General features: G+C 41.3%; 2 protein-coding genes across 4 annotated transcripts; one reads left to right on the top strand and one right to left on the bottom strand.

The window, feature by feature from the left end:
- The first annotated feature begins 22,707 nt into the window (after positions 1-22,707).
- SRFBP1 (serum response factor binding protein 1) lies at positions 22,708-82,971 on the top strand. The gene is made up of 8 exons (XM_075272347.1): positions 22,708-22,817; positions 39,193-39,281; positions 46,318-46,390; positions 56,584-56,655; positions 64,323-64,404; positions 78,308-79,286; positions 81,336-81,373; positions 82,737-82,971. The coding sequence occupies exons 1-8, from the start codon at positions 22,779-22,781 to the stop codon at positions 82,895-82,897; spliced, it is 1,533 nt and encodes a 510-aa protein (XP_075128448.1). The 5' UTR covers positions 22,708-22,778; the 3' UTR covers positions 82,898-82,971.
- A 4,884-nt stretch (positions 82,972-87,855) lies between these two features.
- On the bottom strand, positions 87,856-135,892 carry LOX (lysyl oxidase). Of its 3 annotated transcripts, XM_075272424.1 has the most exons (7): positions 135,068-135,892; positions 122,780-122,888; positions 105,497-105,634; positions 102,295-102,451; positions 95,938-96,033; positions 95,719-95,834; positions 87,856-91,393 (listed from the first exon to the last, which is right to left on the bottom strand). In XM_075272424.1, the coding sequence occupies exons 1-7, from the start codon at positions 135,738-135,740 to the stop codon at positions 91,387-91,389; spliced, it is 1,296 nt and encodes a 431-aa protein (XP_075128525.1). In that variant the 5' UTR covers positions 135,741-135,892; the 3' UTR covers positions 87,856-91,386. The 3 variants fall into 3 exon arrangements, with proteins under 3 accessions (XP_075128525.1, XP_075128533.1, XP_075128542.1); XM_075272432.1 differs by lacking the exon at positions 87,856-91,393 and having other exon boundaries at positions 95,715-95,834; XM_075272441.1 differs by lacking the exons at positions 87,856-91,393; positions 135,068-135,892 and adding an exon at positions 126,416-127,102 and having other exon boundaries at positions 95,715-95,834.
- Between the last annotated feature and the right edge of the window lie 8,287 nt (positions 135,893-144,179).

Raw genomic sequence — 144,179 nt, forward strand, 5'->3', positions numbered from 1 at the left:
CCGTTTTCTGTATAGGTATAATGGGCTCAGAAAGTCAGCAGAACTTTTCTTTTCTGTGAAAAATGCAGAAAAAAATGTGATGCGTTTCCGATGCAGTTTTTTTCACAGCGTATTTTTCCTGTGTCTTGCTATGTGAGGGCCTTAGCCCTAAGGGGAAAATTTCTTCAATTAGTCAAAATTGTTCAATCTGGCAGAATTCAGCAAAAATCTAATAACTATAACTTGTAATATTGCTGAGCTCTCATAGAGAATTTTCCATTTATCAATCTGACCCACAGACTATGTACATCCATATGAGCAACAGACTAGATTTATCTATTCAAGAACACCTTTAAACAAACATTTCGAAAAAATATTGTAAATTGAGGCACAGCAGGGAAAAGTTCTGCATAATAATGCAATGTGGAGACTACTCAGAATAAGATGGAAAGAACACAAAATTACATATTTCGATTTAGAACTGCTAAAATCTCTGTAATCCAAAGCAAGAAACTCCCCATTGAGACCTCCGTCAGTCTGGTCACATCATTTATAGCTTTTCTTGCCACCCTTAAAATAGGTTGTTTATAAATGGTTTGATAAATCAAGTAAGGACTTTGCAATTGAAAAAAAAAAAAATTGAATCCATGTTTTCATGTTCTGTATATATCATCACACAGCCTAGGGGATATACAAGCTGAGGCAGTGCTGAAAAATGGTTCTGCTGCCATGAACTGTTGAGTTTTTAATTTTGTATGCATTCAATTATTATAGTCTTGTAACTTCAAACATAAAAAGCTCAAATATTTTTACAATACACTGAATGTAACTGTAGGCTAAGCTGAAATGACTTTCAGAAATATGTGCAGCCATCAGGCACACAAGCCAGCTGTAGATATAGAGGAAAAAAAGAAAACTGTGCCCATCTATTAGCCAATATATAACTGAACAGATTATATCATTTATATAATTTATGCAGACCATAATTATTTTACTAAGGCTAGGTCCACACTAGCACTCAGTCTCCATTTGGGGATTCCATCCTCCATTCTGCTTGAAAAATCCATCTCGGCATAGGAATGCATTGACCAGCGTTGATTGGCCGAATGCCATACAGAGTACAGCATCCTGCCAATCAATGCTGGTTCTGCCGGAGGAGTCGGAGTCTAAGATCGGTGCACAGCAGTCTCCATTCTGGTCCGATTTTGCACTCCGCCTCCTCACAGACGAGCCTCCGGCAGAACCAGCGTTGATTGGCCGAATGCTGTAATCTGTATGGCATTCGGCCAATCAACGCTGGTCAATGCATTCCTATGGGAGAAAGTCAGCTCGCGCATATTGCAAGCTGACAGGGATCCCGACCAGATAGAGCCCCAAAGAGCTGGATGAGTAACATTCCCACCTAAATAAAGAGATATGTTAGACTGTATTCTTCGCTATTCCAGATGACTTCATCAATAAATCATTTGAATAACTGTCGAAACACATGGATGCCATCCTTCAAGCTCATGGAAGTCACACAAAATATTAAATGGCTCTAATAGCACCACAACTTCATTCACCAATGTTATGAAACATATCTTTGTATTTGAACTGAATTATTGGTTTGATTTTCACATTACTTTATGTGGGCGATAGAGATGAGCGACCAACGTTCGATCGAGTACATGTTCGATCGGATATCAGGCTGTTCGAGATGTTCGATACGAGTCGAAAACAAGGTGGCAAACAAATTCGATTCCCCTCCCACCTTCCCTGGCGCTTTTTTTGCATCAATAACTGCGCAAGGGAGGTAGGACAGGAACTACGACAATGGAGGCATTGAAAAAAAAATCGGAAAAAGTAATTGGCTGCCTAATTCAGGTGACCTCCAATTTATAAGAATAGTGGACTTAATATCCGGTTCATATGAGACTGTGAACTATGTGACTGTGAGACAGGGATAGATGTACAGGCAGGGTTAGCTAGGGATTTTGTGTGACTTCCATGAGCTTGAAGGACGGCATCCATGTGTTTCAACAATTATTCACACGATTTATAGATGAAGTCATCAGGAATAACGAAGAATAAGTCTAACATATCTCCCAGAGTTGTCTGCCAAGCTTCCTCTTTCATCCTACCCCAAACTTGAATGATGTTCATGTCTGGCAACTGGGCTGACCAGTCCTGGAGCACATTCATCTTCTTTGCCTTGAGGAACTTTAATGTAGAGATGGATGTATGAGATGGAGCACCAGCCTGCTGCAAAATTTACCCCTTTTATGATTGGGAATGTAAGAGGAAGCTAATACTTATTGATATTGCAGGCTATTGATATTGCCTTCCACCTTGCAAATGTTTTGCACACCCACATACTGAATGTAACCCCATACCATGATCTGTCCACTGCCAAACTTAACAGTTTTGTGGGTGTATCTTGGATCCAGTAGGTCTCCTGCAGTATTTGCAGCGGCTATGGTGTAATTCAACTGAAGATTCATCTGAGAAATCCACCTTTTGCCATTTTTCCAGCGTCCATCCGTTTAGCAGGCTGTGGGCCTTTAATTGCCTTTTGTTTAGTGATGGCTTCTGGGCACTGATTCGACCATGGAGGCCATTTCGAGGCAGAATCCTACAAACTCTTCTAGTTGACACAGGGACTTGAGGTGACCGGGCCTGTTGGAGCTCTGCTGCAGTGGAAGAGGGGCTGGCTTTGATTTTCTAACCAACAAACATTCCTCCTGATCAGTTGTCTTGCGGGGTCTGCCGGACCTGGGCTTTTCAAACACATCTCCAGTCTGTTCAAATCTTTTTTTAAATTCTTTGTACTTGACGCTGAGACACATTAAAAGTGCCAGCCACCTCTGCAGTGGATCTGGTCTTCAGCCTCTTGATAATCAAGGCTTGGGTGGCAGGGTTGATTTTTGGCATGTTGTCAGAGGTGAAGTTACAGTTCAAGTGAAGGTTTGGGGTGCTGGAGTTCTTCTTATACACACCCACTAACTAACCGACCAATTAGTGAGCATCGGTGAGGCTGTAAACTAGGATTGGGGCATTATATGACAAGGCAGCAAAACTTTTGTCTTGCCAAAATCTGACCTTTCTGTGTTCATTAAATGATCAATATTTCGCCAGTGAAGCCAATTTATTTTCTTAATAAAAACACATTTGGGAGGGTTTCAGCTTTCATATGAGTCATTTCTTACACCAATAGATGAATTTAAAGTCAGGTTCTAAGCCTTTGATTCCACAACTTGGATAAGCGACAGAACTTTTGTCAAGGACTGTAAGTGCATGTATTCTGTGCGTGCTTTTTGAATATTTTGTTTCTATTTTTTAATATATTGCATATCATTAACATGTCTATCAATCCCATGATTTCCATAATTCAAAGTTCCATCTTGGTGTTGCCATTTCAGATTGTAATTACTTTAATCTTATAAAATGTCTTCTGAACTCAGTACAACATGATATAAAGTATATGAAATGATAAGTTGTCAAACCTAAGGCTATTTTCAGACATCCATTTTTCACAGTCATCTTGCACCCGAGGGGCACCTGTTTTCACAGATCCCCCATACATTTGAGTATATGAAGGGATCCACGAGAACGGACAAAAATAGGACGTGACCTATAACTATCATGTGAATAACCCTCATTCACTGATATTGAATTTAATGCTGATGTGTGACATTTATCACGTGGCCAGTAATGACTGTCATGTGAATGTAGCCTTAGTCTGGTGCAGCCAGAGAAAAGCATCTTATCTGTTAGGACTACCTCACCAACAAACGGGGTGAACATCAGTATTTAGAAGCCCTGCACTATTATGTTGATAGTGAAAGGAAGTATTACTGTATATGGGCAAAATTGTTTGGGTAGAAAACTGTATATGGGCATCATATTGCGGTAGAACTTGAGAAGTTATGTGGTATATGAATTTGGGCATTGCATGATGGCACTGTAAGGTAAAGAATGAATTAAATAAAAGCATCCCATAAAGCACTTATATTAATAGATAGTATTTCTCTTGTAATAATTTAAATATGAGCAACTGTTCCCATTCCTGCCAACAATGGCAATGATACAGAGAATGTAATGCCTAATGTTTCTGGCTACATTTGCATTTTTGTAAATTGCAGCATGTCAGTTATACCTACGGAAATGCTGATGGTTTCCGTAAAAGTATAATGGAGGTAGAAAGTCTGCAGTGGACTTTCTGTGAAATGCACTACAGGAAAAACCGCAATGCATTTCCACTGTAGTTTTCCCCTCACTGCTTTTCTGCTGCAGCCCATTAAGGATGGGTTCACATAGGGATTTTTGGACCGGATTTTGACGCAGAGGCTGACTCAGAATCCGGTCAAAAAAAGGGCTAGCTGTGACTGGATGCTGGTGCATCAATGGGTTATAAAGCCTCCCATCGATTTCAATGTGTAGCGCACGTAAGCCGACACACATTGAAATCAATGGGATCTGTTTTGAAGCGCCTCGCTCTGACACGTGTTTACGTGTCTAAATGAGCCGCGTGTTACTTCGTGGGAACGGAGCCTTAGCCTGTCAACTTTTCTCAGCACTCACCAGATTTTGAAAAGCACTAAAAAGAGAGGGGTGTGGTCTTCAAGAAGTGGATGGGGTCTGCAAGATTTACGGCCATAGGTTGCCTCTGCGGACTTTCTGCTTCAATTCTACCTACAGTATACGGAAAATCTATAGCATGTCCACTGCAGATATTTTTCTGCAGTTTGTGGATGGGATCAGCCAGAATCAGCCGATACTGTAAAAACGCTGCATTTTCCGTGGGCCTTAGATAGTCCCAAAATATAGAGACGTGCACCTTTTAATATATCTGCCAAAGATCACTTCAACTTTCCGCTTTCATAGCAGTGCATACCTTGTTACATACTCATACAAACGGTATTTTTTTCTGTTTCCCGGTGTGTATTATATTGAAAAAAAAAATGAAAATGGACCCAGCAGGAAGAAGAATGCAAGCCTTTGCTTCGGGCCTCAGATACCGACATCTAAACAAGCCTCTACAAGGACACAAGTTGAGTAAAGAAATTGAATAAAAAGAAAATGTAGCAGGAACTATAAAGCTGTCAATGTTCAAATGGCAGAAGAATCGCTAATAAAAAGTCTGGATTAATAGCAGTGCTGACAGGATAATTAGAGCATCATCTTGACTAATAAAGAACATGCTTTGGCTTTGCATTGAGCAGGTGAATTCAGCAGGACTGCAGGATGTCTCAGACAAGACAAATAATTGGAATGATGTTTAACATGCTAGCCATAAATAATTGGGACATTCACTGCAAGTGACATCCAAATCCAGGCTAGAAAGAAATTCCTAGCAAAAATCAATTGTTTCTTTATAAATTGAAAGGTCTGCATAACTATATAATGTGCACACAGTGACAGCTCTTTGAGCCCATCAAGATTACAAACATCTAAGAAAGCAAATTCTTAAGAAGATGAATATGACTAATAAACAAAAAATAAAGCAGGATACACTGTTATGTGCAGATATAAAACACGTCACCATAACTTAGTGAATTAGAGTGGCCAAACTCAACAGCTAAAAAGAAATCTAGGAGAATGTATTAGGCTAAGGCCCCGTTAACATGGGGCACGGGATGGCATATTTTGGTCCTGATTTTGACGTGTGAAGCCGCGTAAGAATAGGACCAAAATGCAACTGCCGTGACTGTTGCGGCTTCTGACAGTCGCGGCTTCCCGCTCCGGAGTAGGTCCAAATGAATGGGTCTAAACAGGAGGGTGCCGCCGCGAGACCTATGCTGCGGCTGAATCAGCCGCAGAATCCGCTGGAAGAAAGGACAGCTTGCTTCTTTTTTCCGCTAGTGAGAACAAACTGCTAGCGAAAGAAAGAACGCTAGCGGTCTGCATTGACCTCTATTGTGAGGGGGCGGATTTTGAGGAGGATTCAGCGCCAAAATCCGTCCCCTCTTGCCCCGTGTGAACGAGCCCTAAGGCTCCACGTAGAGGGCCGCAGCAAAAAAGCACTGCGGGGAAAAATGTGGTGGAAACACATTGCAGTTTTTCACAAATCGCTTTTCACGGAAACCTACAGGGAAACCGCCAGCGTTTCTAAAGGTATAATGGACATTGCTGAAATTTCCAAAACTGCAATGGTTTTGGAATTTGCAGTGTGTCTGCTGCGTGTATTTTTCTTGAAGGTGTGGATGGGATTTGCCACCTTGCAGTGACCGTAAAAAGGCCTAATTTTTTCCACCACCGCCACATGGAGCCCTCGGCCTTAAAGTCAATCCTAAGACTATTTATTTAATGTCTTCATTTACTTAATATGGGGTTTCCTGGAAGTCTACAATTTTACAGGGCCAGTTTTCTTTTGGAAACTACTACTAGTAGAATGTTGCTGCTAGACATGACTGTGCTTATGCAAAAAGTCTAAGCTCTCAAAAACTTCAAGCATTGACTTCCAGCATTTGGTAGAGGACCTCTAAAACATGTCCGTACATTTTGTTTCCCTTGCTAGCATCCAGTTTGATTATTGACAATTGGGTGGAAAGTTTCTTGGGTTTCCAGGATGTTTGCCCGGTGTCTTCTTCTGAGCATGACCAACTTGCTATGATCAACAAGTCTATTACCATTCAAATCTCTGGCACGCTCCCAGTTGTGGAGTGTATGTCTGTGAGGTCAATGTCCATAACTGAGACTGTAATGGCAATGTAGAAAATATAACACATTCAAGATTAAGCCAAAGATTCCATTGACTCAAATGTTAATGACACTGTTTTTTTCCACAAAAAATCTTCATGCTCTCCCCAAAATATTTACAAGACTTTTCAGTCCACTTTTAAGTCCTCTTTCACTAATACAGAGACATATACAGTCTGTAAGCTTTCTGCTAACGTTATTGGCCAATGTTCTCACTATTATTCAGTGACTTTGGGGGTTTCCACCAATTTGGCAACTTGAGTAGAGTAGAATGTATCACATAATATATCATAATTTGGGTCAATAATGCAACAGATCTGGTACAGTGGAAGCCAACACATGGATAAGAACAGAGCATAAAATGTACTGTGAAAATGGCCGTCCCTGATGGGAAAACAGCCAAAAAAAAAGGAAGTTTTTCACGGTCGTTTTGCACTGCAGTCATGTGTATCTAGCTTTAACCCCGATGGTTTAGTCAGTATATTTTCTTAGTTTTTATTAAAAACTAATAGAGGTTCAACAGACAGGGTTACAATTGACAAAAACACTCTTTTACAACATCTGAAGGACAGTAATTGTATTATACACTTCACATTACAGGGGCCAACATAGAAATTGACATTGATTGATTCAATAGCATTGGGGATGATCTTACATAACACAAAATACTCAACTACTGGTATATACAATTCTTTGTTTGTCTTTAGATAATCAAATCCTTAGTTCAGGACCAGGGTGAATAGTGTCAATTTCAATTAGAAAAATACATAAAATAGTGTAACTATGGAGATATAAGTATTACAATCTACTGTATATGTAGTCACGCTATCTACATAGCAATTCTTCATTGGAATACTGGAAACTTTAAGTGATTATGAAAAGATCTGTACGCTATGGGCTGAATGCTTTGGATTCACCTTGGATTCTTGCAAGCAATGGGGGGATTTATTAACCCTTCTATGCCAGCTTCCTCTTGCGGCACAGATTTGGCACATGGGCATTCGTTGTGCCAAAGATATACTACATTGTTCATCATAAGACAGGGCACAGAGCCACGTGGGATGGGGCAGAGACTCCTTGGCCCGTCAAATTTAATATATATATATATATATATATATATATATATATATATATATATATATATAACATTATATTACTTATTAAATCTACAGCAGTTCCTGACTGTCTTATAGTGGGGCAAAAAAGTATTTAGTCAGTCACCAATAGTGCAAGTTCCACCACTTAAAAAGATGAGAGGCGTCTGTAATTTACATCATAGGTAGACCTCAACTATGAGAGACAAAATGAGAAAACAAATCCAGAAAAATCACATTGTCTGATTTTGTAAGAATTTATTTGCAAATTATGGTGGAAAATAAGTATTTGGTCACCTACAAACAATCAAGATTTCTGGCTCTCACAGACCTGTAACTTCTTCTTTAAGAGTCTCCTCTTTCCTCCACTCATTACCTGTAGTAATGGCACCTGTTTAAACTTGTTATCAGTATAAAAAGACACCTGTGCACACCCTCAAACAGTCAGACTCCAAACTCCACTATGGTGAAGACCAAAGAGCTGTCAAAGGACACCAGAAACAAAATTGTAGCCCTGCACCGGGCTGGGAAGACTGAATCTGCAATAGGCAACCAGCTTGGATTGAAGAAAACAACTGTGGGAGCAATAATTAGAAAATGGAAGACATACAAGATCACTGATAATCTCCCTCGATCTGGGGCTCCACGCAAAATCTCACCCCGTGGGGTCAAAATGATCACAAGAACGGTGAGCAAAAATCCCAGAACCACGCGGGGGGACCTAGTGAATGAACTGCAGAGAGCTGGGACCAATGTAACAAAGCCTACCATCAGTAACACACTACGCCGCCAGGGACTCAGATCCTGCAGTGCCAGACATGGCCCACTGCTTAAGCCAGTACATGTCCAGGCCCATCTGAAGTTTTCTAGAGAGCATTTGGATGATCCAGAAGAGTATTGGGAGAATGTCCTATGGTCTGATGAAACCAAACTGGAACTGTTTGGTAGAAACACAACTTTTCGTGTTTGGAGGAAAAAGAATACTGAGTTGCATCCATCAAACACCATACCTACTGTAAAGCATGGGGGTGGAAACATCATGCTTTGGGGCTGTTTCTCTGCAAAGGGGCCAGGACGACTGATCCGGGTACATGAAAGAATGAAAGGGGCCATGTATCGTGAGATTTTGAGTGCAAACCTCCTTCCATCAGCAAGGGCATTGAAGATGAAACGTGGCTGGGTCTTTCAACATGACAATGATCCAAAGCACACCGCCAGGGCAACGAAGGAGTGGCTTTGTAAGAAGCATTTCAAGGTCCTGGAGTGGCCGAGCCAGTCTCCAGATCTCAACCCTATAGAAAACCTTTGGAGGGAGTTGAAAGTCTGTGTTGCCAAGCGACAGCCCCAAAACATCACTGCTCTAGAGGAGATCTGCATGGAGGAATGGGCCAACATACCAACAACCGTGTGTGCCAACCTTGTGAAGACTTACAGAAAACGTTTGACCTCTGTCATTGCCAACAAAGGATATATAACAAAGTATTGAGATGAAATTTTGTTACTGACCAAATACTTATTTTCCACCATAATTTGCAAATAAATTCTTACAAAATCAGACAATGTGATTTTCTGGATTTGTTTTCTCATTTTGTCTCTCATAGTTGAGGTCTACCTATGATGTAAATTACAGACGCCTCTCATCTTTTTAAGTGGTGGAACTTGCACTATTGGTGACTGACTAAATACTTTTTTGCCCCACTGTATAAGTAAATTCTGGCACATGGCAATGTTAAGAGAATGGAGCCTCCTAATAATTCAGACCCCCCATTGCACCAGTCTGGGACTTTATTAAGACCAGTGTAGGTGAAGCCACACTGAATACATTTCCCCATTATGCTGATATAAACTGAGTTATTGCAAAGAAAGGTTTTGTCTGTACATGTTTTACAGGATTTCTTGCATCTTCCAAGTATTCTTTTTATGAGGATACCCCTTAACATTTTAAGAAAATAAACTACCTTGCCTAGCACAACTTCAGCTATAAACGGATGCCCAATTTAACAGAACATTGAACAACATGGATACATTGTTCGTACAGTAATGCAGAGTATGTTAGTGCTTTGTGAATGGTAGGCAATAAATAAATGAACATTCCTGTGCTTCACAATACTGCCCCAATGTGATGCTTGTGTATATAGCGGTATAGCAGTGGCTGCTGTGTAGAAACAAGGAGAGGCAGGGCACTCTTCATAATTTTAAGTGAATACATATTGTGTAACCTTCAAGTAATGCTGCATGCTGATTTCTTTTCTGCCTTTTCAACTAGAAACCTACATTCGCTTCTTTATATAAAAAAAAGTCTGCTAAAAAAAAGCGATCTCTTATTTTTATTAGATTTAGTTCCTTTTCAGCAGATTTAACCCAGATGTTAGAACTAATTATTTGCAAGGATGCAGATCACTAGGATGGAATTACATTTTAGTATTGTTTTTGTAAGCCATTGTATGTACCATTTGTTTCCAAACTTAGTTAACCCCTCTCATTCTGCCTACTGCAAAAATGTCTTCTATATCAGGGATATTAAAGGGGTTATCAGGGGAGTAATAGAGCTTATCAGTTTTAGCTTATTACCGATATGCAAAGCGTCCCTCTAGAACGCTGCAGTTGCCTGTTAGGACGGCACATGGGGAAGCCGGAACTCATTCTTCTCCTACCTTTTGACCAACGCTTATTGATGGCACTGATTCCCTTCAGCTGTGGCCACAGGTCTATTGACTACAGTGGAGTTGACCACGTGGCTGAGAGTCAGAGATCCAGCAGGGAAGGCGGAGGAACCAGTGTATGAGGGATAATAATGAAGAAGTCACTGTATGAGCCATACAGTGTCTCATTCATTGGTCCTCCTCATAGCAGTATCATTACTTACCTGTCTGCTCTCTGATCCTTTACCAAGAGCAGGGAGGAGTGGGAGTGACCAGAGAGCAAACAGGTAAATATTAGTACTTGGCCCTTAACCCATGCAGCTTGTAGCTTTTTAATGTGGCCTATTGCCTACAAGTTGAGGAGTGGTAGAGCAGGAAGCCTATGGCTTACATAGGCTTCCTGCTCTACCACTAGCAGAATTGGGTCCTGGCGACTCTTCTCCCTAGTTCTACGTTCTTGTATTTTTAATAACCGGATCAGCAGAACCGGGGAAAACTAGTAGCATTCACTTACTGTTCCCTGCTGTAACTCATGGCCCAATTTTCCCGCTTCAGCCTTCAGTGAACCCTATACGAGCACACCATGTTGTGATGATGTAATGTGGAGGGGAAGCTGGAAGCTGAAGAGAAAGACTGTAGGGGACAGTGATAGGTAAGTTAATAGGAGCCGTTACTGGACCCCATTGCCTATAAAATAAAAAAAAGCAGTGGAGCTCTGGTAGGGCACAGGGACCACCGAAGGATTCATCAGTACCCTAGTTGTCCAGTCCAAGTCTGTGGTGTATATTAGTAATTATGCTTAACCTAAGCAAGGAATGCACTAGTAAGCTTTATTACTTCCCAAATCAAACCTTAAACTTTGGGTTTATACTGTATACATTATTTTGTTCTGTAAAAAACAGTTTTTCAGACTTTGTTTATTTTTTACCATTGATGATCCATCCTTATAATAGGTCATCAATATCAGATCAGTGGGAGTGCAATACCCGGCACCCCACTGATCATGTTTTCTGCAGGCTCTCGGCACCAGAACTATACAGTGTCCAAAGTCAGACGTAAAAGGCTCCATACCCTGTGGAGTGGCTGTGTTGGAGTACTTCAGATCACCTCCTATTCACTTGAGAGGTTGACTAAATAAGTGTTTTTATGTTCAGCTTCTATTCCATTCTATTCTTGCTAAATTTCCGTATAGGTAGCTGTCACTTTGGCAGCACGCAGAGATGCTGTGTGTAAACCCTTTTCACTCGCTCTTGGGGACCCCAATTTAAGATATTGCCACTGAAGTTGTAACTATTAAAGACTAGATTGTAAATGTGAAATACCTAATAAAGTTATACAGCACACACAGCAGTATAGTAAAATTAAAAGTCTAATTAAAAGTAAAAACTTTGTGTTAACTGTGGTAGACTATACACAGAGTACAGAGATGGAACTAGGTACATTATAGCTTGCGAGGCTTGCATAGATCTTAGCGGCTGCAGGCGCAGCTGCTATCAGTAACAGATGAACTAGTAACAGGGCCCTTCAAGTATATAGATAAGACACTTCAGTTGAGCTGTAGAAAATATTTACTCTCTACACTACTGACAGCCATACAACCATGCATTAGTCTCTGTTCTTTAGATGCCACCTGATCATCATGAATTACCAGGCATTATGAACAGTGTTATACGAGGCTACTAGGAATATGGTGACATGTGGTGCTGATCACTAGTTGTACTACTTTCTACCTGTCATCTGGGCACTCACAGTACAAAGGATCAAACACTGAGCACAACAATGACACGATGTGCTATAAGTTCACCTGGCCTACCGGTACTGACTATATCAGTCACAAACAAATTCAAGACAAAATTCAGAATATACACTGGTCACCAGATATTACACATACCGCTCTCAAATAATAAACTCTATGTAGCATGTTCTACTAGCACAAAGCTTGGCAAACTAAACTAGGGATGACAAGTATGAATGATAGATGCAAGCCAAAGCGTTTGGGAAAAATATAAAACTGACAAACAATCTTGGTCAAAATATATAAAAATGTTTTACCCTTTCCTATGCCAAACATGTTTGAGCTCAGAATGGGAATAGTGGTTCCCCAGGAGTGATAACATTTTTGGTGGATATCTTATATTAAAGGGATTGGCCAGGTAAATGAAAAGATGTTTGTTAATTGTTCAAATGAAAGTGAATAGAACTTACTAATGTACTTTCATTCTAAATACTGCCCAATATATCAATTCCCGATTTTCCTCATTTCAGGTTTGTTTCAACAAGGTACAGAATTTCCTTCCCGGCTCTGTATAAGTGATATGTATGAAGGGCATTGGATGGCTCAGTCCTGGGCCACCCTCCCTCTCTGTCTCTGCATCAGCCATGATGGAGAAAAGGACTGGCTTAGTTGATGTTCTGAGACAGATGGCCACCACCTTTCTTACATGTCCTTGATACAAAGAGTGGGGAGGAAGCTCTCTGCTGTGTCTGAATGAAACTGGATGTGAAGGTGCTGGGACCACAAGCTGAGGTTAGAGTCATAGCAGCATTCAGAATAATAGTATATTAGTAAGGTTTATTCATTTTTATTAAGGTAATAATCAAATACCCTTTTATCCCCCCCCCCCCCCAAAAAAAAAAAAAAACACTTTGAATCAATTTCATAGAGGATATCAAACGTGACAATAATTACCAATTGTCAAATCACCAAAGTCGCAATAAGCACCATCATTGGCTTTAGGCTGGTTTTATAGGTACAATGGCAACGCTGTATTTTATATATACATGGATGCTAGTTTACGCCAACACTCTCTTGGCACTATAATGCTTTATATCTTGCTTTCTAGCATTATTCTATTCTGCTTTTATGGTATTGTGCTATACTGTTTGTCATTATTGTATGCATCTACTATAGTGCTGTCCAACCATGTGAATATTCTAGTGTGATGGCAGGGGTGGACTTGGCATTTCAGGGCCCAAGTAAAATAATGTCTGGGGTTTATCTTAACCGAAATCACAAAAAATGTGAGCTATCTTGTCCAGTGAAATGCCAAGCATATTATGGTGCTCGCCTGCTACACACAGTATAACACCTCCTTTATTGGCCCCCACAAAGTACAAAGCCCCCTTTATTGCCTCCCAAGCAGTATATTGCCCCCTTTGCTGGTCCACACACAGTATACTGCCCCCTTTACTGGGCCTCACACAGTAAATTACCCACTTATTGGTCCAGATACAGTATGTTGTCCCCTTTTCTGGTCCCTACACAATATATTGTACCCTTTACTTGCCCAAACACAATATATTGCCCCCTTTATTGATTCCAACACAGTATGTGTTCCACATTATTGATCTTCATACACTATATTGCCCCCTTTTTTGGCCCCCCACAGTATATTGCCCACTTTATTGGTCCAAACACACTATACTGCACCTTTTGCGCTCCCACATAGTATATTGCCTGCTTTATTGTCACACACACACACTAAATTGCCCCTTTGCTGGCCTTGACACAGTGCCACATTGGGTTCTTACCTATTGGGATTCCCCCATAGAGTATACTGCCATATTGCCCCTTTATTGGACCCCATACTGTGTGTTCCCGTCTTTGGCCCCACAGTATAATCACCCATTTTATTGTTTCCCACACGATATATTGCCCTCTCTCGTGACTCACACAGGTATATTTTTCCCTTTATTGTTTCCCACATAATATGTTACCTGCGTAATTGGCCCTCAAACAGTATATTGCTCACTTTACCTTTTCCCACACACTATATTGCATCCTTGTTTTAGACCTCAGACAATATATTGACTCCTTTATTGACTCCCACACGGTATTGGTGATATACACTTCAGCAGGAATAGAAGATGTGTCCCTGTTTGAGAGTTTAATTTGACAAAATGTAATCCTTGTTCCTTGTTGGAAAAAAAGCTGCACTTTGCTGATAATGACCACTTATTCCTGGAAATCATCAAATACTACCTTACCTGCAGTGCATGCTAAGCAAACAATGCTTCAGGTCACTTAATTATATACACTAGAACCATCTAAAGGAAACAACAAGTCATACAAGGTTAGAAAGAACTGGTTAGAAAGAACTGGTCTAGCTCATAGAAATTCTATCTATGTAACAGGTAACTATTTTTATTCTACCTGCTGTGCACTTTTATTTACTGGCTGAATTATACAGACATAAGGAAGTAATACAGTTATATTTATGTTTGGGGTTTTTTCCTAGGAGATACACTGCCTGCTGAAAGCCCAAGATACCCATTCAGCGGGACACCTACCCTAATTAGATGTGCTATACACAGTCAGACACCGCAGACACACAGCACATACTCAAAGCACATCCCCTAAACCTAGGTTTAAATTGGGCACAAAAATAGCATGTAAAATTATTCGGAAATGTTAATATTTGCACATTGATGCCAAGCACAAACATTTTACATAAACTGCCTAAGTATTGTGGCTTTTACATGAGAAACTAGGTAGGTGATAACATAAAAATTATATATAGAATCATTTACCCTAGATAAGAGCTCCACCTAATGCCCTAGTTGTATAGTACTGATCACATACTACTGTATATATATATATATATATATATATATATATATATATATATATATATATACACCGATCAGCCCTAACATTAAAACCACTGACAGGTGATGTGAATATTCAATATTCATTTGATTCAATACTCTGGCACCTGTCAAGGAGTGAGGTATATTAGGTATTAAGTGAACAGCAAGCTCTTGAAGATATTGAGGTTGAAGGAGAAAAATGGGCAAGTTAGTGCATTGCAGGCATCTCAACCAGCTACCGAAAAATGTGCTCTGTACCAATGAGGGAAAGCAGCTGTCTACAGGTGGATGTCTCTGCTTTGCCAGTGTGAGTTAAAGGGGTTGTCCAGGCATTTTGCTTTTATGGCGCATAACTATCTGACTGCAGCCAGCTGGTTTCAGGCCAACAATCCACAATACAAGTGTAAGGGAATTGCTAGGACAGCAATTCCCTAGTAACAGTTTAAACCCTGGGACAGGACACAAGAGACAGTGAGCCCTAAGCTGAAGCCCCCAACTGACCCTTCCTATTGCCAGACCCTATCCTACATAATAGGCGGCAACCACGAAGACGTTCCCTCCCTGAATATGTGAAACACAAAACGTAGACAAGACGAACAACAACAAAGAGAGGTCAGCTAGCCAAGGGTCAGTAACAGTCGAGCAATGCAGTGCTAAATCGGAGTCCAAAGAATAGTCAGTGAGGAAAGCCAAAGGTCAAGGATAAGAATGCAAACAGAAATAGTGACAGTACGGAGCAAGTATGCACAAGGCAATAGCAAGCACTGGTGTGAATGAGAGCCAAGATAAAATAGGGGAGGAAGAACCAGCCCCTGGAGTTGACAGAAAGGCAGGCTGTCAATCACAGGCAAGACAAATTAACCACTTAATGGACAGAAGCAACAAGGGCAGAAGACGGGTGTGGTGCAATGCAATCACAGAACTAGAGCAGAGTTCACACAGTGCGACCAAAAACTTTAAGCCAAGAACCAAACTGCACCCGCCTCCTGCACCGCAGCATGTGAGCAGAGGGTGGTGCAGTGACCCGAACAGGCAGAGATGTTACAGTACCCCCCCCCCAACCCCTTTTATGAGGGGCCACCGGACCCTCACTAGATAAACCAGTTCTAGACGGAATTTTCTCTGCCTTGTATTTTACATCTGTTTGAACAACAGACACTTGCGGACCAGGCAAATGTTTATTTACCTGGCGTTTTTGATACTGTTGGGTTTTAAGACTGGAGGGCTGTTCCCAATTTTTAGTCGCTTAGACCTTCCCCTCACTGCCACAATCTAAGGAATGCAAAGCAATACAGTGAGATGAACACTGATCTCCCCACTTTACCAACTCCTTTTTACCCCAATCAAAAATAGGGTTATGGAGGTTCAACCAGGGAAGCCCCAAAATTATATCAGAAGACAGATGCTCCATAACAAAAAAGCTTATGGCTTCAGTGTGTGTTGAGCCCACTTGGAAGGAGATTAAGGGGGTTTTAAAATGGACTTTACCCCTGGCCAGAGGAGTAGAATCCATTCCAGTAATAGACAGAGGCGTGACAAGTGGCAAAAGCTCAATGCCCAAAGATGAAACAACTGAATATTTAATAAAGTTTGCTGCAGACCCAGAGTCCACTAGGGCCTTGCCAGAAACAGACCTCTCCCCAGAGGACAGAGACACAGATAACATCATCTTATTGTTATTTCCACCAAATACCTGGTTGCCTGAGTGGTTCTTCTGATTACCACTCAGGCACTGAAGTTTTTTTGCAGGTGTCAGGGGTTTGATCGAGCAGTCTCGGATGATATGATCTGGAGAACCACAGTACAGGCACAGGTTATTCCTGAGACGACGCTCTCGTCATATCTTGGCGTCCACAGCTCCCAGTTGCATGGGTTCCTCACCAGAAGTGAGGAAAGGTGAGTTTTTCAGGAGAGAGAGAGGAAGAGACAGAAAATTTGGAGGAAACAGGCCCTACTCTCTCTTTCAAATTTTCCTGGATCTTACGGTCAATACGGACCGCCAAAGTCATGGCCTGCTCAAGAGTAGGGGAATTATGATATAGGGATATTTAGCTAAAATATTCACTCATACCTGCTGTTCCATCTATGGATGCAATAGCTTGTATTCAGGACCTTAGTTTGTTTATAGAACATCCCCTCTGGGATATCACTGGTTTATAATCCAAACCTAGATTATTTTCAGAGGGGAAAAAATACAGAATGGCATGTAAAAAAAAACCCATAAACAAATAGCTATGGCTTGTTCACACATACAGTATATGTCACTTGTGTAACATTCTTACCTGTAACCTGTCAATCAATCCAGAGGATCGGCTGATTGCCCATCAATAGCCTGAGACAGACTTATCAGGAAGAAAGCTGTGTAGTCAGCCTGAGTAATTGGCGATTTACCTCAATATGCTCTACACTCACTGCAACCTGGTGAGTTATAGTGATACACCATATAATGTATAGCACGATAGATTGTTTACTCCTTTTCCTGACTCAACTATGATTTTGAATGTTCTTCTTTATAATCTTCTACTGCCTGATGTGTGTTTGAGATCCTGGACTGTCCATTTATCTGCTATTCTGTATCTGGCTGTTCTGATATTGGTTTCCCTTTTGTTGTACTCTATAGTTTACCTGGTATTTACCCTTGTCACATATGTTTACATTGATGTTACACATCGTTGTATCTTGTTTGCGCAATTGGTCTACTTCCTAAATACAACCAAAGGATTTGCAGCAGTGAAGTCCAGTCAGGGCACAGTGGAGGGAATAAAGGGTGAAACTGTGAGGTCCGTCTTGCTCTACATAAGGGGTAGGAGATTCAGGATAGTAGATTCTAGCCAGGTATTGTATGGATTCAGTATTATTTCCTCAGCAGATCAGCAAAGGTTTTTTTTGTGTTCCTGAGAGCTGCTTTGTACTATTTTTGACATAGTTTATTGTGTGTCATAAGTTGTTGACAGCCAGGAACAACGTAGACAGCAATTTTCATATCAAGGCTGTTTTGTGCAGTAAAAAGGGAAATATATAGTGTAATAAAGGGACTACCTAAAATTTTAATGACATAAAAATTTGAAAAGTGTGATGTGCAATTCCAGCAGCAAGTCTTTTGGGGTATATCTCTACCAGCTTTGCATATCTACAGACTGAGAGTTTTTCCCATTCATCTTTGCAAAATGGCTCAAGCTCAGTCAGATTGGATGGAGAGTGTCTGTGAACAGCAATATTCATGTCTTGCCACAGATGCTCAATGGGATTTAGGTCTGGACTTAGAGTGGGCCATTTTAACACATGAATATTCTTTGATCTAAACCATTCCACTGTATGAATGTTAAACCATTCCACCTGAATGTTTAGGGTCATTGTATTGCTGGATGGTGAATCTCCTTCCCAATCTCAAGTCTTTTCAAACCTTCAACAGGTTTTCTTCCAGGATTGCCCTGTATTTAGCTCCATCCATCTTCCCATCAACTCTGACCAGCTTCCCTTTCTCTGCTGAAGAAAAGCCTCCCCACACAGTGTGTCCCAGTGGAGATGGTGTGTTCAGGGTGATAATCAGTGTTTACATTTAGGCCAAAAAAATTTACTTTTGGTCTCATCAGACCAGAGCACCTTCTTCTACATGTTTACTGTGTCCCCTAAATCTCTTGTGGCAAACGGCCCTTCCTATGTCTTTCTTTCAAAAATGGTTTTCTTCTAGTCACTCTTCCATAAAGGCCAGATTTGTGGAGTGCACGACTTATAGTTGTCCTATGGACAGATTCTCCCACCTGAGCTGTCGATTTCTAGATCTCCTCCAAAGTGACCATTAGCCTCTTGGCCCATGGTCTCCTTGCTTGATCGGTTAGTTTAGGTGGATGACCAAGTTTTGGTAGGTTTGTAGTGGTAGAATACTTTTTCCATTTTTGGATGATGGATTGAACAGTGCTCCTTTGGGTCCTCAAAGCTTTTGATATGTTTTTATTTCCCAACCATGCTTTAAACGTCTCCACAGCTTTATCTCTGATCTGTCTGGTGAGCTCCTTGCTCTTCGTGATGCTGTTTGTTCACTAGTGTTCTCTAACAAACCACGGAGGCCTTCACAGAACAGGTGTATTTACACTTTAAGTGACTACTGTGGGCAATTGTTTGCACTGGATTTTATTTAGAAGTATCAGAGTATAGGAGGTTGAATACATTTGCTCTTCACAATTTTTAGATTTTTATTGGATTAAAATTTTAATAACCATGTATCATTTTTGTTCCATTTCAGAATTATGTGCTACTTTAAGTTGATCTTACTTACTTAAAATCTAAAAAAAAAAAATACATTTAAGTTTGTAGTTGTAAGGTGACAAAATGTGAAAAGAACAAGGGGTATGAATAATTTTGCAAGCCACTTTGGTTAGCGTTTATTAATGCTTTTTTTTTTTTTTTTTTTTAGAAAGAATAGAGTGAAAAAATTGCAATTATGCCATTATTTTTTAGGGTTCATTTCATGAAGTTCACTGTGCAGTAGAAAAATTACACTGTAACCATTTTGGAGGGTCATTAAAAATTACGGCAATAACAATGTATATAGTTTTTGCTGTGTTTTAATACTTTTACAATCTAAAACCCTTGGAAAAATGCTTGGGGTACCCAATTCTGATATCCCTTGATGGAATTCATTTTTTTTACCATTGAATTGGCTGCTTGATGGCTTTTTGGCAGGGTGAACTGTAGTAATGGTTAGTACCTTGCAACCAATCTGGTATTGAGTTTTTTTTATGGTGTTCAATCTATGGGATAAATAACATTATATTTTGATAGTTTGGGCTTCTATGGACGTGGCTATAAAAATTTATTTTTAAATATTTTTAAAACTGTTTTCACACAATTTTTTTTTAAATCATTTTCGTTTAATTGCACATAGCATTTCTTGAATAAAAGTCAATCCAGACTAGTGTTTTCTGTGGTTCATGTGTCTGCGCTAAAACAGTAGTTTTCAACTTTTGCAAGCAAAGTAGCCCCTGGTGAGAAAATTTCCCAACCGAGTACCCCCAAAGTAGCGATCACTTATAAATCTTAATGAAAAGAGGCTTTTTTAGGATCTTTCATTAACAATTATTATAATAGTCCCTCAGTGACTGAATAGTCAGTATAATGGCCCCACCAGTGTCTCCACAAGTAGTATATTGGCTCTCAAACTTCAGTACCACATATGTAATATAATGACCCCCCACTTGTAATATAATGGCTTCCAAATGTAAAATAAGAACTCCCACAGTGCCATAGCAGCCCCCATTGAGTATAAGGTACCTGAGTGGCCTCTCCATGCAGCATAATGTCCCATAGTGGCTTCCATACAGTATAATGCCCCATAGTGGCCCCTCCTTGCAGTATAATGTCCAATAGCGACCTCTCAATGAAATATAATGTCCCTGAGTGGCCACTCCATGCCGTATAATGTCCCATAATGGCCTCTCCATGCAGTATAATGTCACTGAGTGGACAGTTGAACCTACCCCCAGGGGTATGCTTACCACAATTTAAGAAACACTGCCCTAAACCATCTAATGCTGTTTAGTATAGCTCAGGCAACTAAAATCATGTATAGAAAATAAAAGGAAAAATATATGATTTTAAATAATAAAATAATTTTCATCTGCTATTTAGACCAGATACAGATAATGCAGATTTATGGTGTAGATTCTACACCACAAATCAGAAGCAATTTACAACTCTATAAAAGTAGATGAGATTTTTTTTAAACTCTGTTCACATGTACTAGAAAATTTCTGCATGGAAATCATAGAATTCCAATGATTTTTAGGCTAAGGACCCATGTTGCGGAGATGTAGCTTTTTTTGCTGCAGATATTGGTGCAGTTTTTTTGAGCAAAATCCAGGAGTGGATTAAGCAGAAGGGCCTATCACAATTCAGACAGGCCTATCACAATTTCTAACGTAAACCCTTCCATACTATAATTAGAATCCCCAAAATTTAACCCTCCTCTGTCCCCGCTCCCACATTTCCCCACATGATATGATGCCATCTCAGGCTAACTTTATAGGTCCAAGCTCCATCCACATGTTAAAGGACACCACTAGTGATGGCTCATAAAGTTTTAAGTTTGTGTAATGACAGTAACCTCTATTACAAAAGTGTCTGACCTCTGCATAAGCAATGCCGCCCTTGCTACCTCTTGTGTCACCCCTTCTACCTCATAGATTGTAAGCTCTTGTGAGCAGGGCTCTCAGTCCCATTGTGTGAAATGACTTTCTTTGTAATGTATCTTTCTGTCTGTATTTGAACCCTACAAATTGTACAGCGCTGCGGAATATGTTGGCGCTATATAAATAAAATTTACTATTATTATTATTATAAGGGACCAATATAAGAACTTCCTATTTGCTGTTCGTCCATCGGCAGTACACACATGTGATATTATTCCCCTAGATACAATTAGAAGAGACAGGTTAACAAGCAATAAACATTAATTAAACAATTAAGGCCCCCCCTGCTCAGCCTCAGTATTTTTTATTTCTCTTGAAACTTTAGAAGAGACAGGACGTTTTTCTTTTTTTAGGAAATTACACAGAAAATGGGTTGCCCACAAGTGGATGTGTTAGCATCATGGAACAACACAAAAACCTGAATTTCTGCTCCCTCTCTCAGGAAGGAAAACTACGGTCCAACAGTCTAGTATATGTGTTAACTCCAATACCTCTCATTCCAAAAGTTCTAAGGAAGGACCTGGAAGAGAAGGTCGAAGCAATAGCAATAATGCCTTATTGACCCCATCGGGCATGGAACCCACTGAAGTCAATGGGAGGCTTTTTTCTTAGCTCTGAAATTCCACACCAATTTCCTCACCATTTTCCTCCGTGTGACGGGACCCTAAATGTTGCATTGAGTACAATTTTTGATCATAAAACCCCCCAAGAAATAAATAAAAACAACAGTTCAAAGCCCAAGTCACAGTTTCTAGCCCCATCCCCATTGACACATCACTATAAAAATGACTGACTGCAGCCAACAGGAAAAACTATTATGCTGCATTTAAATTAAAACAAGATGAAAAAATATATATAAAAATAACATAAAGTCCTGTGTCACAGAAAAATTATTATTATTAAATTATTTTATTAAACCAAAGAAAAAAAAATAACATAACCCTTAAAACAAGATGTACGAATAAAAACAAAAATGTGTCCAGTCCTTAACCAGGGAAAATAGCCCAGTCCTGAAGTAGTTAAAATATGAGTAGTTTTAAAGAGTTAAAAACCTGAAATTAACCATATCCTAGCAATAGACCATAGCTACTTTAGAATGGCTGAAACTGTATACACACTGTACTTGTACATAGGCAGTCAGGTGATATGTGCTACGCAATGAGAAGGTTTGTCTCCTCCCGGCTTCTGTAGTCCACGTGCGTTATGTTTGTGTGACACAGGAAGCCGCATGGGACTGCTGTACAGGGCTCTGGGTCTAGACCTCCGTGTGCTAAAGGACCTTTGATGACATCATGACCATGTGATTAGTCACATGTGTGGGAGGAGTTAGGCTTGAGTCTGTACTGCTGGAAGTATCAGATATTGTAGTAATCTTATTGCGTGACAGTGTCAGGTGATAGAGCTGCGCCAATCACTAGGTCTCATACACAGATCTACATGAGCGTAACTCATAACCCATCAGCAGATACAGCATAACTACAAGAGCCCGGCTCCTCCCACTATGACAAATCACATGATCGTGATGTCACCAAAGGTCATTTGGCACACCAGTCTCCGGTGTGTGCGCTCTGCTGCTGCTGTCCTGGTCACCGCGACTACTCGGCAACATGACGGCTGCGGCTCCTGTGCTCAACCTGAACAATGAGGTAAGGCGCCATCAGTCACCAGTCTGTGTGTACCAGCACCACTGTGCCGTGGGACAGGAGTCACGTGTATTACATGGAGCGGCCACATATGCTGCAGCCATGTCCACTCATCGGTCCCCACCTGCTCCTTGTCATTCCATCACACACATACTCATATCACATATACACACACTGGTAATAGGAGGCCTCCATCCTGTATGTGACAGCTGATGTGTCCTGTGGACTAGTATGGAGTATATATTACATGCAGCAGTGTATTATACGGCCATGCTATATCCTGGGGGAGGAAGGCTATGGTGATATGTATCAACCTTGGTGCACAGGAAGTGGAGGTGACAGCTAATAAAGAGTATTTGGCCCTGGAATTGGTGCTCTAGGAAGTCCTATGGATAGCAGGCGCACTGCTCTCTTTATAGGGTTTTCTATAGTAAATGGTTCAGCTCTAGGAAATGTCATAACAAATGAACTGATACCAGTTTCTTTCCCTGCAGCCTCCAGGGCTGCGATCTGGCCATGCAGTCATATGCTTATGTTCACACCAGGTAGCTAACCTCTTACCTCATCAGTGTGAATGTTCATAGGAATCTGGGAGGTGCATGTTCTGCATCATGTACAGGTGCCATGTTTTAGAGCAGTGTAAAGGAGACAGGACCAGAGGTAAAGAGGTTGCAACGACCCAGCAAAGTTGGACAACCAGGTCGTGGTATCAGATTGGTCGGGGTCCAGCACTGGAAGTAACTCTGCTCCCATTCAAGTAAATAGGAGCCAAACTGCAGTCTCCAGCACCGCAGGTACAGTGTACAGAACTGCCCATAGCCACCAATCAATGCACAGCTTTCATTCTGTATTTTGCTCCTGGAAAATAAAAGCTGTATTGCGATTGGTTACTGTGGCTAAACATTTTAATAAATCTGCCCCAATTACTTTCATTGTTTTTTAAAACTGCTAGGTGACAGCTGTTTTTCACTGTTGTGTGAATTAGACCTTAACTTGTAAGTGCAGTCACTGTACTGCAGAATGTCTAGTCTACATAGGGGCATCTAACCAGCTCTACCCCCACGTGGTGCCTTAGAGGATAGGACTTTCTTATTGACTGTCATTCCAGTGGACGTCGCTACTGTTAAATGGTTGTCATCTAAGGGCCCTTACACACAGCTGAGTCCCATCCAGGTAAAACAGTCCACGAATGAGCTGTATTTCCTACACTGAACTTGGCTGTGTGCATAGGAGTCACTGCGTTATAGTCAGTTATGATACATTGAGCTCACGAACAGCCCAATAGCTACAGTATTGAACTGACACAACACTGTCTCTGATGCAGTGACTCCTATGCACATGGTCAAGATCAGTGTAAAGACAGCTCATACATGGACCGTTTTTTCACAGATGGGACTCAGTCATGTGCAAGAACCCTAAGGTTAGTTTCACATGGTGGAAAATGAAAAGAAATATGGCGTTCTGTTGTGGATTTCCTCTGCTGATTAGACCCAGATGAATAGGTCTAATCGGCAGGGATTCCTGAGCGAAAGAAACTGCGGCAAAGTCGAGCAGGACGCTGATTTTCTGGCTCCTGCCACAATCTCTGCCTCCCATTGAAAGCAATGAGAGGCAGATTCAAGACAGGGGTTCAGGGGCGGCATTTGTATCATTAATAAATGTGATGTTTTAATTAATTTTGGTTCCTTTCTACATAATCCAGCGCTGAAATTTAGTTTGTTTTTCTATTGCCAGCAGATATCTATACATCACTAGAGCAGGGGTCTCAAACTCAACTCAGCATGTGGGCCGCAGAGCAAGATCCCAGCCAGTCGGCGGGCCGCACCGCGGCAAATTTAGCTCCACCCACTTTTATGTTGACTCCGCCCATTCATTTTTCATGTGCCTCCACACTGTATAATCCTCCTACAGTCACCCGTAAACTATATGCTCTCCCTCCATCTTTCCCCCAGTTACATATATACCCTTCATCTGCCCCCAGATTCATGTCCCCCCATCTCTGCCCCCAGATTCATGTCCCTCCATCTCTGCCCCAGTGTCATGCCGTTCTCCCCCCTCCCTTCGTCTGTCCCCAGTGTCATGAGCCCCTTCATTCCACCTCAATGTTTAAAGAGGACCTTTCACCATTTTGCCCACAGGCAGTTCTATATACTGCCGGAAAGCTGACAGTGCGCTGAATTCAGCACACTGTCGGCTTTCCCGATGTGGGCCCAGTGTGAAGAGCTTACGGTCCCGGTACCATAGCTCTTCTATGGTCAGAAGGGAGTTTCTGCCACTCAGTCAGAGACGTCCTTCTTCACAGCACAGCCAATCGCGCTGTGCTGTGAGAGCCGGGAGGAACGCCCCCTCCCTCTCTGATTATGCTCTTCTGTGGACTAAATCAGAATGACTCTTCTAAAAGTAAAGGGGTCCCATTTGCCGACAATGTTTCTAGATTAATAGCCCGTCATCGGTCCAAAGTTGGTGCTGGTTGAATGGTGAGAAGCATCGTCTCCTATGAGACATAGCACCCCTTCTGACCTGCATCTAGGGTGGGGAAATTGATTGAAAAATAACCAAAACTGACTGGTTTGGTTATTAAATTATTTGCAAGCCTTTGCCTGTAATTTAGTTCAGACTGAATATACCCGAACCAGAATTGCTATTATTATACTCTGGGATCTGGTTTTCGTCTCCTTCAGGTTTCTGAATGACGTCAGGGACCGCTAAGGCCCAATGACAGGCCTCAGCAGTCTCTGATGTCATTTTTCAGACCTGAAAAGCACCAGGATCATCACTGGAGCCCAGACAAGATGACAAAGTTGTTTGTTTTTGTTTTTTTAAATTTTGTGTTTGTCACCTCCCCAGAGTTTTATAGCAGTTCCAATTCAGACGTGTTTGGTACGAATGAAACCACTGGCTGAGGTTCACCCAAAACATACTTTTAGTTGTAAGTGAGATAAAATGACCAATTTTTTTATTTAGGTTGTAATTGTCCAGCCCTACCCACATCTAAGGGATCCTTCACACGGAGTAAACGCGCGTGTATTTTTGCAAAATTCACGTGTAAAAATAAGAGACTCCCATTGATTTCAATTACATTTGACGGATGCATGCACACGGAGTTACTCCAGGCTGGCGTTACGAGCACTCCCATTGAAGTGAATGGGAAGTGTTCGGGAGCCGTCCGCTGCGATCGCGTGTACGGCTGTGAATGAGTATTTTTACAAGCCTGGCGTAACTCCATGTGCATGCAGCCTTAAGGCGTATTTTTACACGTGTAAAAAATATCATTGAAGTCAATGGGAGTCTTATTTTTACACGTGTATTTTGCAAAAATACACGCGCGTTTACTCCATGTGAAGGCTCCCTTAGACTTCACCCTGCCGGTCAGTACACTGCTGCATACTGATGAGAGGCAGTAACCTTATAGCAGCTGTCTGTGGTTGGCTTCCCCTTGCTTTTGGAGTAATTTCTGTTTTGGTCTTATTCCCAGGTTATGCTACTGAGTTTAAGGAAAACCAGGCATTAATCTATAAGGATCTACCTTCCAAAAGGTGTCGCTACAACAAAGAGAATTGGTTTTCCACCATGGAGATTTTATTTGCATTTCATTTGTATTATAACATAGAAGCTGGAGTGCAATATTGAGTATATACTCTAGATGGCAGCACACTATCACCATAAGTTTTTGCTCTCTGGACTACTAATAAATATCTTTTTAGTTGTACAATCGTTCTTAGTCTCTCTTGCTGCCTCATTTTCTACTTGGCAGATACCTTCTTACTGATAAATGTGTATATTTTGCTTTTTGTAAGGATTGTCCCGTTATAATACATCATTAGCCTCCACTACATAGTTCAGACTCTTCAGATAATGTTGTCGACTATAAATAACACTGACCCAATAATGGAGAAACTAGTTTATAGGGTTCTTAAACCTCCCTCCATATAAATGAACAGTGTAATGGAGCGTTCTTTGTGCCAATAGCCCTTTAATTTGCATGTGATGGAATTGCACGCTCCTGTGCCCTGTGCTGCCAGCAGTGCCAGGCTGTTGTGTGGCACTGAAATGAAACTGTTCCCTGTTGTTTTAATGTACTGCTCCAGTTCAGTACTTCACTGTTATTTATTAATAGGGCTTATTTCAGTAGTCACCACTGGTACATTACAAGTCAAGTGATCGATTCCGAGTTAGTAAAAGCTCAGTAAACAGGACACGTATCTTCTGGCTTGTAGAGTCCTTCGCCTTTCCATTTGGATACTAACCTTGATCATTAGATTCTTGCCACCATCCAGCTATTGACTACAGTGAGGAAAGTGGTGACCACAAATGGTGAGGGGAGGAGAAAGCCGACCTGGAATACATCAGTCTAACATTAATTTCATGAGTCTGATGAAAATTGGAGTTTTGCTTTATCAAAATCGCAAACTATTTAGATTAATTGCCCAGTTCAACTTGACGTATCCTTTCATGTGTCTGTAAATACCCATTCATCCACTGTATGCTATGGGAAGGTAGATTGGTAGAAGCAGTGTTGTGGACCCAAATAGTCCAGACAGGGACAAAAAATGTGCATCAAACAGGTTTATTTAGAAAAACAGGAAAATAAATAAACCTTGACTTCAGACGCAAAATATATAAATTACAGCCTTAACTTCAGGCAAAATAAATAAATAAAACCCTGCTCGTCTGAGCGACTAACTAAACAGAAGTAATAACCTAATTATACCTGTGGCTTACTACTTGCACACGAAAAACAAACACAATATTTGTCTTACCTGGCTTAGGGTTACAGGACAGACCCAGACGCCTCCTCACTTCTCGGATCTGCCCTGCAGTGCAGACTCTACGACCTTTTTATGGGCCAGTAACGAGCCTCAGGACCCACACCCAGGGCTGCTACCTACTCCAGACCTGCACTGGACCACACATAAGTCGGGAATCTGGGGCTGATATAGTGGGACTCCAGCACTTGACCGTACACCTTCTCACAATGCCAAAAGAATGGCCTTTCGGCATATGCTGTGCCATTATGGTATTACTAGCTGGTACCCGCGACTTCGTCTGCGGTGATTGTAGAAGTGGGTATATACAGGGGTGGGTAAGGTTTTCGTAGTGTGTATAAGGTATGGGATATGAAATGTAACTTTGTATCTTGTTTTTGCTGTAATTCAGAGAATACGTGAGACTTTTGTGTTGAAGTTAATTTGTAGTTGAGCTGCTATACGGTGTTGTGAGAAACTTTACATAGTGACTTTGGGACAGAAGTATTTGAAGTTAACCCTTTCCCACGATGACATTTTTTGATTTTTGTTTTTGACTGCCCTCCTTCTAAACCCCATAACTTTTTTTATTTCTCCGCTCCCAGAGCCATATGAGGTCTTAATTTTTGCGGGACATATTTTCTTCATGATGCCACCATTATTTATTCTATATAATGTACTGGGAAGCAGGGAAAAAATTCAGAATGGGGTGGATTTGAAGAAAAAATGCATTTCTGCGACTTTCTTACGGGCTTTGGTTTTATGGCGTTCACTGTGCAACCAAAATGACATGTCCCCTGTATTCTGTGTTTCGGTACAATTCCAGGGATACCAAATTTATATGTTTTTATTTACATTTTGACCCCTTAAAAAAAATCCAAAACTGTGTTAAAAAATTATTTTTTGAAAAGTCGCCATATTCCAACAGGCGTAACTTTTTTATACGTGCGTGTACGGGGATGCATAGGGCGTCTTTTTTTGCGGGACCGGGTGTACTTTGTAGTTCTACCATTTTCGGGAAATGTTATTGCTTTGATCACTTTTTATTCAAATTTTTAGCAGAATCAAAACAGTGAAAAATCGGCAGTTTGGCACTTTTGACCATTTTTCCCGCTACGGCGTTTACCGAACAGGAAAAATATTTGTATAGCTTTGTAGAGCGGGCGATTTTGGACGCGGGGAAACCTAACATGTATGTGTTTCACAGTTTTTAACTACTTTTATATGTGTTCTAGGGAAAGGGGGGTGATTTGAATTTTTAATCCTTATTTTTTTTACTTAAACTTTTTTTTTTTGCATTTATTAGACCACCTAGGGGTATTGACATGGGTGGGCGGTGTCGCGGATTGTCAGAGCGGTGGGGGTCGGCAAACATGGCTGCTCCGGAGCGTTAAAGAGAGCCTCCTGGAGTATCGTTAAGGTGAGGGGCAAAGTGGTAAGGTATATGTATATATATATGTGAGATTGCAGAGATGGTGGTGTGAGTTTGGGTTTTGTGGGGGTCCTGGCACAAACGTATGTGCGCTATTGTGACGAAAAGTAGCCTATTGTTTAATCGGGTGTATTAACTATGTTTGTGGAAAATTTCAGCCAAATCGGTGGAGCGGTTTTTCCATGATTGAGGAACAAACATCCGAACATGCAAACATCCAAACCCACAAACTTTTACATTTATAATATTAATAGGATTACAGTACAGGAAAGTGCAGTCTTTAACTACACTGCTTCCTATGCAAAGGGACACAGTGCTTTAGATACAATGGGCTGTTAAAAGTATATCTCTGTTTATTAGTCTGTATATATATTGACATGCAGGAAATGCACAAATTGTGTGTTTCCTGCCGCAGTAATTCAAAGGGATTTCCTGGACTGTGATATTGATGATCTATTCTTAGGATATCACTGGTCTGTAAAGAGGTAGCGGTAGTCTCCAGTGCTATGTCCTCTTCAGACTGTTTAATTGGAGCAGCAGTCATACGTTATAGAAATGAATGTGACCAACTCTCCTGTTAGGCAAGGATACAAGAGACCTGGAGTCCATGTTCTCATGAGCTACATCTTATCCCAGATTTTGATACGTTTGATTTGTGCACAGGGGACATTAACTCGGAGCAGCACCTCCGTGTATCGCGCTCTGAAGCGGCATCTTCCTCCTTTCTCCAGAAATCTCTATGAACAACATGTGACCCAATCCTTTAGTGAACTGATAATGTGCATTGTATCTCAAGATGGATTTTAGAGTAAAGATGACTGCAGGGGGCAGGTGAAGAAGTGGGGACGAGGGGACTGGGACAAATTAATACTACAGAAGGAGGCTCGCTTGATCTTGACTCTTAAAAGTGAGCCACCATCTGGCATGAATGAACTGATTTCCTATACATGCTTTTTATAAATCCCATAATACATTTTGGCCATCCTTTTCTTTATATCTTGTGCCAAGTGTATCATTAAATTTCCTCTCTTCTGAATTTTTACTTGAGCTGTATGGTCTGACCACCGAGACCACCATCCTGTGGATAGATGATAAATACTTTTTGTGGCATACCACTTTAACATTCTTGCCATCTTATTTACTCTTAGTTTTCTCCTGGTCCATTGTCGTTGGTCTATTGGCCGGGAGTATGTGTCTTTTCATGTGGCCTGGGCCGACAATGGAATCCTTGCATGTACAGTTGAACTTATAAATTTACATACGCCATAGGCACATTAATTAAAAATTAATTCACAGTATCTGGAATAGAAGTCACTAGCAATCACTACTGTATTTCCAGAATCCAGTAAAGACAAGGGGATATTTATCAACCCCCCTATACCAGTGTGCTGCTGTAAAGAGATGATATTGTGGCCTGCATCTGGCACATGGCCCATCCTCTCAACATGTGCACCTTGACCTCCGTTCCATAAAGATGGGGGTGTATAAAGATGCCGGAGCCTCTTTATGAATCCCTCATTCTTTGTCCCAGTCTGAGTAGACCAAAGGGTACCCCTCCAGTGCAGTTGGGGACCACTAAAGAAGGCACTGCACTTGTGCTGACTGAAAGAACACGCAAAACTTTATTGGAATCAAACCATCACACACTGCCACTGCTACTCACCCCACGGCCAACAGTATTTGGAGTCCATTCTCACATGTTGGGGAACCTCCAATTGGCGATTCATCCTGGATATACCTGTTCTTTGGTGCCTTGGATTATTGATATTTTCTGTAAAGTCAACCAATCACAGCCCAGTTTTCATTTTGTAGCTTGCTCCTGAAATGTGAAAACTGCATTGTGACTGGTTTATTGTTTGTGGGACAAATTGTAGTGACGCCAATTGCATTGTACTTGTTAGCCAAATTCCCTTTTTTTTACTCCCGAACTCGTAGGAATAGCCTTAAGAAAGGCTATTCTTCTCCTACCTTTAGATGTCTTCTCCGCGCCAACGTAAGGTAGAAATCCCGGTTTTCTTCTGTATGCAAATGAGTTCTCTTGCAGCACTGGGGGCGGTCCCCAGTACTGCGAGAGAAATCTCCAGCGACGCTTCTATCTTTGCTTGGAACACCTCTCCCTGCATCTTCTTCCGTCCTGGGTGTCAAACTTCTAGGCATGTGCAGTCTGCTCTTCCATCGGGCCTTGGGCAGAGCCGACTGCGCATGCCCGCGGCTATATTCTTGTGGCATCTTATCCACTAAGCTGGTGTGAGCGGTCACAATTGGTTCTGCTCGAGGCCCGATGGAAGAGCTGACTGCGCATTCCTAGAAGTTTGAAACCCAACGTCGGAAGAAGAAGCGGAGAGAGGCATACCTCAATAACGGAACCGAATTAACTAACAAAATCACATCAATTATCATGTTTAATGTATGGTTTTGGTTATTTTTCAATTAATTGCTCAGCCCTACTCCAAACTATATAGACCTATGTATCACTGCTTTTCTCTCTGTTCCATATCCTGCTCTCAGATAGGATGGCAGAAATCACGTGACAGAAACGCTGCAAATGTATACGGTTCTCTGTGAAAGGCCATTATATAAAGCTCATGCAAATACTTGAGAATGGCATGGCCTAGATATGAACATATTTTTACCATACTATACAGATTAAGGAAAAATTCCTGTGCTTTTTGTGTGTATACATAGGAGTGTTTCCAGCAGCTGTTTCAAGGCTGCCACATCATCAGTTCTGCGATACCACAGACAAATTCAGCTCAACAGAATGAAAGCCTTCCCTGCTCAACAATGCACTACTTTATGGAAAAATCTGTAAGCAAGCGTATTAATGCTTGTGGTCAATGTATGATTATAAAAAAACAAACACTTTATGGCTTGTGGTCAGCGCTGCTTCCATGTCTGTACAGCTTCTGCTACAAAAGACTTCAGAGGGCAGAGTAGCTCTGTTTTCAATTCACCACTCACAATGTATATGCTGATAAGCCTGCAAATGTTTATTTTAAAGGGTTAAAATCAAGTTTGGTTCTCCAGGTGAGATGTCCTGTCAGAGATGTCCAAAAACTTATTCCAGCATAATGATGGTTTCAATGAACTGCATTGCCACATAGGAGGGCTCCTGCGTGCGCCGCCTATCCACTTGCAGTTTCCGGAACCCAGAGGTTGATAAAGCATACGCTCTGTGCATAGTCTGAGTATTGGCCCAAACTCGACCCAAACAAAAATATTACTATGCTCTGGGCTCCCTTCAGAACCTCTTCCCTTCCGGCTCATGTCAATGGACCCTTGACGCCCTTGGGCCTTTGTCAGTCACATGGCATCATGACTCCAAGACACAAGCATTGCAGTGTCACGTGATGCACATCATTCAGAAGATTCAAAGACAGCAGGAAGTCGTGCCAGAGCCCATGGGAGGGGAAGGTTTTTTTTTTTTTGTGTGTGTATTTTTGCTCACCTCCCCTGAGCCTCTCCTCCTTATACGCTGGGGTCTGAAGAGACCCCAAAGTATAATAGCTGTTTCTGGTCAGACGTTTGGTCTGAAATTACCTGCAGGTGGAACCTCACGAAGATTATAATAACTGAACAGAAATAACTCACTTTAACAAACAACATTATTACATTTCATTATGAAGACATGCAAATAAATATTGGTGCCACTTGGTGGGTAAATGCCCTTTTAATAAAGTGTCTACCTGGCTCTTGGAGATGGTCTGTGGGCTATGGACACATGCACAGAGAAGAGTAGATAAGCTGTGAAATCCTCTATTGTGACTGGTGGATTCCATGCCTTATCTACATATATACGATAGCTGCGATCATCAATGTGCTAGTAAGTGAGAGGACTGCTGCAAAGCTATCTGCCGAAAACAGGAAGTCTCGGCATATTATTTGACCTAATGGCCACAGTCCGAGCGTAGGATTTTTTTAAAAAATAATGACTACATGTAAAATTTGTAAAAACCTTTTTACTGGTGAAATGTTCGCAGCTGACTAATAGGCCGCAGTTCCGTTTAATCTATTGAACATCTACATTGACCATTAGTTATTGAATTAGTTCTAGAAATGTAACTTTACATTATGACGTCGTGTCTATGGCCTGCACTTGAAGTGTTTTTTGGGTGGCTGTTGATTTGAGTTATTACAATGTACTGTTTGTTCTCCGTCTCGTATTCCTTTCTCATTTCATCTGTCTTCCAGCTGACTTATATCTTGGAGATGGAATAAAAGTATTCAATGGTTTGCTCTTTAGCTAGTACTAAGTGATGTGGGGAACACACCTTCGTATTTATTGCTTGATTTATGGCTATTGGTGTGTTTTGAGGTTTTTTTTTATGTGGTCAGAACTAGTTTTATAAAAAAAAAATTATTTTTTTTTTCAGCAGCTTCTTAAAAATATGTTTGTGGAAAGGCTGGAGCTCCATGAACTTTTGCTCCTCTCTTCACCCCGTATTTGGTTTTGATGGAATTCTCCAAGGTTTACATTAGTTTTTTTTTTTCTTTTTGAAAGCAGAGTATCAAATAAAAATTTCGTCTGGAAGCCTAGGATCCATTTCAGTGGCGGGTTCCAAAGCCTATTCGGAGATGAAGCCCTGGCTCTGACCAGGGAGTAATAACATCTACTATAACCATGTCTTCAGTCCCATAGTAAGAGAGTTGATGTCTTCTGTAGTTTCACATTGGGTTAATGCCTAGAAAGCTTTGTGCACATTCCATTTCAGTTATTTGGCGGAGTATTTGCTTATTTCATTTTGATGCTATGACCTATATCCAAACACAATAATCTGTTTTGTAATCCTGGACAGTTTTGGCAAATAAATGCTATGTGAAAGAGACACCAAAAAGCAAAGTTTATTTTTCTAGTCTTTAATGTAATACTGTCCCATTATGTGACTTCATATCCTATGACGGGAAAACCTCTCTTTGGTCGTCTTCTTCATAATTGTTCATGTGAACGTAGCTTTACTGTATGTCTGAGAAAGCGGTCACTTTTTTTTCTTTCACTGACCACAAAAATCCTCCGTTCCTGGTTCTCTTGTCAGCAATTTCTGCCAAGTGCCGTAAGTGGCATCCTCTAATTTCAGGGCTCTATAGGCAGCCGTATAGATTTCCATGCAGCTGCACTTTCCTGGGTTAGGATAATTCCTGCTATGCATCTACTGAATGTATGCTAGGTGGCGACGTAGAACGAGGTCGCTCAGTATTCACGCCAAGTTGTTTTAATCCAGAAGTAGGTTTTCAATTTAAAGAAGCGGTGTCACCATTGCTGACCATTTATTTTAGATCACCATCACTTCCATAATGCTGTAGACATGAAAACGGTTTACATATATAATCACATAATACACAAACTAACTTAGTGACTGGCTACAGGTGAGAACAGGACCGTACTGTGAGGTTTATTACCTATAATCTTATATGTTTGAAGTACTTTCCAAATGGTCACGACATGTCCAAAATGTGATGACTATTGCTCTCCATATCTTCATGACCTGTATCTCATCTTCAGCTTGCTAGTCGAGCATGCTCCAATCCAACACTAGGAATTAAGCCGTATTCACATGACCAAACCTTGCACATGAATCTTGGTCTTTGCGTGTGCTGGACAGTATGTGGGAGATGGATTCCTTGCATTATAGTTTTTTAGCATTATTTTATAGCTTTCTGCTTAACCATGCTTTAAGTCAGTCTACAAATTGTTGGATAGATACAAATACTTTTGTTCCAAGGTATCCAATAGAACTAAGCCAGAGAAATGGACTTTCCGTACCGGGGGAGTGACAGTCTAGAGACTTTGAGGCAAACAGAAAAAGCTTAAGACTCTCTTGAGAATTGAGACACTTGTCTAGAAGTAAGAATGTATCTTGGCCTTTAAAAAGGATTTTATGTTTGTCACTGTTATATAGTATGTGACAATTGGCCGAAGAACATATAAATGAATGGTAACAACATCTACAGTTCTCTTAAAGAGCCTGTTAGTTGGACACTTGTCTGTGTTGCTTATTCCAAGTCAAGGGAAAGAAATCCAGGTTTCTTGCCAAGTAATTTGTTTTTTAAGCTTCACTAAGAGATTTCCTGTTTGTTCGGTTGTGGGAATATGAGAAATTGCCAGTATGTTAATGTCATTTTTAATTTATTGTACCCATTAAAATAGCCAATTCATCATAGAATACACCAAGGGTAGCAGCACATGGGGCAGATATTACAGCTGCACATCTGCGGCAAAATCGACATGCCGATTCTGCAGCACATTTTACCCCTCTACATTAAAGGGAATTTGTCACTAGTGTCCAAAATATCATCCATCCCAACAAATAGATTGATTAGGGTCACCCGAAACGGTGTCCCCCTTTTACTAGAAAAAAAAATAAAAATTTTAAATGCAAATGAGCTCTTTAGAGCAACAAGGGCCACACCATTGGTCCAAAGAAGTAAGCGACCACACCATTATTGCTCCAGAGATCTCATTTGCATATTAAAAATAAAATGACTATCTCTGCAATGGCACAACATTGTTAGGTTAGGGTCACCTGAATCAATCTATCTGTAGGGCTGGGTTGATGTGGCAGGTGCTGGTTAGACTCCCTCTAATGCATACCTCCAGTTATAAAGAACTTTTCATAATTGAATAGTATAGGTGACAATAAGAAACTTGTATAAATCTTAAGGAGATCTGTTTCCTTCTTCACTTATTCTTATCTTAAATCTGACTGTTTTACATTATGTATACATCTGTAATCGGCACATTGTGCTCTATGGAGAAAGGAGGGGTGGAGTTCTTCTGCCGGGAGGTTCATTCTGTGTACTAGCAGCCTCTTATCTCCAAACATAGCAGTGTGCAGAGTGTGCAGAGTAGCAAGAGCAGCAATTATTAAGGCTGTCTTTTCTATCTCCCTCCCCTCTTCATAGGCTAATATTGAAAGTAACTCTGCTTGAAAAGTGGAGAAGAAAATACATTTCTTTTAATAAGATGTATTAATAGGTTTCTTGTAATCACTTGTTCTATTCATTTATAAAAAGTTGTTTATAACTGGAGGTCCGCTTTAAAGAGATGAACTTGTCCCCAAAAATCTTCAGCTTCTATATTTCTACAATACCACGGATGCTATCTGCTCATAAGCACTACGTGTGTGTGTGGCTTTTTAGTAGTAGCTTGCATATGGAGTCCAGCCTGCCACCTGGTAGCCTATGAAGTAAGCCCTTACCACCAAGTAGAACTACCTACCTCCAGCTTGATCTCCATGGTTGACAGCGTCTGGAAGGTCTCACTTTATGGCACGTTAATTAAGATTTATGTTGTTAATGAATAACAACGTGGCTTTACACAACCGCTCAAGTTTTTCTTTCTTTACTGAATGTACGGAGCTTTTTCCTAAAACGTAACCTGTCAGCCAGTGAGAATTTCCAGTGGTCGCCAGTCAAGATATAGTAGAACTTAGGCCAAGTGCACACTGCTTCTGTCCAACTACTCTATCATATACGTCAGTAAAAGCTTCCAGCTTGTTAGCTAATGTTTCCATACGTCCCCATTCACTAGATCGAGGGTGAAAAAGAACATTGCATCAGACTGTAATGTATGCCGACCTGCTGTTTTTCAACTGTGCAGCTCTTATACGTAGGGGCACCTAAAAAAAAAAGTATTCAATGGCTTACATGCTTTTATCACAATGGTACCCTGTGTGTAAAGGATGCTACTGTATAACATATGTCATAAGCCTGCATCAGTTTTACAAGTACTGAGCATACGTAATAGTCACTATTCACATAGAAGGATAAAATTTAGGCTTTATAGGGTGGAGTGCACAAGGGTGTATGGAGGAGACACATGGCTCCATATTAGGACGAGACTCCATAGGAAAACTTTGTGTATATTGTAAATTTACTATACCCTAGCAGCAATACTTGTAGTGGAGACTGCCATACAATACCCCATCTAATGCTAAATTCCATGTCACTTTGAAGCTATATGGAGGTGTAGTAAGTTCCTTAGTGGTATGTGGGAGCCCCAAACCAAATGGGGCAATTAAGATGAAGTCCAGAACCATGATACATCCAAACACAAAGGCCTTAAGGATACTGAGAGAAAATCCATCCTGTTCTGCAAAATACACTACTTGTACAAGTATTGGGACATAGCTCTTAATCATTGAATTCGGGTGTTTTATTCAGTCCCACTCACACAGGAGTATAAAATCCCTCACCTAGCCATGTATTCTGCCTTTACAAACATTTATGAAAGGATGGCTGGATTCTAGCATGGTACTGTATTACTGGATTCTAGTACATGGTACTGCAACAAGGTCAGTTCATGAAATATATTTCCTCCTAGACACTCCACGATCAACTGTTAGTGGTATTGAAAAGTGGAAGCACCTTTCATGTCCGCTAACATATGCCATGTTACATAATGCTGCAAAGCTGATGGTACGCTCAATTTAACATAATCTGTAGACATTTGCTTCAATGTTAGGGATATCTGTGCCGTTATTTTATTTGTATATACCAATAACCTTCTTCCACCCTCCCTTCTAGAATTCTATTCCTATGTGTCCCTTTGTACATAAATATTCATCCTTCAGAAATTGTTTTTAGATATACCTGAAGAAGAAGCCGAGAGCTTCGAAACGTAATCTGTCATCATTATTAGTTAGCTATTAAAAAAGGTATCAAGTTTTGTTTTTTTTTATATTTCCTACCCACTGGCTAACACGGTACAAAAACGTTTTCCTTCAACTCAATAACTGCAGAGTTCTAATCCTTCTCTGGCATTAAAGGAGTTGTCCTGGAAAAAGTATTTATTTTCTTGGAGGCCAGGGAAGGTGGAAAAAAAAAAACAAACCCATAGACTCTCCTGTCTATGGTGCTCCGCTGGTCCTGCGGCGCCCTGGGGTTTGCTACGGCAGACTGCTGTGACCAATCGGAGGCCTAAGGATAAGACCTGGGACATCACTCACTATGTCCGTGGGCTCAGACAAGACGGTAAAGCAACCAGATACACTATTTTTTCTTTTCACCTTCCCTGGTCTCCAAGAAAAAAAAAAAGAAAAAAATTTTTCAGGACAATCACTTTAACATCAGCACAAAAACTGTAGGAAGCTTCATGGTTTGGGTTTTGTATATAAAGCCTTATAACACCAAGTATAATGGCAAGCATCATATGGAGTGGTGTAAAGCACACCAACATTGGACTATGGAAACAGCACTTTACAGACACTGTCTCATATATGGCTCACAGACTAAATTCCCTATCAGTATGTCTTTGGAGTGTAGAAGGAAACCCATGCCAACACAAGGAGAACATACAAACGCCCAACGTACAGTTTACAAATTTGAACCTAGTACAGTGGTCCTGCAAGACAGCCATGCTAACCACCGAGCCACTGTGCTGCTGTGGAGTGACGAGTCACATCTGGGTTTGGCAAATATCAGGAGCACATTACCTGTCCAACGTCAGAAGTTTTTCGGGTGTTGGTCTGGACCCCTTTGTTCAAGTGAAGACCGATCTTAATGCTTCAGCTTATAGACCTATTTTGGATAATTCTACACCAACAACTTTTTGGAAACTGTTTGGAGAAAGATCTTTTCAGCAAGACTGAGCTCCTGTGTACAAAGCAAGGTCTGTAAAGGCTTGGTTGGGCGAGTTTGGTTTGGAAGAATTTAACTGGTCCACACAGAGCCCTGACCTCAGTCTCATAGAACATTTGCAGGATGAACTAGAATGGACAGCATACTTTTTACTTCTAATATTAGCGTTCACACCGCTCCATAGCTGAGCCTGACAAAAACCTGGCTGTCCTACCTATCCTGGTCCATAGCAAAGATGGAACGTTCTATGAAATGTGACAATATGTACCAGTTACGGTTTCCAGAGCCTTGGCATAAATGTTGTTAAAATTATATGGGGGAGTTGCAGGCTACTTAGCTTTCTATAAGACCTTTATTTTGGGTCCATGGTGACTTGTGAATAGGTCATCAGTATGAAAAATGAATTTCAGTCCAGCAAATCCCTTTATTATTTTGGCTAGTGAAATTATAGAAGCCCTTTACCTTTTAGATATGTCAGCTGTTGTAATGCTTGCTATACCGTTGTCCATTGTTTAATCTATCAAATACATGTTGATTATTGTATGTCGCCGTACCTTTAGCATATATGTTTCCAGTTATTGCTGCTTACTCACAGTCCCGTTCTGGAATTTCTTTACTTCCACAGGTGGTGAAGATGCGGAAAGATGTGAAGAAAGTGAAAGCCCTAACGATTCGCAAATTAATCCGACACATGTCAAAGCTGAAAGCCAAAAAGTTAGTCATTCTGTATTCTTTATTCATTTTATTTCTTGTTGTTCTTTATTACATTGCATGTACATAGTATAAGTGGGGGGGGTTTGCTTGCGTATGGGAGTTTTTAGTGATATACAGATGTATATCTGCCTAACAGAGGCCTCAAGAACACACATTTGGCCTGCCATCAGATGAATGGGGGAGGTACGGATACATTTGACATATACCCTTGGATCTTTCCCAGGGCTTAGAACAGAGGAATACTGCAGACGCAGCGTGATCATACCCTTATAGTCCTCTTATGACACATATTGTCATGAGATTGGAAACACACATTCTATTTTTGTTGCAGTGTTTTGATCCACAGCGGAGAGTGGTCCAAATATGAATGAGAAATATAAAGAAATGACACTGACAATGCAACTTCTACTTACTTTTTAACAGACATTGCGTTATAAGAAACTTTACAATAGATTTCATCAGAAAGAAATGCTTCATTTTGCGTTTTTCAGGTCGTTTTCCTGCTCCTCCTATCCTCTACTATACTGACCTTCACTCTGAAAGTTCTGCTGTATCCTCTTGAGTCTAACATGTGGTCACATGACTCAGATTAGACATGTCCACAGAAGTATATAGAAATTGGGGAAGGGGGGAGTAAACTGAGGAAGAGAGAGCGCAGCAGAAACACAGATGCTACAATGTTATCTGATGCTACAAGTAAATAGAAATTTTATCTTCTATGACCAAAGTACTTCAGCGGTTGGTACTTCTCTCTATATGTCCTGCAGCTGTTTCTGAGTGTGAGAGAGCCAGTTACGAAGCAGATTCTCCTCTGTTCTCTGTGTGTAGTGGCTGGTACCCATCCACCAGCTCAGAGAGAACGGCAAACTACAGATAGAACCTGCAGGGAATCTGCTAAGAATGCAAAATACAGTTACGTTATTAATGGCCAGAAATAGTGTTACTCTTTATGTACACACACTACACTATTGAACTATATAAAGTTGGTTTAACCCTTTTCTTGCCAAGGACGTAGCTCTACGTCCTCCCAGGGTGTCACTTGCCTAGCCGAGGACGTAGCTGCTACGTCCTTACTTCTAATGCCCAAATCGCCGGACTTGGTTGGACTATGAAAATAATTTTAGATTCATTTTAAAATGATACAAAGTTCTTCATGTTAACCCTTACTGTGCCAAAGCGATTCACTGTTGAAAACGCTATTGGGGATTGAGATCTCATTGAAGATCTTGGTATCATTTTAAAGATGAAATTCTCATCTTTAAAATGAATCTAAAATTATCTTCATAGCCCAAACAAGTCCTGGGATACAGGACTTTAAATTGTCCACCCTCCTGTCTCGGGAAGCATTAGTGAAACAGGAAGAGGGGAGGAAGAGCAGCGTGCACAGAGACACAAAGAAGCATTTTCTCTGTCCCTGTGCACAACCTGTATGTGACCCCAAATGGGGGGGGGGGGGAAGGGATTCAGTCCCTATTCCCCCCCCCTCCTGTCAATCAGAGAGCATACTGTACTTTTGCCTCTCTGATTGTCACATACAGGTATAACATAATTCCCCCCTGAGCTTTACAAGTGGGGTATTCTTGTGTTATACCCCCTGAACATAACCAGGAAGTTTATTGGTGCTGTGACCCAGACGCTTACCATTGTCCAGGTCGCAACGCGAAAAAAAAAAAAAAACGCACCAAACTCTTACACCACATATACACAACATCATAAATAAAGTTTACATTTCACCCAATCCCTGTCCTGTCCATACCTGAGCTTTCTAAGGTAAAATACGCATCTAGCAATGTCTGTTACCCGCTAAAATAATAGTAATAATGATTATCACTAGAGATGAATGTATAGGTTGCAAACATTTTTTATAGGGGGATGGAAATAATATTTTTATGTAAAGTCCTATTTAATTTGCATGCACAAAATGGGTTGGCGCATTTCTGCGATTTTGGCGATTCTTTAACACCCGCCCCTGTAAATATATACATGTGTGGTATGTATGAACTCCTCATATCTTGCAGTTCTTTAGAAAGTACATTTTGTTTGCAGAAAGGGATTGCTTGAGTCACACTTTAGTGGCAAATTAGAGTTTTTGTGCCATTTTTGCTAGCAATCTCTGTTTGCCGCAACGTTGAATGAAGGTGATTGTATATATGAAACATTAAGTTGTGTTTTTATATACGGTATGCTATGCAATCTCAAAAAAGTTAGATTTTGGTATAAGTCACAGTTTGGTAGGTGCAGTATAGATTTTTAACATATTAGTGAATAACAGCAAAATCCTGCTTGTCTTCTGTATTCGTGTTTTTGGGAGTCCGAGCTCTTGTTGTAGTTTATGTTTGTGGTACATATAGTATATATATACACATTGTCTACACCATAAGCTATTATTTTAAATGTATTTTGTATATGAATGTGAGATTGAACATGAGTTTTAGATGCAAATATGTGTTTTAGTGCATTTTTTTCAAAAAATGTTTTGTGTTTGTCACAAAGTTGCATGAAGGTGGATGTGGCTATCGATGACCCATTAAGACATTTGTAATCTTCAGGATGTCTACGTTCAAAAAATATATTGGGTTTAGGGGTTCACTAGCCTTTCACGGTGTGTGATCCCTACGTTTTATTGGATGATACTTTTTTTAGCATTTCCAGCTTCAAAGCAGATTTTTGTTCCTTCCAGTTCTAGCGATTTTCTGAAGACATGTGCATGCGGGTGCAGGCCATAGTGATATGAATGAACTCTGCACATGTTAAACTCTTATTTTTAGGAGGTTTTGTGCATATAATTTGTTTGGTTTCCACTTTTAAAAACTAATATACATTTGTTTGCATTTTTTCATAAAACATTCACTTTAAATCAAAATTGCATGAAGGTGCCTGTTGGTATACAGTACCAAGTGGCATTGAGACAATGCTGCAGGTGTCCACTTTAAGAAAATATATAGGTATGGGGGGATTGGATGATTTTTTAATGTTGCAATTTAGCTTTGATTTGTCCATCTTAAAACTGTGATAATTGTTCTGGCTACTGGAGGTGCAAAATTTCCAGAGACCCTTGACAGTGAAAGGGTTAAAGGTTGGAGACTCTTAAAATTTTTTCCCATATATGATGCATTAAAAGTATATACCAGATTTATGACTCCTCTTAAAGAAACTATGTCTTTGTAGCTCATAGCAAAAAATCCCAACACGACTTTGTTTCCAGGAGCTCTAGAAGAACCGAAATCTGTGCTGTGATTGGTTGATATGGGCAACAAAGACAGTTTTTACTTTGCACGCTTTCATAACCCTGTCCATATATGTTTCTAACTTGTGTCCCCAAACACTGACCCTATACCATCAGTGCTGCCAGTATCAAACTGTGTATGGACATCCCCTCCGAGCAGGATGAATTGAAGTATTAATTATTATTTATTTAGCTTACATGTATAGCGCCATCATATTCCACAGCGCTTTACAGACATTGTCAGGCACTGTCCCATATAGGGCTCACAAACTACAATCCCTATCGGTATTGGAGTGTGGGAGGAAACCGAATACTACAGACTTGTAATAGGTGGTGATAGGTCCTCTTTAAGGCCCCGTGCACACCAGGGAATGTACATCAGTATGATTTCCCGATCTGAACCAGACAGCAGGTTGAAACTCTTTAAATCTCTTTAGTGGTTTGTGATGCTGTGAGTCCCTGACTGCCCACAGCCTCACTGTCCTGTACTGTATATAGTACATCTGTGGGGAGTTAGAGACTCACTGCAGCACAGATCAGTAAGATGTCAGGTGTCCCAAGTTTCTCACCTGTGTTTCGGGCAGAGATCCTGGCCGATATATGGACCGGATTTTGTGGCTTGAATTCCCCCCTGTACATAGAGCCTTATAGAGCTTCACAAATGGAAAAAGGATGTAGAAAATGACACAATATGAATGAATGCATGTTAATAAAACTCCATAGGCTTCTATTTTTCTTTGTTCAGGTGTTTTTAAAATGCAGTAAAAAAAGTATGTGAAGGAGGCTTAAACAGAAGCTATTTGCATGTCTTCACATTCCTCACAAATCTCTAAATTTATACCTTATCACGCACATAATATTTTTATGTCCTGAGAGATCCATTTATTCCAGTTTTCAGCTGTATAAGCCATTTGTATCCCAGTGCAACATAACTTTCCTGGACGTCCTGTCTGGCTGTTCCTTAAATTATATTCCTTAGACCATAGAGAAATATTAAGGTTAATTCCTGATGGGGGTTGTTGGACTCTTGGTAATACTTTTCAGTATTCGTTTCAACACATTTTCAGTATTTTGTGTGGATAACTGGTTCTGCAATCTAAGAGACCTGGCACCGGAAAATATTAGTTGTGACATATTTGGTATTAAATCTCTTAGAGGCTATATAGGTTTGGATAGTGAGGTGATCACTAAAAATTCCCTATGGTTTTGTTTCTACAGCATTTACCGTAGTTGGTCTCTGTGGCAGGAGACAGCAAACATATATTTTAATGCTACAGTCTTTGGGTTCTTAAACTTTCTTCTGTTTGTTTCTTATTTTGAACTACTTTACTTTTTGGCCATTTTGTCTGAAGTAGAAGACAAGGCTATGGAGTTGGTAGGCCAAAGCACCGACTCAATTTTTTTTCCCTTCATTTCGACTGACTCCTGCTCTGAGAATCTTCATGAATGCCATTGTCAGACAGACACAGTAAATCTCCTTTAATTTACAAATAAGTCAGTGATTAAATTCATGTGTATGGATCAAACTAATTATAAAATATCAATAATTTAAAATAACTATTTTATTTTGAAGTTTGGTTTAGTTACTTTTTTCCAACTCCACCCAAAACTTTCCTGACACAGATTCCACCGCCCTGGTAGAGAATCATTAGAAGGTAATATACCTTCAGGATCAGACTACATAATTTGTTGTCTGTTACCATGGAGAAACTGTAGAAGGAATACAGTAGTAAATGTTTAGCTAAGATCTGTTTCTAAGTTGCTGTAGTTTTCATCTTACATGTATTGGAATAATAAAGAAAAATTGTTTGTGAATGTGGAATAAAATGGTGAATTCATCAGGGAAGTGCTACTTGTAAAGAAAGTACAAATTCCTTATGTATTGGTACCTCAGCCCAGCGCTATTGCATACTTTTAACCCCTTTCTACCAGGTAATTGCTGGAGGTGTGGTGCACACATATTCTTGTCCTACCTGATGATAAAACACTTTTGGACTTGGGTACAAAACGACCAAACCCTAATGCTCCCTCTCTACCCTAAAACATACCTACTTAATCCGCCATCCACCTGTTTAGGGAAGGGAACTCTATTGTTGCTTCTGTACATAATGACTGCAACCACACACCACAAAGAACTCATAGGGTCTATCTATGCCGTTAAGGGCTCGTTCACATCTGCGCCCGGCACTCCGTTCTGCAGGTTTCCGTTTCCTGCATAAAACAGACCAGGAGACGGAAACCTGCAGGTGTCTTTCTCACCCATTCATTTGAATGGGTGAGAAAGCTGTCCGGCCGTGAGCGGCGGTGAGCGTTTTATGTTCTCCGCCACGAAACCGGGTTTTTTAATCCGGACACAGAGTCGGACATGCAGTACTGTGTCCGGATTAAAAAAAACTGGTTTTGCGGCGGAGAGCATAAAACGCTCACCGCCGCTCACGGCCAGACTCGGTCTGTGGTTATCAGCTTCTTGCATGCAGAAGACGGAAACCACAGAATGGAGACCAGAACGCAGGTGTGAACCTAGCGTAAGCAAGTGTCACCATTGCTCAAATACAGGTGGGATCACCTCATGTTATTACTCACATCAAATTTACTTTAAAGGGTATAATGGGACCAGATATCATATAGCCTCGGTGCTCAGAGTTCAATCAACACGGAGTACTGCCAAAAAATAAATCCCATAACCTACACTCAACATCTCCAAAACACTTCCCCCATCTAATTTTTATATATGGGTTTCTATACAAAAATTCTCCCAGCTAAGGGCTCGTTCACATCTGCGTTGCCCTCTCCGTAGTTCAGGTTTCCGTTTCCTGCCTAAAACAGAGCAGGAGACGGAACTGCAGGAGTCTTTCTCACCCATTCATTTGAATGGGTGAGAAAGCTGTTCGGCCGTGAGCGGCGGTGAGCGTTTTATGCTCTCCGCCGCAAAACCGGGTTTTATAATCCGGACACAGAGTCGGACATGCAGTACTCTGTGTCCGGATTAAAAAATCCGGTTTCGCAGCGGAGAGCCTAAAACGCTCGCCGCCGCTCACGGCCGGACCCGGTCTGAGCTTTCCGACTTCTGGCATGCAGAAGACGGAAAGCTCAGAACGGACAGATGAACGCAGGTGTGAACCTAGCGTAACAGGTATTTTTACAATTAAAACCACAGTTCCCGCTGCCCTGATGGTGATCACACTCGTATTTGAGCATTGGGGACACTCGCTTATTGGCATAGGTAAACCCTATGAGCTCTTTGCGGCGTGTGGTTTAGGGATCCCAATTGAAATCCCTCTTGACTTGCTCGATTTGAGGTACACCCGTTAGAATTATACGTTATTGTAAAGTCACTATATGGCTTCTGCATACTTCCATAGCAGCAAACTGAGTTTTTATACACCTGGGATATAGATATGGTTTTAGAGCATATCAATAAAATTAAGTTTTATTTAGCCATATTTTTCTGTTTTTATTTAATTTAAATTACAATTAAAAAAAGAAAAAATATATGAATGCAAATTTGGATGTGAAACGGCTGTTAGATGTGATCAATGCAAGGAAAGTTGGACATCTAGTCCTAGTCATACCAAGTGTGTAATGACATCTAGAACAGAAAGATACCGCCAAGACAACAACTGTACGTAAACAGCAGCTCTTGTGTTTTGTTTGCCCTACAGCGAATAAAATCCAAACACATTTAATGGACATATGATGTGTATCTATTTGTACATGTTATTTTGATGTTCATATGGCTTTCTAGTCATTAACTATGTCATTTATCTTACTTGTACTTGTCTTTTTAACTCCATTAATTTACATTATCAGGGGAACAGAGGAAACTGTACTCAAAAATCAAAGACGAGCACAAAGACTTCTTGAAGAAATCCAGTGTATCAAGGTAAAAGACGTCTGTCACTCCATAGACACCTTATTCCATATGCAGCCTGTTATACCACTCGTAGCTCACGCTTACAAATCATCTGGAACATTTGAGCTATTTTAATCCAACATTTTTCCATGTTTTTGTTATATTTCTTCTGTGATCTTGGCTTATTTTGGCACACATGCTTGCCAGGCTAAATGTACATTTGTTTAGGAATGCATGCACTTTTTATAGGCTGGAGTATTTGCTGTAAGTCCTCAGGAAAAGGAGGAAAGTTCCTGTGTTAGTAGACTTGTGGAGAGCAGAAGTGAATGCTGACATCATGCGCTAACTGTAGCCAGTTCTTTATACATTTTTAGAGGATGCTGTCATGATCCCGTTTGTGCCCAGAGCTCCGGAAAATCTGGACAATGTGGACTAACTGCACTAAAGACTGTCTGAAGATAAGGCCCATATGCCGCCTTACAACTTATGGGTTCTTATATTAGTACACCCTTATTTTGAGGTGCTTTCCCTTTTTTTCTGCTTAAAGGGATTCTATCAATAAAATGCTAATTTTTTTTTTTCAGTAACACGTAGGAATAGCCTTAAGAAAGGCTATTCTTCTCCTACCTTTAGATGTCTTCTCCGCGCCACCGTTTGGTAGAAATCCAGGTTTTCTTCGGTATGCAAATGAGTTTTCTCGCAGCATTGGGGGCAGGCCCCAGCGCTCAAACAGCACTGGGGGCATCCCCAATGCTGCGAGAGAACTCTCCAGCGCTGATTCCATCTTCTTCTGCAACAGCCTCTTCATGCATCTTCTTCCAACGCTGGTTTCAAACTTCTACGCATACACAGTCGGCTTTGCCATCGGGCCATGCACGCAGCCTTTTTTTTTTTTGTTTAAAACTAAACGTTTGCAGAGTTCTTGCATATAATTTAGGCCTATATCTACAGGTTATGTCTGTAGCCCTCATAGTTTTTGTGATATCACTTGTTAAAGCAGAGGTGCATATACTCACAGTGTGCAGGAGAACAAGAACAGCTGAGAGGAGAGAAGCACTTTATTGTTCTCCTGTCCCTTCAAATGATCCTAGGAGAGCGGATACCATGGACTTTTGTTCTTTGCATTACCCCCCTCCCATTATCTATCACAAACATATTTGCCATTTAACTCCTTGCAGGCTAGGTTCACAGCACCTCAGTGACTGGTTTTGAAGAGCACAGCAGAGAAGGCAGAGGTTTCATTCCTCATTATTAATTATTGGGTCAGAAAACTTCACCTGATAAGAAGGGGTTCACACTACCGTTGCTAATGTCTGTTGCTGTCTTCCATCATAAGATGATGGCAACGGACATTAAAGCGTTGCAGAAATCTGTCACAGACTGTCTGTTCCCTTTGACACTAATGTAAACAACATGAGGGGCACTGTCTTCATTCACATTTGTTTACCTTGTAATGGAAGGTAGTCCTGTATGCAAGAACTCTGATGTTTTTGGTTTTGTTTAGGTTTTTTTTTTTTTTTTCTGTTAAAAACTGGCATTAGGGTTGTAAAAAAGTTTAAATAACTTTATAAACAGATTCTTCTTTTTGGCGGAGGTACAAAGATGTTCTTTAAGTGCTGGGTAAGAAAAGGCGTTTGTTTTTACTCTGTCCACCACAAGGTGTTCTGCATCGTTGTACATTGTTTAGGTATACTACATTGTAGAAGACCATGTTCATGTAGTGAGCGTGCTATTGCAATCTCAGATTCTGAAGGTGCTGCTGCATTTCCTTACATGCTTCTATGCTCGGAAACCACAAGATGGAGTGACATGGCATATCTACATATGTACAGACTTTGTACAGAAGTTATTCACTTCTTGTGAGACTATCCATTGATATGAACAGACACACATGCTCCTGTCCGGTGGTCAGAGTAATGTCATGTGACTGACTTCATATATTACAACTGAGGCTTAATCTGGCTAAAGAAATGATGGAAGGAGGAGAATAGAAACACACCTCAAATAATGATGGAGACTGGTGCTCAGGCAGCCAATAATAGTAAATTGCAAGAGTGCTTCCTTAATGTTAAGGAATAGGAGGATTAACTCACTTTCCGTAGATTAGTTGAATAAAAATAACACTTAAAATTATTGCCCATATTATTGTTTTGGATTAGTTTTGGGATAGTTTGACCATTGGGTATAAGCCAGAAGAACATTTTGTTTACTAAAATCTATCCATGGAGCAGATTACACAATTGTGGTTTGGCAGACCCGGTGGTCTGTGAGCATGTGTCTCTTCCAAGTGTGCAGTAGAGGAATTGTGAGCGTGGGCAATAAAGTGAGACAGACTTCTCAGCGTAGACTTTTATCTGAGAACAGAACTGAGAAATCAATCTTTTCATCTCGATACTGACGCGATAAATCATTCCACATTTCAGGTTAAGCAACAGCAGGAGGTTTTTAAAACTTGGAAATGAAAATGCAGCTATGTTCCCAATGTTTTTACTTTGTGTTTGTTTGCATATATTTGCATATATTGTGCATAGAGAGTGTACACCCCTCACCCCTTTCTATCTTGGCATAAACACATTGTACCGAAAGTAGGCTGCAGCTGATTGGGATACACGGCGCCTTCTTATACGGCTGTTGCTTGATGTCAAACACACCAGTCACTTTTTTTTTGTCTACTCATTGCATTATCAAATAATAGTTGTTCACTTGGGGTCTTCCTTATCCTGCTTTTCACCTTTATTTTTATTCTAGCATGGGTTGCTGTGTTAACAGGATGTCTCACCCTGCAGATACTGTTGAAAGCTATCATGTGATGTCAGGTGCATTCATTTGGGTTTAAAATTAAGAGTACTACAAGAAGTCACACTGTAGCCCTGGCCTTACAAGGGACCTTTCTTTACCTCTTCTTTACCTTTAATTCTTCTCTATCCCCCATTATTCCTGAGCAAGCAGTTGTTAGTTTGGGTGCTTGATATGCTATTTAGGCTCTGTATTGTCAGGAGGGCAGTGCCAGGCAGGAGCAGGCAAGGGGTGCGATTCTAAGACCTGACACGGCTGTCTTTAATAATCACTCCCCTTGTATGACACTTCTGACATTGCAGAGCTTAAATAGCAAATTGGGCACCAAAACTAACTGCATTGGTCACTCAGGAATGGTAGGGGCTAAAGAAATTCCAACTGCACTGGAGCAAGCCTATTAACAGACACTAAAAACTAGAGTTGGTGAAAGATCCTCTTTAAGTGCTGGGTAAGAAAATTAATGACAACATTATTTGTACAATGTAAATAACAAATAGTGTTAAAGGGGTTGTCCCATCTCAAGGATCCTATCTATACTGATAGCTTATGTAAATTGAAGGCTATTCCTAAATATATTGCTTTAGAAATGCTGCTTTGTTTGCCTGCTGTGTGAACTTCTTCCTCCTATTATTTACACAGTGTTGCTGTAACCACTTACCTCTAGTGTCACTCACTCACTGGCAGGAAAATCAGCTCAGCTAATTTCAATTTACTGGTAAAGCCAAGTCTGTTATCTCTCTATGTAAACACACAGATAACACTAAGGCTTAGTTCACATGTGAATACGGGTGGCGGAATTTGGTACCACTGGGAGTCCACCTGCTTGGGACTATCTAGTGATCACAAGAACAGAGGATCCAGACTTCCCTGTTGTGAATGGTGCAGTACAGTACATGAATGCAGGTGCCAGATATCTTGAGCACAGCAATCCGTCAGTCCCAGAGAAGTGAATAGAGCGTTGGCTATGCATTCACACAGGGAATAAAGTGGCTTATATTGTGTTTGCACCCCCACGATTGGACACTTACGTCACAAAAATGATTCCGCTTAGATACTGTTCTTAGAGGAACAGTCCTTTAAATTTTCGAGGAAATGAAATGTCTCTTCTGAGGTTGCCTTCAGCTTGGCAGTGAGGGAATCCTAAAGGTAATGTTTCTATAATTTAGAATGAGATCTTTAATTCCTGAGATATATAAAGCTCTTATGTCATCCATGTGCGTGGCCAGCTACTGTACAGTAAATTACAGGGGCCTCTTCTATTTTAGATTACCATGTTGGGCTTGTGGTTTGTAATAGCAGTTGGGTAAGCTGTCCTGTGAGCTTGCAGCTGAAATAAGATATGGAAAGGTTGAATTTTTTTTTATCTGGTTTTGCAGAATCTAATTGTAAAGACGTTTATACCATTCTGGTTTCTTGAAACAGACCATATCCTTAATGGATAATGTCTCACATTTAAAAAAAAAAATAAATAAATAATCTTACATTTTACAAAAAGGCTAAATGAAATTTGTACACACACTATAACATAAGATAATCCTTTAATAAATGGGGAAATTTCAGTGATACAATTCCATGGATGGTACAGTAGTATATAACGGGAGAAACACATACAAGCTCATGGCAGATGGAGAAATACTAGGAATTATAGCAACTAAAAAGAAGACACACTGCAGGATCACTTAGTTCTCTGTGTAAAGTGATGTTGATAATATAGCCTGACCGTGGTTGGAGGACATGAGGAGGGGGTCACAGCATGTAGATATAACAGGAAAAACTGTTTTTTGCAGAGGTGGGGGGCATATGCAGCATATGCATCATGATAACATGTGTTAGGCCTTTGGTAGGTGGTGAGATCTCCTGCTCACAGTTGATAGTTCGGTATCTTGTATCAGCACTATTGTTCCTTAACCACAAAAAATGTCCCAAATGTCCTTAATCACAAGCCCTCCTCCTTTCTTCTTACCACTGTGTTCTGCTGCCCAAAGAAGTCTGAAGCCATCCAGGGACACAGGGTGCTGCTCTCTTGCCAAGCTTCCATAAACTCATGGGGTAGGTGGGTGGTGGTAGGCTCCCAGGCTGTAACAGAGTCCCACGTGTCCACAGTAATAGAAAGAAATACCAATCAGCTGTAGGCATCTTTACACATCAGCAATAGATACCAAAAATCATCTCCTTGAAAGAAGAAGTCCACACTTCCATGCAAGTTTCTCCTCCAGCTTTGTCTGCCTCATGGTGACCAGGCTGTCCTTAGCTCGTGGGGGGATGCTAACAGGCACATGTCCACACAGGAAATTCCAGCTCATCAGGTCTTGATTCTTGTCCATGCTTTATCAATAGAAACAGAAGGGGAAAAAAATACTCCACAGGGTCTTCCATTCGATTTATAGTTGCTAATTCATAGTGCTAGTTTGCTTGGTTAGAGGATTCTTGAAGATACAGACAAAAAGAGTGAAAAGGAAAGATAAAGGTCGCTCTCAGCTTGGAGCTCTGTATCGAGGCAGCCACTCAATGCGGCGCCATCTTGAGAAAAAAAATGCAAATTTCCATTGTGTCTGCGTACATACGTCAAAATAATCCCCCTTGAGAATCACAAAAATAAATGACAGCCATATCCAAAGGTATCTGTTTACAATTTCATAGGGTATTTGATGTAATACAAGTAGCCAAGAGTAGCTTGAAGACACATTCATTTGGGCGTACTCTGGAGCGGGAAGCCGCGGTAGGTGCATTTTGGTCCTATTCTGGCGCGGGACCAAAATACGCCATTCCATGCCCCGTGTGAACTAGCCCTTAAGTTCACTTCTGAGTTTGTTCAAGAAGTGCAACAAAAAAAAAAAAAAAAAATAGCCACAACACGGACCTTAGCCTAAGGCCGGTTGCAGACGATCGTGGCTGTGTTCAATGTGCTATCTGTGTATTTCATTATCTCTATGCGCCCGTACAGATGACCAGTGTGTGGACCGACAGACTGGGTTGCTAAACATGCAACAGGTCCTTTTCCTGTCCTATTTTGCGGCCCTTGCTTCCGTGGCTCCTATTCTTTTTTTCCCACTAATAGCTAGCGGAAAAAAGAAGCGAGCGAATTCCATTGAAGCCAATGAGAGCTGTTTTTAGAGCGGATTCCGCTTCAAAATCCACTGCCAAAAAGCTCAGTGTGAACGAGCCCTAAAAGGGATTGCTTCACATTGTGCTAATTGTATTGCATCCTGTTATTGGCTTTATAAGGTAATAGATCACAGAACAGCTACAAGTAAAAAGACTTCACTGGCCGGTGAAGCAGGAGCACTTCTGGCACCGAGTGTAGGGGCCTCGAGATCAGATCACCATTGTTCACATATTGATAATCTATACCCAGAAAACTCTATCTCTGCTGTTTGCACAGTAATAATTCTTATATATAATTCACTATGAATATGACTCTGCCCACTGAACAGACTTTGGGCACAAGAGGGAACTATGGATAATTCGGTTATTGCTCCAAGCTTGTGCTTTGGAGGTGTGTGATGGACAGCCAGTGCAAAGTGACAGGTGATACAGTGAAGGTAATAAATGGCTGATATTTCATCTGCATAAAAATAATTAGTTTAACGCAAGTGTCTAATGTGAGAAGCACTAGGCATCAGTAAGTTGGCAGACCTGTATAGCACTGCGTACTGTAAAATTAGGTCAGTGTCTCCATGATGGTCATATACACATGTAAAATATGTCATCACATTTCCTGTCACTAAATTCTGCCAAATGCTTCTGGAAATGACAGCTAATATTGTTTTATCATGTATATTAGAAATGCTGAGAGTGTAGAAATTTGTACTGGTTTTTACTGGGTTGCCTTACCCTTTAGCTAGTTCCTACAAGCTGGATACTTTACTTTGGACACGTCCTCAAATTATAGACTTGAAAAGTATTTCTGGCGTTCTCTGCACAAAGCAACTAAAATATAAAAAAGATGTTTCTGGGCATTCCATACCGAATAGACATACCTTTTTAATAGGAAAGTTTATTCCAGTAGGAAAAAAAAGATGAAGTAAAGAGGAAGCAGAGACTACGGCTTTAGTAATGGCATTAGATTACCAGTATTGTGATAGAATCAACAGAATTCTGTAGTGACCCCTTTTAATTAAAGGGAATCTCTTACTAGGACTGTTTTAACAGACCAGAGGGTGCTCTCACTAAAGGCCTCCTTAATTCCTGCACCATTAGGGTGCATTCACACTGAGTAAACGCTAGCTTATTTTGTAGAGTAAAATTACACTTGTAAATTTTGCTATCCCATTGACTTCAATGATATTTTTTTACAAGTGTAAAAATACGCCTGTAAAAAATACGCCTGTAAAAATACGCCTGTAAAATGTCATTGAAGTCAATGGGATAGCAAAATTTACAAGTGTAATTTTACTCTACAAAATAAGCTAGCGTTTACTCAGTGTGAATGCACCCTTATGCTGTTGGGAGCATAATGGTGAGTAGATGGTGCGTGAATTCATACAATGGTTAGTTATAAAGCTCCCCTGGTTTACATAGTCTTTACTGTGCATGCTGTGTGCATAGTGTTCTGTGTATCATGAGATGTATAGTTCCCAACTGTTCCCAATTTTCAGAAACGTTCCTGGCAATTTTCTAACCCATCAGAGGGTGTTGCCTACAAAGCCCTCCCAAAATTGGACAATCTCTCTAGGTTTGTGAATGTTCTCAGTGGTGATCTGGGAAAGCTCTTAATACATTAAAAAGCCAATGATTAACCTCCTAAGAAATTAGATATGCAACAAATTGAGCATCTAATTAATTATGTAATATTAAAAATAATGAATCATTTTATCTTGAGGCTTGAATCGGTAACTTTTTTCCGACCACCCAAAATTGGTCCCGACTGCACAGCCCTATATAGACCTGTATAGTGCACGTGGCAGCTGCTGAGGAACATCTTTTTAAAAAAGAGAAACTACAGGTCAGTCAGTCAGTGATTGGTATGAGTGAAGGAACTTCACAGAAATGTAATTTGCGACCCGGAGAAAGGGATCAGTAGTTTCTACGGACAGGTTAATATATAGATCTAGCTAGATATCATTTTTTCAGGTACTGACATTCTGTACATACATGTCATTAGAAGACCTCTTAAATATGTTATTACACTTTCACACAAGGAAAACTCCTCAGCCTCACATGTTCTGCCTTGAGGAAGAATTTAGAAACTAAAATACTGTGGAAAATGAAAGGCTTTATGAGGCAAGTGATTCATTGTCATCAGTACCTGCCGAGCAGTGAAGTCAGCATTATGTAAGATGTCCAGCTCTTCCAGCAAGTCTTTCGATTACAGATTGCACCTTTGGGGATCAGCTTTATTCCTGTGTATTGATGGAGGTCACTAATTGTGTGTGTGTGTGTGTGTGTGTGTGTGTGTGTGTGTGTTTTATAAACATAGATGTGAGAGAGAGAGAATTATAATTTTTTTTTCTTTAATTGTAATGATGCTTGCAGACAGTGTTTGCCTCGGTTGAGATATCATTGACTGCATATGACCGTTTCATTCCACCTGTTGGCGTCTATAACACTTGTGTATTCAGTGTGCAGCGCAAATTTGTTGACTGAGGGGGCCACACGGTGGCTCAGTGGTTAGCACTACAACCCTGCTGCGCTGGAGTCCTGGTGTTCAAATCCATCTGCAAGGAGTTTGTATGTTCTCCCCGTGTTTGCATGGATTTCCATCCCATATTCCAAAAAGACATACTGATAGGGAAAAAAAATGTACATTGTGAGCTCTATGTGGGGCTCACAATCTACATTAAAAAAATAATAATTTGTAGACTGATAACACTGTACTGTAGGTCTATGATCTGTTAGAGCCTCTTGTAGATCTAGGCGACTTTACTGTTTAGAAGTAATATTAAGGGGTTTTTTGTTTGTTTTTTTTTGTTTGTTTTTAAAAATAAAAAAAAGCTGATCTCCTAGAAGTGAGTGAAATCTTTATGCATCAATTGAGAATACTTTCTCTAAAGTCAGCAACAAGCCATCAGATCATTTTGTACTGTATATTTGTAAGCAGGATGAATGAATGGAGCAATGTCAATCTTATGGGTACAACAATTAAACTCTGTGTCTTTAAAGCTGATTCTCTTCTTCACTGTCTTGTGTCTGACTGTAAGGGCTTGTTATCACGAAGTAAACGCGCGTTTACGCGGCGCTAACGCGACTGCAAACATGCACCGTCAAAATCGCGGCGCAAACGTCCCGTACACGCAGCACATTACGTGCCGCGTTTACTCTGTGTGAACAAGCCCTAAGACAACTGACTGGAGAAGGAGCCTCCCTGCGGTGCCATGTCTACAGAAGGACAAGATCTCTAAATCCTCTACTTGTTTCTATGCATAGTATTCAGGGAAGCCGGCAGATGTAAAAAAAAAAAAAAAAATGGTTTCTATAGTGCATTGGTCCCCAACCTCTTCTACTTTGTGAGCCACAATACAGATGGTGATATTGAACCACATTTAAAATGAGTCTGTCACATGGTTGAACCATATTAAACCAGCAACACAGAAGGGTCAGTCTTACCTAAATGCAACGCCTTTTTCCCCATGCCAGTATATGCTTGTTGCTGAGAGATATTCATTTATTTCACAATATGCAAAAGAGCAGTCTGGAGCACTAAGGGAGGCTCTGTTGCTCCAAACTGTTATGCGTCACACTGCACTCATACTCTGGCTCAAACATGAGAACACAGGGCAAGGTCAAATTTCAGCTTAGCTTTATGGTTTGCCACTCAAAGTTGCGAGGCAGAAGGACGGCATATTCAAGCAGTATGAAGCTTAACAGTTTGGAGCAACAGACCCACCCTTGGTGCTCCAGACTGCTCATTTCATATTATAAAATAAATGAATATCTGTGCAATGGAGGCACAAAGTTTCATGCGAAAAAAAAAAAGCATTACATTCAGGTGAGCTTGGCCTATCTGTGTTGCTAGTTTAATATGCATCACCCTGCTGACAGACTACCTTTAAAGGGAAAGCACCTATTAAAATATCAGTTAGGTGCCCAGTGTCCGCCCTGTGTCACTCCGCCGGGTTTCCGTCTTCAGCCCCGAGAAACTGGCTGAGGACGGGAACCCGGCAGAGTGACACAGGCCGGACATCGGGCACAAGTCTGAACGCCCGCTCAGTGACCTGGCTAGTGCCTTACCTTTAGCAACCACTGAAATCTTTTGAATATAGAGTTACCATCACATAATACTATGCCATCCTGGTGCCATATAATGGTATTTAGTCCTGCCTGCTCTTCTATGTACTATAGGCCCGATGCCACATGTTTCCCCTGAACACTGCGTTCGTACAACTTATGGTGTATGCTCAGTAGGTCATTGTCTGCCCCGAAGTACAATTTTCTATAGGATTTGTGTAGAATGGACTCTTTCTAATAATATTTTTTTCTTTCAACAGAAACTGAAGCCAGATGATGTGACCAAAACTGCTCTACGTAAAGAAATTAACTTTAACAAAGTATTTAATAGGGTAAATATTTCACATATTGCCTTTTATGTCTTGTTCTTTAAAAATGTTGGAACTTTAGTAGGAAGCGTGTTTCTCTTATATTTGTGTTTAATTTTCATTGCTGCACTCCATGGACTGTATGGTTCATGAGCTGAGCCGACTCTCTTTCAGTGGATGTCATACTGATGCAGCACCCAACTTCTGAGATTTCCCAGGTTTTTAATCCCTTAGATGTTATAGTCAGTAGCGACTGTGGCATTCATTTGGTTCCTAGCAACTGTTTCCTTCCTCTTGCCCCATCTTCCCACCTCCGTATGGCAATTGGAGACTGCCATTGTGTTATCATGGCTGCCAGGGATCTAATGATGACCTATGAGTCTTCAGACATTTTGTCATTCAGCAATTGGATTCCAGTGGGGGTTTTTTTGTTTTTTTTCTTAAACTTGACAAATTGTAAAAAGATTTTTTTTTTTTTTTTTTTTAATGTATACATTTTTTTACTTTTAGTTCTGCAAGGGGACTTGTGCTGCAATGTGTTGTGCCTATGGCATCCTCTTATTACACCTTCAGTGCAATGGAAGTAATAGGGTCTGGCAACCTCTTGGAAGCCTTCAGTTACATCATAAGGAGGGTGATTGGGTTAGAGATGGAGCCCCCTTGAACTGCAAAATTGCTGCATTTGCTATTGACCATCACATCTGAGGAATGAAATGGCCAGGGTCTCTGTTGTCTCTGATCCTGGCCACTGTATAGAGGTTTCTTCTGTATAAAACAGCTGACACTTTCCACATACCTTGCGCACATCCATACATCTTACAATGGATGCTGCTGAGATGGACATACCCTTATATTTTTGGACTAGTTCACACAGGGCACAGAATGGCGTATTTTGGTCCTGATTTTGACGCGGGAAGCTACGTCAGAATAGGACCAAAATGCGCCTGATGCGACTGTTGCGGCTTCTGACAGTCGCAGCTTCCCGCTCCGGAGTAAGCCCAAATGAATGGGCCTAGTTCGGAGGGTGCTGCCGCGAGGCGGACGCCACAGCTGAATCAGCCGCGGAATCCACCTGAAGAAAGGGCAGCTCGCTTCTTTTTACCGCTCACGGGAAAAAAGGAAGCTAGCTGTCTGCATAGACCTCTATTGTCAGGAGGCAGATTCTGCCGTGGATTCACCGCCAAAATCTGCCCCCTCTTGCTGCGTGTGAACGAGCCCTAACATTACTCTTTCATTATTATGACATTCATATCAGTCTTGTATAATACGTTTACGTATACCTATCTTATGTCACATCAGTCTTTTCATCCTATTTAAATTGCTTCCGTCTTACACCTGTCCGTTTTTCCCTTTCTCATGTGTTTATTCTTTTTCTGTCTCACGTGTAAATGATGTCATTTTTATTCTATATGATCTTTTTCCTATCTTTATCTTCATTTTTATTATCAATTTGTTAACCTCCCCGGGGCTTATTTCTTCAACGTTCTGACTTGCAAACCTGTATATTTGAGGTATATGCTTTTAAGTCTTGTGTCTTATATTTTGAAATGCCAACCATTTCTGCATTCTTAACCGTAAGAAATAATATAACCTCAACTGAACTTTAGCATTGTAACTTGTCCCAACAAGCTGAGTACAGACTGCTGAAAGATAGCCACGTAGAAGGTCTATGTAGGCGATGTAATGCCTGTAATTAATGGTAATTTGGCACTGATCGCTGTTCACTTCAGTTTTCCTTACTGCCCTGGAGGACAGAGAGGAGCTGAAGTAGTAATTTCCTGGGATTTGCATATATTCATTTAAAATGATTGAAATTGCAGAGAGGCAGACATATCTTCTCTTATCTACACCACCGAAATTCCTTCTAAACCACTTGTCCTGTTGTAGGGACTGTTAATGACACAGTGAACATACCTATCTGTTAAGTAAATGAGCTGCTTGGTGGACACAGGGCATGGCCATGGCTGCCACACTTTGGGTGCATCTAACAGCTCATTCGCCTACGTATTACAACTTATTCACAACAGTATAATTGCACTTTGACACAAACGGTATATTCACTGTGCCATTATCTGATCCTAAAGCGGTGGTTTAGAAGTTATTTTGGTGTTGGTAGATTCCTTTTAAAACTATAGCCGTCAATGGGACACAGCTGTTAGACATTGTGCATGAGCACCACAGCCCCTTCAAATAGCTGACCAGCAGGGGCCTCAGGTCTCCGAACCTATTGTTCTTTTATTGATGACTTACCTTAAAGGAATCCTATCGTTGGATACCCTTTTTTTTCTGACTAACACATAGGAATAGCCTTAAGAAAGGCTATTCTTCTACCTTTAGAAGTCTTCCGGGTTTTCTTCGGTATGCAAATTAGTTCTCTTGCAGCACTGGGGGCGGTCCCCAGTGCTGCGAGAGAAATCTCCAGCTACGCCTCTATCTTCTTCTGGAATGCCCTTTCCCGTTCTGGGTTTCAATCTTCTTTTCGTACGCAGCCGACTCTGCCATCGGGCCTCGGGTTGAAACCCAGGATGGAAGAAGACACAGGGAGAGGGTGTTCCAGAAGAAGATAGAGGCGTCGCTGGAGATTTCTCTCGCAGCATTGGGGACCGCCCCCAGTGCTACGAGAGAACTCATTTGCATACCGAAGAAAACCAGGATTTCTACCGAACGGCGGTGCGGAGAAGACCTCTAAAGGTTGGAGAAGAATAGCCTTTCTTAAGGCTATTCCTACGTGTTAGTCAGAAAAAAAGGGTATCCAATGATGGGATCCCTTTTAGAATAGGTCATCGGTAGAAAAGAATTGGACCACCCCTTTAAAAACTCTAGTAAGCCTATAGGTGTCATAGGTATCGCATACATCTATGATATGTTTTTATTTTTGTACAAATACGAAATCTTCCATGCTATGTCCAGCATTGCGTTAAAGATGACCGTTCTCCACTTTCACTAAGTCATTGCATCTTTCAATAGGCACCACTCTAATTACTGTGGCACACTTAGAATTTTTTCTCTAGCCCCCACAGTTTCCGAGCATTCCTTGCAGTTTGTTTCAGTACAATTATGTTCTCACCTTCCAGAATGGTGGTTCAGGGCTGGAGCAGAAAGACATGGACCTCCCACCTGACAATAGATCACATAATTGCGCTGAAACTATTCACAATGATTTGTTGGGAACAGTAAGGGATAGAGAAACCACTCTAACTGTGCCAGAATCAGTGGAACACTACCCATCTGAGGAATAAAGAGTATGTGGAGTTGGTGAAAGATCAAGTGTATTTGGGAACTCCTACTTTAGATTCCACCTCCACACCACATTTTCCAAGTGAGAATGTGATTTCATATAGAAGTGAGCATTGTACATACTGGTCTATGAAGTTTGACACTTAGGTAAAAGACAAGATGAATGATGTGATCAAATGTCTCGGCTCAGGCGATGACTGAAATGTTACAAGATTGTTCTCTGAAAGTGAAATCATTTATCACATACCTGGCATTCTGAGAACTGTGTACTTCTAATACAGTCATACAGTGCTGCAAGCTTATCCCTGTCATCAGAGGTTATGGAAGGTTTAACATGTTCTTCCATGTGTGTACCTAATGCATTCATTACATGCTTTTACCCATCTCATATACAAATATCACTGAAATTTTATGGAACTATTGCCACATTGTAGCCAGAGCACCCTAATTGGAAATATGATGTCCTGTATTTTATTTCTTTAATGTACACCCCGCTTCATAAATACACTGACTTTAAATGCAACGTTTTTAGCCCTTAAACTGACTTTACTGTAAACCTTATTATCCTCTTAAGTGTAACGTTATGCCGTCTTCTGACATCCTGAAGTTGTTGCTGTATCTGCACCTGTATTAACGTCTGATGTCAGGTGTGAGGAGTGTCCTCTATATATGCGGTATACCTTGAGATATATATAATATATCCTACTACTGACTATGTATAAAGTCAGCTATGATCTTCATAGTCCTGTGTGTCCCAGTTAATCATGAGCACAGCATTATACGTAAAATAATGTGTTCACTTTCCATCCCAAACAAACCAATATCAAGTTTTTGTATTTTGTGTCTGGGAAGTTTCCGGCTATGGGATCTGGTTCTCATTTCTTTTGATACTCTGGAAAGTGAAGAATGTCTCCACTTTCCATTTGTAAGATCTTTGAACACTACTTAGTAAGTTAAACCTGTTCTTGCAAGTCAATGGAAAAAAGGGACCCACTGGTTTTTGTTTTTTTTATTTTTTCTTCTGAACTCATTGCGTCTAAAACACAATTCTCTCAGTAGAAATAGATGTCTTCTTAGAGTCTTTCCTTATCCTGTTTTCACCCTCTTCAGTAAGTCACATGATCACATTGTGCTTTTTTTTTTTTTTTTTTTTTTTTTTTTTTAACCAATATGGGTTAACTGTGCAAACACATTCTCTCTGCTGCTTATAGATACTATTGGGAACAAAGTCTAATTAATCAGATTTCTAACCCCCTGTTCTTTTGCCTCTTCTGCCTCTTACATAATCAGTTCCCTATAGCCCCTTGTCTCGCATATTGTCCACCTATACACTTGATAAACGGGTTTATCCCCAAAACATGTAGTGTGATATTGGAAATTAACAAAAGGATTATTTCTGCCCATATAGATTTTTAAAGCCTACATTTGGTGAGCTGATTTGCAGTAACCTGGTCTGACCACTACACCGAGAACAGCACTATTTGCTTCCTGCTCCATTCTCTGTATATCAGCTGATCCTTAGGGGTACCAGGATATATCTGATCTTTATGACCCATCCAGTTACGTCATTTACGTTTTTAGCCATACAACCTTTTACGTTTACATGGCCATAATGAAAGATACTATTAAAAATACCCAAAATGCATGGTACATAGCTGCAGAAATTTATTTCTCCTTGAAGTGTTCACCCCATCACTAGTGACTTAAATTTCTAGTAGCCACATGAATTGCCAATACTTATGCATCAGTCATAATTTCTATTGACCCATTCCAGGAAATTCCACTTAAGTGCCAGTTTTCCTTGGTGTCAGTAGTAATGCCCTGCCGTCCATGAGTGCACATACTATATGACTACACACGTGATTGAGCAAGCAGTGTCGGCAGATCATCCAGAGCGGGACACAACTGATTCATAGATTTTACTACATTTCTCTGAATCCACATTTCTTATAAGCTAGGACTGCTACTTTATATTTGATACCTAGTGAATCACTAAGCTTTTATATGACTGTTCATTCAGCCAGCAGGATGACTCTTTGTGAATACGCCATGGCGACAATATAATAGCATATTTCTTCTGAAATTCCACAATGTACTCTACTAGTAAGAGTCAGGAAAAAATTCTACATTTGCAAACACTTTACAGACTGTGGTGGCGTTCTTGAAATCTGAATACGTATCACAGTATATTTCATCAGTGTTCCATTACTGTTCTATTCATCGGAACGGGGCAATATTTATATTTTAGAAGGTATTCGTGTGCAAAGGTGTAGTACATAATGCTGTTCTATTGCAGTGGTCGGAAGACATTGCCTCATGTTTATTTACAGAATATGTGAAGATTGGGCCCATAGAAGCAGAACCCTGCACTGTGCCTTAAAGGCTAGTTTGTGTAACCACACACCCAAACATAAGGTACCATTGTCTGGAGAAAACAGTAATTTCCAAGTCATAATAAATAGAAAACGATTTACTGAATATGAACCGAGTGAGATTTCCAGGGAGTGGATCTGGTGACCTAATGGCAGAGGAAGTCAATGGATGTGTGTGTGATCCTGCCCAAGTCATTGCAGGCCTCATATTGTAATTTTACCTTTAGCCCGTCTATAAAATTGGGGATTTCCCAATAAAATGTACATTTCAAATGTAAAACCATCTTCCTAAATTCAGCATTTTACAGTAAAATTGATGTATGGCACCAGATACCATAGTTGCCTGGCCCACCAAAAGACCTAGTCAGGACCTTTATTGGTCCTACACGCTCAAGATGTGCAGCAACTAGCAACCTGATCATACAAAGGTTTATTTCTGTCGGGTTCCTTGTAGGGGTTATTTCTTGAGGCATGCAGTACTGTCCTGCATTATCTGACACTGACATAGTGTGTGAAAAGAAACCACTCACTACTCAATAGACATTTGGGGTATGACTAGCAAATATCGTGAACAGGTCCTTTTATTTTAAATAGGACCCATGCATGTTACTTGCTGGAAATCGGACTGTTGCCTCATAAGCCATCTGCTCTGTTTTTTTCGCTGCATCTCTCTGCACCACGTGTCAGGTCATGTGAGGAAGGCTCAGCAACAATTTTAAGCTAAACTGTCACTGGGTTCATGATCTGAATCCCCCCTAAAACAATAGTATACAGAAGGCAGATCTGGACTAAAACAAAGCCTTGCAAAATTTTGAGAGACCACTATTCTGACCATATGACCTGCATTCTCTCTAGAGAGTGTGATTGTATTTGCACATGTAAAATTCATTGCTGTAATGAAAAAGGTAAATTGGCATCACATGGTTAAACGTGTGAACCAAATACATACCTTGCCAGGGATTTCATTTCAGGATTAAGATGTATTGCACCATAGTAGCTAGAGGTTTGATATTCTGATTGTGACCTTCAAAGTTTAGGCAGATGGACATAGGTCTCTTCAAGATAAAATGAGGTTTATTTGGTTGGAAGCTGAGCTGGGTATGGGCCCATTGTCCTCCGGCCCCTAAGCAAGCAGAAAGAACCCCAGGGGTATGGATTTTGCAGTGCATTTTATCTATGCTTGTGACCTCGAAAATGAGCCAAATGAGCATGCTCACTCACGAAAACTGCAGCGCCAATTTTTTTTTATTTTTTTTTACAGTGTGAATATAGCTGAAGGATTCTAAGGGTTCAGTCTTCTGCTATTTCTCCTTTTCATTTCAGAAATGTATTGCTTTTACTTGCATGCCATTTTGTCTCTGCATTGTACTTTTCGTAGGCACCCTTTTATTGCATCCAGCTTCCTTGGGCCCTTGTATGCTTTCATAGAGGCAGCTCCGGCTCCTTATGTAATTCCTGTACAAGTGAATAAAGAGACTTGTGCTTGCATGGCCCTTCGCTATTCTTTTTGTCATCAGACAGGGCCCCATTCTCAAGATGAATTTGGGTACCACGTGTGAGACCTTCATCTGTCAGGTTATTGTGGCATATCCTATAGATATCCCACCCCATGTATGGGACCTTGATGGGACTTGGCAGCACTGTAAGTGACCGTCTGCTTCACACCAAGTGTGAGAAGGAGCGCTATCACAGGTCCTTCCTTCCAACCGCGACCAGGCTGTATAATCTACATCTAACCAAGCGAAGATCACTCCGCACAGAGAGCTAATGATTATGACGATGACCATGAAGTCTTCCTTCTTTGTCTTCCGTTCCTTAGCTGCTATGGACTCCTAGTATATCTTCTCTTCTCAGCATATGTGTGTCTACGTCTGTAATATCTTACTGTGTATTATCCTGTATCTGTATTACTATGCTGCTGTAACATGCTGAAATTTCCCTACTGTGGGACTATTAAAGGATTATCTTATCTTATATAGGCATAACTACTGAGATGGGAATATCCTCTTAATGCTTTTATTTGTTTCTTTTTATTATATTTTATTACTTTTTTTATATGTTTGCAAAAATTTGCATTGCTAGGCAAAGAGCACTGTGGAAACTCGAGCAGTCACTAGGTTAGCCACACATCCCTTGCTGAAACAAAAGATATCTGCTATAAAAGGTAAGCTGGAACATCTTTATTTTCTTATGTTTTAGTCCATTCAGCTCAGTTTATAATTCCCATCTCACTTCTCGTACCGTACACTATATTCCATGTGTGGTCTGACTATTAGATTGTATAGTGGTCGTACTCCACCGTGCCCCTCTTCATGTGCCTCATGCTATTATTTTCCTTGGCCACAGCTCCCTGACTGTAGTTGCTACAGTTAAATTTAATGTGAACTAAAATTCCTTGGTCCTTTTCCATGTCCATTTTACCCAGAGTTTTCTATTTCGTATGTAATTGTAAAGTTTATTTCTAGAGATGAGCGAACAGTGTTCTATCGAACTCATGTTCGATCGGATATTAGGCTGTTCGGCATGTTCGAATCGAATCGAACACCGCGTGGTAAAGTGCGCCATTACTCGATTCCCCTCCCACCTTCCCTGGCGCCTTTTTTGCTCCAATAACAGCGCTGGGTAGGTGGGACAGGAACTACGACACCGGTGACGTTGAAAAAAGTAGGCAAAACCCATTGGCTGCCGAAAACATGTGACCTCTAATTTAAAAGAACAGCGACGCCCAGCTTCGCGTCATTCTGAGCTTGCAATTCACCGAGGACGGAGGTTTCCGTCCAGCTAGCTAGGGCTTAGATTCTGGGTAGGCAGGGACAGGCTAGGATAGGAAGGAGAAGACAACCAACAGCTCTTGTAAGAGCTAAATTCCAGGGAGAAGCTTGTCAGTGTAACGTGGCACTGACGGGCTCAATCGCCGCAACCCAGCTTTCCCAGGATCCTGAATGGAATACACTGTCAGTGTATTCCCGTATACCCGATATATACCCCGATACCCGTTCCAACGGTGTGCCCCCCCACCTTCACCCCAGAAATACCCTGCAAGTCCCCTAGCAATAGAATTGGGGCTATATACACCCACAATTTTTACTACTGGTATACAGTGCCATTGTCTGACTGGGAATTCAAAGAATATATTGGGAATACAAATACCCTCATTTCTTGCTACTGCCATATAGTGCCAGTTTCTGACTGGTAATTCAAAGAATATATTGGGGTTACGTGCACCCACAATTTTTACTACTGGTATACAGTGCCATTGTCTGACTGGGAATTCAAAGAGTATATTGGGAATACAAATACCCTCATTTCTTGCTACTGCCATATAGTGCCAGTTTCTGACTGGGAATTCAAAGAATATATTGGGGTTACGTGCACCCACAATTTTTACTACTGGTATACAGTGCCATTGTCTGACTGGGAATTCAAAGAGTATATTGGGAATACAAATACCCTCATTTCTTGCTACTGCCATATAGTGCCAGTTTCTGACTGGGAATTCAAAGAATATATTGGGGTTACGTGCACCCACAATTTTTACTACTGGTATACAGTGCCATTGTCTGACTGGGAATTCAAAGAGTATATTGGGAATACAAATACCCTCATTTCTTGCTACTGCCATATAGTGCCAGTTTCTGACTGGGAATTCAAAGAATATATTGGGGTTACGTGCACCCACAATTTTTACTACTGGTATACAGTGCCATTGTCTGACTGGGAATTCAAAGAATATATTGGGGTTATAAATACCCTCATTTCTTGCTACTGCCATATAGTGCCAGTTTCTGACTGGGAATTCAAAGAATATATTGGGGTTACGTGCACCCACAATTTTTACTACTGGTATACAGTGCCATTGTCTGACTGGGAATTCAAAGAGTATATTGGGAATACAAATACCCTCATTTCTTGCTACTGCCATATAGTGCCAGTTTCTGACTGGGAATTCAAAGAATATATTGGGGTTACGTGCACCCACAATTTTTACTACTGGTATACAGTGCCATTGTCTGACTGGGAATTCAAAGAGTATATTGGGAATACAAATACCCTCATTTCTTGCTACTGCCATATAGTGCCAGTTTCTGACTGGGAATTCAAAGAATATATTGGGGTTACGTGCACCCACAATTTTTACTACTGGTATACAGTGCCATTGTCTGACTGGGAATTCAAAGAGTATATTGGGAATACAAATACCCTCATTTCTTGCTACTGCCATATAGTGCCAGTTTCTGACTGGGAATTCAAAGAATATATTGGGGTTACGTGCACCCACAATTTTTACTACTGGTATACAGTGCCATTGTCTGACTGGGAATTCAAAGAGTATATTGGGAATACAAATACCCTCATTTCTTGCTACTGCCATATAGTGCCAGTTTCTGACTGGGAATTCAAAGAATATATTGGGGTTACGTGCACCCACAATTTTTACTACTGGTATACAGTGCCATTGTCTGACTGGGAATTCAAAGAATATATTGGGGTTATAAATACCCTCATTTCTTGCTACTGCCATATAGTGCCAGTTTCTGACTGGGAATTCAAAGAATATATTGGGGTTACGTGCACCCACAATTTTTACTACTGGTATACAGTGCCATTGTCTGACTGGGAATTCAAAGAGTATATTGGGAATACAAATACCCTCATTTCTTGCTACTGCCATATAGTGCCAGTTTCTGACTGGGAATTCAAAGAATATATTGGGGTTACGTGCACCCACAATTTTTACTACTGGTATACAGTGCCATTGTCTGACTGGGAATTCAAAGAGTATATTGGGAATACAAATACCCTCATTTCTTGCTACTGCCATATAGTGCCAGTTTCTGACTGGGAATTCAAAGAATATATTGGGGTTACGTGCACCCACAATTTTTACTACTGGTATACAGTGCCATTGTCTGACTGGGAATTCAAAGAGTATATTGGGAATACAAATACCCTCATTTCTTGCTACTGCCATATAGTGCCAGTTTCTGACTGGGAATTCAAAGAATATATTGGGGTTACGTGCACCCACAATTTTTACTACTGGTATACAGTGCCATTGTCTGACTGGGAATTCAAAGAGTATATTGGGAATACAAATACCCTCATTTCTTGCTACTGCCATATAGTGCCAGTTTCTGACTGGGAATTCAAAGAATATATTGGGGTTACGTGCACCCACAATTTTTACTACTGGTATACAGTGCCATTGTCTGACTGGGAATTCAAAGAATATATTGGGGTTATAAATACCCTCATTTCTTGCTACTGCCATATAGTGCCAGTTTCTGACTGGTAATTCAAAGAATATATTGGGGTTACGTGCACCCACAATTTTTACTACTGGTATACAGTGCCATTGTCTGACTGGGAATTCAAAGAGTATATTGGGAATACAAATACCCTCATTTCTTGCTACTGCCATATAGTGCCAGTGTCTGACTGGGAATTCAAAGAATATATTGGGGTTACGTGCACCCACAATTTTTACTACTGGTATACAGTGCCATTGTCTGACTGGGAATTCAAAGAGTATATTGGGAATACAAATACCCTCATTTCTTGCTACTGCCATATAGTGCCAGTTTCTGACTGGTAATTCAAAGAATATATTGGGGTTACGTGCACCCACAATTTTTACTACTGGTATACAGTGCCATTGTCTGACTGGGAATTCAAAGAGTATATTGGGAATACAAATACCCTCATTTCTTGCTACTGCCATATAGTGCCAGTGTCTGACTGGGAATTCAAAGAATATATTGGGGTTACGTGCACCCACAATTTTTACTACTGGTATACAGTGCCAATTTCTAACTAGGAATTCAAAATGCGCAAGGCTCCCGGAAAGGGACGTGGACGAGGCCGTGGGCGAGGTCGGGGGAATGGTTCTGGGGAGCAAGGTAGCAGTGAAGCCACAGGGCGTCCCGTGCCTACTCCTGTGGGGCAGCAAGCATTGCGCCACTCCACAGTGCCAGGGTTGCTTGCCACATTAACTAAACTGCAGGGTACAAACCTTAGTAGGCCCGAGAACCAGGAACAGGTCTTGCAATGGCTGTCAGAGAACGCTTACAGCACATTGTCCAGCAGCCAGTCAGACTCTGCCTCCTCTCCTCCTATTACCCAACAGTCTTGTCTTCCTTCCTCCCAAAATTCCGAAGCTTTACAGAACAATAACCCAAACTGTCCCTGCTCCCCAGAGCTGTTCTCCGCTCCTTTCATTGTCCCTCAACCTGCCTCTCCACGTCACGATTCCACGAACCTAACAGAGGAGCATCTGTATCCAGATGCTCAAACACTAGAGTCTCCTCCATCTCCGTTCGATTTGGTGGTGGATGACCAGCAACCCACCCTCATCGACGATGATGTGACGCAGTTGCCGTCAGGGCATCCAGTTGACCGGCGCATTGTGCGGGAGGAGGAGATGAGACAGGAGTTGGAAGAGGAAGTGGTGGATGATGAGGACACTGACCCGACCTGGACAGGGGGGATGTCAAGCGGGGAAAGTAGTGTGGATGTTGAGGCAGGTGCAGCACCAAAAAGGGTAGCTAGAGGCAGAGGCAGAGGTCAGCAGCTTAGGCGAAGCCAGGCCACACCCGGAATCTCCCAAGATGTTCCAGTTCGTACCCAGCCCCGAAAAACTCCCACCTCGAGGGCACGTTTCTCGAAGGTGTGGAGTTTTTTCAAGGAATGCGCCGAGGACAGATATAGTGTTGTCTGCACAATTTGCCTCTCGAAATTGATTAGGGGCTCTGAGAAGAGCAACCTGTCCACCACTTCAATGCGCCGTCATTTGGAATCCAAGCACTGGAATCAGTGGCAGGCAGCAACGGCAGGACAAAGGCCGACTGCCGTTCACGCCACTGCCACTGCCTCTGCCTCTGCCTCTGCCACTGCCACTGCTGACTGTGCTGGCGATGCACTCCAGAGGACGAGCCAGGACACCACTTCATCTGCCTCCGCCACTTTGTTGACTTCTACCTCATCCTCCCCTGGTCCTGTCTTATCTCCTTCTCCTGCACCATCAAAGGCACCATCAGGCGTTTCTTTACAACAACCCACCATCTCTCAGACATTGGAGCGGCGGCAGAAATACACTGCTAACCACCCACACGCGCAAGCCTTGAACGCCAACATCGCTAAACTGCTGGCCCAGGAGATGTTGGCGTTCCGGCTTGTTGAAACTCCCGCCTTCCTGGACCTGATGGCAACTGCGGCACCTCGCTATGCCGTCCCTAGCCGTCACTACTTCTCCCGGTGTGCCGTCCCCGCCTTGCACCAGCACGTGTCACTCAACATCAGGCGGGCCCTTAGTTCCGCGCTTTGCACAAAGGTCCACTTGACCACCGACGCGTGGACAAGTGCATGCGGACAGGGACGCTACATTTCACTGACGGCACACTGGGTGAATGTAGTTGAGGCTGGGACTGCTTCCCAAACTGGCCCGGTGTACCTCGTCTCCCCGCCTAACATTCCTGGCAGGGACACGAGAAGAACACCCCCCTCCTCCTCCTCCTCCTCTACCGCCTCCTCCTCCGCCACCGCCTCCTCCTCCGCCACCGCCTCCTCCTCCGCTGTTAGATTGACCCCAGCTACGAGTTGGAAACGTTGCAGCACTGGCGTTGGTAGACGTCAGCAGGCTGTGCTGAAGCTGATCAGCTTGGGGGACAGACAGCACACTGCCTCCGAGGTGAGGGATGCCCTCCTCGATGAGACGGCAATATGGTTTGAGCCGCTGCACCTGGGCCCAGGCATGGTCGTTTGTGATAACGGCCGGAACCTGGTAGCAGCTCTGGAGCTTGCCGGACTCCAACATGTTCCATGCCTGGCCCACGTCTTCAACCTAGTGGTGCAACGTTTCCTAAAGAGCTACCCCAATGTTCCAGAGCTACTGGTGAAAGTGCGGCGCATGTGCGCCCACTTTCGCAAGTCGACAGTAGCCGCTGCTAGCTTAAAATCTCTCCAGCAACGCCTGCATGTGCCACAACACCGGCTTTTGTGCGACGTCCCCACACGCTGGAACTCAACGTTTCAGATGTTGAATAGAGTGGTTGAGCAGCAGAGACCTTTGATGGAATACCAGCTACAAAACCCTAGGGTGCCACAAAGTCAGCTGCCTCAGTTTCACATCCATGAGTGGCCATGGATGAGAGACCTTTGTGACATCCTACGGGTCTTTGAGGAGTCCACAAGGAGGGTGAGCTCTGAGGATGCGATGGTGAGCCTTACAATCCCGCTCTTGTGTGTTCTGAGAGAATCCCTGATTGACATCAGGGATAACTCAGATCACACAGAGGAGTTAGGGATAGCATCCGATCCGTCACAGCTGGAGAGTAGGTCCACACATCTGTCCGCTTCACTGCGTTTAATGGAGGAGGAGGAGGAGGAGGAGGAGGAAGAAGAGTTGTCCGATGATGTGATGGTGATACAGGAGGCTTCCGGGCAACTTCGAATCGTCCCATTGTTGCAGCGCGGATGGGTAGACATGGAGGATGAGGAGGAAATGGAGATTGAACTTTCCGGTGGGGCCAGAGGAGTCATGCCAACTAACACTGTGGCAGACATGGCTGAGTTCATGTTGGGGTGCTTTACAACCGACAAGCGTATTGTCAAAATCATGGAGGACAACCAGTACTGGATCTTTGCTATCCTTGACCCCCGGTATAAAAACAACATCTCGTCTTTTATTCCGGTAGAGGGGAGGGCCAATCGCATCAATGCTTGCCACAGGCAATTGGTGCAGAATATGATGGAGATGTTTCCAGCATGTGACGTTGGCGGCAGGGAGGGCAGTTCCTCCAGTAGGCAACCAAGTTCTCACCGGTCCACACAAACGAGGGGCACACTGTCTAAGGTCTGGGACACCTTGATGGCACCCCCTCGCCAAAGTGCCGCCACGGAGGGTCCTAGTGTCACCAGGCGTGAGAAGTATAGGCGCATGTTGCGGGAATACCTTTCCGACCACAGCCCTGTCCTCTCCGACCCCTCTGCGCCCTACACGTATTGGGTGTCGAAGTTGGACCTGTGGCTTGAACTTGCCCTATATGCCTTGGAGGTGCTGTCCTGTCCTGCCGCCAGCGTCCTATCTGAGAGGGTGTTCAGTGCAGCCGGTGGCATCATCACTGACAAGCGCACCCGTCTGTCAGCTGAGAGTGCCGACCGGCTCACTTTGATAAAAATGAACCACCACTGGGTAGAGCCGTCATTTTTGTGCCCACCTGTGTAAAGCACCCCAACATGAAACTCCATGTCTGTACTCAACCTCTCCAATTCCTCCGCATCCTCATACTCATCCACCATAAGCGTTGCACAATTCTGCTAATACTAGGCTCCCTCCACCCTGATTTCCCCCAACTCTGCTGGTTAGAGGCTCCCTCCACCATGAATTTCCCAAAACTTGGCTGTTTAGAGGCTCCCTCCACCATTAATTGGTCCAAACTGGGCTGGTTAGAGGCTCCCTCCACCATGAATTTGCCCAAACTGGGCTGTTTAGAGGCTCCCTCCACCATTAATTGGTCCAAACTGGGCTGGTTAGAGGCTCCCTCCACCATGAATTTGCCCAAACTGGGCTGTTTAGAGGCTCCCTCCACCATGAATTGGTCCAAACTGGGGTGGTTAGAGGCTCCCTCCACCATGAATTGGTCCAAACTGGGGTGGTTAGAGGCTCCCTCCACCATTAATTGGTCCAAACTGGGCTGGTTAGAGGCTCCCTCCACAATTAATTGGTCCAAACTGGGCTAATTAGAGGCTCCCTCCACCATGAATTGGTCCAAACTGGGTTTTTTAGAGGCTCCCTCCACCATTAATTGGTCCAAACTGGGCTGGTTAGAGGCTCCCTCCACAATTAATTGGTCCAAACTGGGCTAATTAGAGGCTCCCTCCACCATGAATTGGTCCAAACTGGGTTTTTTAGAGGCTCCCTCCACCATGAATTTGCCCAAACTGGGCTGTTTAGAGGCTCCCTCCACCATGAATTGGTCCAAACTGGGCTGGTTAGAGGCTCCCTCCACCATGAATTGGTCCAAACTGGGGTGGTTAGAGGCTCCCTCCACCATTAATTGGTCCAAACTGGGCTGGTTAGAGGCTCCCTCCACCATTAATTGGTCCAAACTGGGCTGGTTAGAGGCTCCCTCCACCATTAATTGGTCCAAACTGGGCTGGTTAGAGGCTCCCTCCACCATGAATTTCCCAAAACTTGGCTGTTTAGAGGCTCCCTCCACCATTAATTGGTCCAAACTGGGCTGGTTAGAGGCTCCCTCCACCATGAATTTGCCCAAACTGGGCTGTTTAGAGGCTCCCTCCACCATGAATTGGTCCAAACTGGGCTGGTTAGAGGCTCCCTCCACCATGAATTTCCCAAAACTTGGCTGTTTAGAGGCTCCCTCCACCATGAATTGGTCCAAACTGGGCTGGTTAGAGGCTCCCTCCACCATGAATTGGTCCAAACTGGGGTGGTTAGAGGCTCCCTCCACCATTAATTGGTCCAAACTGGGCTGGTTAGAGGCTCCCTCCACAATTAATTGGTCCAAACTGGGCTAATTAGAGGCTCCCTCCACCATGAATTGGTCCAAACTGGGTTTTTTAGAGGCTCCCTCCACCATGAATTTGCCCAAACTGGGCTGTTTAGAGGCTCCCTCCACCATGAATTGGTCCAAACTGGGCTGGTTAGAGGCTCCCTCCACCATGAATTTCCCAAAACTTGGCTGTTTAGAGGCTCCCTCCACCATTAATTGGTCCAAACTGGGCTGGTTAGAGGCTCCCTCCACCATTAATTGGTCCAAACTGGGCTGGTTAGAGGCTCCCTCCACCATTAATTGGTCCAAACTGGGCTGGTTAGAGGCTCCCTCCACCATTAATTGGTCCAAACTGGGCTGGTTAGAGGCTCCCTCCACCATTAATTGGTCCAAACTGGGCTGGTTAGAGGCTCCCTCCACCATGAATTTGCCCAAACTGGGCTGTTTAGAGGCTCCCTCCACCATGAATTGGTCCAAACTGGGCTGGTTAGAGGCTCCCTCCACCATGAATTTCCCAAAACTTGGCTGTTTAGAGGCTCCCTCCACCATTAATTGGTCCAAACTGGGCTGGTTAGAGGCTCCCTCCACCATGAATTGGTCCAAACTGGGGTTTTTAGAGGCTCCCTCCACCATGAATTGGTCCAAACTGGGGTTTTTAGAGTCTCCCTCCACCATGAATTGGTCCAAACTGGGGTTTTTAGAGTCTCCCTCCACCATGAATTGGTCCAAACTGGGGTTTTTAGAGGCTCCCTCCACCATGAATTTGCCCAAACTCTGCTGGTTAGAGGCTCAATCCACCCTGATTTTCAAAACAAATGTTGGTGCCAACCTCAACTTACTACAAGGGCCAAATTCACTGCTGGTGACAAGCTCTCCTCACTGCAAGTGCCAAATACACATGTTTCAAGGTGTTTTCCTACTGTCAGAGAGGTGGTATTGAGTGTGTAAAGTGTGTAGTTGTTAGGCTGTGATGTTGGGGTAATAGAGGGTCTTTGGTGTGTTAGATGCCCCCAGACATGCTTCCCCTGCTGTCCCAGTGTCATTCCAGAGGTGTTGGCATCATTTCCTGGGGTGTCATAGTGGACTTGGTGACCCTCCAGACACGGATTTGGGTTTCCCCCTTAACGAGTATCTGTTCCCCATAGACTACAATGGGGTTCGAAACCCGTTCGAACACACGAACATTGAGCGGCTGTTCGAATCGAATTTCGAACCTCGAACATTTTAGTGTTCGCTCATCTCTATTTATTTCCCTTCAGAAGTGCATAACCGTACACTTATCTGTGCAAAACTCTCTGCCTAAGCTAACTTATCCAGGTCCATTTTACGAAATGTTCTTGCCATATTGGACATATTTTCTCATTGGGCCTTGAGTTCTAAGTAGTATGAGAAGTATAGTTGACTCCACTGGACTTTTGAGTAACTTTTTTCCTAATTCATCATGGACTCTGGTTTAGTCAGTGCTGGATTAAGAGGATTTCCAGACCTGCTAATGTGGGATTTATGGAATTTTATTATCATTATTGCTGTTTTTTGTTATGGACGCAGTTAGAAACTACAGCTCCCTCCGAAAACTTAAATTCCCACAGAAAGCTTTATTCCTACCTGCTGCAAGATTACAGGCTAATCTCTACAGTTTGGGGCATAAAAAATGATACAGTATACACCAATCGAGAGGGGGATTTGTGTTTTGGTTTTTTTTTTTCACCCCTTCTTCTTACTCTTGGGAGCGAGAGGGGAGGTGGTCCTGGTCTCCTTACAGACATCAACTGGTTTAGAGAACCAGGGAGGGCAAGCAAATTGGCTCTCCTAAAGAAGAAAACTCCCTCTCTAGCGCCACCTATAGGTAAATACTCTGCTTTTTAACTGTTATACTTTTTAAAGGGGTTAGCCACTTTTTTATTATTTTATTAAATGGACTGTATAATGCACTGAGACAATTTTCTAATAATTATAACATAGTTATTAAAGGTATATAGCCAATGTCCGCCACTGATAAGGGCTCCCCTTTTATTTAGCATAGTTTATTACCTTGTCTACGGGGCTGTAATTGTCAGCATGGCCAACAATGGATGGGAATCCTAGCATTATAGTATATTAAATAGCATTATCTGTTCTGGTAGGAGTCCCTACCTACTGTAGCATCAACATGCTTTCCGGTAGTGTTTATAGCATTGAAGGTAAGGACTCCTAGCAGCATGGATAACTATAATGCGAGAAGTCCTTCTCACAGCAGCTCTGCACTAATCATATATTCAGTAGGCATCACTGATGGACTGGTTTGGTCACGTGTCTCTCCATGAGGCGTGGAACGCAGTGCAAACAGGGAAGAAGGAGGCAGTGGAGGACATTGTCTCAGAACCTGTTACGGAACTAGTAAGCAAAGGGTTATGTTGGCCGTACATTTAGCAGATCTACTTAAAATGAATTCAATAATCTATTTCAATAAAACCAGCAACATATCATTTATTTATAGATATATATATATTTTTTATACATTGGACCCTGTGTAAAGGAATGCACTTTCATATGGTATCCGTTTCAATCCTCTTTTTAGCATATGTACTAAATGGATAGCCAAAACGTGATCTGAACATATCCTTATTGAACTTTTGGGAAACAAGAAAGCCAGATTTCTTTCCTTTTCCTCCTCCTGGAGGAGAGCTTATTTACATAGCCCTTAACCTATCTATTCTGTGTGCTTGTATAGTGCTAATACATTCTGCAGGCCTTTACAGACTTGTTCTGTCCCATGCAGGGCTCACAATCTAAATTCCCTATCTGTTTGTCTTTGGAGTGTGAGAGGAAACCCATGGTAGAACATTCAAACTCCTTGCAGATATTGTCTTTGGTCGCATTTGAACTTGGGTCTCCAGTGCAAGGAAACTAACCACTGAGTGACCTCCCAATTCATGCACAGCAGTCAAGCAGTAAACTGCATTGACATTGATGGTTACTTTATGGAACTACTGCCTGAGCAGTTTCCAGTTTCTGCAAGGTTCCTTTGGAATAAGAATTAAATAGTAATAAATGTCAGGAGTTAGATGGAGGAGTCCCTTTTAATTTACTGTATGGTTGTCAAGGTACGGTGCAATAAATGAGGGTAAATTCACCCTTTCCCCTGTATTAATACAGACTTAGGTTTACAGCTCCATGTGTCTGCAGGAACTTGCCAGAGCACAACTGTGACTTAAGTATTTGTTAAACAAATAATCATAAATGTCTGTTCTTGGCACTTCCCCAGCCGGTTTCCCCTCTTCTACCTCCCTTTAGTATCATCTTCATATTTTTCTTTCCATTCACTGTTTTGTTTTCTATTAGTCCCTGTCGGTCATAACCTCTGTTCAGTTTTCCAGTCACGTACTGCCTGCTCCACTTCGGAATTTTTTTGGGTTATAAGTGCATACTCCATTTATAGTCTATGTGCAATGCTCTTTCCATTTTAGTGAGACATTTATATTTTACTTTCTGTTTTATCTACCATTTACCTTTATGAATACTGTCTGGTTTTCTATACAAATCCCTTTTTCTTCATTGGCTTTGTCTGGAACTTTTAAAAATGGGGGTAAGAGCATCTCCTCTTCTCTTACTTGGTTTGGTCTATTGAAGGCAGTATTCCCATCTTGTCATTATGGCTATAGCCCTAGGATATGCCATAAGTTCCCAATATATGCAGACCCCACCGCTGGGAACCATATCTATTTAGAGAGGGGTGATTAATTCACAGCTGCAGGTAAATTGGGGGGCTGCAGATGTGTGAGTCTGCCTCCTCGGCTATGTTCAGAACTTCTGTACAAGTGAATAGAGAGATTTGTATATGTGTACCCTTTTTTCCTTCACTTGCAGCCATGAACCAGACCGCGTTTTCCGGATAGATGAGGATCCACCTCTGGAGCCCACATCTATTAGACAATCCATTAGACCTTTTGCACCAGGGAGCAGCTTCAAGCAAGATAATTTTTTTCCATGGCCCGGTGGGGGTAGGGTGCGGGGCTTTGGTCATATGGGGGAAGGGTTATAGGCGGGCTCCACCATGTGGACTGGAAGGCTCTCCGCCAGGATGTTCCCCGGGGCAGGCAGGCGTGACACAAGCATCTGAGCGGACATAGTAAATCGCTAGACACCAAGGCTGGATACTTCGCGCTAGGCCACTTTGCTATGGTAATGTGCAAACTTTTGGGTATTGCAGCGTCCTTAGCAGCTACAGGATGCCGCGCTACCCGATAGTTTACATGTTACCATAGCAATGTGGCCTAGCACAAAGTATCCAGCTAAGACTGAGGCCAGCCCGCAGACCAGCAAAAGACCCCCAACAGCTCAGTCGTGGTCTGCAGACTGGTGGTTGGGGACCCCTGTATTAAACACACGTATTGAGATGGGAATACTCCTTCCCACTGACTTGAGTGGTATGAGCTGCTGCCTACGCTCAATTCTAATGTCATGATAGGGGCAAAAATATTGCTGGCCCCAAATTAATGAAGCAGTGAGGAGAATTTACCCCATGTGTCTCGTTTCTCCTCTTTTGTATGGAAGTCTTCTGCACACATCTATCATTCAATGTCTGGCATGTGCCGTACTATCCAAGAGTATACCATATTATCAATGACTGTAATATTGCACGAGCTAGCCTTTATATGATAGGCGAATTCACAAAATTTCCGTACAGATAGCTGCAACATGGCAGAGCCTGAAGATGTCAGTCCTGGCCCAAGGGTCGGAGGTTAAAGAGGAGAGTTGGAATACTTTGTGGCTAAGTTGCATAAACATAAAAAGTTGAATATCTTACATCTTATCAGTGTATATTTGTGCTCCCATTAAAGGCTTCTATACTTCCCTATTATTGGTTGGGGGGGCATGTTGGTGCTGACGCATTGTCTCCCTCTAAGCTGGGGAGACTTGTTAAAGAAAATTCAGTGTTCAGCTTTGAGGTACAGATGGTCACAGTTGGCAGTATCCAGCGCTTTGTTTTAGGACTGTATGCAGGTGGTTATTGTATTGGGGGTCTGTATTACAAATTATCTTAGGTTTGCTTCTGCATGACTGTAAATATATGAACAGTTCATTTAGCAGTCACGAAAACATTTCTCCTTCAGCGTGACATTTCAGGTCCCCTCTACACCACTGTCCGTGTTGAGAGAGATATGACATCGCCACAGGAGTCTAGCAGTTTGTTATTCCCTTGCCGATATCCACATTGAGTGTGTGCATGCTTTATTGGGGTTTCGGAAGAGACAGCCATTGACATAAGTAATTGTACCAGTCAGCCAAATGCTCCTTATCTTTTTATCCAGCCTTACTGCCAGATCTGATTTTTACTGTGGAAATTTTGTGAATCCAAATGTTCGGTTACATAATAATGTTCTCATAACACATTGTTCCCTATGACAGTCCCAAACTGCTAGGACACATTACATAAATGGGAATAATAGTACATTTATTTGGCATATGTGGTAACCCATCCGAGAGAAGATAACAATGATAAACTCTCAGAAGAATATAAGGTATTTGTTATTTTTTACATTAATTCTAATTATGACTCTTTAAAATCTTTTATAGAGGCTATTAATGCATTTAAAGAGGCCAGAATGAACCAAACGGAAGACGATGAGACCCCAAAACAGCCGCCTGTACCCTCTAAACCTGCAAAAAGTGAAAAGAAAGAAGCAGAAAGCAAGCCTAAGCAAGGGCAGGCAAAACAGAAAAGAAAAATGGAGGAAACAAAACTGGAGATTAACATTACAGCCAATGCAGTTGTAGACCCAGCGAATAAGGAGATGAATCTTCCAGATAGTGACCACAGTATTGAAGAGCCCTCTCCTCCTACCACACCACAAACACTGGCGTTACAAGCCATTCCTGAATTCCCTGCTGAAAAGAACATTTTGCTAAGTAGTTCAGTAAAAGAGGCCATACAAAATAAACCTGAAAATGAGCAAAATATCCCTAAAAAAGATATAGTACAAAATAAACCTGAAAACAACAATGAGCAAAATATCCCTGACAAAGATACAAAGCCAAATAAACCGGAGAAGAAAACTGAACAAAATATCCCTAAAAAAGATATAGTACAAAATAAACCTGAAAAGAAAAGTGAACAAAACACCCCCAAAAAAGTTATAGTGCTGGAAAGTAAAGCTGAAAAGATCATCGGACAAAGTAGTCCTGACCAAAAAGAACCAATTGAAAATAAATCTGACTCGAGTGATCTCGAGGACTCTGACAGTGAAGTGAAGGAATATTTTGATGACAGTACCGAAGAAAGGTTTATAAAGCAGGGGTCTGGATTCGAGGACAGCGATGATAGTGACAGTGAAGATGACTTTTTCATTGGTAAAGTACGACGGATAAAAAAGAAAAAATCAAGCAATAATGTGGACAAGGTTAAGAAAGACAAAGTTCCACCAGCAAGCATGAAACCCTCGGTTAGTGGCAAAGAAGAGCAGAAAGTAAGCACCGGCCCCAAGAATGTGAAACTGGAATCCGTCTTTTGCACATCATTAGCTGAAGCTAAACAGAAGTCATCGCATATAAAAAGGTAAAACATAACCTTAAAAGTTCTGTTTAAATGGCAAAAATGTGAATATTACATGTGGTCAGACTGTAGAGACTCCCTGGCTGCCTATGCAGTATTAGCACTCCTAAAATGTAGGAACTCCACACTCCAATACACACAGATCTATTATCTTGTGTAGACATAATGGCTTTCTAATGTTCTTAAACAAAGATGATGATGATGATGGGGTTTTACGATTATAGGTTTTTATTCTGCTGTTTCTATGTATTATAAACTTTCAATATTACAAGTTTGCTTTTGTTACATTATCATTTAAACAATGTCCTTTTTTTCCCTACTTTCTTGGGCTCTGGTATATTAGACAAGAAACACTGTTTTCCTGTTTTACATCTTGGAAAACAGATTTGCATATTTTTCCCATAATCCCCCCCCCAGTGGGGGGAGAGAGGTTTTTGTACTCCATACGCCTGAGAAGTTGATCTCTCCTTAAGGAGTGATATTATCCCCAAAATGGCAGAGTATTAGTTTTTTTTTTCTCCTCCCCAACTCTCTTTCTTTCCCCATATCCCACACTCCCTGTTTGTCTGTTTCTGTCTCTCTCGCGGTCTTCTTCTGTATGTCTTACTATTTATCCGTCTCTTATCCCCCTCGCTCTCTCAATGTCACTTTATTTTTCTTATAAAAAACAAAAAAAAACTTTGCAAGTCTTCAGTAGGTGATACCTTTTTTAATGGCTAACTCATAATGATGACAGAATATGACGTTTCGAAGCTTTCCTCTGAGCTTCTTCTTCAGATATAACTAAAAAACACTCTGTAGAGGCTGCATATTTATAACTGGACACAGGGCTAGAATTACAGGAGGGAGGGGGGGAAAGAGGCTAGTTACTATATACTTATAACAACAAACAATCAATTGCCAGATCCCCCAGTTCTTATCTTAATGGCTGTCTTAATGATGTGTATAAAAAGACATAAACCCACGTGAGATGTTCATCCCATTGTCCAACGTCTGGAATAGGGTCATGGCCTTGTACTCATAAATCAGTTGCTGTTTCCTTGATTTCCTTGATTTATTAGCAGCTCTCTGTCACCTCCAACTAACAAAGGAACATTCCCATGTGGACAGAAGAGGTGCAAAACCTGCCCCCACATACTGACCACTGACAAGATAGAGATACCAAACTCTAACAGGGAATATAAAATCCCAGGTACGTTCACCTGTAACACACCTAATGTGGTGTATTTGATCATTTGCACCAAATGTTCCACTGAAAATCTGTATGTTGGAGAGACTGGTCAGAAACTCCGAATGAGAATTAATTCACATCGCCATACAATCAAACAACAGAGAACTGATCTTCCCGTGCCAAATCATTTTTGCCAGGAACACCACAGCATCATCAATGACATGAAAATCTTGATCTTAAAAGGGAACTTTAAATCAAGGAAACAGCGACTGATTTATGAGTACAAGGCCATGACCCTATTCCAGACGTTGGACAATGGGATGAACATCTCACGTGGGTTTATGTCTTTTTATACACATCATTAAGACAGCCATTAAGATAAGAACTGGGGGATCTGGCAATTGATTGTTTGTTGTTATAAGTATATAGTAACTAGCCTCTTTCCCCCCCTCCCTCCTGTAATTCTAGCCCTGTGTCCAGTTATAAATATGCAGCCTCTACAGAGTGTTTTTTAGTTATATCTGAAGAAGAAGCTCAGAGGAAAGCTTCGAAACGTCATATTCTGTCATCATTATGAGTTAGCCATTAAAAAAGGTATCACCTACTGAAGACTTGCAAAGTTTTTTTTTGTTTTTTATATTTTATAACCACTGGCTAACACGGTACCAAAACAAACATTTTCCTTTATTTTTCTTCTCATCCTTTTTTTTTTTTTTTTTTTTTGCCCCATCTCTCTCTCTCCATTTTTTGCGATTACTTTCATTCTTTCTGCATCTAATGTCTCTTTATATATTCGTTATATTTAATAGAATTGTATATATTGGTAGACTCCTTCAATATCACTGTGCTATGCTTATTGATGACTACTTTCTGTCTTTCAGAGATTCTAAATTTCCACCTGTCAGGAATAAGAAACCAGGTATGTGAGATATATAATTTGTATATTCTAGATCATGCACTGACCGAGCAATATTGAGATTAATAAGCCGTAACCGTATTTCTTAGAGTTTCCCCACCATATAGTGACCCTTTGTCGCAAGAAGCGTGAAAATAGACATCCTATTGTTTGCCCTAGCTATAATTGTAGTAATGCAAATAAAGTGAAACTTTTCGGTTTCCACCTTCTCAACATGGGTTGTTCAATTCGGTAAACCTGTAACCCACATCAAAGAGCAGCTTATAAAGAATATAAACACACTTTCCATATCACTAGACAGTGAATAAAGGAGCACCAGTTAATTTCTTAAACCCTTTTTCTGCATTATTTCTACATCTACTTGTTTACCAGTCAGGGAGGTTATTCTCTACAGGATATGTGTTTTCTGCCTGATCAAGTGGGTTCTTGGCCATTGGGCCTCCATCAGTCACTAGAACAGGAGGAGTCCTGCGTGCCCCTTGTATATTGAGCAGCAAGAAAGGAGCCAACATTCATTAATAGAGCTCTAACATGGTGTGAATATAGCCTTAGGTTATCAGCAATGCCATAGATGGCTGTATACCATAATGTAGAGTCAAAGTAAGAGAAGACCTCACTGTGTGGCATTATCCTAGCCCACATTGGACATTACATTATCTACAGAGTGGGCCATAAGTATGGATACACCCAAGGTCTCCGGATCTCACTCCCTTGGACTTCTATCTCTGGGGCCATTTGAAAGCTATGGGGTACTCCGTGAAGATCCAAAATGTGGGGCACCTTGAGCACATCCTTTAGTGCGTTACTGTCGTTGCTCCATGTCACATACGTGTCAATAACTCGATAATGAATGAAGCTACATTAAAAATGAGCACACAATTGTATTTCTTGTGCATTTCTCCATGTTTACCTCCTGGTGGTCCCGCTGCACTGTATTGTATACGGAACAGTAGACCCATGGGGAGGCACGATCTAACATCATAGATCATTGTGAAGATTGGAGTCCGTCTCTCTAGAATGGGCTTGGGCCTGGGAATCTAACCAATATATGAAGCAGATTTTCTGGTCCGAATTTCCCTTCCGCAACCCCTTAAGGCCTTATTCACACATTACTGTTTTACATCAGTGTTTCTAAGCCAAATCCAGAAGTAGAGACTGCTCAGAAATGAGGTATAATACATGGGACTGAGCTGTAGCATGGCCAAGTGATCAACAGACATGATGTTACTTCCTGAGAAGGGGAAGTGGGTCAGCCATATTTTCTTATCCTGGATAACCTCCTTTATGTAGGCTAAGTAAGGGATTTTTTTTTTTTTATAAATTATGGTCTGCCTTATGCTTATAACCTTTTTTGTTTTCCTTATAGATTTCCCTCAGGCCAACATTGTGTCAAGGAGACCACCACCTGTAAAACAGACGAGCAAACTACAAGAGACTCTCCATCCATCTTGGGAAGCCAGCAAAAAGCGGAAAGCGCAGTGTCAGATTGCAGTATTCCAGGGCAAAAAGATCGTTTTTGATGATTAGATTTAATTTTAATTAAGTTTATGTTGCTTTTATACACATAATCATGTTTAAATATAATTAAATATTTGTGCAGATTTCTGTCTTTAGTGTTTCATGCTGAATGGGATGTTTTATAAGTAATGTCTGAATTTTATTTTGTATCAAAAGTTTTAGCTGTATTGTACTTGTTCAAGCCCACGTCACAGAGACTGTACAGAGGGACACTGTGTCCTCCACGGGGCACTGTAATTGGGTGCTCAATGTACTTTAGTGTGTCTTGTTATACTTCCATAGATACAACATCTGATGGCGCACAACATGATTTTGCTTATACTTTTATGCAGAGACTCCAACAAAAAATGTGTGTTAAAATGAAGGTATTTACAGGTATGGTAAGAGCCTTATGCATCACTATGGGTTTACAAAAAAGCCATCATTTATCCTTAGGTTAAAGCCCCACATAGCGTGCCGTAGTCAAACAGCGCTGTTGGGGGGGGGGGGGGAGGGTCAGAAACGCATTACAGAGTCCCTCTCTCAGTATGATGATCGGGTCGGCAATCTAGCATTTATACACAGACCGTGATGGGTGGAACTCGGTCATGTGAATGTGGGGCAGGTATCAAGATCAGATTGTTTAGATCAGAGAAGGCCATTTGAAATAATCCTCTTACAGTCCCTGACTGGCACGAGACATTCCTGAATTATTCAGAGGATCCAGCGTGGATAGGTTGCTAAATTCCCTTCCCCCCCCCCCCCCCCATTATCTCCAAATGGTCTCCCAAGTCTGTATCCTCCGCAAAACATAAGTAAAGACCTTACGTAAGGACATGACCATGGGTCCATAGTGGTGGTGTGAACAGCAGGATTCGGTACCATGGGGTCAGTATACTGTCTGTTGTACTCTTTGGACAGCACATATACCAAAATTATAGCCATATGAATGAGGCCTAAGGCCATTTTTGAACAAAAGAAAGTAGCAAGGAGTTGTATTGTGTCTCAGTTGTTCCTGTGATACCATGGTAAAAGCTGCCCAGCAAAACCTTATAGTGCAATGTACCCTGCCAAGGTAGTCATGAGTATGCAAGTCCAGTACCATTAGGTAGGTATATAGCTGTATACTGCTCTGTCATCATAAATATGAGAGCATATCTGTTTGGAGGAGGGTTTTTTATGGTAAGCTTCACCCATACACATGGCTCAATTGCATATGTAGCTTAGCTAAAATCTAAAATATAGCATCCTTATATGAAGCGGGTTTGACTGTATCTGGGGTGAAGTCTCCAAATCTGATTTAATAATGTAAGAGAAAAGAAAAGTAGTCTTTATGCTCAGATTCTCTGTGGTTCTTTAACCCCTTAGTACCTAGGCTATTTTAGGCTGTAAAGTAGTTATGCAAGGACAAAAAAGCTGCTTATCAGTACATTCCCTGCACTGGATAAGCTTACATACTTATGTTTAGGTATGTTCCTCCATCGACCCCATTCGTATGAGTGTCGATCGCAGAGGGGTCTGGAAGTCTCATTCCTCTGCGGACACCCTGAGTCTGTCACATGACTGACCCCACTATAGTTTCTGTGCTAACAGCAGACATGGGCCTGAGGAAACATGACTAGACGCAAACCAGCCTTCATCTTGCCTTCCCCTACCTATTTGCTTGAAATAAAGCAGCTTTCTTATCGACGGTGAAAGCCACTCCTTCTTCATTATATTGTCAAATGGAAGTTCTGGGAGTTCTGGTCTTATAAACTGCCTTTTTTTTTTTTTTTTTTTTTTTTTTAAAGGGACCTGAGGTATACATATTTGGTAACATCGTTTAATGGGGAAAATTTAAATTTTTAAGATTTTCTTCAATGTTTTTGAACACTGTTCATTTTAGTCTCAACCAGCTGATTGCATTAGAGATATGGTAAGGGGTGTCAGTGCAGCTGTCAATCACTGCAGTCACTATAGACCTCAGCATCTTAGAGGTTAACAGTGCCAATGAATTACCCCTTCCTACATTTAGGCTTTTCTACTTCAACATGTTTTTACCATCTACTCTTTCAGCATTGCAGCATCCCAGAAGGTTTCTGCTTCATGTGCCTGTCTATTGTGCTTCTAGGCTATGTTGGTGTGTCCCGTCCTTTATGTTATGTGTCATTGTGTGTAGCTATCCTTTTGTTTTCCCCCTGCAAGGCCTTGGTTCAGCCCTGGCCTATCACAGGCCACTGAGCAGGCTTGTAGGAGACCTGTCTACATGGTGACCCTTGGTCTGGAGTGTCAGTTGAGTTAGCATTGAGAGTGTGCAGAGCTTTCCTGCTCCCCAGCTGGACTCTGGGCCAACGGTCGGCCTTTACAGCACCACGAAGCATTTGCTTTCTGCCCCAGGCTTATCCAGAGACAGCCCTGCATCAAGGGAAAAGTTTGCCTGGGCTTTTGTCAGCCATGCTAGGAGGAACCTATTCAGGCCTAGTACTCAGGTACCCAGATTCCTGTCAGAGCTCCCTGTTCTACTACTAGCCCCAACATCCTTGGTTTGGCAATGGCATGAGAGGAGGAGTCGTGGAGGATTATATTCTAGAGCCTGAATATCCCTGGGAAATCTCCTATGACCAAGACTGGGATTTGGACAGTGTATTACAACCCCCATTGTGAAGCTTCTGTTATCCCTCTGTTCAAGGGATTGTTAATAAACTGTTATCTGTTTTCACTGCAACCTGGATTCCTGAGTCGTGCCTGCACCACCATCAGGGCCTTTGAACACCACCACACCGGCTCAGAGAGGTGAGGTCTCCTCTCCAACTAGAAGTGCCCTGGGGAAAAACTGCTACTACCACCACCATCTGTTAGTGCTGCAGGACTCCCCCTTGAATATGTCCGACCTTGGAGTGTATGAGGAGTGTGTTTTGTTTAGCAGATGGCACAATAGCCAATGCCATGACTACTCCCATCTGGTCTCCTCCACTGGGTTGCGGCACTCTTGCCCACTAATCACATTGATCGTTTGTGAAAGTTTTTTGTTTTTTTCACTCCTCTGTAACACTTTAAATAGGCCATATGCAATGCAGATTATCTGATATTTATGGCTAGCCTTAGGTTCTGATCACACGTTTTTAGGACTAGATGGACAAGAATAGCTAGAGGGAAACAATATTAATGAGAAATACATTACCTTACTGGGCTAATGTATAATGATACATGGAGTGGCTTATGGCTGCATAATATGACCACATAGGGACTTAATCTGTGGCAAACCCAAGCAACAATGATGATTGTGTGTACCAGTGTTGTATATAACATCATGACACTCACAATGTATGCAAGTAAACCCGGATAATGTGAAGAATAGTCTTTCAGTGAATTTTTCAAGAATATGGATTTTATGGCTGTAAATATTTGATAGGTGGAGGCTGTATGGTGTACTACACACAGCGGGCCAGAAGCAATTGGCTCCATGTACTTTGTTGGCATTACGCCACTACTACAGTTCAGTTCCCATTGAAGCCAAATTCAACAACTATACATGGCACGAAGCTAACTGCGTCCAGCTCTGTGTTGTGTATAGAATGGACACAAGATGTGGTCCCCACCGATCCTAAGTATAATCCGTATAATGTTACTCTTTTGATTACATATAAACAAGACTTTTTTATTTATGGAAAACTTGAAATTCTTTATTCAAGTCATTTTCACATAAGTTTGCAACCATAGTGGAGACAGGCAAAAAAAGAACCATGAAAGATTGCTAGAGAAGAGGCCTGTGCTATAAATATAAGATCTCTGAATAACAAAGGTCTAAAGTTCATCATATAAGCAAAAAGGAAACAGAAGCAAAATCAAATTGTCACCAAATCTACAGCATAGCACAATAAACATAAAGCTCTCTGTGGAAGTAGCATAGGCTTGAATGGATTTAATTCAAGTTATAGTTAAGCACCATTTAACACGTTTTCTTCCATGGAAACAAAGTTCAATAACATAATTTCTTTATAATACTGCATAGCGATGTTTCATGCAATATTCAGTAACAGAAAAGTATGTGTTGCATGTATTGTACAATGACGAAATGAATGTCATGTCATGGGGGTCCTGTATGTGAAGAGCTCACTGTCTTCTAATTCCAGGATGGACAAAGAGAAACACAATTTGACTCAGTTCACATAGTGCAGTTATAGTGCTGTTATTGGCAGCCAAAAAAAATTAGAATTGTTTATAAAGGGTTTATCCAAGGCGTAACAGGATTTTCCAATGATAAGATGATGACTGGGTTTTCCCTTGCTGGGACCTTCCTTATTTTGTCAAATAAGGTGACAGCAGGGTTCTAAAGAGGTTATCCAGCCCTGGACAAGTGACAGCGTAAGTGCCTAGCAGGGCCTTGTGAAAATATGCTACAGGTCCTGCCCAGGTCTTAGGTTCTCCTGATACCATGGGTGCAGCAACCCACCACAACCAGTCATTGGCTCAGTGGGCATCTTAAGGATGCCAGTGGTGGTAAAATACACCAGGAGCTCAGCACTTGGTTTTCTGGGGTTGGAAAACACATGTACATAGACAACTTGGATTAGAATTCAATGATTCATGGATAGGACAGCCATCTAGAGTAGAGGTAAGCTCCATAACAGTCTTTGCTCTGGCTACAGAGCCATACAAGGCTTCTGTGATGATCCAAATGCATGTTGCAACTGCAATCCCACCCAAAGCTGCATGTCCATGTGAGGGTGCATTCACACTGAGTAAACGCTAGCTTATTCTGAACGTAAAACACGTTCAGAATAAGCAGCGTCTAAAGCAGCTCCATTCATTTCTATGGGAGCGGGGATACGAGCGCTCCCCATAGAAATGAATGGGCTGCTTCTTTCACTCCGTGCAGTCCCATTGAAGTGAATGGGGAGTGCCGGCGTATACGGCAAGCTCTGCTCATGCCGGAGCGTACACGCCGGCACTCCCCATTCACTTCAATGGGACTGCACGGAGTGAAAGAAGCAGCCCATTCATTTCTATGGGGAGCGCTCGTGTCCCCGCTCCCATAGAAATGAATGGAGCTGCTTTAGACGCCGCTTATTCTGAACGTGTTTTACGTTCAGAATAAGCTAGCGTTTACTCAGTGTGAATTCACCCTTACGGTAGACACGTTGATTTTCTGGTATATCATTAAACATTGACTTATTGATAATGGTCATACGGCTATGCAGGTTTACCCAGAAAACCATGTGGCCATTGACAATAAACAATTTTTAACAACATTATTAAAAACCATGCAAATTTCAGCAGCATTACATGTTCATATTCCCATAGTAATACCCCTCTATCAATTTGGAATTTCCTAACAGGATATATGAACCTAAGTTTCTTATATTAGACAGAAAACTGCACTATATGAACGCAGCCATAGTCTTATATAACAGACAGAAGCAGGCGAGTATTAGGAACTAACTTGTATAATAGGTTACTGTACCTTTCATAAGATAAACTTTTATCATTAGGTTTGTTAGGTTGATAATTAACTCTTTACAATACTTTACTATAACACTTATGTTTGTGCAATACTCTAGTGCAAATGAAGTTTGATAATGTCATATACATTCCCAATGCCCTATGTTTAGAGATGTACACTTCTATACACACGCATCCTATGTCAGAACTGTATCACCAGGACTAAGGTTACGCTCATGTTATACTTTTTCTTAGGATCGATTTTTGCAAATTTTAGGTCTTTTGTGAAAGGACAAATTTGTAACTGCAAGTTAAACAGCGAGTGTAAGTCTTTATTCCAGCAGATGGTTACACCGGGACAACTTGTATGGAATAGTGGCAATGTACAAGCCAAGCCTATATGGTACCATTAATCCCTATTTTGGATCATAATATGCTTATGTAGGAGGAAGGGAAAAACTTTTTAGAGATATTTCTTCATTGAGGACTTCAATTTTTCAACTCATCTTTAGTTATTTCTGTACTCTTCACTATTATTCTTTATGAAGGCTGAGTGCTGACGTCTTAAAGGGGTTTTCTGTGCTATAAATATTGGTGACCTTTCCTAAGGATATGTCATCAGCATCAAATTAGGGGGGACCAAAATTTGGCAATTGGATCGATGAGCTGTTCTCAGCACCTGGTCTGACCACTATACTGTCTACTTCCTGGACCATTATCTGCTGAGAGCAGCGGATCGATGGGGATGCCAAATGTCGGACCCCACCAGTCTGATATTGCCGCTCTGTTGATACTATGTCATCCTTATTTTAGTCCAGAGAACTCCTTCAAGCTATTTCTCAGCTGCTAATGTGGATTTATGGGAGAACACACCATTTATTTTGTAGAGTTATAACTAGAAGCTTCCATTGCTCTAGTTAATGCCATTTCAGTTTCAGTAGTGTTTATTCATTTCAGTAGTGCAGTCTGATGGTTACTTCATTTCTAGAGTAACAACCGCCATCACTCTAAACACCATCTCCACCCATGTGGGACAATAGGATACAAATCACACCACTGATATGGGTGCTCAGGTAGGGTTTTATCACCATAGTACTATACAGAAAAACTTGACTTTCTACAGGTGAAATATTTATTGTGATGTATAATCCAAACATAAAGGTCACTTTTCGGTTGACTCAATGCCACCAGATAATGGCCTTCAACAATCCACCAGCTCTAATCAATGACATTATCTCTGAACCTCCTCACATAAGCCACATCCTCTACAATCCATATCTAATGAAGGTTACATTGAGTAACCCAAAACGTCATCGTCATGTTTAGATTGTACATCACAATAATTCTTACACCAGAAACATGCTAAGTTCTTCTATATATCCACCCACATGGGAAACATCGCTGAAATTGACGGCGAAATAACTTCACTGCATGAAAAGGCTTCATCCCTGTATAGACCATCCGGAAACCGATAAAGGCAAAGGGCGTCATCTTTATATCTTGGGTAAGGTATAGACCAGGACAGAACCTGTATAAAAGACAACCTCTGTTGCCCCTGTCAGAGCAGCTTTCATTGATACTCTGTTCATAATAAAGGAGTGCTACGCTATGATCAGTTGCCATGGGCAACTGACAAATTTTCTGTTAGGGTATGTTCACATGGCTGAAATTTTCCTAGTGCAAAGTTTCCATGTAAGGATTTTTCCCTAGCTGTAGAATTCAGCTTCAGGAATTTAATGCTGAATGTTTTAGGGTCAGTGCACATGGAGTTTTTTGGCGCTGATTTTGACGCTGAATCCGCTTCAAAATCAGCCTCCAAAAAAAGAGGCTCCCAATAGAGTTCTATTGGGAGGCTGATTTTGAGGAGTATTCAGCATCAAAATCCGTGTACTAACCCTTACTTGTCCACATTCCGCACCGGGCCAATGATATTTTCCACTTCCCATTCACTTTAATGGGACTTATGTGGTGGAATCTGCCTGAAGATTGAGCATGTGCTTGTTTTTTCTACTGATAAAAAAAAAAACCAGTGTTTCCCATTGAAAACAATGGAGGCTGGCTTTAGGTGAAATTTGGAGCTTATTTTGAGGCGGAACCAGCCTCAAATACAGTGCCAAATTCTGCCATGTGAACATTCCCTTAGTAAGTTTTTATAACTGTTATTTTTTTATGACAATAACCTATAAATATACTAAATCATGCTGTCATCTAGATTTTTATATAATCCTTTAACTTTAAGCAAGTACCATTTCTCTAGAGAATGTTTGGATTCAACCAGTCAATTCTTTGTGAAGCAGGCCCGGTATTTACTGTCAGTCAAATTGATGATGTTCCACTTTGGGTTCACCATAGATCTATGGGATTATTATATATGGAGTTGTCCATATTTATGTTACAATACTCCACATCTTGACGTTTGGAGGGTAAACTATCTAGGTCTCACTTCTCACTGCTCCAGAACTCACTGCTGATTTACTAATCCTGTGTCATTTTTAGAGATACAGTCTGAAAATGCGCCAAATTTATCACAGTGGCTCATGCTGTATGATAAATCTGCCCGTCTTTACACACGTTTGTCTAACATTATACCACTTTTAGGATGGCTTAGTTTGCACCCAAGCTTGACACTAAAATTTGTGTTGCACATTGTCGCTTTCAAAATGACGCCCACTTGTCTAAATACATTTGAAAAGTGTCAAGTGTGTTGGAAACATCTGTTCTATTCAGTGTATCCCTTTAATAAATATGTCTAAAGCAAGATGCAAGATCTTGTGTCAAAAATGTGCCCGACTTTGGTACATAAGCCAAAATTCAGACACTGCTACAATAGGAAATGTGGGCAAATGGTTCTCATTGTAGCGTTTAGGGGAATTTTACTTGTGTCTATCTGAAAAAATAAACTAAAATTATTCCTACACAGATCAACCAAGTATTATATATATCGTAATAGTTCTAACTTTGTTACATGTGGTTAAGATCCAGTTACGTTTTTGTCAAAGTCCATATGCTTCCATTGAAAAGTGTTTACATCCAATTGAATCCAATGACTTCTTAACTCCAGGATGATGGAATCTCGCAATGAATTACATTACTGCAGTTTAATAGCTGTGAAAAGAAATAACACATGACGTTTTAACATTGCGTGTTTAACAAACAGCATAAAAAAAACTGATCTGGAACGTGTGCAAGTTGTTCCTTAAAGTATGAACATGCCACAAGGAGCTTGGCATGGACGCCATGACTCTTTAGACAAGTGGTAATGCTGTTTTTCAGGTCATAGAAACCATTTGGCAGTGAACAGCGCAAACTGATCAGAATGAATTTCTTTTATCCAAATGGAAACTTGACATTAACAGCTTCACAAGAGAAACGGTTCTGTGCTTGCCAGTAAGGCACACTCCTATGGAAGACACTGGCTTTGTGCATGGAAATAAGACTTTAAAGAAATGGTTCACATTTACACTTTATCCCCAGGAAATATTGTTCTGGTCTCCAATAACAATTTTTGGTGTCATAATAAGTTTCTTTCTGAAAACGAGGGTGGGGAATTCTTGTCGCCGATTTTTCTTTATTTTAGTTTTCCAGTAATACAACAATATATCTATGCCCTAGAAAATGCTAAAACCCAGGGGGACATTGTATCTGTTTCCCTTCCTGTTGAATCTATAAACCCCCCCATTTCCAATAAACGTTCGAAATGTCCCAAATACTTAGAGACCTTGCCATAACGGTTCCTGGCTCTTTAGCGTGTTAGCTATAATGGTAGTGAATCATAGTTTGGAATATAGGCATTTATTGTCTTTATTGATGACCTATCAGTACAGGCTGCAGGTGAAAAGTGGTATATATATCGAAAACAAGGGATCGCCAAGACACAAAATGGACTCCTTTTTATCGTGCCCATTTAGGCTAGTCAAAAGGGCCTGATGTTTGTCTATATTCCGGATCCATGGCTCTTGTTCATATCGCCTATCCCATGTGTGTTGATAATGCAATTCCTTTGGAGAGCTGAGGTTCAAAGTCCCCATAGTAGCCATATGGGTTACTGCCGGGGTAGATATACCCTTGGTTGTGACATCCTTACACATAACATGTCATTGCACCACAAAGTGAACACTTAAAAGCTATTTTGAGGCTTTTTGGATTTTTATAAACCCTTTAGGCTAAGGGAGCGTTCACACTACCGTCATTGTCCGACAGTTAGTTTCTGCTGCTAATGTCCGTTCAAAATCTTGCAAGGACATTAGGAGTGGACACTAGCTGTGTCCGTGACACTTTTCATTCATTTAAATGGCGATCGGGTGCGTTCTTTTGCACTCCGTGCCTGTCCTTAACTGTCCGTTTGTAAAGATGTCCGACTTCTCAAGCGGACAGAAAAACCCGACATGTAGGTTTTTTCTGTCCGCTTGAAAAGTCGGACATCTTTACAAACGGACAGTGAAGGACAGGCATGGAGTGCAAAAGAACGCACCCGATCGCCATTTAAATGAATGAAAAGTGTCACGGACACAGCTAGTGTCCACTCCTAATGTCCTTGCAAGATTTTGAACGGACATTAGCAGCGGAAACTAACTGTCGGACAATGATGGTAGTGTGAACGCTCTCTTAGGCCCCACGTAGAGAACTGCAGCAAAAAATAAAACAAAAACAAGAGCAGCAAATGCAGCAAAAAAAGTAGAGTTCCGTGAAAAAAGACGGAGGAAGCGTATTGCAGTATTTTCGACAGAACGTTTGCAGAATATTCCTTTGCAGAATTTCTGCCCTTACTTTCTGTAGATATAATTTGCATGCGATTTTTTTCTGCAGTGTGGGGATGGGATTAGCCAGAATCCCATCTACTTTGCAGGTAATGTAAAACACAGTGTTATTTTCACAACTTGTGGCCCCGGCCGTAAACGAATTGCATCAGTTTTGGGAAACATGTTTGCTTCTTCCACAACATAGTGCTACATAGTTTTTGTATGGTACTACCCCTCAGCCTCATTTACTTCAATGTAGCAAAGTGACGAAAAGAAACACTCCGAACAAAAAGTAATGTTGTTTTCGAAAACCTGGACAACTCCTTTAATGTTACTGCCTTGAGTTGCTTAGGTGTTCCAACAATAACATGCGGGGCTATACAGAAATTCTAATCCTCTATTTAATCAATTCAGATTGACATGTGTAAGTTCAAGAACCCTCCATCTTTGGGCAGCAGTTTAGTAAGATAACATAAAGGAGAATTCCTGAAAATAAAGTCTTTACCAAGATTCCAGCTGCATTAAAAGATTTGTTATGGATGTTGAAAGATGCCATATTTGTTTAAAACCGAACAATCTTATTGAAAGCCACCCACGTTTATGTATAATTAATTATCATTAATCCACCAGATGTGGGACTGTACAGCAAGATTTAGAACATATCGCTTTAAAGAAAATAAGCAAAAATTCCAGTGAACTTAAATAAAGAAAATACTAAAATTATAATAACAGGGAATTGTGATATTAATGGCCAATTCTGATATTAAGGACTTATCCTAAAGTCAGTGGGGTCCAACTCTCTGCACCCCATGTCGACAGAGAAAAACCTGTATGAAGCTGGAATTAGTGACTGAGATGGGTTACTTCACACAGTGTATGGAACTGACTTCTTTGTACACTATATACTGAACTCACAGATCTGATATTCATGACCTGTCAAGTTCTTGTAAAACCCCTTAGAATATATTGTGCATACAGCACCTATAAAGTCTATAGCCTGTGTGTGTACTGATCCTTAAAGGTATAACATGAAGCTCCTGAGCCCCACTGCAAAATCTGTACCTGGTCTGCTAACTATAATATATCACTAGTACTTGTCTTCTTTCAAAATGAGACACCTTAAAGCCTCCTAGAACTTGAGGCAACAATTATCTTCACCCCTTGAGTTGCACCATTGTTGATCTTAGGCTGAGTTCACACAGGGTTTTTTGGACCGGATTTTGACACGGAGGCCGCCTCAGAATCCGGTCCAAAAAAGAGCTAACCGCGACTCCGGATTAGGCCCAAATGAATCAGGGAGGGAGTGTCACGCTGCGAATGCTGCGGCATATTCTGCCGTGGAATCCGCGGGAAGAAAAGCTGAGTTCATACTGAGTTTTTTAGACCGGATTTTGACATGGAATCCGCCTCAGAATCCAGCTCCAAAAAACGCCTCCCATTGACTTCAATGGGAGCCCTTCACTTCTTTTTTCCACTAGCGTTTTTTTGCCACTTACGGAAAAAAGAAGGGATCTGCCCTATCTTGTCCCGAATTCCGCGGCAGAATCTGCCACAATGTCCCTGGCACGAAACTCCCTCCCAACTAGGCCCATTCATCTGGGCCTAATCCGGAGCGGAATGGAGTGACTGGATGCACCGGCATCCAGTTGCGGTTAACCGCAGGAAGCGTTTTTTTGACTGGAATCTGAGGCAGCCTCTGTGTGAACTCAGCTAAAGGGCAGCTCGCCTCTGTTTTCCACGAGCAGCAAAAAAACACTAGCGGAAAAAAGAAGTGAACGCCGAATTCTGAGGAGGATTCCGCATCAAAATCCGGTCCAAAAAAACCCACGTGAACTTACCCTTACTTTTCTTGTTAAAGTATAGACAGTAAAACATGCTTGCAGACTAAACATGTGGTTTGTCTGTGTCCTAGGCTTATGAAGATACAACAGTCTTCATAGTAGTTGTAGACTCAGAATGGTAATATGTTTTTTTACTTTTTTAGACTTTTTTTTCCAAGTTATTCATGCCTTATAAAATATGTAATTACACATATTCTGCTGCAAGGATGTATCACAGGCTGTCACAGGAGAAGTGGGATCACATGCAATTGTTTGGTTTTTTTCAAGTGTGTTTCTCCCCTTTTTTCTAATGGCCTTACTTGTATGCTCTGCATGCACAAGTTTAGCTATAAACTGTATTATATAAAGCTATTACGGAGACAGCTGTAGCACTGAACTTTTTAAGGAATGAGTCAGAGGAATATTACCAGCTCTAGACAAAGAACACTTTTCTTGCTGGACCAGATCCAGGAAACAATTGAGAGATATCTGAACCAGACAGAATGAAATCTGTTGCTTGTAGGATTTTAAAGTAAACCCTTTAAGCCCCATTTTGTCTCATTGTGTTACAATGGATTCATGTTCCCTAATTTAAAGGAATTCATTTTGCTAAACCAAATTCCCCAAAATGCTATGGATATCCATCAATAATAAGTCTACATGATTATTAAATTTTAAATACATCCCAGAGGGAAATCTCCACATGTACATAATGTAGTGCAAATGTATAGTAAGAATATTAAACCAGCGGTTCAGGAGTAGGTTCCACTGCTTTATGGTCTTAATATTGCAGGGAGTTTCTAAAATTTATGTACATCATTTGTTTATTATGACAATTATTATTGCTTATAATATATTAATATATACTCACGGAGAAATTGTGCAGCTAGAAGTGTATACATGATGGCCAGTATATCGTAGATCACAGCGGACAACATTGTTGGAATAATCTGATTCTGGAACCAAGTAGCTTGGATTTACACTGACCTGTGAAATAGATTTGATTTTTTTCATTAGTATTAAGACCTTGAGCTACCTGCCGTGTACAAAATAAAACCTACAGTCAAATGTGCAAAGTATTTCCACGTACCTTCAATATATAGTTCCCAGGTTTTACATCCGTGATGTCAATCCACTGGCAGTCAATATCAGCATTATAGGTGTCATAACAACCAGGACTCAGTCCCTGAACATTAAAACATAAGGGTATCACAGTAAGTTATAAAAGTCATATATAAAGTGTGATGGAAGATCCGTCAAGAGCAGAAAACCCACTTGTTAGTGTTTTTTATTGAGATTTTTGTAAAGAATAAGCTAAGAAGGGTCAGCTCTGTCCTGGGAAGTCCCCTGGACCCAGTCCAGGTGGTGGGCGACAGAAGGATATTGTCCATGGTGAGCTCCATGTGGGAGAACAAATCCCACCCCATGTATGAGACCTTGCCAGCACTTGGCAGCATTATCAGTAACCAACTGCTTCACCCCAAGTGTGAGAAGGAGCGTTATCGTAGGTCCTTCCTCCCAACCGCGATCAGGCTGTATAATCTACATCAGACCAAGCGAAGATCACTCCGCACAGAGAACTAAATGACCCTGAAGTCTTCCTTCACCCCCTCTACCTCATAGATTGTAAGCTCTTGCGAGCAGGGCCCTCAGTCCCATTGTGTGAAATGACTTTCTTTGTAATGTATCTGTCTGTATTTGAACCCTACAAATTGTACAGCGCTGCGGAATATGTTGGCGCTATAGAGATAAAATTTATTATTATTATTATTATTATTATTATTATTATTACTTCTTTCTTCTCTTACTTAGCTGCTATGGCCTCCTAGTGTATCTTCTTTTTCTCAGCATATGTGTGTCTACGTCTGTAATATATTACATTGTATTATCCTGTATCTGTATTACTATGCTGCTGTAACATACTGAAATCTCCCCAATGTGGGACTATTAAAGGATTAACTTATCTTAAAAAGCCAAAACTGTAATAATAAAGAGTTTTTTCTGGGATCAGGATGTGATGCTTGCCCCTTAGACAGAGCACCAATAACCCCGCTGTATGAAACATTGTACCACAACCCCTTCAATGTTTACTCCAGTCCATTTGTGGGTCTGCCCTTCTACCTAGTAGTGGCAGTGCAGGGTAATGTAGTTTGTGGCTGGACCCTACCAATCTGATATTAATGACCTATCCTAAGGATTTCCTTTTTTTCTTTTTGCTTTCTGATTGTAGATTTTTTGCTATTAAGAGCTGTTTTATGGCAGCTGCATGGACCTAAGGCAGCAAAAGTTTGAAGATGATTCAACGACTTTCTAGATATGTTCTGTGACCTTTGTGACTGTCACTGTGGAGAAAGGTAGGAGGTGTTGAGTTGTCACCATCACCTATTGGTGGATGCTATAATAGAGGTGTAACCTTTCATTGTAATTATGGAAATAAAGGCTCCCAAGTGCCTTGTTCTTCATCATTGCGGAGAAGCTTAAATGGAGCATATAGACTCCTTGTCACTATGGTCATGGAAAACCCTTTTAATAATTGGGGGTTCCATCAGTATGGTCTTCAGTGATCAGACACTTATCATCTATCGTATGGACAGCGGATCAGAAGGATTTCTATTTCTTCTTACCCCATATTCATGCAACAAATTTTCAGCTGTGAAATTTGGTCTGTGTGTTGGCCGGATCTACTTGCCTGAATATGCTAGTAGGTTGACTCCTATCAGTATAGGTATGTATGCTGCTAGGAGTCCCAGTGACATACTGTCTTGTACCAGCATACTGTTCAGGCCGGTAAATCCGACCAATGCACAAACCAATTTTCACAGCTGAAACTCAGTCATGTGAATATGAGTTTAGGGAGACATCACGTTACGATGTATAGAGTCTAACAGAACATACATGGAAGATTTCTGGGAAAGGAATATGCAAATAAGTTCTCCTTGATGGAAAGGAAAACTTTTGGAAGGCAGCTCCCTATAGATCAAACCAGGCACTGATCTATATGGAGCTACCGATCAAAACTTAGCATATGTTGTATCATTCCCACATAATTTTGCTATTCTATTCCAAAATTGTACTACTGTGGACTGCTGAGTCATAGCGGTTCCCTTTAGCTTGCTTCTGGAGATCCCATTCTCAAGGCCCCTAGGAAATCTGGGCCTTGGCTCGCACTAGTTTGTGACTAAGCAATATCTAGACGTATAATTCTTCTACTAATGTTAATAGTATGAATCATATTGAGCCTTGGCTACATACAAGAAGTGCTTGTGCCTTCAGAATATATACTGTCTTATGAGCAGTCAGGTTTGCAGTGCCCCATGTCAGCCACACACTCCCTTACTCTTTAATGTCTGTATGTTCCACTGCAGACAGTCTGTCTTAATGCCTGATATGTAGGCGGCACGTAATGTAAACTAGTTCATTACATGAGATAAGTTAGGTAATTATTGGTCCTGTTTATACTGACATGTCAAGATCAAAGAGATTCTGCAGGACATTTTGACGTTTCCATGTACTTTACATTACTACACGACTACAGCATGGAAAAACATGAAAAATGAGTGCAGTCCCTTCATAAGGACTGGCAGACGTTGTTGCATTTGTGACTTGCAGACGTGATTTCATTTATTTACTTAGTTGGAGACCAAACATTGCCAATCCCATTCTGACAGTCTAAAAGATGTCCGACATGTCTGTGTAACTGTGAATTGTTAAAATGTCTTTGAAATCTGACCCAACTGGTTACTGTAACCCGCTGACATATAACTTTGCCGTCACTAGATTTCTATTAAAATGCTGGTAAACGGAGATTTAGTCATAACATTACAATCTCCACATTGGGTATTCTCAGGTTCTCATCTCTTGATGTATAGTTGACAAGATGGCAACTTGTAAAGCTCCCTGTACAGGGCAGATAGTAGTCATCTGAACAAGTTGCCCCCTCCACACACGTGAACATTTGGCTGTACCAAGTATATATGTATTTTTAATACCAGACACCTCTTACAAAGACGTTTTTCTCTGAAAACAAAAGGATCTAACAAGTTGAAATCCTTCTTTCCTCTGACATCTGCTATCATGGAATAGCGAGGATGCACCCATACACATTAGATGGTTAGTTGATCCTTCACAATCAGCAGACTTTGGTGTATTATATTGGTTAAAATTTGTAGGAATGCTTTATCAATGTGATTTTCCCTTAGTTACGGTAAACTATAGGTTTACTTAAGGGGTTTTCCAGTTTCTAAAAAATATGAGCCACATAACAAGTTGTATTAATACAAAATACTTCCAAATTCGACAATGTTTATCTACTGTATTTTCAGGTCATTAACCACAGCTGGGACATTTCGTTTGCAAGCTCACTACCCCTTCCTGTGAGCAGTTCAGCAAGCAAACAAAAAATGTCACAGCAACATGTGACCTCCTTGCCCCTTCAAGCCACACAAGGGAGTGATTTATTGCCTGATAGGATATATGAAGGAGGGCGAGGATGCACAGACTGAATTAATGAATGAATATGCACACACAGGAGAGTGGAGAAGGGAGGAGTACATGGAGAATGAGAGCAGGCAGATGAATCATGGGAAATGTAGTTTGTCCACAGATTCACTGCATGTAAATAATAGTGATACAAGGTACAGCAAGTAAAATAACGTTAAGCAATGGCTGCACAAAAGAACAGGGAGTATTAAGCACTGCTGTGGATGTATTTGCAGTTAAGGTTTGGAAGCTGGATAACACCTTTAGGCCGGGGCCCCACAGGACGTAAACTCCACGATTTGCCTGCAGCAAACAGACACTCGCAGACACTGCGAGAAAAATTGCGGCGTTTTACAGTGCAAGCAAAGGGGATGGGATTCATGCGAATCCCATGCCCACTTTGAAGAAAAAAACGCAGAGCGGACACGCTGCGATTTGCAAAGCCGTTGCGGTTTTGCAAATCGCAGCATGTCAATTATATCTATGGAAACGCCAGCGGCTTTCCTGTATATATAATGGGAAGAGAAAGTCCGCAGAGGAAAACTTTTTGAAATTTCTCTTAAAAGCGCTGCAGAAAAAAACATGTGTGCATTCACGCAGCGGTTCTTTCTGCAGCGCTTTAGCGCCGCAATTACGGCCCGTGGGGCCTTAGCCTTAATCTTTTACTGTGTTTGTACATGTTACATTATGATATATTCACAATACGTTGTAGCCATTGTTTAATACAAGCGTATAGTGACATTTGTGCTGTATCTTTAAGAATACATATAGTTTTAATTCTGTATATTGGCACCTGCTCTACAAAAGAGCATATCTCACAATTCGATACATGAAAATAACAAATACTAATACACCATAGACGTACAGAAAAACTAGAAGAGAAGAATTTGTGCTGTGCATTTGCAGACAGGCACGTTTCAGGGTAATGTGAGGCTGTAGAGGTTTACAGAAAGTGGGACATGCATGCTTCCCTGTAGACGTGGTGGATGCTATTACAGAAAGCGATTTTTAAAAAATCTTGGCGTTTTGCTTGAAAAGAAAATGGCTTCTGATCAAATAATGTCTGAGGTTTCACCTCACATTGGAAAATGTGCATATTACATGAAGCCAAGTAACTCTTGCCTGCTATTAAGCCTCTTGTTGTGCTTGCAGAACAGTCTATTCTTCCTCCTGGATGAAGCTATGCTTGTCAATTTGACAATAAGAGCTCATAGTATACGGAATATAACAGAATCTGTGCTCACAGTCCGCTTTAGGCTTTATCCTTATTACATACAAATAGGAAATTCTTTGAAACACCTGGACACTTGTAATTATTGTGATCTATGATCTAATAAAATACATGGTAATATCCTGTTAAACTATGAGGCTGAGTTATTAGGACAGGTACTACGTGTACTGCTTGTAATCCTCTTGTGTACTGTGTGAGATGCGCCAGAATTAGTAAGAGGCTCCATCTTGCTAATAATTCTGGCACGTCTCGGGAGGTCCTGTGGCCAGAATTGAAATCTACATGAGCAAAAAGCTGGAATACACTTTATCTACAAGTTTTGCCAATTTTCAGGTGCAAATTATAATAATTTTAAGAAAATAGTGAGCAGGGTCATAAAGGATCATTATATAATATATTATAATATAAGGATCATTCCCCTAACCCTGCTATCTCATACCTGGTTAGCAACTGGTCATGTGATGTACAGTCCATGGTCATGTGATCATAACACAGGTGCACAGCTCGTTACCAGGCAGATGTCTGATTACTGTGCTGTGACTATAACGAGCTGTGCACCTGTGTTATGATCACATGACCATTGACTATACATCACATGACCATGGACTGATTTCTATCCACTGGGGTAAACAGAATTAATGTCACCAAGCAGACATCTAGAAATTATGCAGAATTGATACAGAAAGTATATTGGAAAACTGTACAACTTTTTATTATACAAACAATAACATTGATCTCTCAATATTGGTCTGAAAGTGGACGATCCCTTTAATCAAGACTTGAATTACATAAACTAGTTTTGATGAATGTTGTGCTTCAGTCACTTGCACCTAGTTACAAGGCATACACCGCTTAATCATGGGCCCTCTGTACACTAATAAGCCAAATCCTTGCCATCCAGATACATTTGTTGGACAGTGCTGTAAGGCCATGTGGGCATTGTAAAAAATGGTAAATCTCACAATTTTGAGTGCAAAAAATAGACTTGTATGAAATATGTGACTTTTTACCTCAATTACCATTGTAAGGGAATGATGAAATCCCCCGTAGTGTATAGCCAATAAGGTAGAAACACACATGTAGCTGTAGGTGCAGTTTTTGATACAGCTTTTTATCCAAAGTCAGAAGTGGATCCAGTCAGAGACAGAAGTCTAAGCCATTTCTTATTCCTTGTGAATCCTCCTCTGGCTTTAGCTGAAAAATAACTGCATGTGCAATTCCAGCCATAGGAAAGTGTTTACTGGGAGTCTGTAATCCATATTCCCAATAGCATAGAAAGAGAAAATCTAACACTAAGTCTAAATAACTAGAAAGAGCTTACCTAAACTGAAATATTAGAAGTCCTACATACATAATATAAACACTATGTATTGTCATTTCTAATGTATTGCTACTTAAAGAGGTTGTGCAGTCTCTGCAGTGGATACACATTCTTATATAAATGCAGGTCCCCTGTCAACTCAATGATCAGATTTGCAGAATTTAGCCAGGAAGACCAACAGTCTCAATCCTCTGCCTCCCCTGGTAAAGATCCAGCTCTCGGTCACATGACCAACTCCGCTGTACTGTGTTTAAACACAGAGACTCTGCAAATCTAACAATGGGGGCCATGGGGAACCTGCATATAAATTAGAGATTACCGGTATGCTTTTTTCAGTGCAGAGAATGCACGATAAGCTTTTTTCCTGTATAACCCCTTTAATAACATAACTAGTTATCAAGCCCCACATTGCTTACCTGTGTATGTGCAGTACAGGCAAATCGCCGGTAGTAACCATAGTCACAAGATGTATCTTCCAGGCAAAAACTGGCCTTGTGCCCTTCAGCAACTCTTCTGTGTGACTGTGCATCTAGTAAGTCATAGTGACTGAATTCATCCATGCTGTGGTAATGTCTGTCAATGACATAAACATTAATCTAACAGATTATTATATATGGTTTATATGAGAATATAGTGACTTGTGGATGGTAGGCTCATAATGATGTATATGCATAACTATAAATAGTACAGTATGTATAAAGAAGAAGGCAAGAAACTATTGGAAGGGTTCAAAGGTATCCATCTTTAACAATAAGGATTAAAGGTTAGGAACCCTGAAATTTTTCCCTGAATTGTTGATAAATACTTTATGCAGACACATATGGGAGTGCCATTACATATGTATTCTATAGTTTAATTTTGGGAATTGGTCAGTCCCTCAGTCAGTGGCGTAACTAGGAATGGTGGGGCCATGTAGCGAACTTTTGCATATTATGCCCCATAGTGGCCCCTGCACACAGTATTATGCTCCATTGTGGACACCCATGAACAATTATTATACTCTGGGGTCTGAAACCCCAGAGTATAATAATCGGAGACCCAGGGGGGATAAAAACATAAAAAAAACCACTGTTACTTATCTATCCCCAGCTCCGCTGCACTCTCCGCCTCTGTCGGCCATCTTCAATGACGTCCGGTACATCATGTGACTGGTGGCCCTGCGTTGTGACGCATATGGACACAGGTCCCGGCTATGTGATGTCAAGGACGTCACGCAAATAGGCCCGAAGCCTGACCCGAGTTGTAAGTAACACTGTTTTTTTATGTTCCGTTACCTCTCCTGGGCCTCTGATCATTATACTCGGGGGTCTGAAAAGTCCCCTGAGTATAATAGTGCTTGTGGGGCCCATGGCGCCTGCCAGGATCGGTAAGTAAGTACAGTAGGACCAGTTACGGCCTATTAAAAATAAAAAAAATGCAGCCATAGCGGCTGTCACCAGGCCCCCTAATGTCCTAGGCCCTGTGGCAGCCGCTACCACTGCTACCCCGGTAGTTACACCCCTGCCCCCAGTGAATGTACACCCATACTATTTTCGAGTCATAAGGAGTTTAGTGTCGCCCTCTTTCATTTCTAACAAGTACTTCCCTATTCTCAGCCTTGGGTTCCACAATCTGCATTTGGCAAGTAAACTTGGAAGACTACTATTAATTGTATTTCATGGCAGTTCTTTTTCTGCTCGATAACATGCTAACAAATATGAAACATTGGTGTCGGGAATGCATAGTTTTCCTGCCATTCCGTCTGCTCATTTCTTTATTTCTTGAGCTGGAAAGAATGAAGAGTGTAGCTCTAGAAGACAGTGTATTGGTGAATGAGGAAAACAAATGTAACTGGCTGTACATTTACTGGAAAAAAGGTTTATTTAACTGTCTGGAAGTATAGATGTGCATCATCAAATATTTCAACATAGCAAAGAAGTGATCTCAAAATAGGAAAAATGAATTGTGCAGCCACCAGATTTGCACTTAGCTGAATAAATCCAGATGTTCAGAAGTTTAGCATTTTCATAATTTCCTGTTCTAAAACAGTTCTGATGGTTCTATGAAATACAGCATTTTTTAAGGTTGAATGACAAAGCTTTGACAAAAGCAAACCCTAAAGGCATAACAAAATTAGATGGAAATTCTTCTCACAACAGCGAACAAATTCCAAGCAAGTTTTGTATTGTTACATGAAGAGTGATTTTCTGAGCTGCCGTATGCGCCATTGTGGGTTCTAGCTTATTTATATAGTAGAAAGGGGGTTTCTCTGAAATGCAATATCTTGGCTTATGGATTTACTAGTGCAAATTACATGGATATCATAAAGGTCATTTTATAACCATCCAGTTTATTAGGTGATCTATAATTCCTGCCATAGATTTGGTTGTTTGGGTCAAAACAATTGACAATATTTTGGAGTAAGAACTAACTGAGCGGTAAGATTATACTTATACAGAGATAGTAGCAGACTTATCAAATAAGACAACAAAAACCAATGAAAAGCCATCGAAAAATGTTTTTCCAATGACTTTTCATTGTTTTGTTGTCTTCTGTGATAAAATATAACACTGCAGCAGTTTATCCAACTGCAGAAGTTCAGGTTAACTCTGCTACATCTGTACATTACTAAATATCAATGCATGAATGTGAATGTATGACTTACCCTTGGTTCACATCTGCATTCGGTAATCTGTTCGGGGAGTCCGCATGAGGACCCCCGAACGGACTACCGAACACATTTGCAAGCGGTGTGCAGTGAAAGCACACGGACCCCATAGACTATAATGGGGTCCGTGTACTTGCCACGAGATCTCCGTACAAGTTATGCGGACAGGAAAATAGATTGTGAAGTACTTTCCTGTTCGCATGCGGAGAACTCACGGCAAGCACACGGACCCCATTATAGTCTATGGAGTCCATGTGCTTTCACTGGCACACCACTTTCCATTGCGTTTGGTATTCCATTTGGGGGTCCCCAAACAGATTACCAACGCAGATGTGAACAAGGGGTTAGATTTACAGTATCTTTAAGGAAACCTATCACATTAAAAAATCAATCTGATGTGCAGACAGCATGTTATAGAGCAGGAGGAGCTGAGCGACTTGATATATGGTTTTAAAGGAAAGATTAAGTACAAGTGCTGCTACTATCATATGGGCCACACTGGAACTATGTTCTCCTTATTCGTAAGGTTATCAGCGGTGGACCCCCACCACTCACACAGTTAATCCTGTGGATAACTGTACTTGTTGGAATATCCCTGTAAGTTCTCTATATATTTTTTTTTATTTTATTTGGACAATCCATTTAAAATTGAGGTCAGTGTAGCCTTAAAGGGGTGTATGAGAGAAATATTTTTTTTTTAGCCGAACCCCAGTCACGTAAAAGCGGATGAACAGCAATACCAGACATAGCTCTTGGTGCAGTTTTTAGATACTTATTGTGGGTTACATGATCACAAGAATAACAGTTTGAACAACCTGAATTTAGTCTACTTTGTCTGCATATTACACGGGTTCTCTTCCAGGCTCCTGTCTGTATACTGGTGACTAATAGTCTACGGTATTCAGGGTTTATTTCTGGTAGTGTCGCTAAAGTTCAACATTTTTAGCTACTTAGGTAAATGTTGTACTTACTGATGGCAGCTGTGCCATTCCCAGGAATAGCGGGGTCTGCTTGGCAGAAAGTCAGCTGTACCTTGATTTTTCACTCTCTGGGGAAAGCGCAGAAGTACCCTCTGGTCATAGTCTCTGACATCTGAGCGGTAGGCCGAGCTACATTATAACCAAGGCAAAAAAAATAAAAAGACATAAAACGAGAGTTACTATAAATGTCTTGAAATGACACATAAAAACAGCATATGGTGACATCAGTGGAGAAATCTCTAAAACACATTTACAACTGAATGCAAGTGTATTAATGCTGTAAACGTAAATGATTCAATATGAATCATGTAACCGCAAACCCAGGGAAAACCTACCAGGAAGAGAAAATATGAAGTGAATAATCTCTGTCTACAGTGACCAAAGCAGCTTGGACCAAGTCTCTGCTTTTCCACACCTGAGTACATTTCACCTTCAAAAATCAGGAAAACCACAAGTTTCCTGTGGATTGCAAGCATGGCACTGTATAACATCTTAGATCACCATTATAGTTTACGTCACATTGCTTCTAGTCTTAGTTATTTTAAAGGGGTTCCAGGTTTTTTTTATTTTATGATCAGTTTATTTTTATTTTTTAAGAAACATAACGTTCTATTATATATATTGCTTTCATTCATTTATAATAATTATACTATATAATAATATATAAATGCTTGCAAATATAAGTAATTAAAAATTCTGCAAAGTTTTAAAGATTTTCTCTAACTTTCTTAGTGGTGACAGTCTTTTATCTTGACCGGTTGCCAATGGTTACGACTAGAGATGAGCGAACACAAAAATGTCTGAGTTTCGAAATCCGATTCGAACAGCCGCACACTGTTCGGCTGTTCGAACGGATTTCGAACCCCATTATAGTCTATGGGGGGAAATGCTCGTTTCAGGGGTAGGCAAAATTCGATACAATTATACTTACTAAGTGCACGAGTGACGGTCGGGCTGCATTCCCCTTGAAGTCTTCTCCCGGTGCAGTGCCCCCGCAGCGTCTTGCGGCTGGAATTCACTCTGCCTAGGCATCGGGGCCTAGGCAGAGCCGACTGCGCATGCGCGGTCGGCTCTGCCCGGCCCGACGCCTGAGCAGAGCCGACTGCACATGCGAGGGCATGACCGCGCATGCGCAGTCGGCTCTGCCTAGGCCGGATGCCTAGGCAGAGTCAATTCCACCCGGAAGAAGACGCGGGGACGCAGTGCGGAGAAGACTTTGGAAAGGTAAGAGAAGAACCAGCGTTGATTGGCAGAATGTATAGCATTCTGCCAATCAACGCTGGTTCTGCATCGAACCTTAAACTTCGAACAGCTAGTAGAGTTCGATCGAGTACGAGTATTTAGAATACCGTAGTATTCGATCGAACACCTACTCGATCGAACACTACACGCTCATCTGTAGTTACGACCACTAATGCAGAAACTTTCTTTGGTCTGATACTTGTCAGGAACCCAGCTATGATTTTCCGCTGTCAAAAACCTCCCCTTTGCCCACGTGTGAACTCGCCCTAAGAAAGTTAGAGAAAATCTTTAAAACTCCACAGAATTTTTAAATACTTACATTTGCAAAACTGTTTTTTTAATCATCTACAAATTTAAAAATAATTAAGTAGATGGGAATACCCCTTTACCCCTTTAAGCTGATGATTGTTCAGTAGATGTCAAGGGACAATGAATTTTAGCATACCTTTGTATCCAAAGGAGATAAGCTACCACCATAGTTGTCTGGCTCCCATTGAGGTACTCTAATCTTGGAGGAACAAATGTCAGCCACACAAGTGTTCATTGTATTCCAGTATGGTTAGATTCCATTTAAAGGGGTAGTGTTGTTGTGGACATTTATCCCCTATCCACAGGATAGGAGATAAGTGTCCAATCACTGGGACTCAATCACTGGGGTCCCCAGTGATCAGGAGTATGGGGGACCAAAAGCCCCTCTAAAACCTCCTTGTAAATGGAGCGCCAGGAACAATACCAAACACCAAAGCCTCTTTGCTGTAGCGTTGGGCCTTGAAGATCGGACGGATCAAAAAGTGATAGCCTATCCTAAGACTAGGCCTTTACTGTTCATTTCATAGAGATAAGGCACAACCATCTATTAAGGGAAGTGATGCAGGGCTGATTACCTTTCATTATTTGATATTTAATTAGATTATAGTAACATAGTTACATAGTAGATGAAGTTGGATGAAGACATCAGTCCATTAAATCCAACCTATAACCCTACAGTCCCCTACAGTGTTGATCCAGGGGAAGGCAAAAAACCCAATGAGGCTCATGTCAATTGTCCCATTTCAGGGGAAAAAATTCCTTCCCGACTCCAATTTAATAAAATTATTGAGATCATATGGTTGATCAATCCATAAATCACTAACATATATTTCTACATTTTATTCTGAAAAGCCAGTAAAGTATACAACAGCCTTCTAACAACTTGCTCATAGAAGATGAAGCTTTATACAGGGCCCATGGGAAATACATTGTTGCACCCCACTAAGCGGAATGTAATCTACAATGGAAATAGAAAAGGATAGTAGATCTTATATAAGAACAAGATGTGAAACAGGCTGATCAATGTCTCCAGTGTCTAGGTATCTGAGCAGATTTGCATGCCTACAGCATACATCGGAGGCCTCAGTGTTATTCTCATGTCACAATACACAGAATTACAATTAAGTCTAATTTAGTTTATCAGCTGCTGCACATTCCTGCTGAAGGATATGTTGCCAAAGGAAATACGGTTATGTAATTAAATTTCAGACATACTGGAGTCGGGTTAGTCAGAAACTAAAATGATGTAAATGTGCCCCAGTTCGTCTTTTCCAAGTTTGCTCTTCACACTGCACCCATATGTAAAACTGTCCGCTGTGAGTTTCTCACATGAGGATTTTGTTGTGGATTTTGACGCTAATTTCACCCCTCTCATTGAGATAGTGGAAATCCACACAAACAATGTATATGTTGTGTATTTCAAAGTCTACACCATACAGATACAGCAAAGTTTAAAGAGGACCTTTCACCATATCTGGGCACAGGCAGTGTTATATACTGCCAGAAAGCTGACAGTGCGCTGAATTCAGCGCACTGTCGGCTTTCCCGATCCGTGCCCGGTGTAAAGCGCTATCGGTCCCGGTGCCGTAGCGCTTTACAGTCAGAAGGGCGTTTCTGACCATTAGCCAGAGACGTCCTTCTGCCTCGCGGCGCCAATCGCGCTGTGCTGTGGAGCCGGGAGGAACGCCCCCTCCCTCTCCTGATAATGCTAGTCTACGGACAAGCTGTGTGAGCAGAGGGAGGGGGCGTTCCTCCCCGCTCCACAGCACAGCGCGATTGGCGCCACGAGGCAGAAGGACGTTCCTGGCTAATGGTCAGAAACGCCCTTCTGACCATAGAAGAGCTACGGTACCGGGCCGTAAGCTCTTCACACCGGGCACAGATCGGGAAAGCCGACAGTGAGCTGAATTCAGCGCACTGTCAGCTTTCTGGCAGTATATAGAACTGCCTGTGCCCGGACATGGTGAAAGGTCCTCTTTAATATTAAAGTGAAGACATTAGGTAAACAATTACAGCACTCTTCAACTCAAGAGGCATACCAGTGGATGGTATAGGATTCACATGCTGGTGGCAGTCAGCTTGGAAACTTATCTTGTGTGCCTGGGTGAGATGCCCATGGGAGTGATGCTAAACCTGGTCTTGCTTTAGATGGTAGGTCTCTTTTAGATATTATGCTGCCTCTGACAGGGTTTATTTCATAGTAAGTCGCATGTGCTTTCTCTGTCGTCTCTTTATTCTCCAATAATTTGTGGATTTCTTGATTCTTATGACTCTTGATCATTATGATGATTAATGTTGTTGTCACTGGTATATCTGTACACACACCTTTATCATGTGTTTATACTGATTTTGCAGTATAGTGTAACAGCCTGACGAAGGGTTTGTTGAACTGGAACCGTTGCATTTACTATTTAGAAGTCTTAGGGCTAGTTCACACAGAGTTTTTTGCAGGTGGATTTTGACGCCTCAAAGTCCACCTGCAAAAACGGCTCCCATTGACTTCAATGGGAGCCACTTGGTTTTTTTTTCACTAGCTAGTAGTGGAAAAAAGAAGCGAGATGCCCTATCTTGCTGTGGATTCCGAACATACCCTAACTATTTGGAGTATGGTTCAACTTTATTACTATTTGGATATTATCCAGTAGTGAGGTGGTTAACCCTACTCTGAAGGACCACCCATCATTAATCCATGAGTTGAGTACTGCCCAACCAGATTTGTGTGTATTTTATATAAGAAGTCCGTAAAGAGGTTGTCCAAGCAAAAATGGACAACTGTTTCAAGTGTTTAAATCAGCTGGGGGCATTGAAATTTTTTTTTAAAAAATGCATATTCAACTGTTCCTATTGTTCCTATTGTCCTCCCGTGAGTACCCATTCTTCTGCTCTGGCGGTATCTTCCAGAGTTCTGCTGAAGCCGCTGATTGGCTGCAGCGGTCACGTGACTGCTGAGGCAATCAGCAAAGGTCCTACAATGTCACTACCCGTCAGTGGAACTCTGAAAGAGAGTCAGGAGACGCCGCCACAGTAGGAGAACTGGGACACGCGGGAGGACTCCGGAGAAATGGGGACAGATGAGTATGCATTTTTTTTTATTTTTGTTACTGCCCCCAGCTGATTTAAACATTATATTTTTGGCTGCACAACCCCTTTAAATCAATTCAGGGTTCAGCAACCTTCAGCATGTCACCTGTTACAAAGTTACAACTTACAGCATGCACCATTCTCTTGTGTGGAAGTTCCCAAAAGAGCCATACTGCATACTGAGAGCTGATAACCTTAAGCAAGTGCATGTGCCGGAAAGTTTTCGTTAAGAATCGGTTTACAAGGACACAGACGTACTATAGTGGGCCCCCCATACTCTGATTACAAATTCTTACAGTTACAAGTAAGACAGATTGATAACAATGTCATTAATTTGTTGCTGGATTCCGCTGTAATGACGGAGTAAGATTACTTGGAAGAAAGCCACATAGGAGGCCCTTCGGGATTAGTAAATTGTACTTGCATCATTACACTTGGCAGAAGGCATATTCTAATTTTATTTTACTTTTCACTTCATAAAAATGTTTAGATTTTCTCCTGATGTAAGCCAAAAATATCTAGCATATGAAACGAATAATGCCACATCACACTCATACTATAAACTAGAGTTCAGGCTAGAAAAGAGAAACTTTTCTGTACAGCTAAAGGATGGGTAAGTAGAGAAATAAGGTACAGTGTTGGCCAAAAGTATTGGCACCCCTGCAATTCTGTCAGATAATACTCGTGTTCTTCCAGAAAATGATTGCAATCACAAACTCTTTGGTATTAATATCTTCATTTATTTTGCTTGCAATGAAAAAACACAAAAGAGAATGAAAAAAAAAGTCAAATCATTGATCATTTTACACAAAACTCCAAAAATGGGCCGGACAAAAGTATTGGCACCCTCAGCCTAATACTTGGTAGCACAACCTTTAGACAAAATAACTGCGAACAACCACTTCTGGTAACCATCAGTGAGTTTCTTACAATGCTCTGCTGGAATTTTAGACCATTCTTCTTTGGCAGACTGCTCCAGGTCCCTGAGATTTGAAGGGTGCCTTCTCCAAACCGCCATTTTGAGATCTCTCCACAGGTGTTCTATGGGATTCAGGTCTGGACTCATTGCTGGCCACTTTAGAAGTCTCCAGTGTTTTCTCTCAAACCATTTTCTAGTGCTTTTTGAAGTGTTTTGGGTCATTATCCTGCTGGAAGACCCATGACCTCTGAGGGAGACCCAGCTTTCTCACACTGGGCCCTACATTATGCTACAAAATGTGTTGGTAGTCTTCAGATTTCATAATGTCATGCACACGGTAAAGCAGTCCAGTGCCAGAGGCAGCAAAGCAACCCCAAAACATCAGGGAACCTCCGCCATGTTTGACTGTAGGGACCGTGTTCTTTTCTTTGAAGGCCTCTTTTTTTCCCTGTAAACTCTATGTTGATGCCTTTTCCCAAAAAGCTCTACTTTTGTCTCATCTGACCAGAGAACATTCTTCCAAAATGTTTTTGGCTTTCTCAGGTAAGTTTTGGCAAACTCCAGCCTGGCTTTTTTATGTCTCTGGGTAAGAAGTGGGTTCTTCCTTGGTATCCTACCATACAGTCCCTTTTCATTCAGATGCCGATGGATAGTATGGGTTGACACTGTTGTACCCTCGGACTGCAGGGCAGCTTGAACTTGTTTGGATGTTAGTCGAGGTTCTTTATCCACCATCCGCACAATCTTGCATTGAAATCTCTTGTCAATTTTTCTTTTCCGTTACATCTAGGGAGGTTAGCCGCAGTGCCATGGGCTTTAAACTTCTTGATGACACTGTGCACGGTAGAAACAGGAACATTCAGGTCTTTGAAGATGGACTTGTAGCCTTGAGATTGCTCATGCTTCCTCACAATTTTGCTTCTGAAGTCCTCAGACAGTTCTTTGGTCTTCTTTCTTTTCTTCATGCTCAATGTGGTACACACAAGGACACAGGACAGAGGTTGAGTCAACTTTAATCCATTTCAACTGGCTGCAAGTGTGATTTAATTATTGCCACCACCTGTTAGATGCCTCAGGTAAGTAACAGGTGCTGTTAATTAGAAAAATTAGAGAAGCGGGGGCGGAGCCTGACCGCTGAACGAGACGGCCGCTTGAGAGAGGAGCTCCCGTCACACCGCCTGAATATAGGTACTCACAGCCTTCACTGAAGCCGCAATGGTCAAGCCGCAGAGGGACAAAGCTGGGGAGCGTCCGGAGACCCCAAAAAGTAAGAAACACTTAGGGGATTTGGAGAGATTTATCCGAAAAAAGACTCTGGCGTCTCCCGCGCGCCTCCTCAATATGGCGCTGACGACTTCCGCCCTTGCTCAAGCAGACTCAGATGGGCCCGATGGCTCTGACGGAGAAACCGCCTATGGAGGTATGGATTTATCCGACTCTTCTGACACAGCACCTATATCTCGCACCTATTTTAAAAAGATTTTGGCCCAAACTTTGTCTCAGGCCCTTACCCCTGTGATGAAGGAGCTAGGGGAAATCAAAGCGGAGATGGGACATATGGGGGGGCGCCTTGAAACAGTGGAATCTACACAAGCCGCCATTTTAACTTTTTGCAATGCAACCGAAACCTGCTGCAGGCAACAGTTAAATGCACTTAATATTGCTCTGGAGCACATTGAGGATCAAGAAAATAGGGGGAGGCGTAAGAACATTAGATTTAAAGGCATTCCTGAATCTGTGCTACACCAAGACCTACCCGCTGCAGCTATGAAAGTTTTTACTACTTTATTAGGAGAACAGGCATCCTCCATTTCAATAGAAAGGATTCATAGGGCCCTGCGTTCTGCCCCCTCTTCGGCTGACCCCCCCCAGAGATGTTATATGTGCCTTGCTTTGTTATACTGATACCGCTGCGATACTTAGAGCGGCAAGATCACATAAGGACTTAACCCTTGATGGTGAATCCATCTCACTCTTCCAGGACTTGGCCCCCTCCACCTTGTACAAAAGGCGCCTTCTCAAACCTCTAACCACATATTTGCGGGACAAAAAGATCTTATTCCGCTGGCTTTTCCCATTTGGATTACAATTTCAACATGCTGGCAAACGCTGCACAATAAGGGTACCAGATGATCTACCAGCTGCATGGGCAGTACTTGAAATAGATCCTATACAGATCTCATCCCGTCACAGACCAGCACCTGGACTTTCCGAAACTTCCTGCACCGGATAGCTGGACAAAGATATCCAGAGGAAAACCAGCTAAGACCAAGAAACTCCCTCCGTGAATTTCTTTCGTTCCACAACATAACATGTTTGGTTTGATTAGTCATTTTCCACTCTATGTGGTTCTCAATTTATCTATTTTGGTTGCTATCTAGACGTGGCTTGACATGTTACTATGCTTAAGTTTTATGTTAGATATCTTATCTTCAGTGATTTTTATGCATCTTTCATCTGAATGTTAAATTTGTACCTTCAGGCGGTACCGACGATCAGGTTGATCATGCAAAAGACATGGTCTATGTGTTTCTCCGTTTCCCATTTCCCCCTCCTGAGCTCTATACTGAGCTTGTTTGTTCGCCGAGTTTTCTTGTGGTATAAAGTTACGGATTGTTTACCCTTGTGTTTTAGGTCCTATAGTCCTGGGTCTCACTCTTCGACACTAGCTGGTTCTCTCACGAATAATTTGCCTCCTATTATATTTTACAAATATGGCTTCGGTTAAAATTACTTCGTGGAATGTTTGTGGCCTGAACACTCCACAGAAACGGTCTCAGCTATTAGCTTTACTGAAAAAATATAAAACAGATATCTGTTTTATTCAGGAAACCCACTTCAAATCTAGTTCTGTGCCTAAATTACCCATCAAGCATTTTAAGCACTGGTTCCATAGCTGCTATGCTAAGGCGTCTAGGGGAGTCTCTATTGTCATCTCTCACGCAATCCCTTTCGAACCTATAGTTGTTTGTGCAGACCCAGAAGGGCGTTTTTTGTTTGTAAAAGGCAAAGTGGGCAACCAGCTAGTGTCGCTTGGAAACCTCTATGCCCCGAATGTTAAACAATCCTGCTGGATAGTCCAGACGCTTTCTAAATTTAAAGATTTTGCGGAGGGCATTAGCATTATTGGAGGCGACTTCAATGTTGCACTGTCTCCCACACTTGACTCCTCCACTCTCTCTTCAGTGCATTCACAGAAATCCTTAGCAAGAATACATAGGGCTCTAGGTGACATCGAGGTTGTAGACTCTTGGAGAATTTTCCACCCATCCTCTAGAGATTATACTTATGTTTCATCAGTTCACTCTTCCTCACACCGCTTAGATTATTTATTTGTCTCCAAGTCATGTTTATCTATTTTAACTGCTGTGGACATAGGCTCTTTCACCATTTCAGACCATACCCCCGTTTCTTTATCCATGACCTTGAAGGACCTACCAGTCAAAGCATGGGCTTGGAGACTTAATGAGACGCTCCTAGATGATCCTCGCCATGTAGAAGCCTTGTCCCTCAAATTGCAGCGATTTTTTAACGAAAATCCTGCATCTGATACTTCCCATGCTATTACATGGGAAACACATAAAGCTTACATTCGTGGGGAGCTGATCGCTCTGGGGGCGAGGGTCAAGAGAGTGAAAATGGCTCGTCTAAATGAGCTATTAGCAAAAATTTACACGCTAGAATGCTTACAAAAGCGCTCCCGAGTCTTGTCCACACAGCCTGAGTTGGTTGACTTACGGAACCAGCTACGTGACCACCTCAACGTCCGGCATGCCAGACATTACCAGTACTCCAAATTTAGATACTATGCCCACGGAGATAGAGGTAATAAAGTTATGTCACAACTTGTTAAAAAACTAAAGGATTCAGCTTTCATTAATAAAATAACTACAGACCGAGGTCAGACTGTCTCTTCCACGGAAGATATAGCTTCACAATTTCAGGAGTTCTATCAATCCCTGTACAATCTATCCCCTGCACTAGACCCAGAAAACCCGGAGACGGTTCATAAGATAGATAGTTTCCTGAAGAAACTGCATCTGCCTTCTCTATCTGAGGATCAGAAGTCTGCGCTGTCGCAACCCATCTCCCAACAAGAAGTCCAAAAAACCTTAGCTTCCTTACCGCTAGGTAAATCCCCAGGCCCAGACGGACTCCCAGTAGGGTACTATAAAAAATTTGACTGTATTTTGTTACCCTATCTGTCTCTTTGGTGTGAAGAGATTAGACAGGGGGGTAAGTTACCACCTCAAGCACTAATGGCAACCATTACGATTTTACCCAAGGAAGGTAGAGACTCTACGAAGTGCGGAAACTATCGCCCTATCTCTTTGTTAAATGTAGATGTGAAACTTTGGGCAAAAATTTTATCCTCCCGTTTGCAGTCTCTTCTTCCAAAACTTATAAATCCCGAACAGTGTGGGTTCATACCTGGCAGAGAGGGTAACCATAACTCTTGTAGGGTAATACAAATTGTCCAGTGTGCTCAGCGTGACAAACTGCCATTAGTCCTTCTCGGCACGGATGCCGAGAAGGCATTTGATAGAATTAACTGGCTCTTCCTGCGCCAAGTATTAGCTAGATTTGACATACCCCAGGATTTTATTACAGCTGTGTTTTCTTTATATTCTACCCCTAGCGCTAGGATTAGAATTAATGGCACTCTGTCGGACCCGTTCACTATCAAAAACGGCACAAGGCAGGGTTGCCCTTTATCCCCTACCCTTTTTATATTAATTATGGAAACCTTGTTACAAGCCATTAGAGACCATCCAGATATCAGAGGCTACACAGTTGGTGCCGAAACTCACTATAGTGCGGCGTTTGCTGACGATCTCTTGCTTTTTGTATCAGACCCTGTTCGCTCTTTCCCGCACATAATAGAACTGTTAGATACTTTTGGACAATTATCCAACTTTAAGATTAACTACTCAAAATCCGAAGCAATGAATATTTCATTATCTATTTCAGAACTTAGAGTAATTCAACGACAATCACCATTTACCTGGCAACCATCTAAACTAAAATATCTAGGTGTCTATATCACTAAGGATCCCAACTCTTTATATCAGGCTAATTATGTTATGCTATTGAAATCTGTACAAAATTACCTTTCGGCCCTTTCAACCCCGTACATATCTTGGATGGGGCAGAAGAATCTGCTTCGCACCTATGTCCTCCCTAAATTCATTTACCTTATGAATATGATTCCCATTCACGTCCCACGCTCATACTTCAGGAAAATTAGATCCTTGTTTTCCTCCTTCCTCTGGGGTTCTAAACCGGTTAGGCTATCTTACGATCGACTCATCCGTCCGAAAAAATTTGGTGGGTTTGGCATGCCGGACGTATTGACCTACTATAGGGCGATTCTGCTAAAAAGATGGATCCGCTTACACTCCATCGGTGTTAACGCGCTAGATGTCTCCCTAGAACTCAGCTCTCTTGGCCCTCGCCTCAGGGCTAGTTTATGGGGTCTTACCCCTTGTAATGAAATTCCTTTTAAAATATCTGCTGCTGTGGCGAAGATTTTTAAGGAAACCCATGCAGACGTCCCCTTTATTGGCCACCCACCTCCCTCTGTACCGGGTGATTTAACTCCCTTCCTACTTCGCCCGAAAGCAACAGACATTTCAGAGGCTTGGAAACTCCTGAGTGTATACAAACTCAAAGACCTGTTAGAATGGGATGTATTGCCTAGTCCACTTCTGGGGAGAGCTCACACTTTCCTCCAATTATCCGACCTCCAGAATACACATGCTCTCCTTAAAAAATCCTTTCCGCATCCCCCCCACACGCCGTGGTTTGAATCCTTACTTTCTCGTTCTGACACTTCTAAGGGTATGATCTCTTTGCTTTATACCTACCTGTTAACGCATCCCCACTCTCCGAAACCAGCCTATATTAGTAAGTGGGAAAAAGATCTTGGTCGCACATTTTCAGAGCCAGAAATTTCTCATATTCACAGTAAATCCCATGGGTTTTCCCCATGTATTAGGATCCAGGAGAATTCCTTTAAGATCCTTACAAGATGGTATAAGGCACCCGCTGACCTACAACTTATGAAGTTGAGACAGGATGACACTTGTTGGAGATGTGGGGAGCGAGGTGGATCGTTAGCCCATATGTTTTGGTTTTGTAATAAAATCCAGCCTTTCTGGTTACAAGTCGAATCTATTATACATCAAATAACAAAATGTAGGATCAGGCTCTCACCAGTTTCGGTTTTACTTTGGTTACCGGCCAACTCTTGGTCACCTTCCAAGAATGATTTAGCCACAATCTTAATTCAGTCGGCCAAAATACTAATTCCATTACATTGGTTGGAAAAAGAGTCACCTCACGTGTCTGAATGGTTGAGTAGAATAGATGAAGTAGCTAGGCTAGAAGAACTGTATAGCTGGGAGTTGAGGAAACACCAGTCCTTTGTCAACCTTTGGAAACCATGGTTCAAGTACCGAAACCGTACCAGGCCACATACTTCTGTTAGCATCAGCTGATATTTGATATTTGATATTACCCAACCGTTTCTATCCAGTAGCTACATGTGCATCCAGCCTTGTCTCCCATGCTCTTTTTTGTTTTTTGCACTGACTTAGTCGCTATGGACCTATCCCTCCCTTACCACCTCTATCCTTCCGCTCCGACCCCCTTCCCCTCCCCCCCCCCTTCCCTTCCCTCCCCCCCCCTCCAACCCAACTCACTATATGGTTAACTTATTTTATTGTTTATGTTCTATGCTCATATTTATGTGCAATGTGCTGATTCATGATTCTGCTTGTATTTTTGTGCATTTGTTCACCTGTACAAACCTTCAATAAAATAAGAATTTGAAAGAAAAATTAGAGAAGCATCACATGATTTTTTTTATGTTTGGTGTGGAATTATATCCAATTTGGCTTTTTGACAATTCTTTTTGTGGCTTTCTATTGAAGACAAATACCAAAGAATCTGTGATTGCAATCATTTTCTGGAAGAAAATGAGTATTATCTGACAGAATTGCAGGTGTGCCAATACTTTTGGCCAACACTTTAGTTTATCCTTCATTTAGGTAACTGGGATTTTAGGAAGATTTTTTTTTTTATAGTGGCAGGAAACAGAAAACTTACCTTTTGGCAGCACTATTAGAAGGGACACTAATAGTTGAGGGTTGTCTTGGGTGCAGGATCTTATTCATACATAGGACTTAGGCTAAGTTCACACGGGGAGCGTAATGGCGGATTTTGGCACTGAGAGTGACGTGGGAGTCGCGTTACTCTCGGGTCAAAACCCGCCTGCTAAAACTGTCGCTGCTTCTGACAGTCGCGGCTTCCCCCCCTGGAGTAGGCTCAAATGAATGGGCCGACTGTGGAGGTTGCTGCCACGAGGCGGATGCCGCAGCTCAATGAGACGCGGAATCCGCCTGAAGAAAGGGTAGCCTGTTTCTTTTTTCCGTGAGTGGCAACCTGCCGCTCACGTAAAAAAGTAGCCTGGCCATCTCCATAGACCACCATTGTGAGGGGGTGGATTATGACGTTGATTACGCGCCATAATCCGCGTCCCTCTGTGCCCGTGTGAACAAGCCCTAAGTGTTTCTTACACTATGTCTTCCAAGTCCAGACACAAATATATAATTTTTGGGGTTTGAGTTTTATTAGCCACTGGAAGTCAACTCTAGGTCAGGGGGTTTGGAACAGCAAATACAGACAACAGGGGTTCTGCACCTAAAGATCTAAATATTTGGAAAACCTTTTCTTGTATTTTTTAATTGATTTCTGAAATAGATAATGTTTTCAGACTATGAGAGGATAGAACAACATTGCTGGACAACATTGTAGAATCCTGGAGACAGAAAAATAACGAACAATAAACACAAAAATTCACAGGATGGATGACCACTGTCTCCAAAGTATTAATCCTATATAATCTGTAACCATGTGGGAGTGGACACCAGCTATCTATATGCAATATTGTGTGTGATGTTACTGATGCTGCTGATGTCTTATCTTTAGGAATAACATTAGATCTAATCTGATCGACAAGTAGAGCTCTCACTATGAGTCTGATTTTACAATGTTTGCCTTGAGTACCATAAAACATGTTGGCTGGATGTTTCAAGTAAATATGAAGAAGTTGTACTGAAATACATTCCATGCCTTCTGCACGTAAAGGATGCATTAATGTCTAATGCTATATTTCAGAAGAATGACCAAGAAGTCTACATGGAAAACAATATGGATTCTTCTACACGGTTAGTTCTATTACTGCCCACTTCTACTTTGTTTTCTAGACATCTTGATGGCCTTATGTATCATATTTTGCCATGAAAAATAATGTTCCTATCAGCAGTTACCAATGGATGACACAATCCTACTAAAACAGTACTGTATAAGACAGTGGTTCTTAATCTGTGGTACGCATACCTGCATACCTGCATACTGCATGGGAAATGCTTCGCAGTTGATTACGCAGAGATACGCAATGCAGATGAGAAGAATATTGTTCCCACCTTCTTGACCCTGCTCTTTAAGGACCCTTAGTTTAATTATGACATCATCCCTGCCTTGGCACAATGAGCACTTCTCACTTGCATTACAGGCACCCCTGGGATGGAGCACTGAGCTGCATTCATTATTCATTGCTCTGCTCCCTCTTTGCTCCAGGTGCCTAGCGCTGACATCACTGCAGTCCCCAGAGCAGTGAGCAATAAATCCATCTCACCACTTGTTCCCTGGACATTACTTTGTGCGAGTTTACAAAGTGGGCCATTATTCTGTGTGTGGGGGCAATGAAGGAACCATTATGCTGTGTGTTTGTGCACAGAGTGCCCCATTATTCTATGCTGGGGGGTACCAAGGGGGTCATTATTCTGTGTGTGAGGATAAGAAGAGGGCCATTACAGTGTATTAGGGAGAGAAGAGAGGACAATAGTACTGTGTGTATGGGCATTATACTGTATGAGGGCACAAAGGTGTCATGCAAAGAGACCTATGCTGTCCAACACCATCTTCTTCCACATGTCCCATTGCTTTATAACAAAGTCTGTCAGGGTTACATGATGGTGTCTTGATGGGAAGAATAGTGCTGCATGCTGTGCTATATCAGTAGGTGCAGTCTTTTTATACTTGTTCCTTCTCTCCTTACTTTTGTTCTGTCCACAAAAATGAAACATCTGTTTGGAGTTCATAACAATCTCCATATCCAATTTCATTTGTTTCTGATGTTTCTCAGACTTGTTTGCCAATTCTGTATTATTTATTATGCCCTGTTTTTTTTCTTTTTCTGTTTATTTTACTGCCTAATTTTGAATCTTATGTATTGTTGATCCCTGTGTCCTAAGAGCTGCCCATAGTCGAGTATAAGATCCTGATGCTAGATTCATTGTTTAACCTTGTCTGTCCTTATGTCTTATGCAAATGACCATATCAAAATAGTCTGAGTTGCAGCAGTAGTACAGGACAATTGTTGATTTATGTGTAGACAAGATGGATGTTGAGGTTTTCACAGTACTGCATGCTATGATTGTTCCCTATGGAGCAAAATGATCATGTGCCTTGCACATGTCCTTAGGGCCTTATTTATCAAGACCTGTGTTTTTCACAACTGTCTTGACAATTGCTACCCAGAAAGAGTCTCAACCTAATTTACAAAGAGGTGCGTGATTTGTCAAAAATTAGGCTGCATCCTTGAGGGTGCATGCTCCTATACACAAATCTATGCTGGATCCAGATAATAGAGATACTCGACTCGCCACCGAACCACCACTCCTCCTTGGAGGAAAGTGGTGTGCAGGGTACAACTACAAAAAATGTTAGGCCTCATTCACTTCTACGTTGGTATTCCGTTTGGGGGAGTCCGCATGGGGACTTCCCCCAAATGGACTACTGAACGCATTTGCAAGCGGTGTGAAGTAAAAGCACACGGATCCCCATAGACTATAATGGGGTCCGTGTGCTTGCCACGAGATTTCCGCAGGGAACATGCAGACAGGAAAGTACTTCACAATCTACTTTCCTGTCCGCATGATTCGTGCGGACAGCGCGCGGCAAGGACACAAACCCCATTATAGTCTATGGGGTCCGTGTGCTTGGGGTCCGTGTGCTTTCACTACACACCACTTGCAAATGTGTTTGGTAGTCCATTTGGGGGGGTCCCTATGCGGACTCCCTGAACAGATTACCAAATGCAGATGTGAACCAAAAGTTACTTTTTTCTGATGCACAAGCCATAATAAATTAGTCCCATAGGGACTATTTAGTAGTTTCACTACTTCACTTGGTTTTCATTTCTTAGGCTTTATTTCTATTTGTTTTTCTGTTGGGCTCAGATGTGTTTCAACATGAACTTACAGTGACATCCTTTTTATCTGATTTTGATCATTCCGAAAGTCTAAAAATGCAGAAATGCTATATATTGGGGCAGCACGGTGGCTCAGTGGTTAGCATTGCAGCCTTGCAGCGCTGGAGTCCTAGGTTCAAATCCTGCTAAGGGCAACATCTGCAAGGAGTTTGTATGTTCTCCCCGTGTTTGCGTGGGTTTCCTCCTGGTACTCTCGCTTCCCACACACCAAAGACATACTGATAGGGATTGTAGATTGTGAGCCCTATATGGGACAGTGACTGACAATATCTGTAAAGCGCTGCGGAATATGATGGAGCTATGTAAGTAAGCATAAATAATAATATATATTGTCATGATATAATTTGCACAGTCAGACATAGAAAACTGAGCTAAAGGAATCAATAACGAAGAAGTTTTATATAATATTTTATGACTATTAGATCATTCAGCCTGGAATATTGTGTTAAAAAACCTTTAGTCAACCCATAGTCAATTGAGATTGACCAACAAGGGCAGTCTTTATTTCCATGTAAAGTTGTTAGTTCAGAGATATTTGTGACCAGTATTTTCCTTTCTACTTGACAAGATTTTCCTAAACTATATTTCAATGAAAAAAGAAGACTGGATGTCTGTGGAAAAACCCTATAGGACTGGAGTCAGGATTTGGACAATCCTTTTCCTTCTAGGCATTGGATACCCAAAACTACAAATAAAAGATAGAAGATACTAAAACTAAAGATGAGACATTTTTTTCTGTGAATGCAGATGGTACAATATTCATTTCATCCATTCTTTGTGGAAGAGCAATCAAACAATCTGTCTATACAGCTACTCATCAGAGTAATGATGGTAGGCTGTGCCAAAAGCAGCTGAAATTGAAGGGGTTTTAAAGTGCTAAAATATTGATAACCTAACGTTAGAATATGTAATCAATCGATGAGGGTCCGACACTTGGTAATCCCAGTGAAGTACATTGTACGTGGCATCACATGACCTGTAAAGTCGAAGTGGTGATCATCGGAGCCAGTGCTTCAAATAGCTGATCTATGGGAATCCCAGGAGTTGGACTGCCACTAATCTAAAACTGAGAACCTATGCTAAGGATAGGTATTTTAGTATTTTAGCCCCAGATAACCCCTTTAACATACTTGTTCAGGTGAGCAATAAACCTCTGCTTGAAGTCAAGAATTAACAATATATGGAGAGGTCAGGTGAAATAGCTCACAGCTGAATAACTGGCCATCTTCAATTTTTCCAGTCATTATTGGCCTATTTTAATTTTTATTATACCAACATTATATATCATAGCACAGCACCCAAACAAGCGGATTACTGCCATGAAACAATAGAAAAATGTATGACTGAAGCCATTCTTTGACGTTATGGAACAGATAGGACTGACCTTGCCAGACAGTTCTCCTCAGCCGCACATCTCAGACTGTACATGGACATTCTTTGCACATAAATTGATGCCTGGATGTAATAGGGATCTGGAACCAAGTCTGGGAGCCCTAAGGAGAGGAAAATAATAGTATTAGTCTTGGCTACCATATGAAGATGAAAAGGGTTTATCTCTGACAGGTGAATAACTGATTATCGTATTATACTGAATTATTATAATGTCAATTGTCATAGGGTGAGATATAGGCAGCAAGGAACAGTCAGTTCTTAAAGTTAATGTGTTGGACAGGCAAAAATAAGTGAGCGACTTTGGACCAGATTATGATGGCAAAATGACTGGGTCAGAAGATCTTCAAAACTCTTAAATAGAAATTTTACACATGAAGTAAATCACTTCAAGGCATTGGTATTACCTACAGGCAGTGGCCTCTTTCAGGAGGATAATGGATTGAAGAACATGACAAAGTTCTATCTAGATATTGACTTGACCTCTAAATTCTCCAGGTCTCAGTGTGATCAATCATCTTTGAGATGTGCTAGAAAAACCAGTACACTCCTTGGAGTCCCCACTTTAGAGCTTATAGGATTTAAAGGATCTGTCTTGGTGCCAGATACCACAAGACACCTACAAAGGCCTTATGTTGTCCAGATCAGAGCTTTTTAGTTGGCACAAGTGCCAATATTAAGTGGGTGGTGTTGATGCTATCGCTGACCAGTTGGCAACCTTTAATGGAATGTTGCCACCTTCTTATTTATTTTGCGAGTTCTTATTAGGCAAAATCCAGGATCATCTAAATAACAGTACTTGGTCCTCTTCCACTTGATGGTTTTTAGATGTGTAAAGTGATATAGTTATGACGTCCACAATTACAAATTGGTACACCAAAAACATCAGTAAACATTACTATACATTATTATGCTTTATTTATTCTTCTGTCTGAGAGCAGAATATGATGAGGGAGAGACCTGAGCCCTGTGATATAAAGGTTACAATATATGTTGAAATAGTTTAGAGCAAGATATTAGGGAAAAAATGAGAACAGGACTCTTAGGAGAGACAGTGAGGGTCCTGCTTATCCCATCCACCATGTACAGTGATTGATAGCCTTCTGTGCACACATACTAATACAGGGAAAGCTGTCAATCATTGTGTCTGGGCAACGTAAGCAGAGCTCCAGGATTTTCACTGTCTCTCCATCTTCTGCTCCAAATCTCTATATCACTGAGATCATCTTCTCTACCTCTATCATATCCTGGTCTTAGATCGGACATCCGTAAACAGAGAGAGGTTGACTTTAAGGTATATAATTGATTTGTGAGCTCTCAATGAACTTTACAAAGGTGTTGTCCTTCAGTTTTAAATTTATAGTCTATCCTTAGGAGGACTGGGGGGACAACAGCTGACTCTTGCAATGACGGCTGTTTGGGGCCGCTTCTGAGGTCTGTACTATACACAGCTCAATAGGAGCTAAGCTGCAATTTTGGTGCCCAACCAGTATACAGAGACTAGAGCCAACTGCTTCTGTCTCTGTGCTGTGCATAGTATGGGCATTGCAAACAGCCCTGTACAACTCTTTTTTTTTTCTTTTACAAAGCTACCTTTTCATGTTACATGTTTCGTGTCTAAGCTAAATATGCAAATAGTTCTCTAATGTGATCCTACTTTTGCCTAGAACAAGTATGGGTCTGAATCTACAGAACTTCTGATTATGTGATAACAATTCACTTCCAGATGTTTTATAGGAGGATTGTCAGCAATTAGTTTCTGTTTCTTCACTTGTATAAACATCCAACATACTTTATGCATTCACTAATAGATGTGAAGAGTCATGGGTAACATAGTTTTCCTCCTGACAGAAAGGCAGTGGGAGTCTATAAACTTCCTCAATGCATTCTTATGAACTAACCTATCAAAAACCTAAGAACTATAACGCCTTACAGAAATGTTCTATACTGGATAATTACTCTACCCTAATGTTAACATGCCAGGAGATGAAAGTGAAGCCGATGGGAGTTTCATTCTAATGTCACTGTATATCTGCTCTTTGATCATAAGATGAATTGGACAAGCAGAACTAGTATCTATGATCTCATGATGTCTACGCTTATTATCCACGATGGTAACCAACCAAAATACAACATTTTCCATATTGTTACCATTACTAATGAATGTATGAAATCCTCCAGTGCATTATGGGAAGTGAAGAATGTCATTGTTCCTCTATTACATACACAGAGTGGAGCTCAAGAAAGCTAAGACAATGGTAGAAAATGATAAGGAGAACAAATCATAGTATAACCTGTGAGAGCGCGAGAGTGATCTGATATTTATTTATTTATTTATTTATCAAATTGGGCCGTTTTGTTGCAAAGAATTTTTATACAATGAATTTCATAAGAGGTTTTGTTATATGCTCATTTATACTTTTATGTGGTTGATGTAATTTTTGGAGGTTTTGTCTGGAGTTTGTGTTTAATACTGTTGAATGTAATTGTGAACATTCATTTTTAAAGATTGATATTGCACTTGAAAAAGGGCTGTCTGCCCGGAACGCGTGGTGCCTAATAAAGTAGCCTTCAAATTTTTCCAAAAACTGGGTGAGCGCTGATTTTCTGCCTGTCCATCGCGAGGCTGGTCCCTTCCCCTACTCTGATATTTATAGAGTCTGCAGGGTTCACACAAGCACTAAAATGTCATTAATATCACTGTACATGGACAGGGGATATACATATGTTTTCCTTAAACACACCTGCCATCATACTACCTGTCCTAGCATGACTTGCTAAAGAAGGTCCATTGCAATTGACCTAAAACCTATATCATTACATAACACAAGAATCTTAACTTGTAGGTACATCACTTGTATCTGGACTATTTGATTCACATAGAATGCTAGATTTTTAGTAGAAGGCAAGTAGAATAACGTGGTCATACAATGCATCTATAAACCATAATTGCTTCATGAAAGACCCTTTGTTAGAAGTGTAAGAGTAAAACCTGGAATGAATTTCAAGCAAGAATTTATTTTTTTTCTGACATAGCTGGAGTGAAATGGAATGTAATATATCTATAACTTGAAAATACAGGAGGGAATGGGACTTATTATATCCCTGTATCCTGATTGATTCACTTTAGATATACAATATCGTTTCATGCTAGCTGCAGATTTACACAAGGGGTTGCCTTGTTTGAGGAATGTCATACAGCATTAACCCAAGAAAACGTGAAATAAACTAGTTCAGGAGAATTGTAGAATGTTTAGACGTCTTGCAACAACAGAACAGAGCAAACCAGATCTACATTTCCATGCAGTTTCTTTGTAAATAAAGTAGTGGATAGAAATTTAGAAGACTATCTGATTAACTTCTATACTGTCCTTCTTTACCCATCCAAAAAAGAAGGTGCTTTATAGTTTATAGTTTGTAGTAATAACTACTGTGCTACAATAGCGTTTATGGCGGAACAACCACTTTAACACAACAAGTCAGTGAAAAAGTCAAGATAAAATTTGCTACAACTGTGTACTTAATGCATTAAATGCCAATTCCTATTGCTATTTGTAAACATTATGAAGAAATATGCGGTGTGTCTTAGGTGTATTCTTATTTATCTGATAATGCTGCAAGTGTATCTTACCATTCTGGACATTTCTTGTGCCATAGCCAGGCCTTTGTCTTTGGCTTGATCTCCTCCTTTCATATGTATCAAAATAGTTGTAATAGGAATTTTCTTCATGGTATTTGTATCGGTTGCGTGGATCATCTCCTTGCATCACATTAGACCTGGCTGTGTTAACTGTTGTTGCATTGAATCTCTGAGACTGTTGCCCACTTGAGGAGCGGACCGTACCTTGACGTCTATCCGGAATACCATTTCTGCTTCTCCCAGTACCCTCATTTCCATGGTTTCCTGACCTTGATGCCTGGAACCAGAGTTGGTCAGGATTTTCCCTTGCCCGTTGAGTATTTGTTTGCTGTAAACCCTCCCTTCGGTTGTTACTAGAAATGGAAGATTGTTGTCTTCCAGCAGCTAAAGTACCTGTCTGATTTTGGGTGTTGAGTAAAACCATAGAGCTACTGGCTGTATGAGCCACAGATTCTTGTCTCCTAGAAGGCTGGTACTGCGGGCCCTGGCTCAGCAGACTGTAAACTCTTCCATTATTATGCCATTGCACCCTATGTCTCCAAAACGTACTAACTCCATTATGGTTTCTTTGGTTTTGGCAACTACCTTCCAAAGTGCAATAATAGTACACAACAAGCTGCAGTAAAAATATACCACCTAGTGAGTATCCCATGTTCTATATTGTGGCTGAAATTATAGTAAATCATAAACTGGTTCTAAAAAAATAAGAAAGCCTGCAAAGTCAATATATTAGGTAGCAGCTAGCTAGAGAGAGGCTAGACCCTTCTCATCTTTCTAATATTTGCTGGTGCTGGTAATGAGAAAAGGGGAGGGGGATTTGGAGTAAAGTTACTAGACCTCCCATTAAAACTATAAAGTTATAGTGTATGCAAGTGCAGGGGCTAAACAGCAATCCAGGTATCTGAACTAAGATCTTTATAGCCCTGTAGTGTAAGTTGTAGAAAACAGATTGGGGAGTGGTCTGCACAGTGCACATGGGGGTTGTAGAGTTTCCATGGTATTTTACACTAGGAAAAATAATTTTGGCACAGTGCCCACATGTTATTTATTCACATTATAGACTGAGAACTTGTGACTTGATTTATCTTCCAGATCTGCTTATCCTCCCGCGCTCATAAAGACCTGCATGCTGCGCCTCCTGGGTGCACACTGTGAAGGGCACAGCTCAAGATGTGAAGGTGAGGATATATTACATACAGGTTATCTTAGGAATAATTGTAAGTGAACACAACCATATCCAGTCACATCTGGAAACTAGGAGAGCCAGTCTGGAAAGACGTTACATATGTAACATCTTTAGTATGAGATCCCTCAATGATTGTTTCCTTCTGTATTTCTAGTATACAATATGCAGCTTAAAGATTCTAGAAGACTACTGTGCAATGAATTCCTGATCACTGGTGCCTGCTGTTCAGACCACATGCTCCCTGTTGGGTTGGGTTGGGTTGCTCTAGAGTTTTACTGTAATGTGGGCCACAAGCTTGTATTTGTCATGTATATTTGATATATACTTATCTTATGTTAGCATTGATTACTTTTCTACAAGGCAGGATGAATGTTTTGCTACTTTTACCATATGTCATGATAATTACTATAGGGAGCCAGTGTGATAATTTGTCAGGATCCAGGGCTGTAAACACACAGACATGGAGCAATCCCAGTAACCGTTGCGTACCGAGCTCCAGGTGTCAAATGTTCCCTTGGGGAAAAATTGTTCTATTGTGTGGAATTAGTAAATGTTACATACACTTGTAGAGCAGTAAACATGTCTATGTAGCGAATATATTAAGTTAAAGATGATATAAAAACAGACTAGTTATATGTCAAATCTCAAAAAGCATCTATACCACTCCACTTATGACACTTTGGAATGTACCTAAGATTGGAATTCCATCTTTGACTACCATTTACTACAGAGTAAGTATATATAAAGATAAATATATGTGTATACTCTCGGCCATTGTGTGCTGCTCAGCGCTTGGTTTAAAACAGTTGTTAAGCTGCCTATCAGCCTGGTGCAATCCTGAACTGGCAATCCTAGTCGGTGCACTTTGTAGGCTTTATATTGTGCAAGAATTGTGTATACTCTGTAGTGTTATAGGTTGGTACCGCAGTTAGTGATGACGGCCATCTACATTCCTGATAAACCCAATATACTGTATTTGGAGAAAACATATCAAAAACCAGAAACACTCTTTAATATGTGTTAAGGCGTTGATAAATTTAAACAAGCCATTGGTTTTTGAGTCGCCTGAATTTAAGCTGGACATATTATATACAACATCTTTTGCGAGAGCCATTACTTTTAAATAACTTATACATAAATTTATGTTTTATATATGTTTTTTCCACCTTAGTCATTGTAGTTTACTATCAATATCCACAATAACTTTCAGTAGTCTCAAAACTAAAACCTTCTACTATTATCTCAGAAAATTATGTATAAAGTGGAGGACCCATTATACGATATTAGGCCAGATTATGTAAATCAATTTAAAAATTTTGTTTAAGGAAGATGCCACTTTAAGGACATAGAAAACTGCATTGTTCAGTAGTAGAGTTTAGGTAGCAATGCAATTGACTCCTTTACCAATGCGCAATAAGATTTATCAAGGGGGAATTTGACAAATTGATAAAATGAAACACAGGGTCCAGGGCTGTAAACACACAGACATGGAGCAATCACAGTCTATTTATATACAACCTATTACTGTTGTAATAGCTTGTATATAGGTAGACTGCTGTGCTGGGACTCCTCCAATTTCTATAAGAAATTGTCTATAGAATGTGTTTGCTAGGGAGTACACACGGAGTAACGTGCCACGTGATGTGGCACGTATACGGCGTGTGAGACTTTGCGGGCCGTATATGCTCCCATTGATTTCAATGGGAGGTAGGATCGTATACGCCGCGTTATTTTGCAAAATCATGGGCGCAAAATAACGCGCCGTATACGATCCTACCTTCCAGTGAAATCAATGGGAGCATTTACGGCGCTCAAAGTCTCACACGCCGTATACGTGCCACATCACACGGCACGTTACTCCGTGTGAACTCCCCCTAAAAGATTCGATTGTGAGCTGCCCTAGTTACTCACATGAGTGAACCTCCCAATCACACAGTCTACTGTACTCTACATATGGTCCCCTACACATTGCACACCATAGGGCAGATTTGCTAACCAGAGAGAGTTCTGGCACAATTTCTACCAAAAACCTGTGTACGTGTCTGACACTAACTGTGCCTTATTCAATAAAAGGTTGTGGCTTAATGCAAAAGGTCCATGGCTTGACATAAAGGAGGTGTGACTTAGACTTAACATGCAGCAATGCGAACCAAAATCGTGCTGAAGTTTTGGAGCAAAGTAAGCTAATCACTATGTAGTGAGAAGTTAATCTAAAGTGTCAATTTATGCACCAGATATATGTTACATTCGGATATATGTTAAATTCAGAGCACTTTTAGACAGCCTGGTTTAATTTTATGCCTTTTGAATTAGTAAATCTATTCCTAACTATAAGACCTATGCTCTAGTAAGCATACATCAAGCCATCAGTTACCAAAATCAGATTACATCGGGGTGTTCCAGGCGATAATTAATGATGACATCCCCTCAGTGTAGGTCATAGGCATGAGTTGGGGTTTGACACTCTGCACCTTCATTATACAGCTAATCTCAGCAGCTGATACACAGAGAACAGAGCAGGAAGCAGACAGCTCCATTTTCTGTACAGAGGCTAAGCCATAACACTGCACTTTAGCTCACATTTAAAGGGGTTCTTCAGGGAGAGTTTCAACACTTATTTCCTCCAGGTTCTATTTGTCATGAACCTTAAGTTTCTAGGCTGGTTTTGAACCTGCATCACATGATCAGAACCAGTACCCAAACCCATTGCTTCAACTCCTGCTCACTGCTAACCTGTACTATTGGGGCTGGATGAATACATAATTATAATAGTAAAGCCCCATAATACAAGTATATACCTGTGTACAAAGGGAAGAAGAAAAGAGGTGGAACAATTCAGGGGTTAGGTGCTAGTTCTGATCTTGTGACCCTAGTTTGTAACTAGCCTGGAAAACCATGTTTTGTCACAAATAGAACAAAGTGGTATTTTGTTTTGAAACTTTCACTGGAGAACCGCTTTATGTGAATGGGAGCTGACCTGCACTAACCTGGTCTGACCCTACACAGAGAACAGAACCATTGAAGAAACAGTTGCAGGTGAATACTATATCAAAATGGTGGTAATGGAAACCCTCTTTCAGCCAAAAGAGGAGGGTCCCAAAGCATAGACCCTATAGTATGTATTGCATATCCTATGAACATGTCATCAATCCCATCTGTTGGACTATCCTCCTAAACTTCTCATTTGTCATGTAATAACAAAGTTCCTCCAAAACCCTTGTTATCATTCAGTGATCCCAACTTCTCAGTTCATGTCATGCCCCTCTCCAGTGAGCAGTGAATAGAGAGGTGGCTGCATTTGTGCATGGCTCTGTCCTTTCAAGTCTATAGATGTTAAATGGATATTCTCATTTTAGACATTTACAGTATATGCCATGCATATTTGATAAATGTGGGGCCTCTAAGACCTGCACCTGTCTCCAGAATAGGGGTTCTTGGATTTGTGCTCAATTGTTTTCGGAACTCTTATTAAGGGCCATAAGTTGCTTAGTGTTCTTAAGTAAAAATTATGGGGGTGGGTGTGGGAGAGGTTAGTGTGACACACATGACCTGTATCTAGTAAAGGTAAAGGCCTGTTTCTGTGTTCGTTATCATATTTGGGGAGTCCACTCAGGAACCCCCTGAACAGAATACCAATGGCATTGACAAACAGTGAGCTTATGAAAGCACACAGACCCCATAGACTATAATGGGGTCTGTGTGTTTTACGCGTGCTGTCTGCACATGTCATGCGGAGAGGAAAGTAGTTAATGAACACTACTTCTTAGGACACAGATAGAGAATGAATTCTATAGTGCTATTAGGTCCGTGCTCCATTATTCAGCCTTCAGCTAATAATGTCTACGGCCAGCAGAAAAGTGCAATGTGCATCAAGTCGAAGACATTACAGTCAGAGTCTGCAGGTTTGCGGGAACAAAGTTCAGTGAGTATTCTTTTTTTTTTTAATGGAAGATTGGTGGTTGAAGGAGACAGGGGGAATTAAGTTATGGGTGGGCATTGGGGGGGCCCACTTTCAAAAAGTTTGCACAAGGCCCCACAATACATTAAAGGGATTCTATCATTAAAATCAATTTTTTTTCTCGATAACACCTAGGAATAGCCTCAAGAAAGGCTATTCTTCTCCTATCTTTAGATGTCTTCTCCGCACCGCCATTTGGTAGAAATCCTGGTTTTCGTCTATATGCAAATGAGTTCTCTCGCAGCACTGGGCACTGGGCGCATCCCCAATGCTGCGAGAGAAGTCTCCAGCGCCACCTCTATCTTCTTCAGGAACGGCCTCTCTGTGTGTCTTCTTCTGGAGCTGGGTTCAAACTTCTACGCATACGCAGACGGCTCTGCCATCGGGCCTTGGGCAGAGCCGACTGCGCATGCCCTCAGGCCACAAGAAAATGGCCACTTACACAGCTTACTGTGTAAGCGGCCATTTTTCTTGTGGTCGTGGGCATGCACAGTCTGTTCTGCTCGAGGCCTAGAGGGACCAAAGAAGACACAGGGAGAGGGCATTCCAGAAGAAGATAGAGGCGGTGCTGGAGATTTCTCTTGCAGCCTTGGGGGCGGCCCCAGTGCTGTGAGAGAACTCATTTGCATACCGATGAAAACTGGTATTTCTACCGAACTGCGGCGCAGAGACGACTTCTAAAGGTAGGAGAAGAATAGCCTTTCTTAAGGCTATTCCTACGTGTGATCATGAAAAAATGTGATTTTAATGATAGAATCCCTTTAAAACGGCCATGCCCGGGCCCCACTCTGATCATCTTTTTCAGTCACCAGAAGCCATATATGGTAGCGGGGCTGCTGTTCAAGATACTACCGATACACTGTGTGGACCTGAAGCTGTATACAGTATACAGAGCTCTGTACACTGCAGCGGTGCTGCCTGGAGTGCACACCACTTCCTTCACTTGAATAGGAGCAGGACTGCTTCCATATATCTAGCACATCTTTTGCCAACACAGATGATTGGAAAAGGGTCTAGCGGTCAGAACCCAACTAATCTGATACTGATCTCCACAGGACAGGTCATAAGTATCAATCCCTTTCAGATCTTGGACAAACGCTTTAAAGTCTTGGTTTGTATTCTGGCATATATTTAAAGGGATTATATCATTAGAATAACCTTTTTAGACTAAATACACGTAGAAATAGCCTTAAGGAAGGCTACTCTTCTCTTACTGTTATTATTCTGATCTGCGCCACCATTCCTAATGGCTCTCACAATACAGGGGGCACCCCTGGTGCTGCTTGAACACTCTCCAGCGACGGCCTGTCTTCTTCATCGCCTCTGCCTCTTCTCTCATGCTCCTCTACTCTTGGTCCAAAAGCGCCAACTGCGCTGTCAGCCATTTTCCCATGGCCCATTTTCCCATGGCATTTTCCCATCTCCCATTCGGCCACAGAAAAATGGCCGACGGACATGCGCAGTCAGCGCTTTGGACCAAGAGAAGAGGAGCACTAGAGAAGAGAAGAGGCGGTCCAGACAAGAAGACAGAGGCCATCACTGGAGAGTTTTCAAGCAGCACTGGGGACGCCTCCAGTGCTGTTTGAGAGCAATGGAAATCCCCCACTTCCTTATGTAAATGAGTTTTTTCGCAGCACTGGGGGAGTTCCATTGCTCTCAAACTGCTGCGAAAAAAACTCATTTGCATAAGGAAGAAATTCCCCAGGAACGGTGGCGTGGATGAGAATAATCAAGGTAAGAGAAGAATAAGCTTTCTTAAGGCTATTTCTACTTGTATTTATTGTAAAAAAGGGTTTCTAATGATAGAATCCCTTTAATATCTCATTGGTAAATTCCCCCGATAATAGGACAAATAAAACACAAATTTAGTTTTGATATTGTCTTTCCTTTCTGTTTTTGTTGTACAACTCTGTAAGTGTATCCTGCAGACTAATGTGTATACTCATCCTATTCATTTCTATAGGCAGCTATTAAGGTGGTCGCGCAATGAAATAGGAAACAGATATAGAGGAAGGAAGTAAAACATCTACAGTACTTCTGCCCAGCTGCTGGTATCTGACATAGTAAGTTGTTCAGAGCTGGCACTAGACTAATCTGCACCGAGGGGAAAGGTTATATTTGCTGCCCTAGCCTTGTATTTAAGTACTTTGGCCAAGAAAAATTGCCTTGTTGGCACTCTCCCTGGCATTCAGCACCTGCACAGAGGGGGTGTCCATGTTGCCCCCTCCCTTCCCCTGTCTCCCCACAAACACCTATTAGGTGATTAATAATAAGAAAACAGTGTCCCACAGACACTCATTGATGTGAACACTTTATTGAGCAGATGGGGAGTAGACAAAACCCATAGACTTCATCAAGTCATGTTTTTAGACTTTAATATCTAATATCTTAAGTAAAGGTAGGTACAATTTGAATCAAAGCAAAGATTTGTTCTGGTCCAGACATTTTATAGGTATATCTGGAGAGACGGATTGATGTTTGGTGCTAGAGATTGTGTCTACTCACCATACATAACTCTCTTTCCCTCAAGACAGGACTTGAAAAAGGTTCAGAAGGGACTAAAACTTTATTCTGGTCAATATTATGTATGCCTTTGCATAAGACATTTGAGCCTTTAAACATGATTGTACAACATATATGGCACCTCAATAAAGATCGGCAGTGTTCCCCATTGTCCCCTAGTAAAACTTCCTAGTAACACTTATTACATGCTCTCAAATAGAAGTGAATGCAAGAATCCACACTAATAGTAAGAACAGATGCTGCCTTCACTTTCCCATACTTGTTTCCTTATCTCATCTCCTTACTGTACTCATCCTTTATCTTCTCTGTGTCTGGATAGCATAATGATAGCATATTGCTGATAACAAACCCTTGGGATTCAGCACAGACATACTTGAAAGGAAAGAATGATTTATTGTCTATATTTAGCTTAATAAAAAAATACCCTGTCGTGTGGTAATTTTTGCCAGATTGGACACATTGGATTTATTAGGGTCAACAACTTTTTTCAATTTAGCAATGAGAACTCTAAATATTCATAGACAGACTTGACAATTTGCAGATATGTTTTATTAACTGTTTATGAATGAGTTCCAAAAGTATGTAAGATGCAGAATACCATCTATTACATCAAGGACACTTATTATGTACATTGTGTGCATTGTGTAATCTTTTATTGTGTATTACAGCTGTATATGGCATGACCAGATAGATATGTTATGTTTGACACACGTATTATCACCAATAGTCTGCATTAAGAGACAAACCTAGTATACTGGAGCCCCCTTGAGGCTCTGCTGGGTCACAGAATTAATCTGAATGTTAAAAGTCAAATAGTAATGTTTAACGCGGTGTACTGAATAGTCTTATGTGTATTATCTTGATATATATATATATATATATATATATATATATATATATATATATATACATATATTACATATATCTAGAATTTCTATTGCCCAGTGACATGCATCCATGCATTGTTATATCTTACCATACTGATGATTGCGGGTACCGTAACCAGGTCTTTGCCTGTCAGATGACCTTGGCCTTTCGTAGGTGTCATAGTAGTTGTAATAGGGATTGTCTTCATTGTACTTGTAAGGGTTATAAGGATCATCTCCTTGCATCATGTCCAGCCTGGCTCTGTTGCTTGTAGTTGCATTTACTCTTTGGGATTGCTGTGGACTGGATGGTTGTGCAGGAGTATGTCTCCTATCAGTAGCATTCTCTTGTCTGGTTCTTTGTCTAGGTGATGCATCCTCTCCTTGACTTCTTGGTCTGCCAGCTTGGAACCAAAGACGACCCCCAGTCTCACCTGCCTGATTTGAGGCTGTGGTTTGTCGAACTTCAGCTTGAGGGCTTTCAGGTCTGGAAGCTTGTGGTCTCCCTGAAGCTCCTTGAGATGTACCATTTCTGCTGCTTAGTAGCAACAAGGAGCTTTGAGATGAACCAGATGCAGAAGTTCTTCTCCTTGATGGCTGATACTCAGCGCCCTGGCTCAGTAGGCTGTATACTCTGCCATTGTTCTGCCACTGCACCCTCTGCCTCCATAAAGGGTTTGGACCACCAGCTATTCTCTGGTGTTGGCAGGTGCCTTGCAAAATGCAATATATAAGGAAGACAGCAAGATGTAGTAAAAGTGCAGTGTCCTTTGAGGAGTCCATCTTCAAATAAAATATAAAGTATTACAGTTTTGAATAAAAAAATGTTCTAAATCTTGGAAGTATAGGAAAGAAGCTGAGAATAGAAGCAGCTATTGTAAATGAAAGGGTAGCAGGACGTCTGTCTTTTAGTCAAAGGAGACGAGTGAGCCACTTCTCATATTTCTATAGCTTTGCTGGTGCTTGTACTGGTGAAGAGGGGAGGAGTGATGGGAGTTTTTAAAGTTTCTGGCACGTTTTATAAAAGTTATACAAGGTTTACTGGCTGGCTGCCCCCTCTGTTATTTGTTCATATAATGCGATTGAGAACGTGGGGCTTAGCATATCCTCAAGACCTGCGTATCCAGACTACAGAAAGAAGTACTCACAGATAAGGAGGAATGTAACACAAAAGGAAAGATTGGTTTTATGATTCTCTGTAGATTATCTGCAGTAACTTATACCAGAAAATAAACTTTTAGAGATATGAGGCTACATTATTCAGGATGTACAATGTATCAATGGAATCACACATGTAGAATTGCTATACTTGTGACTGTTACTTTCTAGCTCATGATGTCAAACATATTGAGGTTTCAGTAAAGTGCAAATAATTTAGTTTAGATTTTCTGGATTTTGTGTGTTTAGTGATCCTACAGGATTTGTTCTAGCTGCACCCTTAGTTGTACTGCATATTTGGCCTATTGCCAGATTTCACCAGAGTTCTCCTCTTCTGCAATGTCAAAACCCTACACATCTGTCCTAGCAGGGTTTTATATGTAATCGCTCATCTGTTAACCAAGAAAGACTAGGTATTGTCTGAAATGCTAGCTTCTGGTGGTATTGTTGAAATGATTATATGACTCTTAGGCTGCACACCTGGAACAGTGGGACTACAGGTTGTGGTATTAAATGTATCCCACACAGACTGCACCTGCACACACTAGTGCTAATAACATATGGTCAGACCATTGACCTGTTAAAAAAATGGCTTCTGGGACACTGGAGAATTGACCACATCACTGGCTTCACAACCAAATTAATGTAACACCTAGTAGTTAGTGTTCCCAAAATGAAGACTAGAGGGGTCTGGCTACCATACATTATGCTATCCCACACCATATTCTTAGGAATAGAACTAGTGTGACGTTCCCTTGTGAAGGCATCTTTATGGCATTGCCACCTCTAGACCAATCTTACTTTTCTACATTACAGCCAACTTGCTGTGCACCATGATAGTCCTGTGGTCTGAAGTCAATAGAACAAATGTAGCTGAACATCTGGTTCATAGACCAGTTTCATGAAACGCCATCTGGTGTTTTGTTTTTTACACTATTTGCCACCCTGGGCTTAGGGATGTGACATCCAGTTTTACTTGCAGTATAGAATGGATCACCATGCACCATTCTTCTAATCAGACAATCATTCCATGCAGTTTCACCTCCATGCACCTCCTGCTGTCCTTCCAGTTGTTGTTCTCCCAACCACCAGGACACACAATGTTGAACAGTGTTAACATCTCACCTTAGTGCATAGCAATTGTGATAAATCAAGATTTCTCAGTACAAGGATTATGTCCCTCTCAGTTTGTGACGTGGCACATAAAAGGCACATCAAGCAACAGGAGGCATCGCACAATCATCCCACTCCACTTGGTTTTTGAGGTTTCATGTGGCTAAAAATTTCAATGTTGGGGAATGTATGTGATGCCCTGGCTCTTTTAGGACACAACAGTATCCTGCTTTCTTTAGAAGCAGCTGATTGACATTACGTACTGTTTTGTCTAGGATTTACAGTCACACTTAGATCCTCCTGTGAATCTCCTAGTTTTATGCTAAGGCCCCACATTGCGTCCCGCAGCAAAAAAGCACTGTGGGTAAAATTGCAGCGGCAATGCATTGCCGTCTTTCTCACAGCACTTTTCACATAAAGTCCGCAGAAGTTTCCTCTGCGGATTTTCTGTTTCAACTATACCTATGGAAATGGTGGTGGTTTCCCTATAGATAATTGACATGCGGCGCAACAGTTTCGGAAATTGCAGCATGTCTGTAGTGTGTATTTTTACGCTGTGTGTGGCTAGGATTGCTAGAATCCCTTACACTATATAGTGACTATAAAATGGCACATTATTTTACACACCGTTTCTGCCGCAGTCAAAGCGCAACATTTATGCCACGTGGGGCTCTGGCCTTACTCCCCATAGGACACAGCAGTGGCATAACTAAAGTCTTGTGGGCCCTGGTGCAATCTTTTGTCTGGGGCCCCCTACCTCATGCCTACAGTGAGTTCTTGATAGTGATGGTTATGGATTTTAAGGAGTTTAATCCACCTTAGTTTGGTTAGGGTAATCTGTGGGTCTCCTTGGTTTATGGGCCAGATGGAAGCTGCAATCTCAATACTGATGCCAATGCTTTTGGGCCCCCTAAGGCTCCTGAGCGCAGTGCGACTGCACCCTCTGCACCTCCTCAAGTTACTCCCCATAGGACACAGTGTAGATTCAGATTAGTAGTCAGAGACATTACTTTATATTTGAATGTCATTTCCAAAGTTGATGCCCAAATTCTCAGTTTATTGGTTCGTAATTTGTAAACATGTGTTGTAGACTATTAGATCTATTAGTTTACATAACTTTGTGCAAAAATAGACACAATGCTAATATCCTCTATATCATTAATGATGTTTGGGTTTTTTTGGTTTTCAGAAAATTGCTCTCTGGCTACCTCCTTTATGGCTTACCTGCATCAGGTTGGGAATTAGTATTAAGCCTATGTAAATAATAAAGGCCTGACTACACAGTGTGGTCATGATACAGCCGTGGTGCACCCGACAACGTGTCAGCTGTTTCTGCTGCCACAGTATTCTGTTAATTCTATACAAACTGATTATTAATTGAGTCTTTCTAGTTAATGCCTGTGTGCTAAGGATGGCCTTAGGATAAGTGATCGTTTAAAGATTCCTAGGGGTCCAACACCCAGGCCCCTAGTTGATCAGCTGTTAGAAGGGGCTGCAGTGCAGGTGAACACTGCAGCCTCCTCAGTACCTTCTAAGCACAGCGCCATACATTTGTAGAGTGGCTGTGCTTGGTATTGCAGCTCATTGGATGGGATTGATGTGCTATCAGGCCATGTCGCCAATGAATGTGATGTCATATAGCCTGTGAAGTGGAAGTAGCACTCAGGGAGCCCAGATGCCTTTTTAACCAGCTGACCCACAGGGGTCCTGGGTTTTGGCCCCCATGGATCTTCAATTGATTTAAGCCACAAGGCACTTGTATTTCAAGAATACCTAATTTTTTGGTATATCTGGTTTTTTAAGCTGCCAATGGTTTTCAGAATGTACTGTCACAAATATGGTGAGTCATGAGCAAGAAAACATCATTTTTACCGTACCTTGGATTTAAAAATAAGAGTAAAATGGGAAATGAAGATTTCTACAGACATTGGGAACAAATAATTTCCGTTGTAATACACCCAGGTTAGGTAATATTTACTGCACATGGTATTTTTGTTATATTCCTGGTAATATTCCAGAGAGACATCACTCCTAGCTTGGGACAGGACTAGACATTTTGCTGCCCTATATTGATAAAATAAATTACATCCTCTATCCCCCTTTCTGCCATAGAATAAATTCTATAAATAGAGTAATAATTAGACATTGGTAGTGAAGAAGTTAATGAGAACATTTCCGCGCCAAGTACCTGATGTCCAGTAGTTTACTCACCTCCTTAGGCTCCAGCACTGTCCATAACTGGTCTACATGTAGGCTGACAGGAAGAATGAGTGAAGAATGTAAGGATTCTGCCATACAGACAGCCAGGGGCAGAGAGGTGGTCACTACTGAGCCCTCTCCATATTACCTTAGCATCACCATGCTGTACAGGTATATCATGTGTTACTACAGAGTTAAATACAGTCCACAGACCAGACCTCCCCAAACAATACAGAACCCAAAATTAATACAGATTGCAGACCAGACCTAAATTAACTACAGACTAATAATAAATGAGAGTCAATAACGACCTAGATCAGACCCCCAAACTAATACAGGTACCCCAAATAAAAATAGATACTCAATCTCCCAGGACAGGTAAAGAACCCATTCCCAATAGAAATACAGACCTCATAGCAATGAATAGAGACAGAGAATTACTTCCAGCATACAGAACAAGAGATTTGGTACTGTACGCTGTCCCATATATACAGATAAAGAGCAGATATTGAAAATTAGACCCAACGTATCAGACAAGAGAAGTAATACTCTGCACTATCCATATATACAGAAAAAGATCAAGCAAACCTATAACGTGGTAAGTAAAACTCTATGCAGCCTCATCCAAGGTTGTAGGTACTCCAAATAAAATGAAAAAATGCTGCAGAACTCCAAATTCAATGAAAAAAAAAAAAGATTGTTTATTATCACATATCAGTGTACAAGTGGTGCCATGGAGTGCCTGCATATAGGGGCAAGAGATGTGGTAGTGTGCAGTATCTGTGCAAAGCAGGAGTATTGTGCATTGGATATATACTGAGGTATCTGAAACATAGAAGATTGATGGCAGAAAAAGACATAGATAAGATGGAGCAGCTGCAAAAGCCGGCTACACAAAAGGTGGAGGATCCCAAAGCTTAAAACATATATAGGCTATGGCCACATGGTGACTTTGACTATGAATCTCATTGCTCTGTGATTCCTTCGCTAATGTTAGTGAATAGATTCACACTGCGACCTGAGGTTGCCGCAATCGTTTGATTTTTATCAACTAGAACTAAACTGAGTGAAGGAGTCGTAGGGCAACACAGCAATTTGGTCGCGTGACTGTAGTCATGGCCTAAGTAGCCGTGTGACCCAGCTTAATCTGTAATATCACTGATGGGTGGTTTACTCAACAGTATAATTTCACTGAAGGAGTAAATCTTAAAACATAACCTTTAATGGTAACTTATGAAAAAATAGTGCCCAAATGTGTATTAAAATAAAATAAATATTTTTGGGGAATCACTTCATGGTAAAGAGATTGAGTGGATAAAACTCTAATCCCCTATGTATGGTGATATCCCCAAGTATTTCTTTCTCAGTTTCAAAGATTGAACGATATAAGAGTCAGAGAGATATATTCCACTCATCAGTTGACCCCCAGGGGCAGGTAGGGGCTATGTGCATTAAGCTGTGTAGGTAAGTTCCCCCAAGTGAATGATCCACCAAATAGGGGAGGTAGACACTCACTATTAGTATTGCATAGTCCCAATATGTCGGTCCAGCAGAGTCTCTAGACAAAACAATAACCGGGAGTCAACACTTAGCTATGTGGAAACAAAAGGCCTATCTCCTCATCTCCTCTACGTGTTTTGCTAAAAAATTCATTAGCTCATCAGGAGGGTAAATTTTGAAAGGAAGGGTAGATAAGCTGCAGTTAGAACTGCAATTCCCACGTCCTCGGTGGTAGGACGCGGTACTAAGTGAGACTTGCGAGGCGAAAGGGCCTGAAGACACTCCCTTCTCCCAACTAGGCCCATTCATTGGGCCTAATCCGGAGCGGAGTGCACGACTGGATGCCGGTGCAGTGCAGGCAGCCTCCGCCTCAGGTTCCGGACCAAAAACCCCGTGTGAACCCACCCTAAGGGTAAAGTTTACACGTCTGAAAAATCTAGCATGTATTTTTGCAGGGAAGATTTCTGCTGAAATATAAGGGTAATCTTTAGGTTTCTGTTATGTACCATTTAGTATGTGATCAATATGTGGTCACCTTTTGCAGTTACAATTCATTTTATTGCGCTAAAACTGGAGCAAGATAAGGCAGCACTGTGCACTAAAAAAGCATTCATTGAACTCTATGGAAGGCAATTTTAAGATGTCTATGATGCTAACGTTTTCAACGTCATAATCATCATGAAAAAGCTCAGTGTGAACATAGCCCATCTATTCCCATCCCATCTATGGTGGGAATAAAACTTTAAAATCTCTGCAGCAGAGTGAAATCTATTCTCATCATAGATACACTACTATTGATAGGTTGTAAATCAGAAAATATTACAGGAACAGTAACCCCCCTTCCCCCTCTTCCTGAGAAAAATATACCGAATCGTTTTCATATCAGCAGTTGTGGTTGAAGTGTTTTGCTAAATGATAACATTTGCCGATGCATTTTATTACTGTAAATTCTGCGATAAACAAACCCGTATCACATTTTGTTTTTGCTCTCATTCCCAGGCAATGAGTCATGTTCCCCACTGAATGGACCTCTCCGGCTTTATCTCACAGAACGGCATATTTTCTTCACACGTGAAAAGTTTAATGCACAGTTTGATACCAAGTTACAAGACTTTACAAATATGAACCCATCATATAAGCAAAAATACAATCACATCAATGCGGCCTTTCATAGAAACTCTTTTTTGAAAAATGTAGTTGTTTTGCAATAAGAATTTAGCTTTTACATCTAAAACTACTCTGGAAAAATTAAATGCGCAATGAGATTTTCTGTTAACTTTTTTTTTTTTTTAGAAAATTGTCATAAACAAGGCCAAAAAAGTTCTGAAAATACAGGTAGTCTGTGCTCTGTTTATCGAGCACAAAAAATAAGTTATCTTTCCATTTTCCTACAATGGTGGCTCAGTGGTTAGCACTAGAGATGAGCGAACAGCAAAATGTTCGAGATTCGATATTCGTTTCGAGTAGCCCCTCAATATTCGACTACTCGAATCGAATATCGAATCCTATTATACTCTATGGGGGGAAAATGCTCGTTTCAGGGGTAGGCAACATTCGATCAAATTATACTTACCAAGTCCACGAGTGAGGGTCGGGCTGGATCCTCCGAGAAGTCTTCTCCTTGCAGCGTCCCTGCGGCGTCTTCTGGCTCTGAATTCACTCTGCCAGGCATCGGGCATGGGCAGAGCCGACTGCGCATGCCCGCACTACAAGCGGGCATGCGCAGTCGGCTCTGCCCAGGCCCGATGCCTGGCAGAATGAATTCAGAGCCGGAAGACGCCGCGGGGAAGCTGCATGGAGAAGACTTCTAAAGGTAGGAGAAGAACCAGCGTTGATTGGCCAACTGTATAGCATTCGGCCAATCAATGCCGGTTCTGCATCGAACTTTTCCATTTAAATAGCGAGTGGTACTCGATCGAGTACGAGTATTTCAAATACCGTAGTATTCAATCGAATACCTACTCGATCGAGTACCACTCGCTCATCTCTAGTTAGCACTGTAGCCTTGCCACTCTGGAGACCTGGGTTTGAATCTTGCCAAGGACAACATCTGCAAAAAGTCTGTATGTTCTCTCCTCTGGGTACTCTGGTTTCCTCCCACACTCTAAAGACATACTGATAGGGAATGTCGATTGTGAGCCCTATATGGGACAGTGACTGACAATGTTTGTAAAGCCCTGTGCAATATGATAGTGCTAATAAATAAACCTGCATTGGAAGCTCTATTCAGAATCTTTTGATGCGATTAACTTTTCAGGCTGAAATGATGAAATGCAGCGGTCTGCGTTATATGTCAGAGGGATATGTCTGGTGCCAGATGCTTGATACAAGTATATATCATGGTTTCCATTGGAAATGGAAATCACAACATATTTATGTCTATAGCCTTAAAGTGAAGCAAATCTCCAACCTGGGCCAGATCTTGGGCCTGTACTGTACTCTAAAGGATATTCCAATGGGCCCATAAGAACTGGGGCCCATGCATGCCTTCTGCATGTAAATGAAACCCAAGTGCGTTCCATGACTGGTGCTCCATTTATTTCAATCTGTATATTTATTTCAACCTGTTTTTAGGGGCCGTTCACACGTAAATGCAAGCTGATTATGGCAAAATACACGTGTAAAAAATACACATATAAAAATCAGACTCCCATTGACTTCAATGCCATTTTTTTACACGTGTAAAAAACACGCCAAAAAAACGCACTCCATAATCAGCTTGCGTTTACTCCGTGTGAACGGCCCCTTAGTGTTATGTCTGATTGGTTATATCAGAACATTCATTACTATGAACCTTCATCTATGTAGCGCTAATTCTTAACACTTTGCATATAGCCCATATTATATACTTGTACATCCTTGTGTTACCCAGAATATTTCATATAGAAGCTGGACAAGCCCATAGGGCGGTGATCTCCAACCTGGGCTTCTCTAGCTGGTGCAGAACTAAAACTCCCATACTGGAGAGCCACAGGTTGGGATTTTCATGGACATTATCAGAACCTGTTCTTATGATAGTGGTAATAATCTGGTTCATTCTCTTCTATTATAGATATGGAGGCTGAACTTCTGATAAAGATTTGAGTGTCCTGACTAGACCCAAAAGATGACCCTTTTGATTGGTGAATGTCCGAAACATTGCCATGAGTATGAGCTAGGTATATTCCCTTCTACCATCACTCATGACATCTTACTTTTCATCCCCACTATAATATTACTATTAATGAATGTTATGTACATTACATTCCCATG

The sequence above is a fragment of the Leptodactylus fuscus genome, chromosome 1 (assembly GCF_031893055.1).
Source record: "Leptodactylus fuscus isolate aLepFus1 chromosome 1, aLepFus1.hap2, whole genome shotgun sequence".
Classification (NCBI taxonomy): Eukaryota; Metazoa; Chordata; class Amphibia; order Anura; family Leptodactylidae; genus Leptodactylus; species Leptodactylus fuscus.

Excerpts from the sequence above, each read along its gene's own strand:
- SRFBP1 (XM_075272347.1), top strand. The coding sequence starts at position 22,779 with ATGACGGCTGCGGCTCCTGTGCTCAACCTGAACAATGAG. Across the intron at positions 22,818-39,192 it reads TGCTCAACCTGAACAATGAG|GTGGTGAAGATGCGGAAAGA; the intron begins GTAAGGCGCCAT and ends TTACTTCCACAG. Across the intron at positions 81,374-82,736 it reads TGTCAGGAATAAGAAACCAG|ATTTCCCTCAGGCCAACATT; the intron begins GTATGTGAGATA and ends TTTTCCTTATAG.
- LOX (XM_075272424.1), bottom strand. The coding sequence starts at position 135,740 with ATGGACTCCTCAAAGGACACTGCACTTTTACTACATCTTGCTGTCTTC. Across the intron at positions 122,889-135,067 it reads TACCCGCAATCATCAGTATG|GGCTCCCAGACTTGGTTCCA; the intron begins GTAAGATATAAC and ends TCCTCTCCTTAG. Across the intron at positions 96,034-102,294 it reads CCTGTACTGCACATACACAG|GGACTGAGTCCTGGTTGTTA; the intron begins GTAAGCAATGTG and ends TTTAATGTTCAG.